This window comes from Anarhichas minor, unplaced genomic scaffold (genome assembly GCF_050575085.1).
Source record: "Anarhichas minor isolate MPS153535 unplaced genomic scaffold, ASM5057508v1 ptg000014l, whole genome shotgun sequence".
Classification (NCBI taxonomy): domain Eukaryota; kingdom Metazoa; phylum Chordata; class Actinopteri; order Perciformes; family Anarhichadidae; genus Anarhichas; species Anarhichas minor.
In genome coordinates, this window is record NW_027466460.1 from 11,032,010 (window position 1) to 11,139,745 (window position 107,736).

At 40.8% G+C, this 107,736-nt stretch overlaps 10 protein-coding genes across 11 annotated transcripts; 6 read left to right on the forward strand and 4 right to left on the reverse strand.

The window, feature by feature from the left end:
* Positions 1-1,727: 1,727 nt before the first annotated feature.
* On the reverse strand, positions 1,728-2,864 carry LOC142949957 (fibroblast growth factor-binding protein 1-like). Its single transcript, XM_076091855.1, has 2 exons — positions 2,799-2,864; positions 1,728-2,438 (listed from the first exon to the last, which is right to left on the reverse strand). The coding sequence occupies exon 2, from the start codon at positions 2,406-2,408 to the stop codon at positions 1,728-1,730; it is 681 nt and encodes a 226-aa protein (XP_075947970.1). The 5' UTR covers positions 2,409-2,438; positions 2,799-2,864.
* A 4,376-nt stretch (positions 2,865-7,240) lies between these two features.
* Positions 7,241-7,990, reverse strand: fgfbp2b (fibroblast growth factor binding protein 2b). Its single transcript, XM_076091849.1, has one exon. It carries the CDS (start codon positions 7,988-7,990, stop codon positions 7,241-7,243), a length of 750 nt encoding a protein of 249 aa, XP_075947964.1.
* A 1,412-nt stretch (positions 7,991-9,402) lies between these two features.
* prom1b (prominin 1 b) lies at positions 9,403-34,446 on the reverse strand. The gene is made up of 27 exons (XM_076091442.1): positions 31,939-34,446; positions 24,667-24,728; positions 24,258-24,284; positions 23,950-24,155; positions 21,880-22,000; positions 21,684-21,747; positions 21,447-21,536; positions 20,393-20,610; positions 20,199-20,273; positions 20,036-20,099; positions 19,830-19,838; positions 19,562-19,721; positions 18,799-18,951; positions 18,453-18,576; positions 18,192-18,295; positions 17,866-17,950; positions 17,634-17,780; positions 17,170-17,241; positions 16,433-16,525; positions 15,710-15,763; positions 15,379-15,459; positions 14,965-15,033; positions 13,592-13,681; positions 12,359-12,474; positions 11,772-11,837; positions 11,071-11,590; positions 9,403-10,990 (listed from the first exon to the last, which is right to left on the reverse strand). Exons 1-26 carry the CDS (start codon positions 32,198-32,200, stop codon positions 11,521-11,523), a joined length of 2,682 nt encoding a protein of 893 aa, XP_075947557.1. The 5' UTR covers positions 32,201-34,446; the 3' UTR covers positions 9,403-10,990; positions 11,071-11,520.
* Position 34,447: 1 nt separating this feature from the next.
* Positions 34,448-43,529, reverse strand: tapt1b (transmembrane anterior posterior transformation 1b). Its single transcript, XM_076091441.1, has 14 exons — positions 43,318-43,529; positions 41,671-41,801; positions 41,453-41,571; positions 40,302-40,464; positions 40,049-40,184; positions 39,427-39,524; positions 39,266-39,335; positions 39,008-39,088; positions 38,734-38,843; positions 37,622-37,681; positions 37,075-37,143; positions 36,915-36,991; positions 36,636-36,808; positions 34,448-35,993 (listed from the first exon to the last, which is right to left on the reverse strand). Exons 1-14 carry the CDS (start codon positions 43,490-43,492, stop codon positions 35,740-35,742), a joined length of 1,716 nt encoding a protein of 571 aa, XP_075947556.1. The 5' UTR covers positions 43,493-43,529; the 3' UTR covers positions 34,448-35,739.
* A 1,935-nt stretch (positions 43,530-45,464) lies between these two features.
* On the forward strand, positions 45,465-47,280 carry clrn2 (clarin 2). Its single transcript, XM_076091854.1, has 3 exons — positions 45,465-45,717; positions 46,728-46,907; positions 47,012-47,280. The coding sequence occupies exons 1-3, from the start codon at positions 45,465-45,467 to the stop codon at positions 47,278-47,280; spliced, it is 702 nt and encodes a 233-aa protein (XP_075947969.1).
* A 1,284-nt stretch (positions 47,281-48,564) lies between these two features.
* lap3 (leucine aminopeptidase 3) lies at positions 48,565-54,367 on the forward strand. Its single transcript, XM_076091931.1, has 13 exons — positions 48,565-48,760; positions 49,850-49,965; positions 50,436-50,490; positions 50,575-50,680; positions 50,802-50,961; positions 51,084-51,248; positions 51,622-51,780; positions 51,874-51,998; positions 52,216-52,304; positions 52,397-52,499; positions 53,277-53,356; positions 53,447-53,559; positions 53,840-54,367. Exons 1-13 carry the CDS (start codon positions 48,662-48,664, stop codon positions 54,024-54,026), a joined length of 1,557 nt encoding a protein of 518 aa, XP_075948046.1. The 5' UTR covers positions 48,565-48,661; the 3' UTR covers positions 54,027-54,367.
* Positions 54,368-55,052: 685 nt separating this feature from the next.
* On the forward strand, positions 55,053-57,210 carry med28 (mediator complex subunit 28). Its single transcript, XM_076091443.1, has 4 exons — positions 55,053-55,244; positions 56,021-56,087; positions 56,186-56,298; positions 56,602-57,210. Exons 1-4 carry the CDS (start codon positions 55,059-55,061, stop codon positions 56,803-56,805), a joined length of 570 nt encoding a protein of 189 aa, XP_075947558.1. The 5' UTR covers positions 55,053-55,058; the 3' UTR covers positions 56,806-57,210.
* Positions 57,211-59,022: 1,812 nt separating this feature from the next.
* Positions 59,023-71,426, forward strand: klhl2 (kelch-like family member 2). Its single transcript, XM_076091445.1, has 15 exons — positions 59,023-59,445; positions 62,358-62,477; positions 62,588-62,694; positions 62,813-62,934; positions 63,789-63,951; positions 64,179-64,288; positions 64,391-64,507; positions 66,152-66,301; positions 66,401-66,518; positions 67,647-67,844; positions 68,011-68,112; positions 68,583-68,711; positions 68,868-69,008; positions 69,099-69,242; positions 69,966-71,426. The coding sequence occupies exons 1-15, from the start codon at positions 59,378-59,380 to the stop codon at positions 69,992-69,994; spliced, it is 1,818 nt and encodes a 605-aa protein (XP_075947560.1). The 5' UTR covers positions 59,023-59,377; the 3' UTR covers positions 69,995-71,426.
* A 3,312-nt stretch (positions 71,427-74,738) lies between these two features.
* Positions 74,739-78,631, forward strand: msmo1 (methylsterol monooxygenase 1). Of its 2 annotated transcripts, XM_076092037.1 has the most exons (5): positions 74,739-75,255; positions 75,355-75,503; positions 76,603-76,729; positions 76,885-77,039; positions 78,327-78,631. In XM_076092037.1, the coding sequence occupies exons 1-5, from the start codon at positions 74,806-74,808 to the stop codon at positions 78,514-78,516; spliced, it is 1,071 nt and encodes a 356-aa protein (XP_075948152.1). In that variant the 5' UTR covers positions 74,739-74,805; the 3' UTR covers positions 78,517-78,631. The 2 variants fall into 2 exon arrangements, with proteins under 2 accessions (XP_075948152.1, XP_075948151.1); XM_076092036.1 differs by having other exon boundaries at positions 74,739-75,503.
* Positions 78,632-80,669: 2,038 nt separating this feature from the next.
* cpe (carboxypeptidase E) lies at positions 80,670-95,732 on the forward strand. The gene is made up of 9 exons (XM_076091446.1): positions 80,670-81,027; positions 89,584-89,780; positions 90,014-90,181; positions 91,350-91,467; positions 91,831-92,013; positions 92,699-92,838; positions 93,324-93,423; positions 93,698-93,816; positions 94,537-95,732. The coding sequence occupies exons 1-9, from the start codon at positions 80,787-80,789 to the stop codon at positions 94,633-94,635; spliced, it is 1,365 nt and encodes a 454-aa protein (XP_075947561.1). The 5' UTR covers positions 80,670-80,786; the 3' UTR covers positions 94,636-95,732.
* The last annotated feature ends 12,004 nt before the right edge of the window (positions 95,733-107,736 follow it).

Here is a 107,736-nt window from a genome sequence, read left to right on the forward strand (position 1 = left end):
TCATACAGGATGTTTTGCTCTGAATGCTCTGTTAGTTGCTCACACTGAGAAAATCTCCATCGTATCAAGCACATTTGATTTGTTATTAACCCCTAAAAGTATAGTCTCAAAGTAAGAGAAAAAAAAGAAAAAATCTGCCTGTACAAACTATCTCACCATGATGCTTTAAGACATATTAAAAATTGAAAGGAATTTTGCCCCCAAGGACTTGAAACACTCCTGTTCAAACATCTATTTCATTACAAAACGAGCAGACTGAACCAGTCAAAGAGACAATGATTTGGGTTGGAGACGTACTGTTTCTAATGAGTGTTCAGCAGTGTTGCGAGTCCTTAGGAGGAAATTTTTTTAAACTCAGAATCTCGTTTTGTACATTGATTGTTGGTTTCTTGAGAGAAGACACTAAAATTAAGAAAAATGACACTTGATTCTAGAAAACGTTGGAAACAAGTTAAGTATCTTTTGGAAAGGAGTCATTGTTAGATAAGATATTTAGGACTCAACAAGAAAAACTGATAAAATGTGTATTTTATGGTGCATATGTTTTCCACACACAGCGTTCATCCCTCTGCTTCTCCCCTTTAAAAGACATGTTTCATATTATTCAAGGCAACAGGACGCATTGTATAAATAGAAAATATTTATTTTGTGGTGCATAAATACAGTGGTGTTTACATGGTTGATTGATAAAGTTGAACAGAGAATGTACCACTGTATATTATAATCAATCTTCAGTTCGGTGGGATAAACAGAGGTGCGGGAAGTGTTCAGGTTGAATAAAACAATACCACACTGTAAAAATACACTATTACACGTGAGAACAAAATATATTCTCAAGATCCAGGATCCAAAACTCAGGTCAACACTGATTTGTGGTTGGTTTCCATGTTTGTGTTTAGTGGTCATATATGGTCACCTGAAAAATGCTTGGAGTGGTGAAAAGACAAAAAGACAAAACAAAACATTCAAAATATAAGTAAAACACAGATTCATCAGCACATTTTACTTCAAGTATTTTTTTTTTTTATACTATATTGATTTGTCTCTGCATTTGACCCATCCCTGTGTATAGGGAGCAGTGGGCTGCCAATGACAGGCACCCGGAGAGCCTGGGGTTCAGTGTATTGCTCAGGTACACTTCCACACGTCCCAGTCAAGGATCGAACCTTTGACCTTGCGGTTTCCAGACAACCCTCTTAACCCAGTGAGCCATGGTCACCCCATTATTAAAAAATGTAATCATTATTATTAGCAGTGTTGTTGGAGCATATTTTTTTTTAATGGCATAATTGGTGAATTGATTTTAATTTTAAGTCACAATAAAATTATATTTTATAAAGTTTTAAAGGGCCATTAAAAATCTGAAAAGTAACAACTGCATGATGAATTGATCTTGTATTTATTTGACTTAAGCAAAAAAGATGAACAGAAGTGAAAGTTCCTCAACATTGTACTTAAAGTACAAAGAACATGTATACTTTCCACTGCAGGTGATAAATTACTTGAAAAATACCTGATAATATCCACATCTGCATAAGTTTGTGAACATGTCATATTGATGTTTGTGCGAACAGAAAATCAGTTCACTTCTGTAGAAATCACACTGTGCTCGACTCTCGACTCGACTCTTGTTGATTCAAAATGAACCGCTGATTAACACAACGAGTCCTAAAATAAATCCTGCTGCGCTCAGTCCGATCATGTCCACATCCTCTTGTGATCTGAAGCTAACAGTCGTCACTTTGCAGCATGGACAGGAAGAAGTTGCACACACTGGCCCACGAGCTGCTGCAGTTCTCCTCGGCTGTTTCCCGGTGGTTCGCGCGCCTTGTGCAGGCTGTCGGTCCGGCCGGAGGCGCAGCGGTGGAGATGGAGTGAGGCGGCAGCGGCTTGGTAGTCTCCGGTTCTCCGGACTGAGCGGAGACGACGGAGCTGGAGTCTAGCTTTAAGTGCGCGTTCCGAGGCGCGCGCTTGCACATGCCAATCCTTACCAGCGCGTGGTCGTCACTACACACGTTGTCTTGCAGCCTTCTGAACGCTCTGGCCACCTGTTTCCAGAAGCCCTTGGTGTTGGACTGGTAGGCCGGGCAGCTCTGCGGTTTGGCGTTGTATTCGCACCTCAGATCGGTGACTCCGCCTTTGACGCGCGCCTCCCGGTCCTCGCATATCACAGACAGCCTGACGGTGTCCCTGACGTCTTTCGCCCGCCACGTGCACTGCATCTTGTCCTTGATGGAGAACTTTCCTCTCGCTACGGGCTTGTTCCCGCTCCTCTGCCCTCTGACGGGGGCTGGGGTCCCGGTCTGTTCCGCTCCTCGGTTCTTATTGCGCGCACCACAGGACAGAGAGACCTGCTGCCCGAGGAAGGCCAACAGCAACCAGGGAGCGAAAGTCTTCAGCATCAACATATTCTCTTTTGGCAGACAATGTATTATTATCTGAAAGTTAAAAAAAAAGAGGTTCAGTGCCTCAGTGATGGAAATAATCAGGTCATCGGGCACAAAACTGTGTTTAATGAGTTAAAGGCTGTTAATAGAAAATATAAATCCACATGATCTCTAATGACATCCAGGAAAATGAAAAAATATATATTATATTTTGAATTTACAGTAAATAAACTTCTTTATTAAACGATTTTGCGTCAATCTGGTAACTATTACGCATTGAAAATGAGCAATGAAAACTTGACTCCTGAGCCTGTGGTTATTTTAAAGACACCTGTGGCAGGTGAGGAGGCCGCACTATTCTACTCCACAGACTGAACATGCAAGACAGTCAAAACACCGACTCCAACTTACCGAAAACTACGAGGGTTGCTGTGCGTAAAGCTGCTTCCTGTGGCTCTCCAAGATCTCGCACATGGCTTTTATTCATAAATGCTGCGACACGCCCACCATTCCCGCCCAACAACACACACACACACACCTCGATTGAGGAAAAACAAGGGAAAAGGGAATGTGTTTTGTTCTGGCCCGACCTGACGTGTCCAAACTGAACTCCCGCCATTAACAGAGTTTAGATCGAGATCAAAGAGATTGTTAATTCAGGCTGATTATTGCGTGTCTGCACATAGTGGATGTATTCTAAATAACTTTAAGGTTATACATTATAACCCCAACACGCGCACGCACATTCTTGGAGGCTCGACTGAGACTCTGACTTTCCACCAATCCGCTGCTGCACTCAACCACAAGGAGGTCCTCTCTTTCAACTTCAGGCCATGTGGCTTGACTTGGGTCATCACAGCAAAAGACTCGAGGTAACAATAGGCTACAATCTTTAGGATAAAGTACAAACAGTGGTAATTAAAAATGATTGAAGAATATCTTTCTTATGTAAAAAATAAACCAAACAAATATAATACACATTGTTTCACTTTAAGTCATTTGCTGTCATTTACTGTAAAATCTGCTGTCACATATAGTCCATTTTACTCTTAATTAACATAATCTACTGGCTGCATTATCCGTGAGAGGTCCATCGTTTGGGCCCAGGCGTCAAAGCTCCAAGAGCAGGAATACTTGGCTTTCGGAATGTATAGCTTCAATTGACTCTAATTACTATTAACTCTGATTGGACATTCACATAGAAGACGGCACATTTTCCCTTTAATTAACATAACAGAAATGGTTAAATTCAAGGCCTTACACAGTATTGAAAACAGTTAAATACACTGTTTAGACACATTTGATGCGGACATTGACCACATTGTTACTTTTACCTTCCTTTGTTCTGTCTTACTGTTATCTATCAAACAGTAACAGATTCACCAGATGTCAGCTCCCTCTCTCCCCATAAACCCCCAGTTGGTTCCTCCTTTGATCTCCTGACATTAACTCGGTGAGCTCCTTCATGAACTCATCAGAAGTCAGACGAAGTCTTCATCTGTCGTTGGCAGCCTCTCGTTCATTAATCACTGCTGATGTCTTGCAGACTTTCTGTCTAACACCTTTTAAACTGTCCTTCCTCCACATGCATGTTTTCCCTTTTTTTTAAAGCACAAACTGAGCGATAAGCCCGTCTCTCTCATCATTTTGTCAATTCCACAAAGTCGAATGCTGCCTGGAAGCCAAAATACAAGAAAAATAACACAGGCGCCTGTAAAAATGTACAGATATTTAGTGATAAACACTCAAAATGAACAGTTAAATGTTGTGAAAAATGTATTGTTTCACTTTTGATTCACACAAACGGAAGAGAATGTAAGAAGTGTAATGTATGACAGTCTATTTGCATATGAAGTGAAGTGTAAAGAAGTGTTGTATGTCTAGAGACATTTATGGGACTCTGTGAACTTTCAACCGCTTCCTCAGCTTGTCTCTCCATGATTTATATATATTAATGAAGTTATGTTACTATAAATAAAACACACACAGAGACTCTCGCCTAAACAACTGATGTTATAGTATATAGAGAGCAGCAGCCAGCCGTGGTTCAAGAGACCGTATCTTACCTGGAACACAGGTGTGACTAATGTCATTAACGACGACTCCAGTCAGGTGTTCCAGTTCAATCAATCATCAATGCGGTGAAAAAAAGGCATCTCGAAGATGTGTCTAAACGCTGTATCTAACCATAGTCGTGTTATTTTAAGGCTTTCTTTTGCCTTATGTTTTGATGCTTTTAATGGTTTTATGTGAAGCACTTTGAATTGCCTTGTTGTTGAAATGTGCTTTACAAATAAACTTGCCTTGCTCGATCTGTAGACATCTTTGATTCCAGTGGTTGATTCTCTCCAGTTATAATTATGTTAAATTATGAAACCACATCCTAAGAAACCTAAACTTTATTTGTTGAAGACAATATATCTGGACACTTTCCTATAGCAGTCTCTCCCTTTTTAAAGATTTCAAACTAACAGGGCCTTTTGCTCTTAGGTGGGTCCTCCCTCTCGTAGAAATCGGAATTTGTTTGTTCATGTCATTGGCCAAGCAAAATATTTTTGCTAACAAAATGACAAGAGACAAGAAATTGGGTTGAAAATCAAGTTATTGAAGGATGTAAGGACACAAAAATAAAGCTACTTGAATGTAAATTGATGCAAATAGCACAGTAGTAGAAAACAAGGTTCAATAAAACAAAGCTACTATATGCAGATTAAACTCCTATGTTTGTTCTTAGTTTCTCAACATTGAATAGAAGGAACTGCACACTAAATTATACATTCATAACTTTGTATTTTGTATAATAAATGTGGTGCATTTGATGCTGTGAAGTTGACCTACACATCAGATTACAGCACACCACTGATCCTACGAAGCAGTTTATGAATCCACTACGCCCGGTCATCATGTTTCATTCCTGGAATGACGCAGCTGCTGCAGGTACAGAAGGAACAAAGACATCGTGGTAACAAGGAAGGAGCCATATAAAGGCTCACATGGGCACAAGTCCAACCAACCATCTCACAGGTTACAGTTGCTTCTCACTGAGTCACTGTGTCAGTAGTAGTGGAGGTTAAGTTTATGTAAACAGTAGTAGGGAAGCTATGTGTGTGTGTGCGTGTGTGTGTGTGTGTGTGTGTGTGTGTGAGTGTGGGTGTGTGTGCCTCTCTGCACTCAGCAGCACCATCTTGTGGTCATCAGAAGTCCAGCACCTCCTCACCGCGACTGAATAACAGTAAATACATGTGGTGGAAAGTAACTACATTTCTTCAAGTACTACATTGCAATTCTGAGATACATGTACTTTACTTGAGTTTTCCCCTTTCATACTACTTTATACTTCTGCTCCACTTCTTCTCAGAGAATTAAAAAAAAACTTTTACTCCAATACTTTTATCCGATAGCATTTACATCGAGATTTGACATTAAGAAACACGATAAACCTTAAAAACACAACATATTGCTTAAGATTGTAGTGATTACCAATTATGTGGCTTATAGCCCTTTAAAGTATTCTGGGTGTTTCAGAGGTCAATGTGTTTTTAGCATTTTCCCTCTAAACTTCTCAAAAGGTTTCATTTAAATAACTGTTCAAGGACTTAAGAGGTAAAAAAAATCTAATATTTTACCAAAATAAAGAATAAAAGATTAGAGAAAAGACCCCTCAGTTTTAAAACTAGCTGAACCTCAATCAGCAACAACAGTCAAATGCTGCTTATGTGCAAGTATTTTTTACTTTTAATACTTAGATACATTTTACTGCTCATACTTCTGTACTTTTACTTGATATGAGGTTGGACGCAGGACATTTACTTAGTAGTTTTACTTCAGTAAAGGATCCGAGTGCGTCTTTTAACTCTGAAGTAGTAGAAAATGTTGAGAGTTTGTCGTGACTGACGCATTGTTGTAGGTATAAGTCATGTAAAAAAAAAAAAGTAGCTCCACTCACTGTGATGAGTGAAAGCGAGTGTGTGTGTGTTGTGCAGCCACACTCGTTTCCTCTCACACAGACCCCCTCTGTTCCCGCACACGACAGCTCTTAAGACCCAATTCATCAGCTCATACAAAGAAGTGTTTAGCTTTACTCAGACGGCCTGTGTGTTATCTTTACTGCAGTCTGTGTGTCCACGCTGCAGACATGTTGTTACAGCCGGCGACGAAGAGCAACAAGGACTTCTTTTGAATGAGTGAGTGTGACAACTTGCAGCAGAAGAAACGAAAGAAGAGAGATCTCCACTCTGACTTTATTCTCTTTACCTTCACATGTTGGAACATTTATGTGACATTTTACATCATATACAAACAAAAATCACATGCCTGCCATATTTTCCCTTTTGCCTTGCTGTGTGTTTTACAGATTTAAAAAGAATGACATGTACACTACATGACAGGACAAGCAGTCATCCACGAACCGTACACAAGTGTAGGTTGAGTGTTTTTGGCTCAGCTCGTATAAGATGGTGCAAAATCACTTCAGAGGCTCCCACACAGGTCGAAGATAGTCGAGAGGAGTTCTGGCGCTGGTGTTTCCAGCCTGAAACAAGGAAAGATTAGTGTTTTTTTGTGATTAATTTGAGATCAAGTTAGTTTCTCTTATGAATATGAAGGCTGCACTGAGATACGTTGCTCCATAAACTGGGTTTAGGATTCATATTTTACATTTTTCTATCATTACTAATGCTTTTTGGATTTGTAGTGGTTTTCAGTTTAATCCATCCACACAACAACAACCATGCATTTTTGTCTTTCTCTCACTTTTTATTCTAACATTTCCAGCCGCACTCTTACTAAACTTCATCTCTGACTGTTCTGTTCTTCATCTTCACTTTTCACCCACCTGTGTCTGCAGCATCGCCTCAGTTTTGGAACCAGCTGATGAAGTAGGTGCAGACGCCGTGGAAGCTCTTCCAGCAGTGCTCGGAGGCGACGCGGGAGGCTTTGGACTCAGGCTGCTCTGTGGGACGAGTAGTGGTCTTCCCAGGCTTGGGGGTAGCTTTCTTGGTCTGGGGGCCCTTGCCTGGCTGGGGCTTGACGGGCTGCTGCTGGGGCTTGACAGTTTTAGGAGTATTGGCGGGCTTGTTCTGGGCTGGCACAACAGGTTTACGCGGCTCCTGGACAGGCTTGGAGGGCTTGGTGCTGGATGTCTTGGGCCAGGATGCCAGGAAGGTAATCTGGGCCTCGTCTGGGTATTTCTTGCACATGGCTGGGCGGTAGACTTTGGGTCCCTGGCAGGCGTGGCTCAGCTTTCTCATGTCCCACATAATCTGGGTGAAGTAGTGGCGAGGGTTGAGGTTGTAGGCGCGGCACAAGTTGGGTTTGCCCTGGAAGTCGCAGTAGTAGGAGCGTCCTGGGGTCTGGCCCTGGCTCGGACCTTTGCAGGAGACACGCAGGCGAGTATAGTCCCCGGCTCCAGACACCACCATGGTGCAGGAGTCTTTGGCCTTGGTGCTGAATCTGATGGGCTCATCCCAGACGCTGCGTTGCTGCTGCTGCTGCTGCTGCTGCTGCTGCTGCTGCCTGTCGTTACTGCTGTTGTTGGTCTGAGCGCTTGACACACAAACAGCTGCTGCCAGAAACAGCAGCGCCACTCTCATCTTGGATCTCATGGCGGCGTTTGGTGTGTCAGTGACGGATGAACGAGGGTATGGGATGATGCGTATGTATCCTCACAGAAGGTTGAGGTGTGCAAGGGTTGAACACGTCTGTGCGGGACTTTATATTGCTGAAGCTCACAAAGAAGGTATTATTCAGGTGAGATGAAGGCCTCAAACTCCTCCTCCGGCTCTGACCCCCCTCTCCCTCACACCACACACACACACACACACACACACGACCACATGAAGCCTGTGTGGCATCAAAACTAAAAAGTGATGGATGAGATGGAAGGAAGGAGGGGGGGGACATAAACAGGGAGGAGGAAGAGGGGTGAGGGGAAGCGGTCAACAGGTTTGTGGGGAGAGTACACACATGAAGCCAAATGCTGTGAAAAAGACTTGCGAGACATTATATATAATCTCACATAGGTTCTTTGACTATTGATGAGAAGGAGAGGGGGAGGAGAGGACTGAGGAGGTTCCGTAAAAAGTGCAGCCTGAAGTTATTTGCAAATAACCAAATCCAAATCAAGTAGCCTATTTGCCAAAAGGAAACAAAAAGGTAAAACTCTAATCCTAGTGGCAAATTGAGTGTTTACAGTAGACAGACCACAAAAATAAACACAAAATGAACAGTCAAGCTGGTAGGTAAGAAACAAAATACAACAAAAAGCAGAAAAATGATACACTGAAATCTCAGAATGGTGACTGAGCTAAAGAAAGTCCCACTACCTCTAGATCATATTATATAAATACTGATTAAATACAGAGATCAGTATCACCATTGACCATAGTCTTGACTTTTAACTTGTGAAACTAAACAGAGGAACAGACGCTGCCTTTGAGAAGACATAGTCCATATGTACCGGCTGGCTGGGACACATAGCGGAGGAAGAAGAGAGTGTAGCCTATAGCCTATAGCCTGCTGCTGCGTACAAAGTTGCACGTGTGTGTATATACACATGCCCTCAGTACATTCAGGAAGTTTTGTTTTTATAGCCATCAATCTGGGGAAAAGAGAAAAAGTTCCCCTTTAAGAGACACAGGGAATGTGAAGTAAACATATGAAGTGTATGTGTGTATGTTGTCTGAACCAGATGTTTCCAAAAATTAAATTAGTGCAGTGCTCTTCTGATAGGATGCAGCAGCGTTGTGCCATCTCAACCACCGCCAAGCCCCCCCCCCCCCCCCCTGCAAACCTGCAAACCTTCCCAAAACAGACCTTCTCAGCTGCTGTGTGTGCACTCAACTCGGCATATGTTACATGAATGTTCTCTGCGTTCCCCGGTGCTCTGTGTGTTTTGGCAGACGGGCTAAGGTGATTTTTCTTTAGGGCGTGGATGTCTAACCCATCTGTACATCTACATATATCATCAAGTGTTCTTTTTCAATCCTAGCAGTGGCTCAGAGTTTATCTACAACATGAAAGCACTTAAAAAGTGATTTTGGGTGATTTATGACACAAATCACACACATCTTATGAGTTTCCTCAGTAGGTGATATAACAGTGGTATATCCATCCACTTCATGTGTTTATGGAAGAAAAACAAAGCAGACACTTATCAGACTGAAGTTTTTATTCACAGATTTGTGCCCTCACCACAAACTTCAGCTGTGTTATCATTTTTGTATGTGTGTACGTTCGTCTGCCACCACAGAGGCCTCTGGGAGTTTTATTTTTCAAATCAAAGGATGGTGAAGAAAAAAAAAACTCTCACAAGTACAAGTCACTATTTGTCACTAATGGTCTGGCGAGAAATGCCCAAGACACAATATCTGGTTTGTCAGCTGTCTTAAAACCTGGTAAGGGTATGTGTATGTAGCTTATGTGTGTGTTGAATAGCTAGTAACACTTTGCCTCTGCCACATTGTTAGTTTCCTTCTTCAATGTTTAAATGAATAGTTTGACATTTTGGGAAATATTTCTCTTTCGTTTACTTGTTGAAAGTTTGCTAAAAAGATCGATCATTGTCTGTATGCTAACAATAAAGCTACAGCATATCAACAGTTAGTGGCTCAGACCAAAGGGAACAAAAACCACAAACCACCAGCTCTAACGCTCACTAATAAACAAGCATTTATCTTGTTTAATTGTTAAAATAAAAAATTAAAATAAAAAGTATAAAAATGACGATAAGAAGTCTTAAGAAGTTAAGAAATAGTCCAGCGCATAACTCCCTGTAAATTGTTGTTTTCAGCCATGCTAGTGGCTCTATATACATTTTCTACAGACATTTATGGTCCCCAGAGGATGAATCTTAAGGACTTTGGTGGATCCCCGGACATTTTGTTTATAATTTTTGACATATCAAGACTACTATGGGATGGATTTACGGTGGATTTACGGTGGATTTACGGTGTCCTGGGGATGAATTCTAATAACTTTGGTGATCACCTGACTTTTCATCTAGTGACATCATCAGGTCGAAATTTTGATTTGCTACACTTTGTTTTTGTCTTTATGCTAAACCTAGCTGGTATTCAACAAAAAGACACAAGAGTTGTATCTTCAGCAAACAAGGGCATTTCCCCAAAATGTCAGACTATTTCCTAATTTCCTGGTCGATCCAACCTGTCCAAAGAGCTATTTCTAAAAAAAATCCTACTTATGTGTTATAAAACAAACATTAACAAAAAAATATATAAAACTTTCAAAAGTTTTGAAAGCGTAAAAAATGTACATATGTGTCACCATATTAGAAACTGATAACTGAAGTACAAACAACTGTATTCTCTACAGGTAAAAGTAGCTATTGCGGGAATATTGCTCTTAGAGTTGATGATGTACAGTATGACACACTAGGAGGACTGCTGATGCTCGTGATGAACGTGTATGAGAAAATACTTGATAAATTATAGTTGGCTGGCATTTGAGGTCCTTGCCAAATGGCTTGAATGGGTAACGGGGAGTGGGACTCCCTCACCACACAGTTCCTGGTTGTTGTTGTTCTTCCCTTTGGTCCTTGAAAGTGTTACAAGAACTGGATGGGAAAGCTGGAAAGTTCAGAGATCCTAGAAAAGCGAGAAGCCAAGTTAGTTGTCAAACAGTGTTTTCTTTTTTTATTATTCCTGAAGAGAGGAGTGGCACTTACCACGAGGGAAATATCAGTTCCAGTTCTCTTGTCCACTGTGGAAAAAGAGAAAATGAAAATCTACTTAGTTTCAGAAAAGTCAAAATAAAATCCCATTAGAAGGAGACTTTTTCTCAGTTGGTCATAACTACACACAATTTGGAGAGTGTCTAGAGTAATAAATAGGGTGTCTTCCTCTTAACTCCATCATGAGGAACTTCTTGAGTCCCGGCATTTGAATGTACATCGTCGCTTGAAAGAGACAACAGTGATGGATGAAGGATGAAGAAAACAAGAAAAAATAGAAAGAAGAAAAAAAATGTCCTGGGTGAAATCAGACTGATGATGATTAAATGGCTGGTGATTCTCAGATGGTTTTAGTTGTTTGTTAACGTTGTTAGATGAGGGTTAGTGCAAAGTTATACCTGACATAACTTCACATCAGTACCTCATCGACGAGTTCCTTTTGGGTCACCAGTCGGCGTAGCTCGGTGGAGCAGAGGCCCGAGGGAACCGGGTCAGGGTGTCACAATAGGGAGAGCTACACACACACACACACACACACATAACCATATATATACAGTATATATATACACACATGGGGAATTCTTTAAAAAGTCAAAGTCTGTTGAGAAATGTCGCAAATGTCTGCAGACTCTCTCAAAATACCCCTCCGCCAATTAACACCGCGGCATGCATGCAAGCAGAGGCACTGCTCGTACCTGACCACAGCGAAGTCTCCGTGGATATCGCACACTTGTTCACCATGATTACCTGTATTACCCATACTGCAACACAAGAGCGAGGTTGGACAGGTGAGAAAGAGAATGGGAAGACTCCGCTGAAAGCAACAAGGATGGAGTGATCCTCGGTATTAAAGTCGAAAAAGAGGAGGAAGGCGCAGGAGAAGATGATGAGATGAAGATCCATGCAAAGAGAGGAAGACCATGCTTGTAATGTCAGATTTGCGATAAAAAAAAAAGGTGCAAGAAAGATGTGAAGGGATCCAAAAATCGAAGTATCCCATACCAAACAGGCAATGGGCTCGTGGAAGAGGGCGAAAAGACGTGTGAATAGCAGACAAACATCAAAGTGCAACAAGCCACGGGTAAGAGGTCCTGGAGAGAGAGCGGAAATAACACGAGGAGAAAATATGAGGAGAATCAAAGGAATAATGACAGAGAGAAGGAAAGAAGAGGATTAATTCATTATTTTTTAATCTACAGAGAAGATTCAGACTACGAGCAAAACTAACATCATTTCTGTCTGTGGCTGTATGTACAAAATGTGAGCGTGTGTTTGGACTCACTCTTCAAAGACGTCCTCTGTGTCCATCCTCCTGTAATACTTGGCCAGTTTGATGGAGAAGATGATACTGGGAATCAGGAGGATACAGCAGCCTCCCAGTCCAAACCAGAATGTGTTCTGAAAAACACGTTGACAAGTCATCTTTCTCCAGTTAACCTTTGATTTATTCCTGTCGCACTCAATTCAACTTTAATATGTTTCAAAGATTAGTCGATGAATTGATTCATCATTTAAATGGTCGAAGATGTTTTCAGATCCTTCATAGTAGTCAGTAGAAAGTGAAAGCAATAATAGAAATAACACATAGTAGTATTTTGAGTAGTTTTACTTACTCAATGCGTGTTTTTTTATGCTAAATCGGTAAAGTAACTAGTAGAGTGCCTACAATACTAAAATAATAGTGGTGCAGTAAGAAAGTACTATATTAGTATACTATACTACAAAGTGGTAATTGTACAGTATTCAAATGTAAGTGTTGTTACTTTCCACCATTGTTCATATTTTTTATTTTGGTTTAGTGTTTAGAAGGACTCATTTGGCACTTTTCACAATTGTATAGACTTAAAAAGATGAATTGATAATCGTTAGTTGCAGCCCTACGGATTTCACATAAAGGCACACGCACAAGAAATGTACACGTCACCAGTCACAAATAGGACAGAACATATAAATATAAACTCGTACACACATGCAGCACATACAGAGGCTCCAGGCACTGCTGGAGCGCTGACGTATAAAACAAATGTTTATATTTATATTGACCACAGTCTGTGACTTGTTTGAGCTCTCATTTAACTCTCACAAACACACACGATATGTAGCTGATATGGAAATAAAAAACTTTACAACTCCTCGGGGCAGGAGTGAAAACAGAGAGGAATCTATGTGTATGTTACTCCCCCTCCTGCCTCCAAACAGACCCTATCTCATCTCAGTGTGTGTGAGCGAGTGTGTCGGAGACCTGAGAAAAAAACTGTTCCCGTACGTGAGGCCCGAATGGCTCCACAGTCTTCATCACTCCCAAAAACCCAGAGCTCCCCCAAACCGTCAAAGAGCCGTTTATGTTTCTAGTTGAAATCCAAATACATGTGGGCGAACATGTACTGTACATACAGCTGTGCAATGAATCAGTGCACACACACACACACACACACACACACACACACACACACACACACACACACACACACACACACACACACATACAGATAACCACAGTGTTCTGATGCCTTACCACTGAGTCGACTACGAAGCTGCACGCTACTATCTCCATGCTGTCCACAATGTTGCTGATGGGTTTACACTGGGCCACCTCTGAAGTCAACTGTAGGGGGAAAATACACCAGAAAACCCAAAGTATAGATTACAGTGCACGCATGAATGACGTCAAACGTAAAACCATAACTTGATGAGTATGGTGTAGCAGTGGAAGATGATCTCTCCTCAAGCTTCTTATTATAGACGTTACATTTAAATCAAAGTGGCTTCTTGGACTGTTTAAATAATCTGGTTACAATCAGAGAACTTCTAAAGCTCCCGTGATTTACTGAACATCCGAGCCCTGTTTTCACTTGACATTAACATGCGTCTTGGGTGATCCGATCACACGTGGACCGCTCTAAATACGTCGGTTCACACCTGGCATTTGTCGTCTGACGCGTCTCCAGATGCGTCTCAAGTGACCACTTGGGATCGCTTCTCCACTCTATACGCAAATAAAGACGTGCATCTTTTCCGTTTGCTAAAACCAAATACATTGTTGTTTTTAGGAGGCAGCAATCCACTTCCCTGGCTAGTCTAGAAATCAAAACCATACAGACTGGGTCTATTTATTTTGGGTTCCAGGCAAAACAAATTTTTTTTCTGGTTATTCTGACCCACAATCCTCTGTGCAGCATATGCAGGTATATGAGCAAGAGGGTCACAATTCAAGGTGCCATGTTATGTGGAAGTAGTGTGTCCCAATTGAATGCATACTGCATGCAACAGAACGCCCTTTGTAAGGGCAGCTGCTGTACTTACTTAAAGTAAAAAGAAAAAGTATGCGATTTAGAACGCAGCTTACAAAAGGTGTGTTGTCAAATGGGTCCCGGACCACATCGATGGGAATCAGACAGGGTGACTTGGATTTAGGACTTTTCCTTTATTTGACTCGTATGACTGGTGTCATTGTGTCACAAGATTCATGAAATCCTACTTCCCATGTCTTAGCATTTTTAAGACTTTTGAAAACATTTGTATACCACTTATGGCCTTTACGACTTTTTAAGGAACTGTGAGAACTGTGAGATCACAATGTTCCTTGGTGGTAATTTACACTTGTATTTAGCGCTGTCCACTTGTGATGCGACCGCCCCAAAACACATTTTAAACTAACTGTTAACAGGGTCCCGGTGCAGCTCGATTGCTGATAGTTTTACTGTTCTCTCACTATAATCAAGTATAAATCCAACACTAACGGAACACTTTTACCGTGGGTTTCAATTTGCACCGTACAATTACACTCTTCCCTTCTGCTGACAAAGTCTCTCCTGTGAATTATCAACCTGTAAACTTTAAAAGGAGACGTCAATACTATACAACATAGACAACTGGTGGTATACTCACCGAGTTCTTTACCCATTCTGTATACTGTTTGAAGTATCCCACCAAGCTCTGTGTGTAGCCTTTTGTTTCCTAGAGAGGAACAAACAGAGAGGAAAACATGTCAGCAAATGTGTGACGGCAGTCTGTTGAGGGTTAATGTGGATTCCTAAGGTAAGATAAAATATTGAATAAGTTGTTCTTATAGTGCTGTTTCTACTCAGGTCAATCAAACTCGGGTTGTAATACAAGAAGTCACTGTTGTGTGGGAGCTGAGGATCTGATGAAAACAAGTTTTTAGATGAATATCGTTGTCTAATATCTGATTGACCGTTTTGAAGCAACAAATGTGGCAATAAATAAATAAAGCTGTCTCCACGTGAGCACAGTTACATATCACTCATATAATACAGTTTGTTGTAATTATCTTTTTAATACCTGTTTCACCACATGGGAGGCGTTATGAGTGATGAGGTACTCTGCTGCATCGATGGCACTCAGGATATTCGTAACCTTGACCTAAAAGACACAGACAGAGAACGAGATTCATTTGCACTTATGAGACAATTAAGCAAGTTAGTGTGAATAGATTGTTTATGTTCAGACGACAATACAGAAGTTAATAGGACGTTTTCTGCATGGTTTGATAAGTAGACGTCATTGCCTGTGTGCTAATACAGAAAATGACTACCGTATATATATTATTTACAACATGTAATGGTAATATAATGATCTGTAATATAGGTAAAGCTAGTGTTTGTTTCCTCACCGGCAGGTCGCTGGACATCCTCTGCAGCTGCTTGATACTCTGGCTCAGTGTACTCTGTGTGAGGAGACAAGAACACAAACTGTCACCAAACCAAACCATAACTGCGTCTCTAAATGAGCCATTAACAAAAAAACGCCATCACGTCACATCACCGCTGTCACAACATTAACAACATGAACAACACTCCTATGACAACACACGCAACATGAACACTGTCATGTTGCGATATATTAACAGTGGCTTACCCGCGCTTTGACATATTTCTGTTACCATTTACCGAACAAAAAGGAAGAAGAGAGAAAATAAGTAAAGAGAGCAGCTAACAAAAAAAAAGATTATACTTCCATTTGGTTTGTTCTTAAACTTGTAATCTGATTTTTTCCATTCTTTAAATGTGATTTTTATGTTATCTATCCTAATAATTTGTTTGTTATAGTTTGCCAGAACTGAGAAATAAGGTGCATTGTTGTTGTTGCATATTATCTGAAATTTTCTTTAGCAGCTGTTACCATAAGCCTTAAAAAAAAAACTGAGAACTTTACAAATGTGAACACAAGATGGTTTCTGCTAAGTCGAGTCTCATAAAGGAGTATACTGTATGTTTATTTACTTTGTCAGTAGAAGGAAGGTGTTGTTTGGACATAGGAGCGGATCTGTGTGTATTTGCTTGTGCATGTGTATGAAGTTTAAGTGTTTAATGTGCTTGATGAGAGAGGTGATTACCATTGCTTGCTCCATGGGAACCACATGTTCTCTGTGAATCTGTCTGATACTGCTGGCGTGTCCTTTCAGTGCGTTCTCCAGAGCACCACGTGGCTGTAAACACACACACACGCAAACACACAAAGAGCAGAGGATGCAGCAGTTTGCTGCAGTTAAATCTTGAGGATAATCAGGTAATGACTATCAATTAAATTATTTATTATTCCTTCCTGCTTTAGAAATACAAGAATACACTAATCCTTCTGTGGTATGTCCCGTGTGCCCTTAAATGGCATAGTTCCTGTACTATGCACGATGCATGTGCCATAAATGTGTGTGTTCAGAGTGAATGGGCAGCTTGTTCAGACCAACTCAGCATGAAGCGAAATTATTTTCCAGAGAGGCTGTCCAACTCTATATTTGGGTTTGTTGGTTTAAGAACATTTCTTTAACATGTCAAGATGAAATCAAGATTCAAAAACAAATTAAATAGACGTTAAAATCTCTAAAGCCAACTCCCTGGGTCCAAATACTTTCACAAGCACTCGAGCATCATAAGTTAAAACTAGATGTGACAGATCACTGCAGCTGACAAATATAAACACTGATTATACCTCATCTTCGTCACTCTAAGCAATGTGTATTATGTGTGTAAAACATCACTGCTGTCACACTTCTTCATCATTTTGGCGTTTGAATGATAAAAGCAGCTTCATGCCGTTGCTGTAATTTGTTGGTGAGATAATAATGAGACTCACCGTTTGGTCGGCCTGAGACTCCAGGTCAGTCGAGAAGGAGAGGAGATCCACCAGAGTGACTCCCTTAGTGACCTAAAACAAAAAACAAAGGATCATAGTTTTAAAATCCCTCCTTCAGTCTGGAGATGCACAATGTGAATAAGAAGTATTTGCCCAAAATTACATTATTTTTAAAAATCATGTATATTAACAAAAAATTGAGTTGAAAACTTTTTGTATTTAAATAAGATTAGTTGATAAAATATTATTTCAAATTTTATTTCATATTACAACAGCTGTGCTCATGTTTAGTTTATTAAAATAACCTTGACACAAAAACAATCAGATGAAAGGAGAACAACACTAACTTTTTGTCAACGGCGTGTACATTACATTAACTTATATTAAAGTCCTGGAGGCTTAACCTGACTCAACGTCCACATATGGCAGAAAAGATACTGTAGACACACAGACACACAGATTACCTCAGCCAGGTAGGCTTCATAGTCGATATTTCCAACTCCAGAGTTGGCGAAGTTGATGAGGCTGTCTCTGCCGGCCTGCTCAAGCAGCGTGATGTCGTGCAAGTCGACCTGCACACTCTCAAACACTTTGGCCAGATCCCTGTTGTACTGTTTGAACCATACATTCATACGGATAAGTTACCATTCACACAGACTTTTATCAGCATTTCCTACTCAGTAAACGGACACTCACCACAGTTCTGTTGAGGAAGGAGTTGATGTTGAACATGGTCTCCAGTTGCAGAGAATGGTACAGACCGTTGTTCTCATAGCAGTCCCTACAGAGACAAAATACAAACATTTGAGTTAAAATTGGAAAAAATTGGAAAATGTAATTTGCGGCACAAACATTATTTATTTTTCTTTTACTTTGAGGCATAATATGCAGCTCATTAACCTTATTTATCTTGTTTAATTTTTCTTTTTTCTTTTCACTTTCTGTCACAAGACACACTGTAAATTGCAGTAAACAATGAGCTTTAATTACATTACGTACAGTATTAGCTGTTAGCATGTTACCTGTACATGCTTCCCAAAGTCAAGTCAATGTTGGGATTCTGAAACAGCATCCCTGGAAGGAAGTTCTTCTTGGCAGGATGAACCAGGAATGGTGTGTCTATGATCTACACACACACACACACACACACACACAAAGACCACCGCGTTGTTCGTTATTAAACACAATCCCGCTCAGATTAAATGCTCTCTAAAGTAACACAGAGAAAGGCAGAGGGGAGAGTCAAAATAAGACGATTCGGGAAAGAAGTTTGTTTTTAACACCTTGAACAGCTGTCGGTTAGCGAGCGGTTCGCACATCATCTTCTCCACGTTGCCACCAACAACAAACAAGGTGGTCACGATGCCCATCAGCACCCAGACGAAGATGAAAGAGAAGCCCACCCCACTGAAAGAGCCAGAGGCAGAGCATGTGAAACATAATCACACAGAAACATCAGTAGGTATCTGCTAAGAATAACTGTTTACTGGCAGAATGCATCATTCATCCAGGGCAAAGCTGCAAAAATGGTAAATTACGGGACAAAAGGGTGAACGAAACTGAAAGCCCTTGCATTTGCAGTATTACAAACTGTAATACTGCAACAAAACATTGGTCTTAGTAACATACGCCATGAGCAGGTTGCCGCCGGTGTTCGACAGGCAGCCTCGTGTTGTTGGTGTAGCTTGCTTATCGTAGCCACAGGTGCCACACAGCAGCCCCAGGAAGTTGAAGGCCAGGACCAGGACGACCATGCAGAGCACTGCCACACAGCCGACCCACCTGCGGCACAGACACATACAGACACACACTTAGTGCTGTCGTTTGCGAGGACACTGCATTGATTAACATCAATTTACCCTCACCATAACCGTGTCATAATTCTGACTTTAGAAAATACATATTTTTCCTCTTACCAGTAGTGCTATTTATCAATCCAGACTGTTTTGGCGTGAGTTGTCTAGTTTTGGAGGTATTGGCTCATATATTGGATATGGATATGGATTGCAATATGCTATTGACAAGCCAAACCACCACACCGCTATGTCCACGTTTTTCTTTTTTAAATTCTTTACAATGGAAGCGCCATTCATTAACACTACGCTACAAACGCCAGCAGCGGGCCGAGATGCCGAGCGCGTTCGTTTTTTTCTGGTTGCAGAGAATTGAAAAATGTTCAACTTTGGGTAAAACACTGCGCTCGTCACATTGTCATTGTACCCAGCCGTCCAATTACAATGGAGGAGGTGGGGCAATTATCTCAAAGACCAACCGTCACATTGAAGGAGGCCAAATTCTTCCCCAGATGGGAAGTTTGTCCCCATAATGTGACATGTTTGTGTTCCCACAACCTGATTGATACAAGTATAGAGACAAACAGACATGTACAAACCTGTAGAAGTCCATTTGTTCAATCTGTGGGTAATAGGACTCTATCTTTTTCTGTCCATCGCTGAGGAAAATGGTGAAATTGACCAGAGAAGGTTCCACTGGGAACATCTTTGAGAAGCTGTTGATCTCTATGCCAATCTTATCCAGCATACCTTTCACTCCTATACACACAAACAAACAATATCAATTAGAAGGCCTGTCAGTACAAAGGTGACAACATTGAGAAAAGGTGTCTCACAGAAAGTGGAAAGGGACAAAGAAGGACTTACGAGGAAGAGCTGTGGTTTCATCATTCACAAGGTGAAGGCGAGAGAAGAAAAAATACAAAGGGAAATATTACAATCAGACTCAATCTCATTTCATTTGTAAAGAAGGGAAAACACTGTATTTGTTCGGCGAACTAAATAAACATACATACAGTACAGTGTATACATATACTGTATATATATACATACATACATACACACTTCTTTACCTGAGACAATGTTTTTAGTTTGTTCTTTAACCAGATTTGGTGTATCATTAAAGGATGAGTAACCCTGGAGGTGGAAAGGAAGAGAGAAAGGATGATTAAGAAACCATATCCATTTCTAGGGTGTATTTCGTAAGAATATGAAAAAGAGAGTGACAACAATGACCTTTTGTACAATGTTGCTGAGGTCCGTTTTCAGGACTGTTTTGACATTTTCCAAGGCACGAGTGACGTCTGGCAGCTGACAGACACAAAGAGAAAAAGAGTGAAGATTAGTAAATATGGCAACTAAAATGTTTTTTTTCCCATTTATTTCAAGGTTTTCATTCTAATCTCATGTGTCAGATAATTCCTCAGTACCGTGGAGAAGTCAGCGTTGATTCCCAGCTGTGACAGCGTGGAGCGGATGGTGTTACAGGTGTGAGACACAGCTCCATTAGTGCAGGCAGGGTCTGACAAGGTGTTGGACAGAGAGGCACGCTCCCCCGACAGACTGGCCTGAAGCATCCCCGTCCCCTCCTGGAGAACCTCCAGGGAGGAGTTGACATTCTCTAGGGCCTCTTTGGTCTCCCGCATGGCTACAGGGGAGAGAGGAAGAGTGCAATTGAATCAAAAGTTGGTACTACACTTTCAGTAAAATAATCCACAACGGTGTGTTATTTTGTATTGTCAAACTGGTGAGCCTCATACATTTTATTTTAACACATATTCACAATCCACGCAACCACCACAGAACTACCCAGATTACAACAATAACCAAAATACCACGACACCACAAAAAACACGATAGGAGACGTTCTACAGGGCACAGCAGTGGTTCAGATCAGCAGATCAGCTCCGATTACCTTTGATGGCATTCTCAACTTTTGCTTTAGATAAAAGGAAATCAAAGAGGAAAAATGGAAAGTAAAACATGGTGAGGACGTGCCCTTAAAAGACACAATGGGATTCTGTAGTAATGAAACCACATGAGAGGAAACTGCGCATAAAAACAAATCCTGTAGCATCACACAAAAAGTGTGGGGACAATTCACAAAGATAATATATTCATACATAGATATATGTTGCAATGGGGTCGCAATTTCATTTTCAGTTCAGCAAAATAAGGAATACTTTACAATTTCAGTTCAAAGTAACATTCAACATGATAACAGTGTATTATTTTGCAGTTTTGTTTGACGTGTTCAGAGGTTTCTGAGCATTTTAAATAACAGAAAACATGAAGAGACTTTTACATTCGAACAAAAATAGTTCTTGGCTGAAGAGATTTATCCTTGAATTTCAAAATCAATATCAACAATTAGATGTTTCAGCAGCAGCAGCATCAGCACTGCATCGTGATACTACGTCTCCACTGCTTGAAGTGAACAGGTGGTCGTATGAAAAGCTCATACAGAGTGTGTGTGTGTGTTACCTCCTGCCATACGCAGCGCAGTGTCCAGTGAGGGAACCACCTCTTTCTCCAGCTGACTGTGGATCCTCCCACCCAGCAAAGGTCCAATGTCTGTCCGGAAACACGGGAAGATCAGACGGTTTTATGACAACACGACAGTTATATATTGCTACTGTAGGTAAACACGAGGAGACACAGGCAAACAACGCTAGGGACATTAAACAAATAAAGTACGTAAACAGTCTGAATTCAACTTACTGTCCAGGTCTGATAGGACTTTGTTCTTTGCTGTGGTGTACTGGGCTGTCAGGTAATCAATTTGCTGCAACAGAAGACACACATTAAGCATTCAAACATGAATTATTGTGTATGTGTCTTTTAAATGGGAATGCATGTGCGCGTGTGTGTGTGTGTGTGTGTGTGTGTGTGTGTGTGTGTGTGAGAGAGGGCATACAGCAGGTGTGTTGTTAGCAAACGTCTTCAGGTCTCTCATGTTGGTGTTGATGAGCCGCCGCGTGCTCTTAATCTGTGTGCTGACATTATGGTTGGCAGCATAGGCAATGAGCACTCCCAGACTGCAACACAAGCACACACACACACAGGATCAGTGAAGTAAAGACAGTGAGCAGTACTGACCAGCAGAGGGCAGCATGGCTACATTAAGGTGTAGTTCTGCTCCATGGGCTTCAAAAGTCACTGTTGGAGAATTCAGAGAGATGTGACCGACCTGCAAAGACGCATTTCTCTATTTCTATTATACATCTCAATCTGCAATGTGGATTTCAAAGAAGCAAGTGTGTCTTTCTCTCCCTGTCTCTCTCTCTGCTTATCCTTTCAGAACTTATCACATGAATGGAGGGTAATCAGGTCATTATAAACAGCTCACACGTTTGATCAAAAATATTTTAAGACTTTCTTTGTCCTGACTGTTGCAATGAAACAATTTGGGAAAGATCTACATGATTTACAGCTACAAATAAACATATTTTAGCCTATTTTTGAAAATACACATCTCAATCTCCTGCAAGCTTAGAATAATTTTGTGGTGCATTGGCCACTCTTTCTCTACAATCCATCTCCTTCATGATTAGTAAACATTTAACAAGGAAAATTGATTAAAATGGATATTAACTTATCTCAAGTTTATTAACGTTACGAGGTATGTTGTAATATACTGGAGCAAACTTACTGTAATAAATTAAGAAAGCAGGACGGATAATGCTGCGATAATTCACTGTTTAGAAAACAACAAAGAGTGATGAAGTCTGACGCGGTGCTCAGCTGATTCTTTTTCTTTTGAAGGGATTTCATTTACCTGCCAGATAACAAATCTCTTTCCCTCTGCTGAGCCTTGAGCAAAGATTTGACTCAATGTTGACAGAAGGAGCAACAGAAAGAATCTTCTGTGTGAGAGATGGTACAAGAATCATGACAACAAACCCTGAGATAATATCTCCAAATGGCCACAAACTGCTTCATGTACTCATATATGCATGTTTTGTCTTTGTGTGTGCGTGAGCATGCGTGTTTGTGATGTGAAAGCACTCATTCAGACAGAGAGGCCTCTCACAGTCAGCCAAGTGATATCAGTGACACCTAACTGTCCTGCTCAGTGTGGATTGTGTTTCTCCTACACTGCAGGTTAGCGGCACGGAAGTCCCAGTCTGAATGTGAGCAGTTTTGTGAAAGTGAAACTTCACGGATTTTACCCATCAAACTTCTGTTTACAGGTCCGATGGAGTACTACTGCATATGTGAGAAAGAAAAGTTGTGTAAAGCCTTTTGTGGCTTCAAAATCTGATAAACTCCCTGGAGTGATGTCACTGGGGTTGTTAGCCCGCTTGTCATCTCTTCTCGAAGCTACATTACACGAGTTCAACGCTAAATCGGTGGAGAACTCTTTTGAGAACCCACATACAAATACACATGAGCATGCAAAAACTCTGCAACCAAAAGGAGTTTTTGCACAATTTGTGTTTGTGTCAATAATTTCACAATGAACTTATTATTACTTTTGATCTGGTATCACCGAGTAATGAGAAATGTCAGTTCATTTTTATAAAGCTCATTGTAGGGACATTTGTTGTCAATTGTAGCGTTATCGCCTTTACTACAAATTGCACCGGTGTGGCAGGAAATAAAGGAGAGAAGGATGCAACACAGGTCTCTGGCCAGACTCGAACCAGGGATCTATGTTGTGGTTCATAGTCGTAAAATTCAGAAAACATTTGTGTACTGGTTGCTTTGGGATCTACGACTTCAAGTTTTAGCAAGACATGTTTCCCTTTTTGTTGAAAATATATGTAAGTTGAGGTCTAATATTTAAATACTTTTACCAGTACCCAGCTCAGTATATCCAAAATCCACTTTCCAACAACTCATCAGAATCTAAAAACCCAGAATGCACACAGTGAGGACAGAATCACTGTCATAATACCTTAATCTCTCTCATGAAAAGAGAAGAATAATCCTCATAGTGTTGATAAACAAGATGATATGACAAAGGCTGAAAGGAGCGACTCACACAATGAAGATGGAGGTGGCGATGAGCGATGCGGTGTAGAAACCTCTCTGGCAGTCGATGTTCTTTCTCTGTCTCTGGTGCATCTCCCCTCCGCAGTTCTCACAGCATCGACACACACAGAAACACATGCCGATGATGGGGGTGAGGATCAAAAAGGTGACACCGATGGTCGCACATATGAGGAATCCGACTTCGTAGTGGATCATCTGCAGGAGGAGGAGATTCATACAATCACCGTTCTCCCTCACTGAATCATTTGTATGACATTGTAGTGTGTATATGGGAACACAATGTTATGAGGAGTTTACCTGTAGTAACAGGACCACATTTTCTGGCTGTGACCCCAAAGCACGTGCACACGAACGCGTGCAGACAAACACACACACACACACACACACACAAACACAAATTCACACACAAAGACGTAGCAAGAGGGAAAGAAAGACAAACAAAACAAGGTCAGTGTGACAGCCAAGAGTTAAAGAGGCAACAAAACTCCAATTTCTAAAGAGGGAATTGAAGGCAACTTCATGAGTCAAGGTAGAAAAAAAGATGAAAAAAGAGTCAAATTAGATTTCTATATTTGCACGGTGCATCTTTTAGAATTTGCAAGAACAAAAAGTATCAAATCAACAATTACATTTATCAATCAAATATCCAAACACTGCTTAACATCATGATTGAGTTCATCTCCATTATAGCTTAAATCAAACGTACCTTTCTCCATTCTTCTATTTTGATTCCTCCCATGTTTTGTTGAATGACTTTAACAATCAGATCTGAAAAACAAATAGAACAGAAAGGTCGACACGTAAATCTCTCAATCTGCAGAAATGTAATTATAATCACTTGCACAACAGTGTTTTACGGGCGGTGTACGACTCATCTGCCAATATCACACACAATCAAAAACACTTCCTGTGTAACGTTTGAGAAGCTTCACTGGAGTGAAAAATCCATTTATCTGTTCATGAGCAGACAACAGAGATTATGAGGATTCATATTTTAATTTCCGAGGAAAAGTATTGCGAATGTATTTCCTCGTATATCTAACAGCTGTGTGTTTTTGCGGAAGCTGTTTGAACTGTGTAGTTTGCCAGTGAGGACTGCAGTCCGGTCCAGCTGTCTCTGTATTTATGTGGGTCAGGCATCACTAAGCCTACCTGGATGGTGAGGGACTCACCCACACTGTTACTCTGCAGGGGAACACTGATTCCTCCCACGCACACGCACACGCACCCACACACACACACACACACACACACACACACACACACACACACTAGGGATGCACCAATCCAACATTTTTCAGTCCCGATACGATACCTTGGCTTCTGGTATCGGCCAATACAGAGTACCGATCCGATATCAGTGTTTAATTAATACGCAGTATGCCTCATTGTGTGGAAGAGACTGGGTGCATCGATGCATCTCTAACACACAAACACACACACGAACAATAACACCTGTATGCATGCACACAAACACAAACTCCTTCACACTACGTGTATATTTGTGCTGTACTTGAGTACAATTTCGAGATACTTGTAGTTTGCCTTTTATGCTACTTTGTACTTCTACTTCACTACATTTCAGAGGAAAATATTGCACTACTACACTTTTTAGAACGGCAAAAAATAATAAACTAAGAAATTCTGATACTGATACTATTGCAGATTAAGCTACCCGGCAGTATATAAAGTACTTAAAATAGGCCCTTTTCACAGCAGCCATTTTGACATGTAATTGCATAATTATGGCCCTGTTCCATTTAGGTGGGCTGGGTATTGCCTGGTATTGTGCATGTCGGCTCACTGTAATCGCTGTGACACCAAATAGAATGGGACCTTCATCAGTTTTATCAATTACACCTGTGTGTACCCTGCAACTACATGTCAAAGTGGCTGCTGTGAAAAGGGCCTATTGTTTAGTGATGCTTACATATCAATGCGGCAATAACTAGAATCTGAAATGGGCCAGATGATAAGTACTTTTACTTATGTCGAATTTAGAAATCAAGGCTTTTACTTGAAGTCCTGAAGTAAAGATCTGAATACTTCTTCCACCTTATTGATGTGGACATACACAGCACAGTATCTGAATAGTTGCATAGTTAGTGAAGGCAATATTTTCCAGTGTTTGTTATCGGTTTATCAGATCTCTCAGATCGAATGGTTGGCGCCCCGCCCCCTTTCGTGCTCAGGTGCAGATATCGACAAGTGATTGAAGAAATATGCCTCACACTACTTTTGTCTTTTAAGAATGTAATATTGTCGTACAGCAAGTCCTCTCAGGTTGGAACAGTAGGTGCCACTGCAAATGACAACAAGCAGATGGAGGCCAGTTTAGCATGTAAATGCTGACACAGCTGTCACACACACACTAACACATTGTGTCTGTTCTGCCTCCTGCTTGTGCACCTGCTGACCCTCAGGTGAGGTGAGAAAGCACATGTAACTGAAAAGTGACTAGATTTGTTTTTCTCACTTTAATGTTCCAGTAAATTAGGTGAATTAAAGTACTATTACTGTCTCTTTGTATGCTATGCTGTTTTGTTCATCCTCTCACATAGGGTTGCAATTTATGTGTATTTTCATCACGGATTAATCTGCCAATTGATTTTAATCTTTTTGTCATTAAAATGTCAGAAAATAGTGAAGTGAAACATTTCTATTATAATTCTTATTTTTTTTTTAAGTCTGTGCTTTAGCAGTAAAACTGTCTCAGAATAAGCCTTTCTGGTGAGTAAAAGGAGCTGAGATTTCGGGTATCTTTTGTGACCACATGGATAATCCTCTCAGCACCATCTTCCTCTGGCTGTCTCACTTTCCTCAGAGCTGTTTTATAAAAGTGGTTCACCTGGAAGCCTCAGACTGTCATGACGGGGTGAAGACATCTCCCTCCTTCACCTCTGCAGATGAAGCATATGAGCACATCTGAGTCATGTCGATGCCACCTGTTGTTGATCAGGTACTTAGTTAGCATTAGCCACCGGGGGCAGTTAAGCTTAGACAGCTTAGTTCAGTGACCCAATATAAGAGGTAGGTACTGCAAACGAAAGGAAGAGGGCGGATAAAGAACCTGAAAGAATGAACCCACCACTGCCCACCATGTGTCTGCTGCAAGACGAGGAACCGATTTCGTACCAACACATGCATACGTTTTTTTCATTTACATGTTTTCGGCATCTGTTGTGAAGCTCTTGTTGTTTACTAGAGTTAAACAAGGTGAAGCACACATTGGATCCACAACAGAACACACACACACACAGGTTCATACAGGCCACTGTAAGGCTAAATATGTCAACAGCGAAACATCAAACACTGCTGCAAGTTAGTTACCTTCTTACTGCAATGTGTAAATATAGAATTCCACAATCCCCTTCCATGGGACGCGCTGAGAGATTACTGGAAGGTGTGAACGCAGCGTTATGTAGCCTGACAACAATCTATACTATTTACATTAAAGGCCTCATTTAATGGAAACACTCTCAGCCCCACACACACACACACAAAACAGCGAAGGCATCTACGTGTTTGCATCCACTCCCCAATAAGGTTCATTGTGGATGGAAGTGTATTAGTCAACTCGATCGCTCCTGAAACAGACTAACTGCTTACTTTTGATAAGAGTCTTTTTTTGTACAGCCACAACGTCACACTTGAAATTCTTCAAGGAGTGGTGACGAGGGTTCACATACACATGTTGGTCTCTGCCAATGTGATGAAGAGTCTCTCCAGCTGTTTGGACAGGGACTGACTTTTAACCCTTTGAACGTCCTTTGGGGGAAGCAAGTTAGATCGCAGTTACGCTACTGGAGTAATGCAAGTTTCAGAGTACATCAATGGTTGGAAAATGGAAAATAGCACGGAGAAAGACATTATTTTGGGATTACGCCTGCAAACTGCAGCATTATCTAGCAGTGTCTACTTGGTTCATGAGCTGTGAGCAGTTTAACCAGAGAGTGGTTTCCACATCTGAGATTGTTTCAAAAAGGAATTACTCATACAATTCTCTCAAACTGTTTTATTTAAAGGATTATTAGCCTAAAAAAAACACACCATGTTCTTTTTTCTTCCTTTTTTTGTGAATTACCATGAACCCAGAGGAACCACTGCCTTAAGTTACCACGAGACAGCATATGGACAGGCATTGCATCGATTGATATTGGTTTTACATCGGGGTGACAAAGTGAGATTGTAGCTCTAAAATGTAGAAGAACCAGGATCACTGCTTTACTACATTGTTTTTATTACAAGCCACGATGTTGTGGACTGCAGTTCAAAAGGTGCGATGACAAGGGTCACGTCAGGTTTGCCTGAAGCACAGTTATGTAAATAACTTAAATAACTGTATTACTCACTCAAGGCTATAAGTAGAGTATGTATGTTCGGGGCACCAGGAGCTATAGAAAGTTACACAGCCGCCTGTGAGCTGAAGCAAAACAACTAAGAGGATTATGTGATCTTTTTCTCTGTTTGCACTCGACACCTCATCAGGAGCTTCCCACAAGAAATCATCGTTCAAGTGAAGACACAGAAAGACGAGAGACTGAAACAACTAATTTCATTGTCGACTGATCCGTCCATCATTTCCTGAATACTAATGAAATACTGGAAGTCTAACAATATCTGCAAATATCTGAGAGGCAGAAAACGGCGATTTATTTTCCTAAAATAAATAGCTTAAAATAAATAGCAATGAATCGATGTGTTTCTTGTTTCAGGTCTACAACAGACACCTAAAGTACAAGCTATCCAGTCTCCCATCGAGAACAACACGTTGAAAGCTTGAAATAGCTTTAGAAAATAAAGGGAATAAAAGATGAATGGTAGCTGCAATGTCGGATGCAGATGCAGATCTAAAGCATCTAAACATGATCAACTTGACTTTTCGGAGGCAGTAACTCCTCCCTTTCCTTGCACAGATCCTTATCAGACGACTCATTTGGGTTTGTGATCTGATTTAAGACATTTGCCTCCTGATCAGTCCCAGTAATTAAGGCAAACAGACAAATACCATGACTATGACCCACTTTCAGTATGTGTGTGTATGTGCGCATGCCCATACGTGCTTACACATGTGTGTGTGTGTGACAATGCCATCTGTAGCAGTGTTAGCATTAGCCCTGTGGATGCTAATCCTCTAATCTACCCTGTGTGTATCAGAGAGATAAGACACGGCCTCCTCACACAGTCAATGAGTCCAAAATGCTTCTTCATCATAAAAACAACCGTCACACAGATTTATAAAGAGGGATGAGCGGGTCAGGAACCAATGATGAACCCTTCAGCAGTAACTCAGATACAAGCAGCTCTACTGGAAACCTGAAACATTAATGTCATTAATAATAAAACAGGGATTTGTGGAGATGTTGCCACAGAATCATTGTGAGATCGCTCAACCACGGACAATCCAATCTTCAGACAACTCAGTGTCAGCAGTTTGAACATGAACGAGTAAATAAGGCCGGACATGAATGCGGTATGATCATTTATCATCTTTTAATTGAATCGTATCGTGATTAAATCATATATTAAGATATATTGATACACAATTATGTTGATAACAATAATCACTTTCTAACTAAAATTTCTCAGAAAATCTATATTGATTAGAATTCTGCTTGTAGTGAAATCTAAATATTGTCTTCATGTGATTACTCTGTATTTGTGTGCATGCATGTAAACATAGTCAGTGTATAATAACTGGAAATATTTATAATTTTTTTCTCTATAATTTCACTTGAAACTGTTCATTTTGCACTGAAGGTCTTAACTAAATGAGAAAATACTCAAAGTACTTTTCATTTGTCAAGTATTTAATTCACACAGAGTATTCAAAAATAGCCTTCACCAGGTATTTCATAAAGACTATTTATTTATTAAATAAAAAACATGCTATATATATATATATATATATATATATATATATATATATACAGTTAAACATTTGTCTACTAATACTCATAAAAGTATGCTCCGTATGAAATTAGTTGTAAAAAGAGTTGCATAGTGATGAATGTCAAATTAAGAGGTAAAACTCAAGCAAATACTTTATTTAGTTTTTGGCTGTACACTGTATGATAACATACTAAATCAAGCTTTTGCTTTAAACTTTTTATCTGTCTTAGCAAACATGTTCAGGCAGTTCGAGTAACATAATTCAGAACAATCCTTTTTAAGTTTTTGGATTCACAGACGAACGGTTCTCTAAAGAACGTGCTTGTGCTGTATTTTCCCTCGAATAGTGAACCTTGAGGTACGTGTGTTGTGTTTTTTGCGTAAATATGTTACGTGTGAGTGTGTGACATGAGGTCCAGGTGGTCTCTACCTGCGCGTGTGTATGACAGTAATTCATAGTGGAAAGTCCCCGACAGTGGCAGCATATGGTCCAGTGGATTAAGGTATTACGCGGTGATGCAGGTGACTGAGAAAGCCTCCTCTAATCGCTGATCTGCTAATTGATTACCCAGCCAGCAGCACTAACCCTGGACACCAAAATGGCAGCAACTTAAAACCTTCAACCCTATTGCACTATGTCATCCTCCAACGTGACCACTCATAGCTGCACATACAGAACCCAAACAAACCGCTTTGAGTTGATTATGGCTATATATATCCATTGCTGGATTTGGTTTTCTACACCAAAGAGCGTGACATTCACGATGTATGTATTGATCAAGTGACAGACCTGATGTCACCTCAATAATGTTAAAGCATGGGCCCCATGGGAGGATCATTCATAAGCTATATGATAGCTATTGATCCCAATAATCTGCTCATTTATGAGCCCTACAAGCCATATATCATCATGCATGCAGTCCCTCCGTGCACGTGCTCTTTTGATTCAGTATCATCTTAATAAGGAGAGTTTTTGGGAAGTCATGCGTTGATATTTGCAGTGTGCAATAACAACGTCGTCTCTTTGAGGTTTTTCGGTGTTTTTTGGACTTTGTTGTTTAGTTTATGACGTAAAACAAGGTCAGTCAGAGAGTCTGTGATGCTACAGGAGAGTGGTTTCCAACCTTTATGACTCGTGACCCCTCAGCACATGTCATGGCTTGGCAGGTTTATGCACAAAGAGTTACGTTTTCCTTCTCAGTGACAGTGACAGGCCCTTTTCACAGCACCCAGTTCGGCCTGTCATAGCAGCGTAAACACAGGTGTAATTAATCAAATTAATTAGGATCCCATTATTTTTAGCATGTCATAGTCGTAACAGCATGCACAGTATAGGACCATGGTCAACCTGAATGGAACAGGGCCATAATTAATGTTATTAATCACACAATGACACGTCGAAAACGCTGCTGGGAAAAGACTAATGTGTAAATATATGGTATAATGTTACAGTAATATACAGTTTTGTCTTTCTTGTCACTTTAATAATCGTGTTACTCCCACACAACACCCATCTTTATATCGGGACCCCTTGGGTGGGTTTCAACCTCCAGCTTGGGAACCAATTGACTAGCTTTAGGTAAAAGACTGATGGTGGACTGACAGACAGACTTATACTGGCCATAGTCTCTGCTATCACACTATCCAAAACTTGTAATACCATTAGCACTGATAAGTATTTTAAAAAATGCACTTTCAAAGTGCCCACTTTTTGGCACTTTGTCCACACACAAACTTTCTTTTAATTAATTTGTGGCTATGTATCTTTAAATTCAATATATCCTACTATTTACTATATACTGTGTATATATCATTATTTTTCTACTGGGCATCTTGTGGCACAAAAACGCTTAATTAAATGATTTGCACATTAAAGCTAAGATTCTGAATCACGTAAATTAGTGTAACACCTGTTACGGCCACAGGAACACACATAATTCACATTTAGGTTATTTTTATGGTAATTTGAGCCATCCAGAATGTGTATCCAGAGGAAAAGGTAAAGCCCTGACAGGTGTGAGAGGAATAAGACGCAGAGTGAAGATGATGGAAGGAGGGCATGAGTGGGGAGGAGGGATAATCTCACCTTTAGGAAAGGAGTTCGGTTGAATAACATAGAGAAACGCGTGGACAACGTGGAAGAGGATCCCCACGGCCCCTGGTTCGTAGTAAGCGTGGGTATCATAAACCGCCGCCGGTACAAACCCAAAATCCAGCGGCTCTACCGGTGGAGGGGACCGCTGTCTGCGGGAGTCCACGCGGGACTCCACGCGCGCCTCATCCGCCTGCTGCTCGCCGCTCGTGGACCCCCAGCAGAGCAGCAGGACGAGCCACCTTGTCCACAACATAATGGCTCAGAAAAGTCCAGCTTTGTAACAAAAATAAAAAAGTTAAAACTCCTAGCCCCCGGTCGCGCTACAGTCTCGCGCTGGGATGGAGAGGGGATACGCGCTGGTGACGCGAGGACACCTGTCCCTCTCGGTGCTTTATCCTCGCAGGGAAAGGAAAACTTTCAAACTTAACATCCAACGCTCGAGGTTTCGAGCAGCCGTCAGCTCCTGGTTTCTCGGTACGGACTCATCGCAGACATTTTTTTTCGACAGTTTGAAGCGGACCAACGGACGGAAGGATGCGCTCGTTGTCCCGCTGTCCTGTCCTCACTCTCACCGGCCCCGGCTGTGAGTAGCCTAATCCCGCGTGCACGTAAAAAACCCAAGAGCGCTCGTGCTCGCTGAAAGCTCGGCCGGGTGCTTCTGTGGCGCGCGACACCGTTACATGTTAGCTATACAAGCGATGGAAAGTAACTAAGTACATTCACCAAAGTACTGTTTTGAGGTACTTGAGTATTTCTTGAATATCTCTCTGTACATAACTACATGACTGTAGAAGTTATAAACAGTCAATTCTAGTCAAAATACGTTCTCAAATGACCATTCAATTTAAATATTTCTACATAATAATATATATCTACTGTCACTGTCAGGTATTCTGAGACAACAATCGACTCCAACAATGACCAACTATCATTTGTGAAAAGTCTTCTGAGCATTAGAGGTGAGATAGTGTTACGGTGTATAGCGAGAATCCAACAACATAATCTCAGAGGGTGTCTGTATGTACGAATGTATGAATGAATGTATGGGAGGCAGGTCATTGCCTCTACACTCAGCAGCTGCCCTTCAGCTCTGAAGTTCATCAGACAGACAGTCAAGGCTATAGTGAAAAAAAGGGAAAACCCAAAGTTCAGTTAAAAAGCAACACTATAGCCGGTTAAGTCTTTGATGTATCAGCGCTCTCTTTCATCCTCTCATGCTCACAGTTACTTAACACGATACTAGTTTAATGTAAACTTGTGTGTTGACGTAATCAGGGAAATACTACTTCTGAATACTTCATGTATCCAGAAGTAGATAATTCAACAGCGTTGGACCCTGAAAAAAAATAATAAAAGTCTGTGTGTGAATGACTGTGATGACAGAAACCTCCCAATATGTCCATTCATGGGGGAACAGTGGACTGCAGTGTTTTGCCCTCTGAACAGAGCCTGCAGTGACTCCTGCCACTGTTCCTGTTAAACAAACACACACACAGTAAAACAGTCACATCAAACCACAAGGAGTTACAAAACAAAATCTTGTTTTATTCTCCGTCTACCATGTAGGAAATATGTTACATAAATGGGATGTACATGAAAAATAAAAAACAATGAAATAACCTATTCATACATATAGTGTGTCTTTAGGTAGTGAGATCCATTCATGCACTGCAAATGATCTCTCACACACATTTATTTTACTGTATTGACTGTCCTCCTCTGGTAGGGCTAGACTTGACCCGGTTGTGCCTCTCGTGTATTACATTTAAGCCAATCCTATTTTTTCTGAACAATAAATGGTGATCTTTGAAAAACCCAGAAGGGCCACTAACTGAAACATGACAATAGAAACATTAATCAATTAAGTTAGTACTATGGGATTCTTCGGTTGCGTCCTCCTTCCCACCTATTATTAACAACTTACGTTGTGCAATGCTTATTTAATCGATTGCCCAAGTTGCAACTCTATTTCCTTATCTTCTGAGCAGAAGTGTTATTGAAAGACCTTCTGGGGTTTTTAAAAGATCACAGGGTATTTCTATTTCACGAAACCTTGTGAGCACTGTGGCTCGAATGTAATGAAATGTGGAAATGGAGAGAACTTGGGGCTATAGGTTGGACTTGGATCAGTTGGGCTCTTCAGACCAGACTGTTTAGTCAAACAGTGCCTCCAGCTGCAGCGTCTGAGGACTGTTGGGTACACGAGGATTTGGAAAGAGCTTCTGATGACCACAATGAGCAATGGCAGCAACCTTTAGGGTTCAAGCCGGACTTTTCCTATTGCTGGGTCGACACAGTGTATGTTTATGTTTCCTGTTATTAAGAGATCATTCACCCTCATCAGTGTCTCAGCCTTCAGGTAATCCTTCAACATTTCACCGTCCTCCATGTAATCTGAATTATTTTTCACTTCACTGTCAAGATAAAGACTTATAAAACATTTTAAAATGATGCTGGTATGCCAGTGCCTCGCACCATGGGTTTGAAATGAAACACGTGGTTATCTGTCGGCTACATGCTTGAATGGTGAGTGTACACATATAGCATATTGAAGAAAAGAAAAAGAAATTCACATAAAAAAAGATACATCATCCAAACTGTTCTGGCTTGGAGTCCACTTCAAAATAAATACTTTTGCCTTTACAAACAGGCGCCATCTTATCTTAGTGCTTCAAAGTAACAATATCAAGACAACAGCTCGATACTAAAACTTCCAAACTTTTTACCCCGTGTCTAAAAGGTAAAGTCGCCTCTGTGACCAGACTGTAACTTCAGCCATTCCTGGCAGCTTATAACATACTTTAAAATAAAATCCTTTAAAATGTGTGTCTGCAGAGCAAGTGTGAGATTTCAACAATGTGTTGATGTGATTGTGAGTCGGCAGAAATACACGGGGCACGGACGCAACGCGTCACAGAGACGAGGCTGAGACGTTTTTTTTCCGTCTAGCATGTGGTCGTGTGACAGCTTCACTTTGAGTTTTGCCAATTATATAATGCAGTTGATTATTAACTGGTGCTGAATTAATTAACTGGATTGTTTTAACTACAGGTTCACGAGAAACACTTTGATGTGATTGATTTATTGTAATGTCGCACTGTCTCCGGTACAATGAGGTATTTCTTTAAACTATTTTTAAACCGATGTACTTGTTTTTTAAAGTAGTTTTTGGGCCGTGTATTAAAAAAAAGTTGTGTAAAAATAGAGATGAGCAGTGCCACACCTGCAGCTTCAGTTGATTGTAATGGATGCACTCGGTCACAGCAGACGTGTGGCACCTCGGCCGGGCTCCGTGTATTTCGGCCATTACCTGCAGGTCGATTTTAGCAAAAAGATCTGAGATTCTTCATAAAAACTTAGTTTAAAAAAAAGAAGTTTTGTTCTTTCTAAAAACAACTCTGTACACATAAGCTTGTGCTTTTGAACACGTACTCGCACAGTCCAGCTGCCGTGTTCCTTAGATCACACAGCGACCCACATCGCACTATTTCACAAGTGCAGTTTTTGTTTCTCTCTTCGCGCTCTGCCCCAGATCTCACAATCGTCGTCACAACCGAGACCCGTCCTCGGAGTCTACTTAGTTCACGAGGTACCGACTGGACCAGACGGAAGCATCTGAAGGGACCTGCGAGGCTTTGTAGTAACAGCTTTATGCCTCGGCTGGTTGTCAGTAATAAATAAATAAATACTTCAGGGGTATGTCAGGTCTGAGCTCGTGCTCAATGACCCGTGTCTGCTCCCTGAACCTTGCTGTTGAGCCAGGACACGCTGACTGCTGGTTTTATGTGGCATTCAGTCTATTCGGTTGCCACAGATGGTGAAGCGGTCTATTTCCAGCAAATCTTTCTTGGGCGTTCGGTGTTCAAGTCTGTCCCCTTCCAGTCCCGTGTTGGCGTTGATGATTTTGTCCTCGTCCTCCTCGTCCGGCGTGGTCAGGAATGCGTCCGAGTCGCTCTTGGGGAGCGTTGGGGCGGAGCTCTCTGCCGTGTTGGCAGGCGGAGAACTGTCTGCTGCCAGTGATGTTTCTCCTTTGTCGGTTGTGGGTTCTAAGAGAGAGAAAGTGGTAGATATTATTACAAGAAGCAGGGGGAACATCCATCTATCCATACATTCAAAGTACAATCATAGTACAGCCATAGTACAACCATAGTACAGCTAAACTACAAGCATAGTACAGCTTACCAACTGTAACTAGTCACGGCCGGTCTGACAAGCTTTTATTTACTCTTTTATTTTCACATGAAAGCTAACCTTATGCAACGTTAAAATTTAAAACACACTGTTTGAAACATAAACAAGCCAAGCAGCCAAACAGGACGATGTTTGAATGAGCCGACACTGAAATACTGTGATAATAACAATGCTGTTTCTTTATCTACATATCTGGATCATCCACTGGTGAAGAGGATGAGTTTTCCAGGGATGTGCAGCTTGAGCCTCAGACTTCCAGCTCAATATCATGAATGCAGTCATCAAGTGCATGCTTAAGACCAACTTAACAGGTCAGCTGGAAACAATAAAAACATAGCGTCTTCAACGTAGCCAACTGTCTTGTCGGCTACGCTGTGTGTAGCATTATTGCCCAAGACAAGAACGTCTTCTCTTATCTTAACTACGAGGGCGGGATTTTGGATCTACTAAATACTGTATTTAGCTGTTTAGCAACATAGAGATAGAGAAAGTGCCACCTTGCTGTGTTGCAGTGGGAACGTGTTTGGTGCGGTGAGCTCTGGAGTTTGCGCGGCTGGAGACAACGGAGGGTGGAGGGTCGAAGAGCTTTTCTTCCATGTTGGCCTCTTTGACAAACGCACAAGACGTCCCCAGCAGAACGATACTGTTGAGCACCTTCAGAGTGATCATCCTGCTCACAAACACACAAAACATGAATATGTGAAAAAAACTACATAAGAAACACCCAAAACACTGCAAATGTGTTCAAAACTTGGAAAAGAGCACTTGACATTTACCCCAGGTAAAACAGCAGCACACACATACAGGAGAGCGAACCCTGGACCTTCACTGAGCTGGTTACTACTCTGATCAACTGAAGAAAGAAAGAAACAAATCATCAGATAAGTGATGAACACACACAATATCAATAGGATATTTTCATAAGCAGTGACTGACCAGCAGAGCTAGAGGAAGGGGGATGAAGCCCATTCTTCTGGATACTGAGTCACTGTAGTCTGTGTAAGCCTGGAGGCACATTTAAAACAACAACAATCAACACGCTTCTTCTTCCGCAACCAATGCATTAGTCACTACATAACAATATTTAATCAAATTAGGAAAAACAAGAGGACATTTCCTCAATATTGTAAATATCAATGTCTGTTTGGCATTCTGTCTCTAAACAAAAGTTACTAATATCCTTTTGACTTAATTTGACCCGTGCAATTAGAGAAAGTGCAGATAATTTTAATAAATTTACATAAGACATATTATGTCCTTTTACATTCTCTTTCAGGAGAATGCCGCATCAGAGTTTGGTTATATAAGAATGACGATATACAGTATAAAAACACATTATTTTAACGAAGTACAGTGTTTAAGACAAGTATGAATCCTGTTCCTGTGTCCCCAACAGGCGACCCCACATTGGATCCTGAGCCCAAGTTTGAGAAACAGATTCTAGTTTGGAGGATAATCTGATATTTGAACATATTTTACTCACATTTTTCTGTCGACTGCTGACGAGGTCAAAGGCCAGGCTGGCTCTGTATTCTCCGTAAACCTGGAAAAGGACACAACCGGTAACACACCAATTTACAAATATCAAACAAATATACACAGTTATTGATATTGTTGAAATGTCAGGAGTATCTGATTATGTTTATCATGTATTTGTAAATATATAGGGAAGGTACAGTATGAATGGAATAAGTCAAATTGAATTTTGATAAAGCCGGCGTAAAAAGACAAAATGTGCATAGCATGATTAAGTGAGCGAGCGTGGACACACAAGAGCTTGAACGCTCGCTGAGTGCGAGTGTGTGATTGGGTTTGACACTTTAGAGATAAAAGGGGTTAATCCCTTCCTGTGGTGTTGGTTTCCGTTACATAAGCAAAGTAACAACTCCTTGAAGGAAATCAAAACGAGAGAGAACAAATCACCAGGTTGTAAAACACAAAACACACCTGGTGTAAGTCAGTGGAGTGGAACAGAATAGAGTCTGCGGAGATCAAACATTCATTCACCTTTAACAAGTAGATGAACAAAATAATCTGAATTTAAGGTCCACTGACTAGCTTTTTCCTGAGCTTTCGACTGCATTTCACTGTCTTCGTCAGCAGATGGATTTTTGCTCAGTGTCAAGCAACCACATCCAAAACTGGCATTGTTAGACATCGCTACAAGCTGTTGAACCCCTGCCATCAAATGCCAAAAATCTAACTTTTTCAGGGTCACAGAGAGATCTAGTGTGGTGCCACTTTGTCATATTAACTTTTTTGTGTTGCAATATCGATATTTATTAATGACAATAGTGTGGCTTTGAATGTACTGTCAACATGGTACCGATACAGTACATGGCATGCCTGGTTAATAGATGTAGTGACTCAGCTAAAAGTCTGTCAGTACAAAATGTAAAAAAGTCCATTAACTGGGCCTTCTTTATCCACCGATGAGGACTGTAAGACGGACCTGTAATAACATTAATATCAATGTGCTCTTCTTGGTCGACATGTCTTTTAAAACAACAGCATTGCTCCCTTAGCCGTCACACTTACATGTAACCACAACCTGACGGATAAACTGTGAAAGTATGCACGCAAAGAGGGACTCACATCAGCACTGATGTCATTGAATTTGGTGATGAAGGCGTGTTTCACAACGTCCACGGCGACCTCTGAGGCTATCACCATGATGACATCAGGAAACAGCACCCACAAGTGGTCTAAAAACAACGATAGAAACTAGTTAGTGTCAATAGAACATGAGTTATACATGACAGTTCACTGCTGGGCCACACTCAGAAGCGTGATGTAACGTCTGTCATGTAGATAAAGCAGCGGTGTATATCTCAGTGATGCTACATTATATCAGCGCTGCGTTAGGTACCAGGGTTCCATGAGAACTGCTCCATGTTTCTCAGACAGACGATGAGCAGGAGGATGTAGTTGGTGAACCTCTCTTTTATGTCTGTGGGAAAAAAACAAAAACAATCCTGGATTAACCTACTTTGAACTCACTGCAGCTCAGCTCGATTCCATAAATTTACCTTGTACCAAATCACCAACTTCAAGGGCTGAGTTACAAAATATCCAGACCGCTGATTTTGTGGCACGTATTTTTTTTGAGGTATCATTCAACACTAACCACTGTTGGACATCTGGAAGAGGTTGTTCTTTTCAAACTTCTTGAACACGCTTCCTTTGATCTCCACAAACTGCAACAGAAAAACCCCAAAATATCATATCTGAGCTCATGCAGCACGTTCTTTTAAGAGAGTTAAATGTTTCTGTGTCCATTACACTCACGTTGTTTGACATCATGATGGTGAGCAGGGACTTGTTGTGGGAGTTGAACGCTACGTTTAGAGTGGTGGCCTGAACCATGATGAGGATGGCATGGAGAACTAGACACAAACATTGCTGAGGAAAACATTACGCTGAGGGCTACAGTAAAGCAAATCATGCCACGTGTTCATTCTGATGTGCGTCCACTATAATGCACGTTCAAATCGTCTGAAGTAAAGCTGTGTGACGTTGCAACATTATTGATTCATCAGCAGATTATTTGCAATAAATTGACTCGATGTTTCGTCAATAAAATGCACCACGCAAGTGAAAAATGCTTCTCAAGGCCCAAGTTGACAGCTTTAAATGTCTTTTGTTGTCTGACCAATAGTGTAAAACCTAAAGATGTTTGATTTACTATCACAGAAGACAAGAAGAACAGTAAAAAATAAAAACACTTAATTAACCCATAATTCTTTTCATGTAAACTAAGAAGATCATCTGCCAGTTTACAGTCACAAACACTGAGAAATTAACATTTTCCTGTCATCCCAGACTGACACATTCTCATGCATGTACTACTACATATGTGTATGCGTGTAGGGGAATACACGTGTAGACAGGTCTCTCTCAGTGAGGATACAGACGTAGAGCACAGCCATGAAGAAGTGAGGAATCACGCCTATGTGCGCTCTCTTCTTCTCCTTGGGTTCGGTGGCCGTCCAGTACAGAGCGTCCAGGATGTCCTGACCGAATGATGAGAACAGGCGGTCCGCCACCTGACGACACAACAGGGGGAGGCCGAGAGGAGGCAAGAGAGCGGATGAGTTGGTGGCTCACTGTACGGTACGTTCAAGAGCTATACATTTTATTATTGCAGTATCGTCCGTGTGTACCTCTAACATGTTGTATATGATGTACAGCTTGATGACAGACTGTCCCCTGATAAGGTGGTACATCATGGAGTAATCCACGTAGCTCATCATGGAGTAACACAGCACCATGATGAAGCCTTTCAGCACATCACACACCTGAGCTGGCTGGAGCAGGCGGGAGCCACTAAAACACACACAAAAACTAAATTACACACGGAAGAAAAGTTCACGGAAGAAGTCTGGAGAAGAAAAAGAAGAAACAGAAGAGGTTATGTCCCTTTGAACAGAATCAGAAGGAGCTCTACTGCCCCCAGGAGGTTAAGAACAGCGTTGCACTGATCGCTTCTGTTTACAAAAGTTGATATTAACACGAGAAAGTATTTACCAAATCTGTGTGTATTAATACCGGACTGCAAGTAACCATTACTTTCTTATATAATTATTATTTTTTTTTTTTTTAAATTGACCAGTAAATATTTGGTCAATAATATTAACAGTTCAAAATTCAAAGATATTCAATTTACAGTGTTATCAAAATAGAGAAAAAGGAGCCAATCCTCACATTTGAGAAAGTGAAAACAAGAGCTTTTTGCTTGATAAATGACTTGATCTCGACATGACTCAATTATCAACATTGTTTGTTCATTTTCAATTGATCAACAAAAAAAAATGTATAGACTAATCATTTTGATTGACAAGCGCTGGTTTGTACAGATGCACAGACACATTCAGACGAAGGGTAAACTTTCCCTTTAGAGCTCAAATATTCAGTCAACTGAAGATTAATATGCAACTTTTTTGGTGATCTCTTAATGGTTTAAGTAGTTCTTTAATAACTAACATTTGATGGTTCCATGTGAGGATTTGCTGCTTTATCTTGTAGCACATTACATGAAACTAAATATCTTCATGCTGGTTTTGTTTTAATGACATTTTTTTTACTATTTTCTGATGTTTTATAGACTCAATAATTCAGAGAAATTAGGCAGAATTAATAATATTTGCAGTCTCCCTTTATGACTTCAATTTCACAGAGGAAGGACATAATAGGTCTTTGTTGAAAGACCTAATTGGGGTGTATATTCAACTCTATGAGCGGTTTAATGTGGCCAATGATCAATTGAAGAAACCTATTGTAATTTGCATCCCTAATACCCAAATATATACTTCACCTGAGGCCACAGCAAGGCAACGTGAGGAGCCGTAAAAGGGCCAGAATCACCCTGAGGGGCAGCAGGGTGAACACATAGAGAAAGGCATCCAGACAGAGGAAGAAGCCGAATGTCATCAACTAAAGAGAGAGAACAAAAGTCAGACACATAGAAGGAGAATATTCATTTATCTGTGACTTGTACAAAGAAATCTCTCAGTAAATTGTTGGTGTGTTTACCTTCTCCAGCTCTTTGGGGATGCGGAGGCAGGTGTAGACCCGCTCTCTGCGCTCGGTGTATTTAGCCTCATTGTGTTCCAGGAAGTATCCTCTGGTCAGCTCAGTGGTTATAAATCTGACCAGAGACAAGTCTAGAGCCAGAATTGGGGAAGAAGGCAAAGCATTAAACACACACACACACACAGACATTTGCTACCTTCTAAGGGAAGTTCACATGCCAATGATGTCTCACACCTTTGTGATAAAACATTACTACAATCCCAGAACGCTTTGATGACTTCATTCACAGGTTAACAGCAGGTGCCTGTATTCTCACTGCAAACAAAAGGAGAGTCCTTCACTAATAATAAACCATATAAATTTGCATTGATAAGAAATATCTTCACGATATGAGCAGACATATGAGCAAACATTACACCCATATGTTGTTGCTGAACATCTCATTCAAAACTATAAACCTGCTACTGTAAGAGCCTTCACTGAACTGGTGAAGTTTTCCAAGGAATTTTTGATCCAGGCTGACGTTGGGTGATAAGTACCGGCTCACAGTTGAGGTTGAAATTCATCCCCAAATTGTTGAATGAGGCTCAAGTTCTTCAACACCAAAGTGCGAAAAACGTTTCGTTATGGGCTTCGCTGCCTTTGTCCATTGTTGGAAGAAGACTATTGTCTAAAATATGATTGTGTCCTGCAGCATATTTAGGGGCACAGCATCAATCTTATATATTTCATAGTCAAAATGTATTGGTCTGAGAGTACTACTGAGCCTGTGAAAACAGTTGTATAATGTTTTTAATGGCACTAAAGGAGCTTTCTCCCCTCTGGTTATTATATCATGTTGGGTCTCAATTCTAAACTTTTGAGCCTGCATTATGACATGAGGAGTTTGACATATGTGGGTGTTTACTAAGAAGAAAGGTCGAATTGAAAAGCTATATCAAGTTGAATTATGGAAAGAGTAGAGATCAAACATTTTCCAAAGCTTGACACACAGTAGAGGGTAAAGAAAGTCAGGATATTTATCCCCTGCGCTTTTCCTACTATGTGAACTCAAAATGTTTGATTTGAAATGGCCTATTTTGACCGCTGTCTTTGAATCAGTTAAACCTTTGTGGAAGTGCAAGACTAAATCACTGAAGTGCTTTAGTGAGAACCAAGAAGCCTAGTCAACCGTGACCAGCAGCCCCGGGCCAAAAGAACACAATGTGAAGATAGGTGTCCACATACTTCTGTCCGTACTATTTAACGTTACCTCTTCAGCAGCACTTCTGAATGCGCCTGTGCAGAGACACAGAGACAGCACGTCTTTCTTTGACGGGAAAGCAAAACTGGCCTATTTGACTCGTGCGTGTTTACATGCAGCAGTGCAATTATTTGCATGACAAAAACAATAAATTAGCCACATAACGTAACTTAAACGTTACTCAAAGTGCAAACTCGGAGCAGCGCCCAAAGCTGCAGAGACTCAGTAACGTTAACTGTTGACTGATTGATATTGTAACTGCGTACTCGCGCAGCAGATAACCACGTATAGAGTGCAGTAATGTTATCACACCAAACACTGGTGTGCCAGCAACGTTGAATAAATGAATAGCAGCTAGCTAGCGCTGTCAAACTGTGGGCTGTAACATCGAGGCTAGCTCTCACCTGACAGGTTGCGTTTCTTGCCCTTACTGCCGCCATTTTTATCGTTAAAACCCAACGTCTCTGTGACTCCGTCGTTCTTCTCTGTTTGGGCAGCCTTCCCGCCTCTCTCCCCGTCCTTCTTCTCCTTCTCCTTCTCCTGCTCCTCTCCCAGACCTGACGACAGCGAGTCCGCCATCTTCGCCAAACGGTCTCATCTGATGAACTGAGCGACTGACATCTGCGTCACACGCTCTGACGTCGTTACGTCTACTATACGGTGGTACAACCAGAGCCGTATAAAGAAGAGAGTCGCGTCAACGCAACTTCAGATAGTTACTGGAAGTGCTTGGGGGGCAATTTGAAAGCGTAGATATTGGTAGAAATCGGTACAGAGAGACAGAACTAGTCGTCAATAAATGCATTGATTTACAATATTCATACAGAGCAACGACATATGTAGTGGGATCAATTTTGTGTTTTTTAAAAGTAGAATTTGCTAATATTTGAGGAAGTGATTAGTAAGTGTATGTTACCTGCCTTGTTGACATATTTTAGGCTAAAGTAAACAACCAACCCCTCCGTTCAACCCTCCCTTTCCAAGCATGTTGGAGAACTACAGTGGTCTTTAGGAATAGGTATCTTTAGGATTTTATTAATACAAGGAGGAGCTACTCTTATCAATATTCAGTTATTTTTTATAACTAAATAATGTATTAGTAAAAACATATATTGAATTTTAAAAACAAATAAGTTCAGAACAGGATTAGAAGTTGTTATTCATAATGTATATAACTAAATATTGTTTATAAAGAAGTAACAGTAATGTTTACAACAGCAAAGTAACAAGTCATTAATACTGGAAACAAATCTAAAATGTCAATAAAATAAATATACCATTCCTGAGTGAAGTTTATGAATGATAATAATCATGAAGAACATAGACATCAGATTGTGTGACTCCTCCTGTCCTCTGTCCACCTGGCTGCTTTGTCTCTGTATTGATTAAGTATTGGCTTTTTATTTGCCAATGTTTTATTGTACCAACAGTAACGAGCGAAGTAGTCTGCTCTATGCTGACTGAGTTCAGTGTGTTTGTACATGTGTGTGGTGGAGGAGCTCTGCCCCGACAGAGAGAGCCAATGAGATATACTCACTGCAGCGTCATAATAAATTACACCAAAACATTTAGAAAAAGGACAATATCAATACAAAAGCACTCTATTACAAATAATAACATTACAATAACAAGATAAACTACCAACATATACAATATAACACACAAATATCAATATAAAGGGACTCCATTATAAATGATAACATTACAATAACAAGATAAAGTATCAAAATATACAATATAACATAACATTAACATGATAAAGTAAAATATACAATATAGCAGAACAATTTAAAAGGAATCCATTATAAACGATAACACAACAATAACAAAATGAAAGTACAAAAATATCCTTCGTGAATAATATGATGAGTATGATGAATAAGGGCTGCATGCCCTTTCAATGGAGAAAATGTAATGCAGTCACTGCCCTATAGTTAGAAAACCTATTAATTGTTTTTCGCTCCTGCCCCACAGACAGCCTGAGACACTGCTCGATATAGTGCTGGAGTAAATGAAGCCTACTTCATTACTTTACACCACGAATTGCAGATAACCCATAATGAATAAGTGGATTGTGCAAGAATGAGACAGGATAACCCGAGTCTGAACTCATTGGCCCCTCTGTGTTTCATACTCTGACCCGACCTTTAGGGTGTTACAGAGCACCCCATCAGTCATTCTGACGCCATTAACTACGCTTGCATGATCTTATTAACACCAATCGTGATACATTTCCAGACAGCAAAGGTTAATTCGTCCGGTGAATAAAGAGGAGAGTGCAGAGGGAGGGACTCAGGCGCACTGGGCAGGGATAGAGTTTCTCCCGGTAACGGATCTCTTTGACCACCATAGATTCGGTTTCTCCTCCTCTGTAGACTCACATAACAAATACACGCGACATTTTACTCAGAGAAATAACTACAGATTATGATTAATTTCACCTTTTTTTTTCTTACAAACTATAGAATAAACTCATGGTGATCGCTGAGTGCGCTGCGCGATCGCTGCCCGGCGTCGTGTTACCTTCCTCGGGGCACCATGGGCTCGTGAGATGCCTTCGCTGTGGAAACGGATAACCTTCTCGGTGGCCTCGGTGCTCTGTGTCGGCTCGGTAGTGCTCCTGGTCGTGGCCTTGTCCACGGAGCGGTGGGTCACCGGACGGATCCTGTGTAAAACCGGGGCGGAGATAGTGAACGCGTCCAACCCGGAGCTGGAGCAGTTCATCGGGGACATTTACTACGGCTTGTTCCAGGGAGGAAAGACCAAGAAGTGTGGGCTCGGCAACAGGCGCTCCAAAATATACAGTAAGATCAAATACTGCTCTCTCTTAATTTATTCTAATACTAGATAGACTACACACAAAGTGTATTAAAAATATTATTGAATAAAGACAATTATTTCTAGAAATATAAAAAAATAAAGATCAAATATGTAATATTATGAAATACCATTGAATTGCGAAATAATGCAGTCAAAAATGTACATTCATTATTCAAAGTGGATTGTTTCTTTAGATTCTCATTACCTATCAGAAAGACTATTCTTCCTGAGGTCACATGAGTTTGTTTAACAGTGAAAATGACACATATAACATCTAATATATGCAGATGGCACAACATGATATTATCACATTTAATAACCAACAAAGCAAACTTGCAACCGATTTTAAGAGCAAACAAGTCCTGGAGATCACAAAGCTTTCAAACACACCAGATATATCAGGCTACATTTGGGGTAAATGTGTACAAATTGATGCACAAGACATGTTGAATATGTCTATTTGATGAAATAGCGCAGCAATAAAAAGCACAGTCTTGGATTGAGTATTTAATTAAATGTAAACATATAACTTATAGAATATTATACTATCAGACAGTATAACATGCTTTTTTTCCAGCCGTAAAGCTATAGGGAGAACTGTATATTTAGGGCTTATCTCACCAATACCCATTTGTTCTTAAATTAGAATTGAGTTATCGTAAGTTCATTACATCTTTTAATATAATTAATTATTATTATATTTATTTTAAAAGGCGTCTTTTAAATAAATGTTGGTCATTTTTGCTTGAAATAAACTCCATATAAACAATATTTAAAGCTCTCTTTTTTAATTCAAAGGATAAGAAACAAACATCACAAGACACATTACTGCTGCAAACAGAGATAGTTTTGCTAGATAGTTAGTTTATTAAATATCATAATAAACATATAAAATTATATAACATCTTCACATCTTCACATAAGCTCCAAAGCTGCATCCACATTTTGCTTCATTCTGCATTGTTTTTTTCATCTGTGCTTCTTCTCGGCCTAGTTTTCCCAAAGCTTGTGCGGGCGTTGAATGGCGGCCTTCACATGATGGTGATCCTGTTCTTGCTGGTGGCTGTGGGTTTCGCACTGGTCAGTCTGTCTTTCTGCATATACAACGCACGCAAAGTTCCCTACCAGAGCATCAAAGGGCACAAAGGCCTCTACCTGTGGAACTTCATTGCTGGTGTGTGAGGCAACTTTTACTCTTTCTCTCAGAATCTCCCTTTCTTTCCTTGCTGGCTTCACTTCCTGGTGCTTCTGAACTTCACCTCTTTATTTTTCTTCCAGCTCTTTTCGGTGCCCTGGGCATGCTGTGCTTCCTGGCAGCCGTGAGGCACCACAGTCTGACCGAGCGGGTAGCCAATCATCGGGAGAACCTCTTCGTGCTGGTTGTTCTGGACGACAGCCTGGACTGGTCCTTCTGGCTGGGTGTGGGCAGCATTGCGACTCACTTTGCCGTCTGTGGAGTGGTTGCCATGAGTCGGATCAAACTGCCCAAACCAGAGATCAAGAAACCTGAAGAACCCACCGTCTCTGCTTTGGACCTGCTCTACTGAAGGACCAACCAAGGAGCATTTACATCACCGGTGGTTGACTGGAGGAAACCACAATGACTGACAGCAGAGTGAAACCAGCACTGTGCCAGTGCCAAGAGTCCTGCATCCCAAACGTACCCTTTGCATTCTGGACATCCTGTGCTGGATATATTCTGTCTATAGCTGCAAAATGTAAATACATCATTATTTTTTCAGTTTTATTAGTTTTCATTATATGTATAGAATGTCATTAACTGATCTGTTTTTCAGTCACTTTATGGTTCACTTAAAGTCTCTAGTCTTTGTTTGAGATTTTAAGTTTTTTTTTTATAGTAATTATTCTTGATCCCTGATAGAAAGTGTACAGCTTTGCGTGAATCATTTATTTCACAGGGAGTTGTGGGCTTATGTATGTAGAGTATACCATCTTCCATAAACAGATTGAGATTTCTAATCATCAATTAATTTTATTCCCTTTTATTTACTTTATCTTGGTCATAAAAAGTCCCTCACATCTAGAGAAGTCAGCTGTTATAAAGAAAAAAGTCACTCTGGCCATCATTTAAAGAACTTGTATTACATTTAATAGATTGGTTATAATTTCCTGGACATTAACACACTAATATTTACACAATATATCAATTAAATAATTATAGTTGAAGTACGTGTTTGCGTTTTATTGTTGTTATTATCTCCTAATGACCTGAAGCTTTGTCTTTTCTCTTTTATTTGCTCTCGACAGTAATATCCTATCTAAACTTGCAAATATCAGTTTCCCGACCCAGTGAGGATTTCCTTATAATGAATTTGCACACTGTTTAGCTAGATAATTACTTCTTCCAAGAGACAAAGGTGTCAGTTGATGTTTCTTTTTCACTGACATCATACAGTAGATTCACTGACATCATAAAGTATATAAGATTGAAATGATGTGACATTTTGAATCTGAATTAGACAGAATACATGCACACATATGCTTATAAAAATGGAGATTATTTGAATTACTGCTAGGAAATTAATTTATTCCAGAGGATATACGTTTTATATTAATCTATAAAAATACATTATCATTTATTTATTGATTATATGTTGTATTATTTATCTGATTGTAAATTTGTCAGACAAGAAAATTGAAGTAAGTATTAAGAATAGTACTTCAGTAAATGTACTTAGTTACTTTCCATTAGTGGTTAACTGTCTCTTTAGTTTTTAGGCTGCAGCTGATTCAAAGCCTCCTGCAGCTTTTCACTGCTGCCGCCATGTGGCGACAAATGACCGCCTTAGTCGCTTTTTGGTGACGTATGAAAAACGCGACGGTGTCAGGTCGACTCTTTGCACATGTATGCGACCTCTACATCTCTGAGTTAATAGTTTGTTTCGGGGGTTTCTACATGTACAACAGATGACAATGCTTCTTTTGAGGAGAACCGTGCAGACGGCGGTGCGGACAAAATACTGTAGGTCATTTTCTGCGTCACAGACTCACCTGAACGAGAGAAAAGTAAGTAGCTGTTAGCCGTTAGCCTGTCAAACATTAGCTGACAGATAGTTTGTTACATCAGTGACTCTTACAGGATTCATCAGCACTTCACACTGGATCTCAGAGGTTTTAACACTTTAAGATAATTTATTCGTGTGTGTGTGTGTGTGTGTGTGTGTGTGTGTGTGTGTGTGTGTGTGTGTGTGTGTGTGTGTGTGTGTGTGTGTGTGTGTGTGTGTGTGTGTGTGTTTTTGGATAGTGTATTTATTTATAAGAGCATCAGTGTGTTTTTGTGTGGGTGTGTTTGAGAGTGTCAACAACTGTGTTGATGTACAAGTTACTTCCAGTCATCACCCACTCACTCTTTAATTAGCTTCAAATATGCATTTCACAGCACATTTCAAACACAGAATTAATTCAAAGTGCTTCACATTTAAATAGTCAAAGAAAAGCATTCGCATGTCGTTTAAACACAATAAGCAATACAACCAGAGACAAATTAATGAAGTTTGAAATAAAGAGCAATGTGATTTTAAGGTAAACTAAATAAAAACAAGTGGCTGGACCAGAAACACAATTACAGTGCAGTAAGTTCCCCCTAATGTAACAAAGGAAATAAAAATGCAGCATAGAAGCCAATCAATCAAAGGTGCATGAGAACAACAGAGTTTAAAATTTAGGTTTTAAAGTGGCTTTGTTCTGACTCAAGGTACTACAGCTGCATGCTTCCTTGAGATCAAAAAATGTACTTGATGTGAAGAGTTGCATCCATGGCATACATGTAGAGTTTAGAAAAAAATGCATTTAATCCGAATTGTGAAGGTGTCAAATATGATCGCTCATTGCAGACCAGTAACACAACTAGTCAGTGTAATACGTGAGGTTTGTGGTGAAACTGACAAGAACTTTGAGCTAACAACAGCCTGATAACCAATACATAAAATAGGCGCAGTGCTCATGTCGATTGATTCGCCATAATAACACAAACAACAAGCAAGCACAGTAGTTTATTTTTCTTATTAGGACTAGAGCTATTGATATGTTAACTGACAGAATTATAGATTGATCGGTTTGTGGGTTCCTTTTCCTTTTGTTCGTGTGTGTCTACAGGGTCTGGTGCTGGGAGTGTTTGAGAAGGAGGGAGAGGAGGGCGGATTTCATCTCACTGAATCTGCTGCAGGTTTTGACCAAAATCTTTCTGGGAAACTTTCTGAACTTCTGAAAATGTAAGTCTATGATATCTGTGAGCTGTCAGTACAAGTCTTGTTATGGGAGGATAACAATAACAGTCTTATACAACGGTCCTGCAATGAATCCTCATTTCAATAAAGTTATTATCAGTTTTTAATGAAACTCTTTTAGGGAGTTGTTGATTTACTGCCATCCATCTGTATACAGTGCTGTATACTGTTTACCTGGTCAGAACAAAACAATGAATGATGCAACATTCAGACTAAACATAAGGCGCAAACAGCAAAATTGGACTACAAACTGCATTTTGTTTTGCAACCCTGTTAGTGAAACCTTCCAAAAACACACATAACAGGCAGGTCAAATGGTAGAAATATATGAATATAAGTAAACAAGACAGACAAAAATCATACTGATGCATTCCTGGATACCACGTTAACACCGTGTCTCTGTCTAATCTGTTGCATAGTTAGTTAATAATCTGGTTTTGTTTTGCTCTCTCCAGCTCTGGACCGGCTCTCAAGAAAGGCAAAAGCAGAATATTTTATGGAATCGACAAGGTAACAAGAAGTGACATTCGAAAAAGACAAACCCGGTCTCTTGACAACGTCGGAGTTATTAAATCTTCCCTGTGTCTTCTCCAGGACTTCCCGTGTGTCGCAGTAGTCGGGCTGGGTAAGACCAGTGCAGGTGTGTGTGGATCAGAAAACTGGGACACCAGCAAAGAGAACATCAGACAGGCAGCGTCAGGTAAGACACATGTCTCTGCTCGTCTTCGTACGGGCAAATATTTCCATTTCGTGCAATGTAATGGCATCTTTTCTTAGTTACTACCTGGCTGATATCTGCGTATTTGTCTGTGCATGCTCAGTTGGCTGCCGGCTGCTTCAGGACCTGGAGGTGAACCATGTGGAGGTGGACGGCTGCGGTGATGCCCAATCAGCAGCAGAAGGCGCCGCTCTGGGTTTGTTCCATTATGACCAACTCAAATCCAAGAAGAAGACCAAAGTAACCACACAGCTTCATGGAAGGTAGACTAACAAATGATCTGTAGCACAAAGCCGGGGCGTTTATTACACGTTATTACAGATGTACGCAGCGTCATGCTAACGTATATATATGTGTGTGTGTGTGTGTGTGTGTTTGTTCTTAGTTCCGACTCGGCCGGGTGGCAGAAAGGAGTCATATATGCAGATGGCCAAAACCTTGCACGGCTGCTCATGGAAGCTCCCGCCAATCACATCACTCCTACTGCTTTTGCCAACACCATCGAAGAGAAATTAGCGCTGCATGCTGAACGAGTCACAATAAATAAGAGGTCTGTGAATCATTCATCATTACTGTAGTGTCCCAATTATGTCAGTACTCAGAAAACAACAACAAAGCATGCGGACATGTGAAATACAGAACATTATTTTGATTTGTCGCAATGTTGAAGGGCGTCTTAGATGTGTGTGCTCTTTAATCGTCCGAGTTAAGGCATTTTGGGACACGTAAATGAACGGATGTTGAACAACATTTGACATTTTTGCTCTTTAGACCAAGTAACCAGAAAACAATGTAACAATTATATAAACAATTCTTGATAGCCGTTCAATCGAAATATTCTCTTAAAACAAGGTCTTCTCTGATTATTGCTCCTTTTTTGCACCCTGAAGAGTTTTTATCTCATAGTTCCTGTGTTTCTGTAGATCTCAGGCCTGGATAGAGCAGCAACAGATGGGAGCGTTTCTCAGTGTGTCTAAAGGCTCAGAGGAGCCCCCTGTCTTCCTGGAGCTACACTACAACGGTTCTCCTGACAGCAAGCAGGCCCCACTGCTCTTAGTGGGCAAGGGCATCACCTTTGACAGGTAAACCATAATAATACACACTCAAGCCCATTAACTCACATAAAAAAACTTTACAAAGCTCACATTAATGCCGTTTTGGCTCCTCCTTGGTAGCGGTGGTATTTCTCTGAAGCCGTCTTCTTCTATGGATGCGATGAGAGCTGATATGGGGGGAGCTGCCACCGTGTGTGCGGCTATCGTCACAGCAGCAGCTCTGAAACTACCGGTCAACATTATTGGTAAACGTTTTGACAATATGGATCCTTCAACATCATTATTTTCTACCATAGATTATAAATTAGAAAATCTACAAATATCCAGAGTCCATAAAACCCCACGATTGACTGAAAAAAATGTTTTTCTAACTTTGAATCACCGCATGTACTTATTATTGATGATGTAATGATTAAAACAAATCTCTTAACCTGTCTGTTTCCACTGGTTGCAATAAATCAGGTCTGGCGCCCCTGTGTGAGAACATGCCCAGTGGAAAAGCTACTAAACCAGGTGATGTTGTCATGGCCAAAAATGGAAAAACAATCCAGGTGGGTGGAACGAACCGTTACGCGAGTGTGATACGTTTGTGCACTTATATGTGTGTATACAGATGGACAGGTTTTATTGTCGTTTTGTACAGGTTGATAATACAGATGCAGAGGGCCGACTGGTTCTCGCTGACGCACTGTGTTACGGACACACTTTCAACCCCAGAGCCATCGTCAATGTTGCTACGCTAACAGGTGGGATTTTTTACAGTGGGTTTCTTTACACAGTGACATTTGGTGACAAGAAACAACTATTTAAAAAAAAAAATCTTTACATCATGTTATGATCTATTTCAATTGATCTTTTGTTGTGGACCAAACAATCGGACTGAGACCGTCTAAAAAGCTGGTTCTCAAGGAAGAAACTGTCAAAGAATCTGTATATAATGCAAAATCATGATCTAATCATGGATACACTGATGCATGTCAGGAAGTGAATGCAGGAATCTTCCGTGCTACATCAGAAAGTAAGAAGGAGTTTAAACAGAGGTGTGGTGGAGGTGTTTGCTTCTCCAAGCCAAGGTCCGTATTCAGTAGTATAACCGCAACGTCCCCAGTTCAAATCTCACTAGGGACCTTTGATGAATAACATTCCCTTCCCTCTCTCTCCTTATCTCTTGTCTATATCCTGCCGCAAAAAGAAAAATCTTTAAAAAAGGTGTGTTGTGGTTGTGTAATTTGGCCTTTCCTCTTTAAAAAGTAAAGAGAACTGTATCGATCGCAAAGTATCTATAAACCCTCAAATCACGGTACAGGATGCCTCTTCTTCATCCTGTTTCAACCTGTCACTGTGTTCTTATTCGTGACCTATGAGGTCCAGTTGTAGTCTCAATCATTAGTGCTCATGATGCAGGGTGACAATAAGTCAGCGTGAACATGTTGGGGACCAACTGAAGTGAACTACAAGTTCTGATAATAAGATAAGCAAATATAATTTGTAAGTTTTAAACTGTGTCTTCTTTTGTCTCCAAGGTGCGATGGATGTAGCTCTTGGCTCAGCTGCAACTGGAGTGTTTACAAATTCTGACTGGCTCTGGCAGCAGCTGCACAAGGTATTGTGTATGCACAATAAACATACTCGCAACCTCTCAGTCCATCAGCTCCTGTGTTGACTAAGTGTGTGTGTGTACGTGTGTTTGCAGGCTAGTGTTGTGACAGGTGACAGAGTGTGGCGGATGCCTCTGTTCCAGCACTACACCAGACAGGTGACTGACAGCCAGCTGGCTGACCTCAACAACGTCGGCAAGTACAGCCGGTAAGTATCTCGCCACACTAAGTGAGTGCCTGAAGACATCAGAGGAGTCCAGATTCTTCATTCGTGTATAACCGAACTGAATAATACAACCATATTAGAGTGTTGAACACTTTGACATGAGTCTGGATGTTTTGGTTCTTCAAAACTGGTTTAAAATTCATCTTACGATGGTTTCAACTCTTCTTTGCCTTTATTTCAAACTAAGGGTGCATTATTAGCCTGAATGGCTAGTGGCTTTATTTACCTGAATCTCACAGTGTGTCTTTGGTCATCTTTCTAGTTCCGGCGGTGCATGCACAGCAGCTGCATTCCTGAGAGAGTTCGTCACAGCTCCTCATTGGGCCCATCTGGACATCGCAGGTGTGATGAGCAACAAAGATGAAGTTCCCTACCTGAGAAAGGGCATGTCTGGAAGACCAACACGTACACTGGTGGAGTTTGCTGCCGGATTGGCCCACAGTGGCTGAGAGATTGACACAAATAGCAGATCGGACACAAGACTCTCGGACTGTGAGCGGCTTCTATTCAACCCTGATCCCTCAGCAATGGCCAGGTTTAGAAGTCGAAAATGGACAATATCGTATCCATTGAAGAGCTCAGAAAATGTTGGCAGGGATTCATTGCTGTATTTTTTTTAAACTAACGTGACTGCTTTGATGTTTACATACAGCTAATCCATCAATGTAAGAGGCCACAATGTAATACAGGTTCAGTGGATCCCCACACTGCTGTGATTTCAGCTAAAAACAACTGAAACTTTATAGTTCACATAATTTATGTCGTAGAAAATAAACTCTATAATGAATTATGTGTGTGACACATTTGTAATCTCTATAGCTCTTTAGTCGACACAGCACCGACGCACACTGGCTCACACCCAAACATTACACCCTTATATGATTTTTTTAACACCTCATTCCAGAATCATGGGCATTAATGTGCTGCTGTAACTGCATCCACTCTTCTGAGAAGGCTTACCAACAGATTTTGCAAACTGGCTGCACTGATTTGCCCCGATTCAGCCAAACATTAGTGAGGCTGAATGATGATATTTGGGAGTTCGTCCAAGATGGCATTCATCCCAAAGGCCAGTCAAGTTTCAGACTTTGAAAGCAACTTCTTTATGGACCTCTCATTGTGCAAAGGGGGCGAGTCAGTGCCTTCCCCAAACTGTTGCCACAAAGTTGAAAGCACGTGTTGGCTTGGGACTAAACAAAGCAGCTTGTGTCCCCTCATGAGTTGTGAGGAGTCCTTTCAACCAAATGGTGTTTTTTCCTTATTAAATTGCCTCAGATTCATACTTTGTAGAAGCCCAAAGAGTTGAAAAGATCCACTATTGTGCACGAAATAATGCAGGGAAGGGAAAAGAGTAAAGAAAAATAACCTTTTTTTTGTAATATGCTTTAAATGTGGGATCAAAATTACTTTTAACCGACACCAGCCAAAGCATGAAAAACGACAACTGGGTTGTCCCGAGAGCGCCGTCCCTCTGTGTGCGCATGTGCGGACTGGGTAGAGCGACCAAGATGTCGTCGTCCATGAGTGGGATGTTCTCCGGTCAGCAGCCCCCGGGCCCCCATCCCGTCGGTGGTCCCGGTGGACCGGGCCAGCCGGGCTTCCCAGGTGCGGCTACTAGAGCTCCGGGAAACAACACGCTGGTGGACGAACTGGAGGCTTCCTTTGAGGTAAAGCTGACGTTAAGAGGCTGGCGTCCGTTAGCTGAGTGTGCTAACTGTTGTTAGCTTATTTAGCTAAGCTAGGTGATGTTTAATGTTTAGCATTCGCTGGTGTTGTTAAAATACTGCAGTCGCATATGGTAGGGCTATGGGAAGAATATTTTTTTATTTTACCACGTCTTTATTGAGTACATAATTATTATAACTTTAAAATACAACAATAGATAGCATTAAACTAAGTGAGCTAATGAGCTACGTGGCTATCAGACTAACGTTACTCCAGTCTCTTATTTCAACACTTAAAACACCCACAGATGTTGACAGCTGACACGAACATGACGCATTTAAACATTCCTCCCTACACAACATCACTTTACTCCATTTAAATCCAAAATACCTGCTTCCATAAACCAAAGCAGCTAATTTTTGATTCAGACATCATTCATTTTTGTTATTTATACCTGTGCTTTTTATACTGTGACATATTACTTTACTAGTCCACACAGCCCTGATCGCAAGCCCATCCAACACCTTTGGTATGAACTTCAACTGTGAGCCGTGTTCAACAATCACACACAGTATGAGTAGGAGGTCAACATAAAGTATATAAAAACCTTTTATATACTAGAATATTTACATCTCCACTATCCCATAAACATCTTTATCATGGTACAGACTATGTAGCATATGTGGTCAATTCTGCAGGATGTTTCTTAGGCTAAAAAGCTGGTTTCAATCAAAAGATTCTCGTGGCAAATTCACCCAAGCTGTGCACTTTTCTTTAGGCATGTTTTGCATCCCTGGTGAGCCAGGACTACGTTAATGGAACTGATCAGGAGGAGATTCGAACTGGTGAGTGAAACCTCTAATTCATTATTTTTTTGTAGTTTTAGTTTATCTCTTATTGTGATCTGTATATTGACGTTCATCTATTTGTCTGTTGATTGTAGGTGTTGACCAGTGTATACAGAAGTTTCTGGATGTGGCTCGACAGACGGAGTGCTTCTTCTTACAGAAAAGGCTTCAGTTATCTGTGCAGAAACCAGAACAGGTGGTGAAAGAGGTACATTATTATACTGACTTGCATTCTTATTCATCTCGACTTTTTGATCTTTTTAAGTGGTTCTCTCCAACTCCTGTCCACATATTTCCCCCTCTGTGTAAATGCAAAATGAACTCTGGAAGATCCCAAACTCCTTGTTGAGATCCACTAGCTAGCTGTGCTATATCCAGACTTCACTAGCTTTGCCTTTATTTCTTAGACCTGAATCTGTGACATGCTGTCGGTGTTTACGTATTATGCATTTCTCTCCATTTGTTAATGTGCCTTCTCTCTTCTCACCTACATCTTTTTTTCTCACTTCAGGATGTGTCAGAGTTACGTAATGAGCTACAGAGGAAAGAACTGCTGGTTCAGAAACACTTGTCCAAACTGCACCACTGGCAACAGGTTCTCGAGGACGTGAGCGTTCAGCACCGCAAACCCACAGAACTTCCTCCTCCTGGACCGCTGGCCTTTCTGGAGCAGGCCTCTGCCAGTCTGCCCCCTGCCCCTTTAAAACCAAGTTAACACACCAAAGTTACAGTCACATTAGTCTTCTGTCTAATTACATTGTTTACACCCAGAATGGAATGTTGAACTCTGACTTGCAAGCGTCTGTCAGTCGCACCGAAACGGGAAACTCATTTGTTTGCGTTCATCCATCATATAGGCTTGATTTGAAGCAAGATGGAGCGAATATTTGCAGGACTTGGGTACAATCGCATTACACCTAACTGTCACTATACACACCACGTACATCGTGTGATGCCCGCTCTCAAGTGTCAACCTATAAGAAACTGAAGAACAGTTTGTTTTCACTCTCCAGCTGTTGGAACATCATGACGTAGATCATTTTATTTCTGTATTTTGTTTTATGTAAATATTCCTATTGCCGACTTTTTTTTACTGTAAAATAAAAGTATTTTGACTCTGGACTAAAGTCTTTACTATGTTTTTCTATTTGCACAGTGCATCATTTTTGTCTTTGAAAACAAAATGTAAAGGGGCATTCCACCAATTTTAGACATTAAGATGAGTTTACAAGTCATGGAGAGTTGTACTCTGAACAAACTGTTTTATAATGTATTTTGTAGCTCTGGAAGAGATATTTGTTAGATCTGAAAAAATAAACCCTGATGTTGCAAACTGAGTTTAAAAGATGGGGGAATTTACCAAGCAGAGAGGATCTGACAAAAGCGATTGTGGGATCCAGCATTCTGGGAGCACTACTCGGGACTAAAAGTCAAGATCCTGCCTTCTGCTGCTTCATTATTTGTTTTAATCTCTCTCACAAGTTTCCAAATTTAGTGGAAATGCAACTAAATCAGTGGATTACTCATTTCATAACCGTTTGTCCTATAATTTGAAATATTCACACAGGTATATAACAGTGGAGTCTTGACATGTGTAAAACCATGCTAACAGCTTTAATATTCCATGTGACTTCTGTATGAAATCATGACGGAGAAAAGACTTCAGATAAGCGGTGCCTGAGCCTCCTGACAGCCTGTTGTCTCTAATGCATTCAGCGTCTTCACACCACAACAGACTTGTTCTCCGCAGCTTCACAGCTATCGCCCGTCCACGGACAGCACAGCCAGACACAAACCTTCACAGATGGACTCCAAAGACAGAACAGGGGTCTGGTCTTGACATGATCAAACAGGAGATTTATTATTGCATTTTCAGAACTCCAGATGGGCTATTCTTCTATTTATACATTTTATATACAATATCAACCTAATGTCTGAATAACTGAGTCAGCTGTAGTTGTGAAAAAAATCTTGTTATGCATCCTCTAGTTGCTCATAATGACTTAAATTTCTGAGACACCAATTCAGAATTTTGATTTATAAAATCTTAAGAGATAGTAAATCAAAATGTTAAGTTTATGAAAATTATGACACAAAACAAAATCGCAACAACTGAGTCAAAGTTAATAGACGTCAGAATTTTTAGATACTGAAGACAAAATAGGAGATTGTAAATCAAACTTGTGATATATATCAAAGTTTTTAATTGCCAAGTAAATAAGTTCTGAGATATTAAGACAAAATTATGAAATATGAAGGTAGTTAGTCAACATTGCAAGATGGAAAGTCAAAATTGACGGAGCAAGTAAAAAATGTACACTTACTTAATCAAATGTATAGATTGAATAAATCAAGATTATGAGACAAATCAAAATTACGAGATATGAAGTCAAAATTGAGAGAAAGTAAATCAAATTTAAATAATCAAGTAAATTAAATTACTATGCTATTTTTTATTCTAATCTATAATAACATTTCTAATTCTAGATTTTTACACAACAGACCTCTTCATGTGTACATTTACATCTAAAGTACAAAGGAAGCATGTAACATCATCTGGACACTACCACTGTACCACAGTGTGCATTTAATACATATTTAAGATACTTTAGATTCTAGTCTTTTTGGGATTTATTCTCACCATTCGTTTTTTGAATTGGCTGCTGTAACGCTGCAAATTGAAGTCAAAATATTGAGATACGGAGTCGAACATTTTGACTTGCAAACACATCATTTTGATTTAGTTTGTCAAGGATGTTTTTGACTTTTATTTATTCCCAAAGAGTGTTTAATTCATGTCCTGAGCCTCCTCCCCGGTTGGTCTCCCACAGCTAGAGGGAGACAGTGCTTTCTTGTGGGACGCCTTGGCTGCTCGGAGGACCGTCTTTGCAGACATGTCCTTGTTTGTGCGTTTTAATCAGCGATTGGAAAATAACAGGTAGCCCTGTCTGTTCGCCTCTCGCACCCATATACACCCAGGAGGGGAGAGAGAGGGGGGCGAAACAAAACCCCCACAATAAACCCTCATTGACGCTGCTGGTTGGCGTGGTTTTTTTTCTTCTTTTTTCTTTGGGGCGGCCGACAGAACAGACAACAGCGGTACAACAGCCGGGTTTCAATCGCAACGTGTTTGTTACTGAGTGTCACCCGCAGTCGGGCTGTGTGTTTCTATGAGACAGGCTGATTTAATGGGGCTGCCGTCAGCCCGTCTCGCCGCCTCTGGACAGCTGATCGCCGCGATTCACGCTTGAATTGAGACCCATCAGAGACTACATTGTGGATATGGAATGGTGCATGCCGCTGGGCCAAGTTTTCAGCCTCTGAAAAACACCGGAATCATGGACAGTCATCCGCTGTGAGTGCAACAACAATCACTGTGTGTGTGTGCGTGTGTGTGTGTGTGTGTGTGTGTGTGTGTGTGTGTGTGCTGACGTTTCCCAGTGGCTGCTTTGACTGATGGTGCCGCATTGAGAGAGACAGCGGCCAGCCGGTGTGGCTGCTCACTGACCGGGGAGGACCGGGTCACTGAGAGCCGGGGACTGATACCCCGTCCGCAGCAGGCTGAGGGGGGAGAGGGGTTGTCTGTGGTTGTGTTATAATCCGATGATTTGTTGGGATTACGGAGGTGTTTTTGTTTATGGCAGAGAGGATGTGTGTCAACTGCTGGGTGGTCGTGTGTGTGTGTGGGTGGGTGTGTTTGTGACAGAAAACAAAGGCCACGTGATGTTGCCATGAGCAGCATGATTATATGTAGGCCATATGTGTGTTGAACGTAGCCTACATTCACAGTTTTGAGGTACTTGTACTTTACTTTAGTAATTGCAATGTCTTTCTCTTTTATACTTCTTCTCCACTACATTTCAGAAATGAGATTGAAATTGTACACACAAAATATATGATAAGTTTATAGAAAACACAATACCATCAGTAGCTTCCAACCTTTTTCTCAAAATTCATTTTAGATTAAGAGGAAGTCTAAACTTCTGCGTACAAATCAGTGTAACGTTGTCCTTTTTTATTTCCTCTCCCATTAATCATCTCATGACCCCTCAGATTTATCTTGTGACCCTTTAGAGGCCCCCAACCCCTCGGTTTGGAACCACTGGACTGAACTAGCTAATTTTAAAGTAGTTAAAATCCAACTTGACCAGCTACAACAGTAAATACAACTTGATGCATCAGTATTAACAATTTAATAATGTAATACACAATAATATATCATTCATTCACGTAATTGTTTTGCAGAACGTGTACTTTGATACTTTAATAGAATACATTTGACTGATAATACATCTTCAACTCTAGTAGGATTTTGAATGAGGGACTTTTACTTGTAATCGAGTGTTTTTACATCAATGTATTGATACTTTTACTGAAGAAAATATCTGAATACTTCTTCCATTCAGCAGAGCTGAATATTAGATGTTTGTGTATTTGTAGTTGGATGTGCTTCAGATGTGCAGCATCTATAAATTCACACTCACCGGCCACTTTATTAGGTTGAGGCTGGTTTATCATCCGGGCCCCCAGGAGCCAGGTGATTTAATTAATTGCAAATTTGTTAGGGAGGTAATGCACAAAATCAATGATGACCAGCGTGTATTATTAGCTATTGTTGTGGCCCTGTCTTGCAAAAGGCAAAACTTCATCAGAAGACTTTATTAATTAGTTTACATGGAGCATATTCTTAAATAAAGTGGTGGTTTTGATCAAATCACCTCAAACCAACTGACTCACATAAAAGCTGGTGCCGGTTAGTATTATTCCAGCAGAGGAGTACTTGTTGGATCTTTACTTCATGGTAACTTGGAAGCTAAAGGGTATATAAACACTGCTCAGAGGGTCTGAGGTGGGTGGTAGCGCCAGTTTATTAGGTCCTGGACAAAACCAGTGCAGGTTAATACAACAGATCGGCCATAAAACTGTTCGGTTTTAGTCTGAACTGTTTTACAGAGGTGTTGATTCAACAGTGTTTTTGGAGGATGCAGTCTTGTTCTGCACCTCAATAGGAGGTACATGGAATTCAAATCGTGGCACTTACGGCATTGGGAAAATGACAGCTACACCATCTCTCTCAACAATCAATTGCTCAACTACTCAGATACGTAACCAACACATTCTCATTCCAACTCGTCACATACTGACGATTTTTCAGACCCCTTGGCGTCACTTTCTAAAGAAAACATCATAGGTGGTCTTAGTACGTAAACAACATTACATAAGTACACAAACCTCACAAACGTAACTTCAAAATAACCCGACACCGGCGTCCTGGTCGAAAGTCCAGTATTTGTTTGACCCATCCTCACCTGTTGGGGTTTTTTCGGTCTTCAAACTGCGTCGTCAGACTCCCGGAGCATTTTCTCTGAGCGTCTTATAATGACGTGGATGGTGCGTCTCATGCGGATGCTAAAGGGTGCCTTTTGCGTCGGTATCAGACGCAGTTGGGCGTGACAAAGCCTCGATATTCGGTGCCCCTGAAATGAGAGCGGGCTGAAATAACATGCGTAACAGTTTTCATGTGTCTGTTGTAGAAAATATTGTATTCTGGTGGAAGCAGAGCAACATCTCAAAACCTCAGAAAACAAAGTCAAAACCACATGGCTAGAAACTTCTAGAGGTAAATTTGGGTGAATCGACACTTTAACTGTGAAGTAACCAAATCACAGCTGCAGATCGTCCTACAGTGCTGACTCATTGTAGGTTTCATGCCAGAGCACCATTTGTCACATAATGATCAGTCATACCCCTGGTGACCTCTCTTTCTTTTTCTCCATGTGTTGTTTGTTTGTGTTTGGTATTATTGTAATGATTTATACGCATTCTTCCCTTAAAGACATGAAGTGAACTGAATACAATTCAATGCTTTATTTTACTCGTGCACCTGCAGATTGAGCACTTTATAGCCTCTAATGCTGCTAAGAGACATTCAACCTGTTGTGATGCAAACCTAGTTAAAGTCCTGTTTGCAGTGTTTACATCATTTCAGGTCATAGTTGTGGAAAATACAGTTACAGTTGGTTTAACAGTTAAACCAACTCTTTTTGGTAAAACAAACTTCAGAGACAGATGACGATTTGAACACAGCGTCTGATTTTTCTTGTTTTAAGTGGACATCGTATATAAAAGGTAACACGTTCTAAAATGTCCTGCTATAAAAAAAACAACAGCTATACATACATATATCGGGACAACTCGTTATAAAAAGCATGGTACCGTCTGATATCTGCCCTCAGTAATGTTGTGCATCCGTGCCGTCCCTCTCAGATGCACCAGAATTTGTCCACACGCTCTGGACAAAGAAGATGGCGTCGAGAGACAAGGTCCTGTCACACTCAACCCTCGGCACATGCGGAAGGCGTTCAAAGTCATGAACGAGCTGCGCAGGTGATGCACACTCTTCTCTTTCCAGTTCTCTGTTGTCCTCTTGGGTGCACCCGTTTAAACTTTTCATAATTGTAATCTCTCCCTTGTCCGTCTCCTAAATGCCCACACAGCCAGAGCTTGCTGTGCGACGTGACCATAGTGGCGGAGGATGTAGAGATCGCTGCTCACAGGGTGGTTCTGGCTGCTGGGAGCCCATACTTCCACGCTATGTTCACAGGTGAGGACTCGCTGCCATTCGTGCTGCTGGACATCTGGCAGGATCTTGTTTCACCCTGTGTTTCTTTTTTTTTTTTTTTTTTGCCATGTCCTCTCTGGTAATGGATGTCTACCGACAGGTGAGATGGCAGAGAGCCGGGCGAAGCGAGTGAGGATAAAGGAGATGGACGGTTGGACTCTGGGCCTGCTGGTCGACTACATCTACACAGCAGAGATACAAGTCACAGAGGATAACGTGCAGGTAAACACCACACACACATTTATACTCGCATAAACACTGAGGGCATTTTGTCTTTAACACTGATACATTTGTCTGTGCACTGTATCACAGTATTTGTTTGTCAGTTAGTTGATTTCACTGGTTGTATTGTACGACTCATTCGATTTTCTCGGTGAGTCGACAAATCCCATCAGTGCTAGTCGACTAAGAATGTCTTTGGTCGAAGACAGCCCTAGAAAACAGTGACTTGCACCAACGGGAGTAAACAAAATACCCATCCAGTGAAGTGATCACAAACTTCTGAAATGTCCCACCTTTCACCTGATCGCTTTATCAACTGAAACTGCTTTTTTTTTCAAAACTGATAACCAAACTGCACTTTCAGATTAATCCCTAACTGTTAACTCCTGTCCTGAAGACCTATTTCAACAGAAAGTAATGAAATATTGGTACTATTTCAGTAAACAAAAATGTACTAGATTTTGCGTAGATTACAAGCATCTATTTGTTTCACTTGATCATATGTTGAGCACCTTAGCTAATCTTTTAAACTCCTGCCTTGCTTTCAGGGAAATTCACTCTTTTGGAAAGTGTAAAAGTTTAAAAACTAAACTAACAGGAGCTCAGGCGTTCTTGCTGCTGTAATTTACAGTTCAGTTTGGAAACTCAGACCGTGTACTGTAAATCTACTCGTATGCATTTCATCAGACAAGTCTCAACAAGCTGGTCATTTTGAGTGACTGAACCTGTAATCATCTGACTTAAAGATGGTGTCTCAACACACCAGACCAGCCTGTCAACCCTTTAATTTAATTCATCTGCATTGTAGTATACCCATCGTTATGCAGGATGTTCTGTGTGTGTGTGTTTGACAGGCATTGCTGCCTGCAGCCGGCCTGCTCCAGTTGAACGAGGTGAAAAAGGCTTGTTGCGAGTTCTTGAGCTCTCAGCTTCATCCATCCAACTGTCTGGGGATACGAGCTTTCGCTGACCTACACGCCTGCTCTCAGCTCCTCACACAGGCCAACAGCTACGCAGGTTTGTGTGTGCAAATCTCTACTTGTTTTGTGTGTGTGTGTGTGTGTGTGTGTGAACGGCTCTTATTGCTCCACTAAAATGGGTTAGTGTGTATCCTGGAGGATGTGGGACGGTGGATGAGACGGAATGAGAACAGGTTTAATTAATGACGGTGTTAAGAGTAGAAAAAAAAAAAAGATATCTTCATCTGCAGGGTAGTTATTTTCATTCCGTGCTTTTGCTGACAGAGCAACATTTCGCCGAGGTGGTTGGGAGTGAAGAGTTCCTCAATTTGGGCATGGAGCAAGTGTCCAGCCTGATCGCCAGCGACAAGCTCACCATCCCCACAGAGGAGAAGGTATACACACATTCACTCTGCTCAATATACGCAGGTAGGACAGCACAACCAAACGGTTGTACCCGATGTGCTTCACGTGTCTCTGTCTACCTCACTGTGCAGGTGTTTGAAGCGGTGATAGCTTGGGTCAACCACGATAAAGACGTCCGGCAGGAACACTTGGCTCACCTGATGGAACACGTTCGCCTGCCGCTGCTCTCCAGAGAATACCTGGTGCAGGTATGAGCGGCCGCATCTGTATGCTTCTTGTTTGTGCTCTTAAACTGACTGTGACTGCTGATCTGTCACTTTGCATCTGACTAGTTCAGCTGTGGTTTTTAGAACAAGATCAGCTGAACTGGACTTTTGTTTCCACCGTTGTTCACATTTCCACACTGTTGTAGAATTAATCGTTACGAGTGAATGCGATAATTATTGAGATTCTCACCCGTGTCAGGGGCCTGATGACTTGCAACAGTGAAAATGAATTCATTGAAACATGTTGCAAATGGGACCGTTGATTGTCTCTACCATTAAGTAACATTGATCTAAATATTCATGTCAAATGTACATCATACTGTAGCACATTTGCCCCTTTGTTTCCTTTATTTACAATCTATCTACAGTATCAATAATCCGTTAAATATACAGAATAAACAATGGAAGTCTGAAAATACATGTACATGATTTTTTTTTTTTTCTGCTACTTTACTGGCAAACTGACAACATGTCCTCCCTTGTGGCGGTGGATTAATTAACAACTGGTCATTTGTTGGTCAGATAATCAGTTTCTGTCATCAAAAATGTCTTTAGGAGGAAGTGACACCTTTTAATTTGAATAACTAGACTCTTGAAGTTGGACACTTGCTGATAGTGTTGCCTTCAAAAGAACATGCATAGCAAAAGAATTTCAATCAGGAGAGACTTCGGGGATTGGACCCCATGGTGACGCAGTATAGTAAAAGGGGGTAGTGATGCTGTGGTTAGATCAAGAATATTCCCCCTGGAGTCTAGACACTGGTGGTGGTGATGAAGGGAGTTGCTGAAGATCCAGTGATGGGATGAGTAGCAGGACTGGGCACTGGATATGATGAAGACTGGAGGTGAATGGGGTGGAGGAGGGTTGCATCAGTTCCTTCTGCAATGACAACTGATAGCAGAAGAGAGGAGAGCAGTTTTTAAGTGTGATTGGCTTAGGGCAACCGTGGCAGAATCAGCCCACAATCAGCTGACAGAGTAGAAGCCGCAGAGACAGAGGGAAGGATAGATTTGTGAGTGTAAAGAGAGTCTTCCGCTAAGCTTCATTGATATTTTAGAAATGATTAAAATGATCGTAGCTGTATGAATCTGTCTTTACACTGAAGCATATGACCTTTAACCAGGTCTGCAGCAGGTTGAAGTTAAGCTTCAGATACAGTGTGGACTCTACAGGTTCAGACTAAACCACAGGTGCAGTTTACACCGCTGCGTCTGAGGACAAAGCAATGAGGTTTAAATGATCATGTGACTTTGACACAGGTTTCATCCTGAACATTGGACCACAGCTAAGGTGATGACAGAGCAACAGTGTGTTGTCGGTAACATACAGCCAGGCAACGTGTTGCTACGTATCCAGTTGTCCAACTTGGTTTTTTCCGCTGCTTTTGAAACAGGGGTGTTTTTCCAATACTGCTACTTATTTAATACTACTTCAAACGCTTGCCGTTCTTTATGTAGTGTAGTGTAGAAACTATCATTGGTTGAGTATGCTGTAATTATTATGTTTTGGCTCTGTTTTTAATGAGTTGATCTTTGATTAGCAGCTGCTGTGTCACAACATGCTGCAGCGTTTTTGTTAATCCAGTTGGCTGACTGACTCCTCTCTGACTGTTTCGGTTGCGTTAGCGGGTGGAGGAGGAGTCTCTGATTAAGAACAGCAGTGCGTGTAAAGACTACCTCATTGAGGCCATGAAGTACCACCTGCTGCCAGCTGACCAGAGAGCTCTGATGAAAACTGCACGCACACGCATGAGGACTCCAGCCTGCTGTCCTAAGGTATTCACACACCCTCTGCTACTCTTAGCTAATAAGAAAACAACAACAGTTGTCGTACACTTCGTCACGTAATGGCTCTGCTGTTCCTGTTCTGTGTAGGTGATGGTTGTGGTCGGAGGCCAGGCTCCCAAGGCCATCCGCAGTGTTGAATGTTATGACTTTGAGGAGCAGCGATGGTACCAGGTGGCCGAACTCCCGACCAGGAGGTGCAGAGCAGGTAGGAACGCATCAATGGCAACAACATGAACAGCATCACAGTTAAAGAGCTGGATCCTCTGAAGAACGTGGTTCCATCAGAGCACCTGAACGCCACTGTAAACCGTCACCTACGCCCTAAGTAACCAAACTGATGTTCCTCCAAATTCAGGTAAAAGAAGGCTGTATTTCTCTGTATGAAAAAGAGGAGGCTTGGTCGATCCATTATGACATATTCAGTTTAGAAGTACAGACACAGCTGCAGACTGTGGCAACCTTTGTCTTTTTGATGCTCTCAGGTCAGATCTTGGCTATATTGGCACTGAAATTCAATCCATTTGCAATCAAAATCCATATTCTTAGGCATTCTTGTTTGGCTTCAGTATTGTGCATATTTAAAAGTGATCTGGGCGAACAGCATCGCTCGTTCATCATAACCCCTGGTGGCATGTTTCCGCCTCTCTTCTACCACATATGCCCAAAGGTCGGACACACTGTGATGACGCACGGAGGAAAACAAGTTTGTTTGTTGTTACAAGGTTGTAACAGCAACACAAATGCATTGAAATTCACACTGAAGTGTCCAGTGTGGATGGACTTGTGTTTTTAGTGCCATCTTCAATAAAAAAAAGACTTGATCTTCAAGGGGAAATTTACAAAATATAGTGTGACCTCGACCCAACGTAATCCAAATGCGATTTTTGTGCCTGATTTTGAAATTGCAATATTATATTAGTGGGAATGATAATTTTGACATCATTATTCTCATTTTCATTGAAAAACATATTAGAATGATTATGTTGGGATTTTTTGCAGGGATCTTTACCAAACAAAATAGTTTTCTAAAGTGTGTAGATTATGACGTGGAGGCCAGGACATCTCTGCAGCACAATTCAAAATGGTATTTTGACCCATATTTCGCCTTTAACAAACATTGCGCCTCCTGCAATTTGCAAATTGCATTCGGCCATATTGCAATATTGATGAAACTTTGATTAATTGTGCAGCCAGACCGCACTTCGTGACATTCCCACTCTTGAGTTTGCTTCAACATTCAGCCTCACTGCACCAGGCTGTTTGTGTGTGAGTGTGTTTTTTTTAATATATTTGTGTTTTTTACCCGAGTATTTCCTGTGTTCTTGCCTTTTAGGTGTGGTGTACGTGGGTGGGTGTGTGTATGCAGTTGGTGGTTTCAACGGTTCTTTACGTGTCCGAACGGTCGACTGTTACGACCCGATGATGGACCGATGGACGAGCGTCAGCAGCATGCAAGACCGTCGCTCAACGCTCGGGGCTGCTGTGCTCAACGGACTCCTGTACGCTGTTGGGGGCTTTGACGGCAGCACAGGTACAGCTGTGTGACTGTGATATTAAAATGCTTTTTTAGATTACAGTGATCAGTGAGAGAGTTTGAGTTCAAGACATTAAATCCCTACAGGCTTTTTGTGTAACAACAGGAAGTTATATAATATGCGATTGTGCATAGTGTTTTTGATAAGTGTGTGTGTTTGCAGGTTTGTCGACAATCGAAGCGTACAACGCGAAGACAGACGAGTGGTTCCATGTGTTACCCATGAGTACCCGACGAAGCAGTGTAGGAGTGGGTGTTGTCAATGGTGAATACAACTCCCAGTTCAGTTTTACAGTCAGTATTTAGGAATAGATCAAAATAATAGAAACGCTTTATAAACCATGCAATAGTCCTGCAACTAATGCATTTATTTGCAAACACATGACTTGTTTTTATTTTGAAACAACCCGAGGTCATCAACTAAGAATCATAAAACAATGAAGGACACTTAATCTAGCAACCATACTTTATTTATATAGTTTACAGAGGTGCTTCACAAGAAGAAGGAAATGGGAAAGATGAAAAAGTACATTACCAACAAATTAAAAGTTAACACTTAAATAACAAAATACTGAAAATACAATATCAAAAAAAGTATTGTTAAATTGCATCAAAACCTTTCAAAATGTTAAGCTTCACAAACTTTTATTTCCTGCAAGACAAACATATTGTATTTTAATGTGTTTCTAATCTTCGAAGTTATGAATTGCGTGTGTTTCCTCTGTCTTTTTTTAGGGATCCTGTATGCAGTTGGAGGCTATGATGGTGCGACCAGACAATGTCTGAGTACAGTAGAATCGTACAACCCTAAAAGCAACGCGTGGAGCTACATCGCAGAGATGGGAACAAGACGCAGTGGAGCAGGTCTGTGCGTGTGTGTGTGTGTGTGTGTGTGTGTGTGTGTGTGTCTCACAGATTTATCCATAAAGACAAAAAGACAAGATCATTGTTACTCAGTCATGGAAATTCATGATATGACAGAAATGGTGACCAGATCTTGTGTCCGGTGTCTTCCCTCAGGCGTAGGTGTGTTAAAAGGTTTACTGTATGCTGTGGGGGGTCATGATGGTCCACTGGTGAGGAAGAGCTGTGAAGTTTATGACCCGGCCTCTAACAGCTGGCGGCAGGTAGCTGACATGAACATGTGTCGACGCAACGCAGGTAATGCAGACAGTCTGTCCAGCAGAGATCCTCAGGTGTGAGACGTTAGACGTATATTAATCTTAATTTTTTGTGTGTGTGTGTTTTCAGGTGTGTGTGCTGTAAACAACGTACTGTATGTGGTGGGAGGAGACGACGGCAGCTGCAATTTGGCCTCTGTCGAGTTCTACAATCCAAACTCGGACAAGTGGACACTACTGCCGACCTGCATGAGCACAGGACGCAGTTATGCAGGTGTGTAGAGAAACGCATGTAAACATAATGCTGAAATTGTATTCTCACTTAAAATGTTGTATCCAAACTGCCATGAGAGGTAACTTTTGAAAAAGGTTGAAGTTTGGGCCACGGCTCAGTATTATTATTTTTTTTATCAACCTTTAGGAGAAATATATCAAAATCATAACAAAATCCATAATTGTTTTATGTATATGTTATACATTTACCTGTACTTCATTTTCAACACTTCGACTTTTCATATCAATTGCAGCTCTACATATGTTAAAATGCCATTTTTATGCATTATGATTTTGGGTTGTCCGTCCTTCCCATTCTTGTGAACACAATACCTCGGGAAGGCCTGGAGGGAATTTGTTCAAATTTGGCACAAATGTCTTCTTGGACTCATGGATGAACTGATAAGAATTTGGCCGTCAAAGGTTACTGTTACCTCACAAATCATGTGTTTGGCCATAACTCAAGAATTTGTATCCTAATTATGACAATTTCACACAAATTGTCTAATAAGATAAAAATGAAGTGATAGAAAGTATTACAACTATTCCTACTTTTAACAGTAGTATCAACATTACCTATAGTGGAGACAAAAGCCCTTTGTTTTTCTTTCCTTTCATTGTTTCACGTTTATACTTAACATTTACAGCGTTTGCTATGTATGAAAATGATACCACATGTGGCGATAGCGACGCACACGTCTTACTTGTAGTTTTTGACCAACAGGTGTGACTGTGATTGACAAGCCCTTATGACTGCTCTTGACACTTGCCACTGATTTGAAGCAGAGCGTAGTCTCCTGCTGAATACTGATCTTGGATCTGTCTATGATGCCGATGCTTGGATGATGTTGGGCAGCATTGGCACAGGCACTGACGAAGATGAAGAAAAATGACAAGATTGTTGTTGACGATGATGATGATGAAGATTTTTTGCACTTACCTGAAAGGGGGAGCTGTAACAAACGGAGGGGGAATCGAACCCGTGTTTTAATCCCCTCCTGGAAGGACTGCCGCTGGCGACTGGACAAACCAGTTTGAAGCACTACTGCAGTGTCATTGAAACGCTACTGATATGAAGCTACTTTAACATTAGTAATGTTAACATGAACCGGCTCTGAGAGAGACCACTGATCCAATCTATGGGAGAGGAAGGCAGAGAAGGACCCTTTGGGACTGAAATCTTTGTTTCTCCTTTGTTTTTATCGTGGAAATGTGTGTGCGTGAGTCAGTGTGTGTGTGTGTGTGCGTGTGCGTGTGCGCGCTTGCATTTAAAGGTGCTCCTTTGCTTGCACATGTGAGCATGTGTGTTTGTGTGCATCTGAGTCTCTGTGTGGTGACGCCTGGTCCGACGCCGCATGAACGCACTCTGTCTGACCTCTGACCTTTTACAGTGTTGCAGTGTGGCTGTTCAAGAGTGCCTGAATGTCAAACTACGCCCCTCTTCTCCCCCTTTGTTATGCCTCGAGTACTGTTACTGGACAGAGCGCAGCTGTTCCGGGATACATTTGAGAACTGACTCCAGATCGGTGATGATGTGTCGGTTGCGCCAGCCCGCATGAATTCAGAACAGTAACGTGAGAAGCATTTGCAGAAAATGTACATTTTCTTCTTTTAAAAAAAAAAAAAGCAGACTTTAACTGGAACACCTCCCTTCTGGGGAAGGAGAGGAGTTATTCATGTCGCCAAAAAGAGTGATAGAAGCTGTTTGAGATCAAAAACAGCTGGATGTATCAGTGCTTTACTGTCACCCCGGCAGCCATCTTTGTTGCGGTTGTAACCACTAATGACAACAACAGCCTGAACTCACTGCATGGTCCCGAAACTCGAACCTCCTATCCTTCAACGGTTCCCTCTTCCTTCTTCGGTGTAGCAACCCTATTAACTACTGCACACCCTGACGTACTATGAATGTGCCAATTTTAATATGTCTCTTCATTTCTGTCTCTCTTTACTACTTTACTAATCTGTTCTCTCTTTCTGGAAAGTGACCAAACCTACTCTTGATTTTCTGTTCCTCTATCTCTTCCCTCTCGTCCTATATTGAAAACAAATAATGCTATTATAGTAACTGGTATCGCTGTTTTCTTGTCAGTGTATTGAGGAATGTCATGTAGGCTAATGACTTTGAAAATGTTTCATTACTTGTTTTATATTATCATTAATAAATATGCTTCTTGTATTTAAAGCTGTGAAATGACATAATCTGTTTTTAAAACTTTGCCAAATCAGTAAAACGTTGAAATGGAATATGCTGTGTGTGATATTTTGATAACAATACGGCGATTTATTTGTTCAAATATCACATGTCAACATTAGTGTAAAGCTGCCGTTATTTTCCTGCTCACTTTCACCCTCTTCTTCACTTTTCTGCCATTTTGCATTTATTCAGTTAAAGTTCTTGTTATTGTGCCAGTAATTTAGACCAGTGATTCTTAACCATGGGGCCATGGGGCCGCGGCCCACGATGGGGCCGCGGCCCACGATGGGGCCGCGGCCCACGATGGGGCCGCGGCCCACGATGGGGCCGCGGCCCACGATGGGGCCGCGGCCCACGATGGGGCCGCGGCCCACGATGGGTTAAGAATGGTTAAGAATCACTGGTCTAAATTACTGGCACAATAACAAGAACTTTAACTGAATAAATGCAAAATGGCACAGAACGCAACTGGACAGAGCGCAGGTGGGCCCACGATGGGGCCGCGGCCCACGATGGGGCCGCGAACGCCACCTAGAGGGCCGCAAAAAACTTTCAGTTTTGCACCTGTGGGCCGCGAGGGCCGCGGGACCGCATAGGTTATCAATTGAAGACACCAGAGATATTACTGTTCTCCGTGAGACGCTCAGTTACAATATAGCTTCCCACCACCTGGTGGCGGTAATGCTTCAGTCAGTTGTTTAACAAGCTACAATAAGCAGAAGAAGACACTCAGCTAGCCGCTAGCCCAGGCATGGGCAAACTACGGCCGTTGGGCTTTTTAATCCGGCACGTCAAATATTGGTACAAAATTGTTCAAACTATAATGAAGACTAGAGCTGGGCAGTATACCGGTTTTAATTTCCCGTATGATATGAATTCTTCACAAACCATTATACCGGCGCATAGCCAAAACAACTGCTGTCTGCTTTCAACAGGCAGCTAAATGTATTCTTTGCTGCTAATGCACAGCGGTCAGCGCTAGTTGTCTTATATGTATTGAGAGGGAACCCTAGTCATGGTCATAACTTTATAACAACAATTAACAACCCACAACTAATGCTCTTTAACAGAGAAAAACACAACAGCACACAACAGTCTGACACAAACAATTTGTAACACTAATAATTGTACATTTATAAAATTTCACCGCCGAACTGCATGCTGGGTACAGCTCGCTCGCGAGCCTGCTTTCTAGCACAACAGTCTGCTAACAGCTGGGAGAGGCTCCGTCGCTCCAGTAACGTTACATTAAAGAACAGAACAGAGCGATGCAGGATGAACAAAGACAGACCGGAGCAGTGTTACATCATTGAATGAATCATAAACATTACACGATTTAACCACTAGAGGGCAGCAGTGTTACATCATTTAATGAATCATAAACATTACATGATTTAACCACTAGAGGGCAGCAGTGTTACATCATTTAATGAATCATAAACATTACATGATTTAACCACTAGAGGGCAGCAGTGTTACATCATTTAATGAATCATAAACATTACATGATTTAACCACTAGAGGGCAGCAGTGTTAAATCATTTAATGAGTAATAAACATTACACGATTTAACCACTAGAGGGCAGCAGTGTTAAATCATTTAATGAATCATAAACATTACACGATTTAACCACTAGAGGGCAGCAGTGTTAAATCATTTAATGAATCATAAACATTACACGATTTAACCACTAGAGGGCAGCAGTGTTAAATCATTTAATAAATCATAAACATTACACGATTTAACCACTACACTGTAGTGGTAGAAAAAATGAAGACGACAGTGGTGCCATACCCCCCCCAAAGTCTAAATGTGTGCGCAAGTACAATCCTGACTTTCTTAACACTTTCAGTGTGTGGAATTGATACTCAGCCGTCATAATTACATGTTGAATATGACAAGAATTGAAATACAACAACGATGCACGTTGTGTGATTAAATGTAGATACACTTACGGAAAAAACAGTATGAACAGGAAATATAATTTTATTTTAGAAAAAAGAAATACTTCAGTGGTGCTTAGATTGAATATAATGATATATCTTAAACTTTATACCACAGTGTATTTGTCTAAAAGTCTCCACTTTACCAAAGTTGACATTGGACTCATAAACTCTATTAATGTAAATTTAAGACGGATTCATGTATGACTCAAAGTTCTCCGGACCATCCCACCTCTTCCGTCAACACGGCAGAGGTTATGAAAAGCCGAGCTCGCCTCTGATTGGCTATCGCTCTGGAAACATTCAGTCTCACTATCATCGCTCCATCCCGCGGACCAATCAGCGAAGCTGCTCGCCCCCTCGACGTCAGTCTCCTCTCCTTTCGGCCAATCAGATTGTTGGATGTGACTGTACTTCACCCGGCCAGCCGCTTCTGTGCAGGTAGACGGGACGTTCGGCTGAAAGGTGAGAGAACCGTCGTTGTTCGCTGCGAATGAGATATGTTTACATGTTTATTAGCAGCGATTGCTAAAGTACATCTGTCGTTTATGTATTTGAGTGAAGAATTGAGGCAGATGTGACATCTAAAGAACAACATGTCGGCCTGTTTTGTAATCTGAAACACACAGTTGTGCTGACTGAATGCTTCTGTGCCGAATTTATTGTTATGGCATAGTGTATCACCATTATTTTTGCTTTAAAGCAATACAATAATATAGCATTTCTTTAGTTGTGTGTATTTCTATGGAGTAATACCTTTATTTTCTACAGTGGTGGAGGATTACATTTACTCATATACTTTTATGGTTCTTGTACTTATTCCTGAAGTATTTGCATGTCATATAACTTTTACTTCTACTCTCCTACATTTCTACTTTTTCATTGATACATTTATACAACTATTGTTACTAGTTAATTTGCATTCACATTGTACGTACGTAACCTATTGTCTTTTCATACAATGTGATGCATGATTATAGATTAAACTATCCAACTAGCTAGTAAACTAAATGCAGTTTGCTGATGATTATTGTAATTTTTACAACTGTATAAGGACCAGAGGAGTTGAGATGTGGAAGGAATTATTACATGGCCTACTATGTATAGCATACCATATCGTCTTCATTTTTGGTGTAATTCTGATTGGTACACATTTTAAATTATATTAAAATAAACTGTATCGATGGATTTCTATAAATTCTGTAGTGTTTGTTTATATTTGTGTTTTAGAAGTATTATTATCTATATAATGAATAGAAATTATTTTTTAATGCGGTGACAACTAAAATATCTCAGTTAAAAACTGAACAAGTGCAGCAAAATAAAGCTCCTGATCTTTTGGTGAATTTATAATTAGCAAACATTGTGAATTGTGCATCAAAGTGAGTTGGATTGGAGTGTAAAAGTTAATTGTTTTATAATAATGCTTTTAAATTCAGTCATATTATGGCAGTTATGTTCCTTTGACATTTTTCATTATTTCTTGTTTTTCTTTTACGGTTCCTCTGCTGTATTTATTATAATTCTATACGTCCCGTCTGAGAGTTGTACATGTAACCAAGTGTTCCTGTTTTTCAGTCTTTTTCTCCACACCTGCACTCACCCTGCGTTGTCCATCATGGAGGTGAATGGCACGGCAGACATCTTGAGCTCTGCTTACCTGGCGGCGGAGTACTTGGATGCAGCTTTGCCAGAAAACCCCTTCCAGCCCTCCATGAAACACGCCTGGGGCTACATGCTGGACAACTACACCAAGTTCCAGATTGCCACCTGGGGGTCACTCATCGTCCACGAGTTCATCTACTTCCTGTTCTGCCTTCCTGGTTTCCTCTTCCAGTTCATGCCCTTCATGCAGAAATACAAGATCCAACAGGTTGGTTTGGTTGTTAAGATTTTTTTTTCAGTATCTAAGATGACATACCTGTTAACAGACCTTCTATGTGTGTGTGTGTGTGTGTGTGTGTGTGTGCAGGACAAGCCAGAGACCTGGGAGAAACAGTGGACATGCTTCAAGATGCTGCTGTTCAACCATTTCTGTATCCAGCTGCCGTTGATCTGTGGGACTTACTACTTCACTGAATTCTTCAACATCCCTTATGACTGGGACTCCATTCCACGCTGGTCAGTTGAAGTACAATTAATCACACCTGAACGCGTCATATTCAAACCACCCTAGATACTTGAACAACTGCTCCACAAGTCCATTTGCAAATGTCAACAACAGGGTGTGGACGCTTCATAGACTCAGCAATTAATCAATCTTGTGAAAGGCTTATCACAAGGGTAAATTATTTTTTGGTCTCAAAAAGGTATAAGGTCTCTTCTTAAAAACAAGTTATCCAAGGCACACTGTAGGGTTTCTGAAAATTCAAATTATGTTGAAATGATTACATATTTAGTATTATTTTTTCTATTTTTCTTTATTTGATGATGCATCACTTCCTACCTTTGGACCAATAGTCTTGCACATTTATAGAGATCCACCCTCCCACCCTACAGATTAGTGTAACACAATAAACGCTACTGCTGACTGTGACCCTGATGAAGACCCGTGTTGGTCATTTTAAATACATTTTGCCATTTAGGCAAAAATTAATTTTGCACAAACCCTATAGTGTGTTTTGTATTCTTTTTTTGAACTTTCAATTTAATGTTTTTGAGAGCATAAAATAATTCAACCCATGCAATAATTCTTCTCAAGATTAATCAAGTCCCATAGACTCAGCAATATTATTGTTTTTTTAGCATGGTAGTAAGTTAAATGTTAAATTCATGCGTGTTTTTCTAACTATAATGATGGTAGAAAGTGAAGCTCTATATAGCCGTGAATTTAATGACACAGAGCTCTCCTGCAATAATCATTTCAGAATAGGTCCTAAAAGGTCTATTATGAGTTACCCTACACATGTTCCCCATGATGCTGTCATCAATCTGCTTTAGAATAAAAAATACATGCATGTGAATCTACTTTACATGAACAATAAACAAAATAACATTTTTGATTTGATCTTTCCACCAAAGAAAAGTAGACAATTTAACTTTTTTATTTTTCTTGCCCATACAGAATACTTTGTGGGACGATATAGATTTTTTTCTAGAAATGGCTTTTTGTTACATTTGCTGCCACTCGTCTGAGGCCTCCAGTGGAATCCATCAGTCACATCTGTTATTTGAGATAACTCGGTGAGCTTGTCCTGTCTCCTCTCGTCTTCTCCTCCAGGCCGTACGTCCTTGCTCAGTGCTTCGGCTGTGCTGTTGTTGAAGACACCTGGCACTACTTCCTCCATCGCCTGCTGCATCACCGCAGGATCTACAAATACATCCACAAAGTCCACCATGAGTTCACCGTGAGTAAAACACACACAAGCGATAAGATGAATAAACACGAACACAAAACTCTTTACGGAAGAGTTACTTATTAATGATGCTGTAGCTCTCACAAGTGGAAAGGTGACCACGCACACACAAACGTTCTCATCACAGTGTCTCCGCTGTCCTGCAGGCTCCATTCGGCATGCAGGCAGAATACGCTCATCCTGCTGAGACTCTCATCCTGGGAGCTGGTTTCTTCATCGGCATCATGCTCTTCTGTAACCACGTCTTCTTCCTGTGGGCCTGGGTGTCCTTCCGCCTGCTGGAGACCATCGATGTCCACAGGTTGGACGCATTTTCTGCGTAATTTTGTCTTCTGCTGCCCTCTCTGCACGAGAGCTTTGTTAGAATGTTTATTAAATCATATTTATTTGAGTGTATTGGAGAAACAGCAGCAGTTACGTCACTGATTATCATCGATAACTCTGTCGGTAATAATGAGGTCGACCACTAGATGGCCACAGAGGGCACAAGATGTTACTATCGTATTATCAGGTCACACAGAACTCCAATTCACATTTATATGTTGCTATTATTCTTGAGCTAAATGTATGCTATGCCTACATTTGTACTGAAGACTTATATGCAGAAATGTCTCAGAAGACACCAGACCGAAGGCATAAACAACAACACAAATTCACAATGTCAAACTCATTGTTTTATACTTTTTATTTAGCCTTTTCCCAGTATGTCTCTCTGTGCTTTTATTACTTTTTTGGCTAAACATTTATTTGCTATAATTTCATTTTAAATCAAGTCAAAATAAAAAAAAACTACCAAATTTAATTTATTGCAAATAAATTAAATTTAAAATATCGAATTAAATTAGATTTATATTTTCACTCTGGCCTATGCATTTTCCTGATTTATGTATTTCTTAAATTACTTTGCAACTTGCTTTTAGAAAAAAAACTAAATATTTGATTTATTATTATTTTATGCTAAATAACCTGCTGATTCTAAATGATCACATTCTTTGTTAGCAATTTCCATCATTAGAATATAATAGAATAATCATTTAATCACAGATTAAGTATGCAACATACATAACGCAACAACAAAAAAACGAGAGAGAGGTAAAGGAAAAGGATTTAGAAAAAGAAAATATTGAAGAATAAACAAACAATTCCTAAATTTTTCTGCACTGCCTCAACACCATTTCATTTTGTTATTTAGCTTTTCTTGCCTTTTTAAAAAAATGAAGCACAATAAAACAATGCTTGTGACAAAAGTCAGACTGCCAACAATGCAGCAGTATTTAATAAAGGAGGACAAAGTCACCAATTATTATTGCTTGTGGAAACATATGCAGTGCAATAAAAACATTTAGTCAACAATTAGTCATCTCTTGATATCCAACCACAAGGCAGCAACACAAAGACCAAACCAAAAGAAATGCATCATATCTTCAGTACCACCACTAGAAGAACATCATTTTTTGATCATTTCGAGTGCCTCATCTGAAAAGCATTTGTCTTGTTGGAACGAAAATGTTGACTCCTAATATAATAGACAGAACGAACACTGGTGGTTTTCTTTGAATGACAGACTTTCTTTTTTGTGTGTCTTCAGTGGTTACGACATCCCTCTGAACCCGCTCCACCTCATCCCGTTCTACGGCGGCACACGTTTCCACGACTTCCACCACATGAACTTCGTCGGGAACTACTCCTCCACCTTCACCTGGTGGGACAAGCTGCTGAAGACGGACAACCAGTACAACAAGTACATGCAGAAACAGGGAGACAAGAAGGAGCAGTAAACCCCTCTGTGCCTCTGTTCTTACACTGGCCTGTTTTGTCAGGAGCAGGTTAGAGGCAGCGACTTGGACAGACACACAAACAGAGCTGGTTTTCCACACACACACACACACACACACGCACACACACACACACACACACTAAAAGTGTACTGATTCTGAATCAGACTGCGTGTTGACTTCAGTGTGTCTTCTGTGCCTTAGTAGTTTTTGTCTGCTTCTGTCAACAGCTGCTGGCTGATTAAAAACCGTCAACATCCTCATTTTGATTTGTCACTTTGCTTGGTCATTGGATGAAAAAAAGAGGTTTGTACCACATGACTTTCTTGTGAAATGCACCGTATACCTCTGAATGTCTGAGCACTTTGGCGCTTCCTCTTGAGTTAAACCGAGTCAGAGAGTAACATGGTGTTACAGCTGCTGTTCAGTCGGAGCTGTCTGGGCTCAAGTCAGGCATGTTTGATGCAAATCCATGTAAACATTTTGATGGAAAGGGGTTGACTCATGGGGCACTTCCAGGTTGTTCAAGCCTGTTTTGTTTAAAACTGTACAAATAAATAAATACTGTCTTGACTTTTACAAAAACAATCCTTGAATATGTTTTGGTTTTCTGTTTTTATCATAAATATATTAACTACTTTGAACAGGAGGTTGATTGTGTTTGAATTTGCTCCACGTTTATCAGCGGGAGACACCCCAAAAACACAGATTTTCATGCACTGGTCAATTTGGAGATTTTTGGGCTATTTTGCTACATTACATTTCAGAAAACTTGTAATACAAGAAAAAATAATTGTCTTAATTTGAGTAATCTACTGGGGAAGTTTCAAGGTGATATCTATTAGTACATGTTTTACCCTATTCACCTGTAGTGTCTTGCAGAACAGAGGTGTTTGTTCATAATTCATCCATAGCCTGATTTATAGAACATTGTATTCCTGAATACATTGATTTTGTTTTCTGACAATATTTTTTGTTGTATGGAGTGATACAAAAATATATCCCAAATTATCTCTGTTAAAACCTTTGACTCTTATATGTCAACAACATGAAACAATCATTTTTAACCTGTCTTTATCAGATTTCCGTACCGGAAATGTATGCAAATTAGCACATATTTGATAAGATAATGCCTCAATTGAAGTAATTCAAAAAACAATTGCCTTAGTGTAAGTAATGAACTGGGGGAGTTTCATGAAATCTCTTAGTTATTTGTATTGCTATTTTTTACATATTCACTTGTCCCTTTAAAAAAATATATATTGACACATTTCTACACAGGACTCAGTGACTGTTTAGGCTCAGACATTTCTGAGATTAACATCACAGATCTGCATCTTCTCTGCAGACTCTTTTGTAGACGAAGTGTCGGTTGATGGAGGAGGTGGGTGATACTGTAGGTTCCCTTCATCTCGGCTCTGCTGCACTGTGGACACACCCCTACTGCTGCGTCAAGTCAGCCAGCAGCAGCAGCTACCAAACAGGAAGTGAGGCACTTTTATACACTGAGGACCAAACCTAACCTAAGTTAATAGACATAAGAGAAGATCATGGAATAGTGAATAAGACTGTTTGTTTAAAAGTAATTGTTAAATTGTTATTTCTTCCTTCTTTTTTTACAATAACAGAACTTATTGCATTTCAACCATTTTTATTTTTAAATGTTTTGAAAAGTTTGCTGCATTTTTTATATACATATAATATACATTTCCCCCTCAGTCAGTCATTCATGATGAACAGAGCAGATTGTGTGTTTCACTGTTGCTGGAATTAAATGTTATTGTGACAGAATCAGGAAGAAATAACATAGTGTTAATAATAGTTTTAACAATTTAACTGGGCTATTTCACATTTAAGGGAAATATATGTTGTTCATTTATTTCATAATGTTTTATTATTTATTTATTTACATTGAACACTTATAGGCTGTTCTTACACTCTTTAATACTTTTCAACAATTTCTCTCGGGATAAATACAGTTTTATCTGATATTATCTTCAATTTGTTGTCTTTGAAACTGTCTTAAAACTACAAAAAAAAGTCATTAATTTGAAAATTGAGACCGGATGTTTCAGTGTTTTATCGGGCTTGACTCTGGAGGGAGTCTGCGCTCAGGTAGAGCAGCGCATCACAGACGGATAGAGAGGCAGCAGCAGCAGCAGGGTGAGAGATATTTATAGCCTAAAGCGAGGCTGCAGCACAGAGATAAGGCTTGGGACCAAGCCGCAGGCAGGACAGACACACAGGGTTTAGGAAGAAGAGGACACGTCGAAATGAAACACTTCGCGTCGGTAGTTTTATTCGGGGCCGCGGTGGTCGCCCTGGTCAGCGCGGCCGGTACCGAGGGTGAGATCTCCTTCGAGTACCACCGCTATGAGGAGCTGAGAAAGGCGCTGGTGTCGGTGTGGCTGCAGTGTCCGACCATCAGCCGCATCTACACCATCGGGGAGAGCTTCGAGGGCCGCGAGCTGCTGGTGCTGGAGATGACCGACAACCCCGGGACGCACGAGCCTGGTCAGTTTTACGCATACAACCCCAAAAAAAGTCTGCTTCATAATGCGGTGAATGTGCACCCCCATCCCCGCTCCCTCACTCCCCCCCCCCCCCCCCCCCCCCTTTTCCTTCATTGTAGGAACCCATCGCCTCACGCTGTGATAACACAAACACATCACGCACTATTGCGCATAGCAGCCTTCTGCTGCGCTTGTTTTTGCATGTAAGGGTTGTTCAGAAACGACCCGGGTGGCTTAAAATGACCGGAGGACAGTTGATGAGGAGCGCAGGTGTGTCGCGTGCGTGACACGGTGGGCTCGCGGGGTGGGGACGGGGGGGCTGCTGCATCACTTCAGAGGAATCTAGATGATAGATTGTTCGATCAGCCACGGAAAGCCGCCATTTTGCTGGGTGATAACGATCTGTACGCGCTTATCCAGAGTCGTGATGCTGAGAGGGAAAACCAAAAAAAAACCATCCTGCACGCGGTGGATGGTGCCGCGGATTACTGGGATGCGTTTTGAATGATCACACCTTCCAATCAATAGCGGATGTATCAGCAGTGTTGGCTGCAACATATGAGAGAAAATAGTCCATGCACAGCATTCAGAGGAGGAAGTCTTTGACTGAATATTAAATGAAGTCAAAAGACATCATGTTCCTCAGTAGACCTGGGTTATGTCATGACTTTCCATCATCTCCATCACACTCCTTCATACTGGCAGGACTGGACGAAATCATAGAGTAGAAGAAGTAAGCAATTGTGAGACTTCTTGGTTTGAGGGCAGTTTACACACCAGCCACAGGAACTGTGAACCACCACATGCTGTTTTAGATGCAATGCACCGTCTCATTTTTCCACAGTCACGCCCAAATAGAGGAAAAATACACATGTAGTGTTTTTCCATGCATTATCACTTAAAGGTCAATTTCTTGAAATTCATACGATGGAGGTAGGAAACATGTCTGAACTAAAAATCCAGACAATGTGAACGACTGGTTTTACTGTTGAAAGGAAGCCGGTTGTACCTGCGATTCAAAAGCTGTCTGGAAACGGAGGGACGGGCCTGAATTATCTCAAGCTCTTTGTGTGATGGAGACAAACACTGAGAGCCAAATTCTCTGGATGTTCTTTTCACTTCACGTGTGTTTCATGTCAGGCTGGAATTATGTTCTAGCTTTTTAGATTATAATTTCTTAAAGTCTGAAACTGCCATTGGTTGGAGACCCATCTTTCGAGACCCATCATCGTTAAAAGTTAATAGACCATGAAAACACCAGGGTCGATGAAATAAGTCCAGGACTTTATCGCTCAATCCCACACATATTGCAGTTTATAAATATATTCCAATCTCATAAACCAGAACAAATTGACCATTTTCAACCCCTTAACCAAAAACAAACCAGATATTCATTGTACCACCCAGAAAAACGAGGACACCGTGTTGGCACCTAGAGCAATAGTGCAACATGAATGGCTTAGCCTGTAGTACATTTAACTTTAATGAACGTTTGGGAACGGGTCAGTGGTTCCTGTCCAACTCTCTAAACAGGAGATTTAACTGTTCCATGCAACAGGAAGTGATTCATTTAGTAATCCTGAAACAGAGCCCTCAAAAGATAAAAAAACAGCATTGCTTGTAATTAAAGTATATATGCTTTACAGTCTAGTTTATGGGGTTTCAACTATATGTCTCATATAGCATGTGTGTGTAAAGGTGTATTTTCTTCTCTGGGTATAATTTTGTGGTCTTAACGGTGCACCACAGGTTGTGTGTGTTTAGCTGCCTGCATGGTCACAGAGTCTAATGGCCGTGTGCGTACTAAATAATCCCGTAATAGGCTGGTGTGTGTGCGAGCATGAGTCACAGTAGCGTTGTGGAGACCTTATTACTACCAGATGAGTTTCCAAGCTGCCGCTTCACCAACAGAGGCAGCTCCCACTCCTCCTCTCCTCCTCCTCTCTTCCTCTCCTCCTCCTCCTCCTCCTCCTCTCCTCCTCCTCTCCTCCTCCTCCTCCTCCTCTGCTGAGCAAAACATCCAGAGCAAGAAGGAGGGGGATGAGACAGAGAAGAGCTCCAGAGACTGACAGGCCAGAGGAGGGTGAAGGAAGAAAAACATGACGGTTTCAGAGTCGCTGGTAGAAAAGATAAACGCGTGTGTGTGTGTGTGTGTGTGTGTGAGAAATCTGGAAAGACCGGAAACATTTCAAAGCTTCCCCTTTAAGGTGCCCTACCAATATTTTATCTGACCCCGCAATGTGCAAGGTGGAGCCGAAATAGCCGTTGCCGGGGAAACCGATCGGCTTAGTGCACTGAGCTGACTGGCGGCTCGTGGTTGGCTGGCTGGCCGGCCGGCTCCGGAGGACGACGGTCCTGAGCTCACGCATCTGTCAGCAAGCAGCCATCTGTCACACACTGCGGCACAGGAAGTATCTATAGCCGAGAGTGTAGGAACACTGGTTACATATTAATATACAAATGCATGCAGTGTAGGAACATGGGTAATGGTGGGAAGTAACGCAAGGTACTCAAGAAGGCCCGCTGTTCTTTAAGTGGTACTGCACACTTACAGCAAGGTGCTGAGAAAGTGCCAAAAAAATGCAGTTGTTCGAATGACCATTTGAGGTTGGCTCCAAAAATATGAGTCAATGCACACAGACCTCCATGTTAAAATGCCCAACTGTACAGTAGAAATACAGCCTGGTACAAAAAAAAAGGTTTTGGTCTCAATAGCTATTTCCCCCCTTCATGTCAACTGTCAATAACGCACGTTTAAATTATATTAAGGCCTAAAGTAAGCTAGCTAGCTGCTAGCCATGGACCCACACGTGTTACATACTTTACTTATCAGATGAAGTTCGGTACACGGTAAGGCATTCAGAACAATTCAGGCACTTCACATCTCTTATTTAATTGTTTTGACTGCAATGTGATAAAACACATCAATGCTGGTGTTAGTATTGATACTTCTTACAAAATGTATAAAGATCGTCATTTCATGGGTTGAAAATGATTCAACATGCCATCTATTAGGATTCATTTATATCATGAAATCTATGTAAAAAAAAGTTAACGGCCTATAATCAGAGGTCACACAGATATCATTGAGCAACTACTACCTCAGTTGTTTTGTTTTTGTGTGGATGAAATCGGTGAGCTTTAGAGGTGCTGGTTAGTGTTTTTTGTTACCTTTGGACAGAGCTGTTTCCTGTCTTTGTGCTAAGCTAAGCTAACCGGCTGCTAGCTTCATGTTTAACGTACAGACCATGGATGTCTAAAGAGAACTGGATACAGCGTTGGAGGCAGCGCCCCGTTCATTGCTTTGAACATTGCTCAGTGGTTCATGAAGCAAAATGATGGGGCTCATAGAACACGAGCGTTTCCTTGAACCCCGCCTCCCAGCCCTCGGTCCAGACTCGTTCTCAGGCTCATTTGCATAAACAGAGGATGGAAAACAACTCTGAATTTGGCTATTATTTTCCAACTTTTAAGACCTAATGATTTAAACAAGGGCTATTCAAGTGTTCGTAATGGGAAGTTGATTTACCTAAAAAAAATAATTAGCCACTGAGTTGCAAACGTCTCTTTCTCAACGTCGTCTATGGGAAAAGTACTTTTTCAACGTCAATAGCATCACATGATTGACCCGGAAATTGTAATCAAGTGAAATTTTCTTGTACTTTTGTACTCACTACACTACATCCATCGGATACAGTTAGGTCTATAATTACTTTACAATAAATATATATAAAATTGTAATTTCTGCCGATTACATTACATATATCAACAATATATATATATTACAGAAATGATGTACGTTGACTTTAGTAAACATTTCTGTTTAATGGAGTAGTTTGATGTTGTGATATTTACTTTAGTAGTAAAGTAAAGGATGTGAATACCTCCTCCAATACTGAACACGGGCCACATGTTTTCTCTTTAGAAGGTGTTTACATCTTGCAGCTGGGTCATGTTGGAGTGCACAAGAGCTGAAAAGAGGGGTTTCTCTCCAGTGAAAGGGGCTCTGGCTAAACTCTTTTCTGTCTCATGTCTGGAACTATTTAGAAAGCTTCTAGTACGAGGAGAAACCCTATCTTGAAATGGGTTTGGCTTTGTCTGAAGGTGAAAAAAAACCCATGTCAGTATGACGCACTGCTTCACCCAATAATGCTGTAGACCATCTCCTGTGGACTGTTTTATCAGACGACAGAGGAAGTATGTAATCCCCAGAGACTACGCACACAGACGCTCCGTCACTGCAGGATATTGTCATATCAAGTGACATATTGGATATGAAGTGAAACACAGGCACACATGGATTTAATAGTGCACATTTCAGTGGAGGAGAATAGAATGTAAAACAGCTGAAAGGAAGGACGAGTTGATGAAAAACAGAGATAAAAAAAGAAAGAAATGATGATTGAGAAAACAGGAATGTGAGGATGACAAGGGAGAAGAAGAGGGATCTAGAGGGAATATGGGAGAGGGAGAGACGGAAAGAAGATGAGAGAAAGGCCAAGGCGCAGCCAGATGTCATTTATTATACATCAGACACCGACATGCATCCTCCTCCTTGCTGCCTTCACTGTGCCCCGACTACCTCTTCTTCTTCTTCTGCTTCTTCTTCTTTGTCTTCGTCTACTTCTTCTTCTTCTTTTTCTTCTTCTTTCTGTCGCTTTGCTTCTTCTTCTGCCACCAAAGCCTCCTTTCTGCTTATGGCTTTTTACTGCGCATATTTTCATTTTTCCACCTTTCCCTTTATTGTCTCGTTTTTCATCACCATTTGCTATCTTGCAATTTATTTTTGTGTGGTTTGCATGCTCCATATGCTACATCCCCACATGCTACGTGCCGTCACTTCGTGTGAATTGGCCATACAAGCAGTAGACAATCCTCTGTTAGTTTCTTCCACAGGGTTTCTTATATTCATCTTTCTCAGAGAGATGAAACATGTCGATGGGGTTTTCCACTTTGTCATTTTACCGCACTCATAACAGAAGCTAATTTGTGAGCAATCAGCAACTTCAGCCTCCACTCAGCGGTTATGTTGTCGTTGAAGGCAAACAAAAAGATCCACGTTTTATCTGTTGGCTAAAAGGAAGAGGCGTTCAAATTTCACCACTGTCTTTACACCCCATAGATACACATTAATGTAGAATAAACATAATAATAGTTGGAGCCTGTATTTTGTTTGTTGAGAATAAAATGTAATACAGAGAGGAATCTGGTTGTGTTACAGCAGCGGCTAGCTAGGAGGAGGTTAGGGACTTTGGCTCTCTGTACATGTATCATTTATTATACGATCTATTATTTTTATTTTACATCTGTGGGGTCTGTATGTCTGTGTAATGTCAGATGTCAGAGCTGGCCGTGATTCAGAGCTAACAAACTGCTTGTATATATATGAGTGTGAGTGTGAGTGTGTGTGAGTGAGTGTGTGTGTGTGTGTGTGTACACGGGTGAGAGTGTGTTTACTCAACCTCCCAGATGATTCGTCTCCCTAAGCACCTGCCCGTGTCAGGGTTGCCACGGCGACTGAGAGCCCTCTAATGTGGCGCTTCCCTAATGACGTCATTATTACGTGGTCACCTAGGAGACCGTATTGATCGCCTGACAAAGCGTAATATGATGCCGTGGGTTTTGTCAGCCTCAGATGTGTTATATATCGACCTGTCTGGAGCCCAAATAACCTGCAGTTTAGGTGAGGAGCTGAGCCACGTCAGACTTTTAAACATTGAGAAGATCTTCACCGCTTTAGGGATATTTAAGAGCATCTCGCTCATATGTTTTCACACGGGAAATGTGTCCCACTATCCACCTTGAAGTTCTTCTTCCAGCAAACATACATGATAACAAAAGGCCGTCTATTGGCTACTAGAGCGGACACAATGAAGCAGTTCATTAGTCGAGGGACAAATATTAAGTAGCAACTGCTTTGTTTTGACAAAACAAGACGTCATCTCTGGGAAAACTGTGGTGTGTTTCACAATTTTCTGATATTTTATGGACTAAACAATGAAGCAATTAATTGTTAGTTGCGATTCAAATTACAGCTCCAGCTATGATTTGGAGAACTCGTGACACAAAATAACACCCAAGACATTTGCTCACATCCCTGTATTTGCCTTAAGAAGATCCTTGAAGGTCTAACTGTGCTGTATTTGCTTACATTTTTGGAAGCTTGCAATAATTAATGTGCAAACTGCCCCTCTTTGGTTCGTTTGTGTTGGATGTGCACACTGTCCACCTTCTATGCTTCACATGTACGAACACGTACAAACGGGAAATTCTTATCACATGTCCAAAAACCACATGTGCCCATATGTGAAGCTATCGGATGTTCAATTTACATGTGCACTTTCTTTCTACTTTATGTGTTTGCACAAGACAATAAAAGCCCAGCGAGGCACAGAGAGGACTGGAATTAGAAAAAAAAGGGAGAAGACACATTCGGCCCGAGAGGATAAACAACATTTTGATTTGTTCCACCTATACGCAGTGTCGCATCATGCTGGCCGGTCAAAAGTGTGTGTGTATATCTGTAAAAAGAGTAAACAGAGTTAGAAAAAAAATCATATTAATACATAATAATGTATGCATTGAATTATCTTTAACCCTCCTCCCGCCTGCCCTGCATCCTAAACTCATCAATTCCTGTGTTGGAGAAAGGAAAGGTCTCCAGATACTGAGCATCTGTGTAATAGCTTGAATCATAGTAACTCATTTTTGACAGAGTCCAACTTCAAAGTGTGCGTGCGTGTGTGTACGGACGTGTGAGTGCATGTATTTGACAGCTCTGTCAGGCCTCTGAAGCCTGTAAAAACCATTCACCAATGTCAGAACATAAAGAGTTAATTGTAGTCTTGAAATCATTAGTAGCAACTCTGAGAGGAACGAGATTCGAGCGTTTAAAAATAACCTGACTACCAGATGTGTGCTGGGCGGTGTGTGTAGCCACTGGCGTACATCAAACACTCAAAGAAATACGCTAAAGTGGATCAAAAAGATGCAAATGTTAAAATATTGACACACATGTTCTCTTGCATCTTGAAAGCATTACTGTTTTACAGGCAAACAAATTGAATTTAATGTGAAAAGTTTAAAATGGGAGAAAAATAATCGCTAATAATTGGCCAAATCAGAGTAGAGGTAAAAAACAATAAAAACACACACACACAAAAAAGCCCCTCAATAAAAACCGGAGCCCTGCTGCAATTTGGCTTCAAACACACACACACACACACACACACACACACACACACCCTTCACCATCTGCCGCTCTTGGGCTGCATTTCATAACTCGTAACTGATCTGAACAAAAGACTCTTTTTTTTAATTCCTCAGAGCTCGGAGAACTTCCCTTTTTTTCTCGTACAGCTGCAGAAAGCCACTAATGTCTGGTTTGTAGTTAATCAAAAGAGTGTGCACGGTACGCCGTAGCGCATACTTTGTCATGCTCTTTGTCATTTTTTTAAAGGGCTTTATATAACGCCTTAGTAGCACTCTCTCTTTGTTTGTATTTGCATGCATGAAGAGACACACAGACGAGTAAGAGCAGCTAATTAGTACATTAAACAGACGGTCATTAAAAGACAGCTTTGAGGATGCTGATATAAATATCTCTCAAATATAAAACCAATATCTCCTGTGATAAAAGAAAGCAAAGCAAGCAAAGGGAAAGCAGCCTAGTCATGTTTAATAAGCCTGTACACACTACAGACATGACAAACTTCAGTTAATTAAACAAGGAACATTCAGAAAATATCAGGTTGATATGTTGATGAATTAACAACAATTCTGATATGCCAAATAATCTCTGGTTCCCTCTTTTCAAATGTGAATATTTGCTGCTTTTCCCTGTTTTATATATTGTCTGCGCTGTTACTTGAAACTAATCACTAAACCCACACTTTCCACATGTAAATGGTTAAAAACAAATTATTAATTCATGCATTATTTTGTATAGGCATAGGGTGACTCAGGCATTACAAGCTACAAACAGCAGGAGGTTTACATGTTGCCGAAATCCCTCATTTTGTAACATCATGTCCTGAAGTCAGACTCTCTGTGATGTTGTCGGATCTGACCTCAGACCTGTCACTCCAGCTGTTCAGGCAGAACAAATGTGGCAGCGTGACTCAATAAGCCACCGTCTCTTGGTCATTATTGTCCAAATGGAGTTCAATTGTGTTTAGCCTTTTAGCTGATGAGTCAGAGTGTTTGTCACTGCTGGAGAGTAAAGGAGCCAGTGTTTTAGTCTAATGGTGTGCGTGTGTCCGGGGTTACCTCCCTAACAAATTACAATGCTTTATCAGTCGCCTTCTCTCGGTTCAAAAGAGGTACGTGTTAGTTTCCATGACCACTGGCTTCTTCTCACAAAGGTGGTGACGTTATTATGACACTTCTCTTTGTGATTACGTGACCCAGTTGTGTGAAATGTGATTGGTTTCGGCTGGTAAAAGGTGCGTTCATTGTCCTCCTTTGTAAAAATGTTGCTGCTGCGATGACGCTGTGCAGATGAAGGTGGAATACAGCATGTGTGAATTAAAGCTCCGTCTGTGTCTCTGTCCTGCAGGTGAGCCTGAGTTTAAGTACATCGCCAACATGCACGGCAACGAGGCTGTGGGCCGAGAGCTGCTCATCTACCTGGCTCAGTACCTGTGCAACCAGTACCAGCAAGGCAACGAGACCATCATCGACCTCGTCCACAACACCCGTATCCACTTCATGCCCTCCATGAACCCAGACGGCTTCGAGAAGGCCGCTTCACAGGTGATGACACAGGACGATGAAGACACGCTGTGCATACAAAAAACCTGATCCGAGGATTTACCACCAGACAGATTAAAATTACAAGACAACAAACATCGATTTAGCAACCACAACCCTTGGTTTTAAATCTCACATACACAGCAGGAATAGTAATTATTAAATCTCCAGACACAGTCTCGCTTCCCTTCTGTCTTGTGTACGTCTGAACATCATCTCCCTGTTTTCCTGTTCAGCCGGGAGACATCAAGGACTGGTTTGTTGGCCGCAGTAACGCACAGGGGGTGGATCTGAACCGCAACTTCCCCGACCTGGACCGCATCATCTACCTCAACGAGCGGGAGGGTGGAGCCAACAACCACCTGCTGCAGAACATGAAGAAGGCAGTGGATGAAAACACCAAGGTACGCGAACAGACAATGTTAAGGATTAAAGGACAAGACTGGTGCCAAAACAACAATGCCTCACTCAATACCAACTTATCTACCCCGTCTGTGATTCAGCCCTAAACTGATTAGTTCCTACTGAACATGTACATTTTTGTAAACGGGTCTGAAATATATATATAACATAAATATATATAATATGAAGAGTAATTTAATTTCTTCTTTTTTTAAACAATAACTAAAACATCTGGCCACTACTATTTAGCAAACTTAACTCAAACAGGGGTAAGTTTCCTTCGGGACTATTTCTAAGTGCGGATAAAAAGCATTTGCTTCTCTAGTGAGTCAGAAGGATGGTGGATGTGAGATTGACCTTAAGTGAATATAATCAATATTTTTTATAATAATAACAAATGACAACGTAAAAACAGTCCGACAGTGTAAATGGGTGTCTGGTAGAGTTGAACAAGAATACTCACCTAGATCTGTAGCTCCGCTGAGCTGAGCTCATAACTCATTGTTCAGCTGTCCGTTTTGTAACTTTACAGTGTTGGTTCACTATCAATATCTCTTCAGACACCGCAGGCAGCTTTACTTAGTTAAAAAAAGGCTCTAAAAAAACACTCTACACTACCTGCTCACAGCAGACCAACCCAGGTAGTGAGTATCTGGTGAACAGAGTGGAGCATTTATCTGTTTTAGAGCCAGGTGTTGGTGGAGACCGGAGACCAAAAAACAGAGCAAAAAGAGAGTGAATATTGGATTTACATCCGCCAGTTGGACAGCAACACAACCCAAAATAAATGATGAATTGGTTGCTCACAAGTTCACCACATCAACTTTAAAAGTGATGTAATGTGCTTTTCTGCTGCCCCCAAATGGCCAAATAGAATCACTTATTGCAGGTTTAAAATAGTCCATATTCATCATAATGAAGAAACATGTCCCCCAGTGCAACAGTGTGACGCGTTTCAATAGATTTTTTGCAACGATGGAGCTCTATGGCACAGAGGAATAAACAGGCGTTGCTCGTCGGTAGGATCAAAAAAAAAAATATAGAATATCACCAGACTTCTCCTCCACTGCTTTATAAGAAACCTGGTGTGTGTGTTGGTTGGAAGTGGTATTATTTTAGGTACAATATGTATTTCTAAGTGTATGTAATTTATGGGTTTTGCCTTTGCAGCTGGCTCCAGAGACCAAGGCAGTGATCCACTGGATCATGGATATCCCCTTCGTCCTCTCAGCTAACCTGCATGGAGGAGACGTGGTGGCCAACTACCCGTATGATGAGACCCGCACCGGTACATAAGCACATTCTCAAACACACCCTTGTATTTTCTGTTTCGGTTGTTAAACTGTATATAAAATGTTTCCCTTGCTCTATATGAGAATGTTTCCACTCATTTAATGAGAAAAATATTTGACCCATAAATGCATCAACAAACATTTTATTAGTTTTTCTTCAGTGTCGTAACACTGATTTAAATCAGATGGGAAATGTTTTCCTTCTACGGCTTCCTGTGCGCTAAAGTAAACAAAATGTGTTTTTGCACGTTTAATGTGCAGCAGATGCAGGTGTTCAGTTGTTCAGTTAATTAATACTTTGTCACAGCTGCTGTCTAAACATTGGGCTCTCGTTTGTTCCCTCTTGTTCCTCCTCTAAGGCTCCACCCATGAGTATAGCTCCAGTCCAGATGATGTGACGTTCAAGTCTCTGGCGAGGGCCTACTCCATGTACAACCCAATCATGTCCGACCCTAACCGACCCCCCTGCCGCAAGAACGATGATGACTCCAGCTTCAAAGATGGCATCACCAACGGAGGGGCCTGGTACAGCGTGCCAGGAGGTAAGATCCAGCAGGCCCCTGATGTGTGTGATTTTGGTGTTTTGCAAGTAAAGTAATTGATATTTGAGAGTTACCGTATGTACGATATATGGGATAATGTGGGGTGCTCTGGTGGCCAAAGGGTTTAAGACCCTGACCATGCAATCACAACACCCTCTGTTTGATAACTCTCTACTGCACTCTATCTAATAAGGGCAGAAAAGGCCTCCCAGAATATGTAAGGATCCCATGTTTTATTAAAGAAATATGCATTTAAGGTGATATTTTACAGATGAAAAGTAAAGTTGTCAGTGCTCTCTGGTGTACAAGTCGAGCAATGGCAACACTTTCCAAATTACTCCAAACATATCTTTCACATTTCTGTTCTGCAAAATCTTCCTTATCATGTGTATATGAGCTAAAATGAGCTGCCGATGCATTGGACTGACCAGGCTCTTTTTAGAAATGTTATTGAAGCAACAGTCATATGTAACTAACATGTATTTTTAAAGACTTTTCAATAAAATATATCCCATTATAGCCCAAGAAGCCTGTCTTCTGAAAACCAGCAAAACATGAATTACTGGGTTCTAATTTTCGTAAAAAATATCTAAATCTGTCATTTGCTAATTCTCTACTTCCTGCCACTTTGTTTATTAATATCAGTATTGCTCTCTTTCTTCCTGTTCTTTTTATTTTTTTACAGGAATGCAGGATTTCAACTACCTCAGCAGCAACAGTTTCGAGATCACTCTGGAGCTCAGTTGTGACAAGTTCCCCAATGAGGACACACTCAAGACCTACTGGGAGCAGAACCGCAACTCACTGGTCAACTACATCGAGCAGGTATGCAGCCCCACCGGGACTAAAGGAATATGTCCTAAATATGTCTGCTTTGACTGATGAATTGGGTCGAGTATGAATTTCAATAACATTTAAATCACCATTTGAAAAAGCGATGACTCAAAATAAAAAAAAATAAAAAAAACAGATTAAGATGCTCCATGCTACATGGGGTGAATTAAAATGTGTTTGATGAGTTATGGCCAAGATGTATTTTTTAGTAAAAAGAAACTAGTGTTGACCAAAAAGTCAGCCCAAAGGATTTGTGTGACAACACAACACTACTTCCACCTTTGCAAACACAACATTGTTTGTTGTTGTTGTTTTTCTGTGGAAGACAGTGTGCATTTTATTCCCAGGGTCCGTGAATTCTTACGGTCACATAAAGCATCCGAGATGTCATTGTGTCACAATGTATTTTCCAAAAAGCACCATTCCCCCTCTCCTTGAACCAAGCCTTGAGTATGCCTCTTTGTTTGTGTTTGTAGGTTCACCGTGGTGTAAAGGGCTTCGTGCGTGACCTCCAGGGCAACCCCATCTCCAATGCCAGCATCTCTGTGGAGGGCATTGACCATGACATCACCACAGGTATCAGCATCTGATGCAAATTCACACAATCCTGGCAATCGTACCCCATCAACATTAGATTGTGATGTGAGAAATGTAATGGTAAGATGTTGTGATGCCGTCTGGTGGACAAAGCTGGTACTGCATCCCCTTTTCAGCAGCTGATTTGTATTTGCGCCTGCTATATTACAGTGACAGTAACAGGCACTCAAAACACCCTGCATTGAGAGGATCCGTTGGGTGTTGTGTTTGTTGTTGACATACATGTATTAATGGGGAAATCTGTGTTTTGTAGCCAAAGATGGAGACTACTGGCGCCTCCTGGCTCCAGGAAACTACAAAGTGGGGGCCTCTGCCCCAGGATACCTGACTGTCATCAAGAAGGTGGCCATTCCCTACAGCCCTGCAGCCAGAGTAAGACTCACAGACAAATTAACCAATCGAAATATGCCGAAATATTCATTCACCGTGTGCTCACTTCATATTTCCAAAAGGGTAGCTTGCAGAGGACCATGGCGCAATCCTTAAATCAAATCATCCAATACGTCTACGCTGCCAGTGAAAAGTGTACAAAAGCGCTTTTAGTTCACTCTCTGGCAAATTTATTGTAAATATTCCAATATTAGAGTATGTGAGTAAGACACTTTCAGGAATTATTTGGAAAAGATTTGGATGTAAAACTGTAACTTGATCACTCTAATCGGGGACCTCAAGATACTGTATATTTGATGCATACAAGTGTCCTATTGGGATCTGATATCGAGTAGGATTTGATGCCTTAATTCAAAGGTGCTTAATGTTTTTGGCTTGAGACAAAGCTTTATTTTATAACCTTATATTTACCTCAGTTACCTTGTTTTATGAGACTGCTTTTAGGAAAAATACACATGTATTTGTAACCTGTTTTTTAAAGATTTATGTTTTAGGAATGAAATGGTTTGGGGCGGAGAGCTACACAATGGAAAGCATTGAGAGACAGACTAATACATTGGGGGGTTTGGACGTAATAAGAACAGCCTTATTCTTTCAAGGAAGAGTCTAAGTCTGAAAAAAAACAAAAACTTAAACTGTAAAATAAGAAGAACCCCGTTAACTCAACTCCATCTTTTACTTCTCACCTCTCATCCGTCTCAGGTGGACTTCGAGCTGGAGTCTCTGATCGAGAGGAAGGAGGAGGAGCGGGAGGAGCTGATGGACTGGTGGAAGATGATGTCAGAGACACTGAACTTCTAAAGCGTTTGTCCGGCTGATGATCGGACCGTCCGCACATCGATGTAATATATTCAACATTCTGTGTCACCGTCCACAGAATATTTTGTCTCTTTATTTGTTTTGTTCTATTTCGATCATTATTTTAATTGATCATTAATGTTTATTAATGTAATGGTTTGCCTCATACTCATGGTGATTGTTTAAATATCCTGCAGACACAGAAACATATACTAATGGACAGAGAAGGAAATTGCAGGTAGTTTGATGGCAGTGAGATCAATGTTGATTTCTGTGGTATTGTGTTCTTTATGGTACATGTAATTTGGTAATCATGGCACCCATCTATATAACCAATGAATGACTGAGTAATTATGTATGTAAAAGAACTGTTTACATCATTACCACATGGCTCTGTTCAAAATAATTCATCATTTCTTTCCTGTTTTAAATGTCTCGGTTTCTCCAGGCTTTAGTACAAATACAAAAGTACAACACCAAAAACACACACACTTTCGGCAACTGTAAACCTGCACACACTTACTCTGTTTCTGTCTCTGTAAAAAAATAAAAATACAACTCTGTATTTGAGCACATCAGACAGTAAAATCACTGTAAACATTATATTGTAAACAATCTATACAGGCAAGTCCATTTCACAGTATGTTATTGATGTCCAGATTTGTTTTTAACTGACTGCAGCACAGCTTTGATTTTAGCACAAGATGAATGGTTATAATATATACTGTATTTATGAACTATACGTATAGCAAGAAATCTTGTGATTTTTGTAACGAAAAAAAAATCAAAGAAAACACGGCCATTACACCTATAAATCTGTCCAACCTGTCTACCCAAAGCCATTCCCTCGTACTGTATGTGCACTCCACGGGTAATACTGTGGTGGGCTACAGAAGGAACTGTGGTACATGTACAAGTTGTTTTTTCAAGGATAAATTAACACTAATCTTGTGTACACAGAAGGTTTAGCTGACGGATGTGTGGATGCAGTTCAACTGGTTTGAGACCACAGAAAGAACATTGAATGTATATCTATAGAAACAGTTACAGATGTTAAAGAATGAGCTGATCAATAAAACTCCAATCTTTATGTTGTCAAACTGCAGTCTTGTCTTTGTTTTAGCTCATTCAGATGAACATAGCCACCCTTAGAGAGAAACTGGGAGTCTCCTACATGTTAGTTGGTCTAGTGTACTTAATAAGGCTGAATAGGGCACTTCTTTTTCTCCTTAGTATTTGTAGAGTGACTTTCTATAGTATTCAGTATATCCTTATATATTCAGGATCCTTCCTTCAGATGGATGGGAGTGAAATAAAGTGTCACACTTTGTAACTGTCCTACCACAAGGGTGCCTTGCTTGTGTTAATGAATCAAATTCATAATGATTACAATTCTTTCAGCCGAATGCGTCCATGGTTGTTCGTAGTAACTTAAATAAATGTTTGCCGTAGATGAGTATGTATTCAAAAAAAGAAGGCTTTTACAAGGACACCTTTATGTTCTGTTAGTGTTTTTAACAGCTACCGCCACTACAAGCAACCACTGACGCATACGGCTGAGTCACCAGGTAACCCAGTCACTCGTTAAACCAAAACACCGGCGCCATTTATGGCTGCATGCTATTACATGTGTTAACTACTGCTGGACTAATCAAAAATGCTTGTGTTTGTAGCACCATTTTAAAATTCAATAAATTCAGAACTCTGAGTCTATGTTATGGTATTTGATGTTCTGTACATGATCACAAATAACTTCTAATGACTTGTGTGCTCGTAATTTCTCGCTGGTTTAACGTTCTGTACCAGGTTTCTCCACCAAATACATATATATATATCTATATATATATATAGATATATATATATGGCTACTAAAAATTGGGCCACTTGCCAATGTAATCTTGCCATTCACTAATAGCACACAAATATGGAAAGTCAATTTGTTTAGGTTGCGGTCTTGATCTTTGGTGGTTATTGCCTTTGCATAGCTTGACAAGTTGTTGCACTCCGCCATACTTCCATTGCCAAGCTGCATTCACACACTGCTTTAAAAAGGTCTGAATAAAACTAGGTTAGGTTTGGTTGAGGGTTAATCTTAGGCCTGTAGTTAGACCAGTCGTCAAATCTGAGGGACTGAGTTTATAAATGAATGCAAGCTTGACCTAAGCTGTGAATCCTGGTGTACAGATATACTGAATGTCTCACTGTGTCCTCCTGCATCTGTGCGTATATTTGTATCCTTCAGCCTAAAGCAGGAATGCAATGTTACCCAAGTGTACACACACACACACACACACACACACACACACACACACACACACACACACACACACACACACACACACACACACACACACACACACACACACAGAGCAAGGGTGGCACTTTTAGTCCAACTATGTAGTTGAATCAGCTGTTTTAGCATGAGATGCTAACTCTGCAGATCAATGACCCCCTCGGTCTATTAGACATACCGGCCCTATTAGCATCAGCTATTAGCATCTCCTCATCAATACCATTGATCAAGCTTCTCTGGCTTCAGGGCAGAGCGGGACACAGAGGAGAGAGAGAGAGAGAGAGAGAGAGAGAGAGAGAGAGAGAGAGAGAGAGTGAGTGAGTGGTATGTTTTTCAGTGACATATAACAAGATGTTATCATGTAACTTTAGTCTTACAAAAAGGAAGTTTATTGAGATTTTGGAGTAAATGAATTGACATCAGTTAGTTGACATTGAACATGTTGACATTACAGCTAACACTTTATATGGGTTAAAAAATTCCAGAAACCTTTTTTACGTTTATTCTTTAATACAAACAATTTCAATATCATTGTAATTTCACTACAAAAATGATATTATTTTGTTCAAATTGTTCAGCGTCATTGCTGGAAACATGTTCAGCAGCATTAGACAACTTGGGTTTTGATAAATCAAAGAAATGTTTTTGCTGCATAAGCTATCATTTGTTTGGTTTTTACTCTCTTGCCTGGTGTCACAGCTGTCTTCATTTGTCATTACTTCTTTAATCCTGTAGATGACAGTAGTATGCTGATGACCTGACATGTCATTGGGAGAAGTTAAATCTACTCAAAGAGCTAAATCAGTGATTCACCGAATGGTCACGGGTCATTGTTTGTATGCAGATTTGAGCTCATATATCAGAGGAAGTGGCTGTTGTTTGTTGTGGTGATTATGGACTCTGTGACTGTTCTTCATTAAAGAGTGGTTTCCCAAACTCCCAGACGAAGTAGCTGCAGGCCCATCTTTTCAACAAAATCATCCAACTGGAAAATACTACATAATCCTTTTCATCTGATATGTAGGAAAAGGTGATTTAACATTAAGAACCGTTGAGAGCACAGAACATCTCCATTGTCATCTGTGCTGCATGTGTCTTTGGTTACTTTTGGTTTCAGTTGAGAGTTTAGTGCCAAGAGAGTCAGTAGAGCAAAGAGCCAGCAGACAATTCAGAAAATGTCAATCATCAAAGTGAAGAGTAGAAATCAAAAACAAAAAGAAACTTAACGTTTTTGACAACTGTGATATATTTATGTTCATTTGTGAAAAATAGAGTCATTTATTAACAACTCTCAAATAGTGTCAATGTTGATATCTTATATTTTGATTATTTAAAAAAATGCCTTTTCTGTAGGGGATGATGTGAGCATCTGTTTTATCTGTAATATTTTGCTTCAACATTATTAAAGATGCAATATGGATTCAGAGCATTAACATAACATGCAAACAGCTATTTGCTTTGTAAAATATATATAGTAATGTCTATCTGTGTGTGGGTTGTAATCTGAGCTTCTACTTGCTTTGTTGACATGGCCCGCCGCTCGATAAGTTAAGTAAATAATTATTACTCAGTTCTAATCTTTGATTTTTTGTTTATATTCAGTACAAATAATTAGAAGAGCTAGGATCATTTATTAAACTTTACTTTTAGGTAAATGTGTCATTTAATCATTAAACTAAGTTTTACGATATACTTTAACGTACAGCTAACAGAGCTTGAATATGAAATGAATGCATGGAAAGGAACTACTCTCTAATGTCATGATTTCGATTCTAGATCAAGAATCGATTGAATTGAGCTTTTTATTTCGACCTTCAACCTTTTGAATCTTTGTATGTGTGAACACACTGTACAGGTCGGAACTGTTGCTAATGATACCTCCTTTTCCTATAGGTGGTGCAGGCTGACAGGTGGGGAACGCCCGTCCTTCTCCATGAGGAGTCTGCTAAACATGACCGAGTGAGTTTGTGAGCGCTTTATAAGAGGTGCTTCATATTTAAACAAACAAAAAAAGCTTTGAGGTGGATTCAGTTTTACTAAAATTTTAAAAACACACACACACACACACACACACACACACACACACACACACACACACACACACACACACACACACACAGAGGTCTTTGCTGCTTATTTCTTCAGTCGTTCTGAAAGGAAGCATATCTGCTGGGAGCAGAGGCCAAGGCGCACACACTCTCACACAATCCCAAGTTCCTGAAGAAGTGCTATGTCAGCAAAGGGCTACTGTTTACATTTACACACATAGGCACACACACACACGTACAGCATCTTGGGCTTTCGGAGCAGCGAGATGATGTGAAGAGGAAGATTTATTCTGTTTTTGCTCGCTCAGTGCACTTCTGTCTCTCTGTCACTTTCCAACTCACCAAAATCGAACTCGGCATCATGAGTCTTTTATCCAACTCATTCTGCTTTTGCTGAAAATGAAAAAAAACGGCCACATCAACAAATAATTGTATTATTTCGACAATTTTTTGTGTCAAACTACAAAATCTGCACCTGGGATGAGATTAGTTCACCTGATTCCAAGTGAAATGTCACCACACAACACCTGTTTGTAGGGTTCTTGTATGCTTTACTGGGTCACTACAGCATACATGAATATTTTGAATGGGCCCCATCAGATTAAATTATTCAACCCAATCATTACAAACTCTGTGCAAGTACTGTTAAAATACACTCATTCACAATTTTATTTTAGACATTAATGAGGGTTTCACCAAAAGTGTAATGTGAATTACAAGGAAATATTTTTTAAATAAATCTAGGGATTATTTGTTTTATAATGTTGCAGACAAAGAAGACCGCTTTAATTTGAGTATTTCATGTAATACACTATAACTTAGCTTTAATAAAACACTTACTTACATGTGTTGAAGGAAAAGTTCAACATTTTGGGAAATCTCCCCCTTTTCACCTTTTTTTTCCCTGAGAGTGGTTACCCCAGCTTAGCATAAAGACTAAAATCAGGGGGAAGCAGCTATGGCTCAGTCCTGAGTAAAAAAGCGCGAACAATGCTCACTAATTAACAAAAATGTAAAGGCAACAAGTTGCAAATCTTGTGGGAGTTTTTTGGCGTCTTTCTTGGCGTACAACAGCTGGACACAGTGACTCCTGGTGTTGTGTTGTCAGTGAAGTTGTCAGGTGTGGTACCAACATGCTTGTACAGACACACCTGTACCAAAACCTGTGCTCACGGAAGGAATAGCAAACTGTGTTATAGCCGGCGATGCTGCACGAATGTGATGAATTGATAAACATCAAATAGACTCTAGACATTTAATATTCCTCTAGACCTGCTCTATATAAGAAGTGTCTGGAGATAACTTCTGTTATGATTTGACGCTATATAAACAAATTTAATGCAATTGAAAAATTGAATTTGAGTTTGAGGACGGATTAAACAAACAAGATAAATCATGTTAATTAGTAATTAAGAGTTATTGGCAGGGGCAGTTTTGAACTTTAGCATATATTTCCTAAAATGTTTAACTATTCTTTTAAAATTGGGATATGTGGAACATAAGGGTGTGGAAAGTCACAGTTCTGCCCTACATTATTTAATAATCAGATGTTTATCTAGAGCAGGGGTGCCCACACTTTTTCGACTTGCAAGCTACTTTTAAAATGACCAAGTCAAAATGATCTACCTACATTAAAAATGTTGAATACCTGCGGACCTGCTGGAGACTGAGCGTCGCGTTCAGCCTAAAACTACCACCGAGGAGGAGATGGAGGTATTTAACTATTATCCACCAAATAATTCAGTTCAGAACAGTTTCACGGTCTTCAATCCATCAATTGCCTAATTCCCAAATTCAGGTGCGGGTGAGATTTGGGTGTGGCTATAATTACCACAGTACACGGGATGCAACATATTAGCGTTTGAATATGAATTTGCAAACATAGACAGCTTAACAATGTTAAAAGGATCATTTGTGGAGTTACTTGCAACAGCTTAAATTTGTGTTGTGACTTGTTGCATGTATGATTTAAAATATCTGCGAAGCAATAGACAAAATTATTTTTTTTAATATATAGTGTTGTATCATTACTGCTAATGGGTCATAATGTGTGGAGTTTTGTGAAAACTGTGCCATGGAAAACATGATGAACGCTGGACTAGCAAATAGTGAATTCATAAAAGGAGATATTATCTGCCCTTGAGAATAGAACAGAATAGAATAGAATGCTGGCTGGAACTGGAACACAGCAGAGTTCTCGAATAAATTTGAATGTTGAGGTGTGATCTTGTGGATGAAGCCGGGTGCTCCACAGAGGACAGCTGGACAGCTCTGAGGTAAGCCACAGGCAAAACCACTCGTCAAAATTTCTAGTAAAGTATTGTATTTTATTTTATTTTAGTTTATATGACTGGTCAGGCTTCCTGGGGGGCTCCCTGTTGACGTGAAGGTCTATCATCTGGCAAATTGGCAGATGAACTTGCAAGCTTTTCAACCTCACTTCAGGCTTCCGGTGTGTCCGATGTAGGCTGCTGTGGTGAGATACTGGCACCAAACTCCTGTCGTGTAAACCAGTAGCATATCTGACCTGTAACTTTGGATTCAGAATAGACTTTGACTGCTACCACTTTTCATAATTTGGCTCAGGATGTTTGGTGCCACCATGATGATTTTAGGATTACCAAATCCCTCCTTGAATATCAAATTGTTAGCATTGATTATTTACTGAGAGTAAAGTACAGTAAAACTTAGAGCTTTGCATAGAGGAGTGATATTTTGAAATATAGTATATATAATCATACAGTTGTAAAATAATTAACCAACTGTGTAAGATGTTGGGATTTACTCTAACCTCCTACATTAGGACAGTGTTTTCATGCTCTCATTCACTCACTCTCTGTGCTTTCTCTCCTCACAAGTTTCTATGGATCATCGTTATATCTGGACACTGGTCGTGCCTCTAACGTAGTTGTGACATATGCAAGAGTAACTTCCCTGGCTATCCGGATCGTGACAGTGAGCGTGAACTGTCGGGGAGAGGCAGTCACGTATCTCGCCGACTGTCTCTCTCGATAAACAGTCGGGGCGATACAGTCGCGTACCTCCTCAGTCGGGGAGATACACGACTGTATCTCCCCGACTGTCTCTCGAGAGACATGTCGGGGAGAGTCCTGCACGGTGACATGTCGCTGTGTTGGGCTGCTGTTTCAGTAGTATCAAAAGGGGATGGCCAGTCTTCAAATCATGTGCCAACATGCGTTAGGGTACTTCCGGTGTCCGATGTACGATGATGGGGTAAGATACTCTCACCAAACTCCTGTCGTGTAAACCAGTAGCATCTGACCTGTAACTTTGGATTCAGAATAGACTTTGTCCGTTAGCACTTTTCGTAATTTAGCTTAGTATGTTTGGTGCCACTATAATAATTTAAGGATTACCAAATCCCTCCTTGAATATCAAATTGTTAGCATTGATTATTTACTGAGAGTAAAGTACAGTACAACTTGGAGAGCTTTGCTTATAGGAGTGATATTTTGAAATATAGTATTTATAATCATACAGTTGTAAATTAATTAACTATGTAAAGTTTGGGGATTTACTCTAACTTCCTACATTAGGACAGTGTTGTTATGCTCTCATTCACTCACTCATCTCTCTGACTCTCGCTCTCTGGCTCCTACTCTATCAGCTGACAGTGGGCGATTTCGCCACGGCCTCCCTCAGCCAATCATTTATTTCCCGTCAAATTTTAAAGACCTGTTCTCTTCTGTGCAGTCAGCTGTCATTTCAGTACAAACCGATGTGACCCTCCTCCCCATTCATCATCACATCCGGTGCTCAAGGTTTCTTCCCCCGAGGGCAGTCCTACTCCACATGCCATCATCTAGATCTTCAGCCTGCCCCTACTGTCTTCAACACCTCCACCAGTGTCGACTCTCCAACATTTTTACTTTACTTTGCATAATTTAATAAATGTATTTGTTCACTGTAAATTAAGTTTCTCCTGATTTAACAACCTGTGTCTCCCTGTATAAGTCTGTCAATTATCTCCCGGTGGCTTCAGTTCTATTTATTATGTTTTTTGTGATGTATGTTATGTTATTTCAAACTAATTTGCAATCATAAGAAGTGTGGTCTTTGTTGGTGAAATGTTTCTTATATACAAAGAACAATTACTTATCGTAAAACCAAAAATATAGTAGAGTAAAATCTTTTAGGTGTGTTTTGTAGAAACTACAGGTCTGATGAGGAAAGTGGGAACAGGTGTGTAGGTGGGAGGGGATGTCATGTGACCAGGACTGGCAGGTCTGGGGAGTGAGCAGGGGCTGGAGAGAAGGACAGAGAGCCAGGACGGGCAAAACCACCAACCCACTACAAAGTCTCTCACCTCCCTCGAACTTCTCAGACAGTAGAGGATATTCTACTAAATAACTGGAACTTGGAACATGTTCATTCCATCACATCTGTGGCCTTTCCAGGATTAATTTCTCTGTTTTCCATCATTTCCTCCTTACAGCTGCAGATGTTTTTTTTTCTTTCTTCACTCTAACATGCATCCTGCATTCATTCTTCTATTCCCTGTTGGTTAATTCTGGCAGCACAAAGACAAAAGCGGTGTGTGTCATCTCTCCAAACACACGACCAGGATCATGAATGTGAGCCACAAGCTGGCACGTGCACCCCCACGCAGTCACGCCCACATGCACGAAACACACAAGAGGCAGTGGAGCAAAGGCGAAGGTGGAGAATCTGAGCCCCGAGTGGTGCAGAAAAGAGGAAATAAGATCAGGAGAGAGAGAATGCCACGCACGTCTTGGCATTTAAACAGAGGATTTCCTCTGTACCTCTTCTTCCCATCCGCTCTCTCTGTTTACATAAGGAGCGACTACTTCACATAGCTTGTATGAGGGTCTGGGAGTGCATTTGTGCACGTAGGGGTGTATGTTCTCTCAACAAACACAGGACAGTAACAGCCATAATGTATCTAGAAAATAACTTCACACTGTATCTTAACGTGTTTAGTGGAAGTGAGAATCATTCATTCTTTAGATATTCCCATTAAACTTTCCCTTAAGTTGCTTCAAAGTGAATACCTTTTTATGTTTTCTTTCTCTCTATTTGGCATTAATCAAATTTAATAAATATAGTGATAAAGAAATTAAACTGTTAAGACATTTTTGGAGCAGTATCTAAGCATTTTCATCTTCTCTTGTACTCTGCTGTGGTGTCAGCAGACTGTCTTCCTCTGGTGTTTCAGCCAAAAGGTGATGGATGTCTCTGGCCACCTCTTAGCTCCCTCAGGGGAATTTCAAAGAACACTTGTCACTATCGGAGTCAGCAGGCCTAAGAGAAAAGATAATATTTTCTTATGTTTTCTTTTATCAGCTGTCTAATGTTTTAGACCTTGTAGAAAAAGTTGCTGGTTTGGTTAATTTATTGTTCGCAAAGTGTGGAATTATCTTTGGTCATTAGGAAAAACATCGAGATCATAGCAAAGCAGATTTGTGTTTCTGGCCCCCTGACGAATGTTAAGTTCGATATTCATTGTCTTTCTGGTTCTGTTTTTGATCTCCATCAACTCTTGAGACATATCTGGCTCTTTTTCTTTTTAGCTTTTTGACTGATAATAGCTGTCTGCTACTGGAAACAAGCTTGATGAAAGTGGTGGGACTAAAAACAAAAGTTGCAGGCCAGAAAACACATTAATGACCTGAAAGAAGCTAAACATTTTGTTGAGCTGAGGGGATCTGCAGTGTTGGGTGATCATTTTGTATTGGTTAGTCCACGACCGATGCCCCTTCACATTACAAATAGTAATTTGATCCATTGTTAATACAAAAGCATTGATTACTGAAGCTTAAAATCTGAGTTGAGCAATGTTTCAAGTCCACAGCTGCGGTATTTAGCCGTGTTTTAGCAGAACTATTGACAAAGTCACAATTGTGTAGAAAATAGTAAGGATGTGAATGGTCAACAGAGAAGAGTATTTTGCTGCGGGAGGGGTTCGAGAAGTTTCTATAGATGTTTCACTGTTTCTCTGCAGTGAAAATTGGTCACCCTTCAAGCCCAACTGACTGAATTTAAGACATAGCCATACTTAATCTCAGTCTTTGACAAAACTATAAACATTTTACAACTTCATTTGTTTACAATTTTTGATATTCAAAAGACAGGTTTTTATGCAGAGTATACGCCTTTAAAGTTAAACAAGTACAGTGCAAACCTTGTGGATTCGAGCCACTGCATATAGAATTGATTGGAGAGTTTGTTTGAGGAAACAATGCTAATAATAGTGTTCCAATACCTGCAGACCACAGCACTTGGGGGAGTCTCGAGTGGGTGTGTGTGTGTGTCAGGGAGGGGTGGTGGTGGTGGTGGTGGTTGTCAGTGTGCTTGGTCAGAATGCTGGCGGTGTACTTTCACAGAGTTTCAGAGTCGCACTGATCGATAAATGCTTTAAATAGGGACACAAATACCTGCACACAGCATTAATCTCAATAGCTGGATCCTATTTAAGAAGGAAGCATTTTGCTGAATATAGATTACCTGGATGGCAACCACACAGAGGCACAGTAAGTGGTTAGAGAGGCCCAAACGCCGCGTTAATTAGCAATTGCTCAGGAGGGAAATCCAGACCACAAACACACAGAAACACACACATGAAGTTGTATTGAGGTTTTTCCAGACACTGGCCCATATTTTGGTTTTATTTAGTTTTAGATCACTTTATTCATCTCCAGAAGGTAAACTATAGTTTGGTTGCCCATGCAGCCACCATAGTAGTAACACTAACACACAAACTATCACTTTTTCCAAGTGGATATTAGTGTCTCTCAGGTGTTACAGCCCTTATCGAACTGTGTATTTAATACAGTTGATCAGTCAAGAAATAAAAGACAACCATTAGGGATACACCTGAAACAGGCAAGTATTGGGTGTTATTTAAATGTTTCAAGGGTTGACCGACTTTCAAGCCAAATGTTTGTTTCAACGTGATGTCACAGGAATTTGAGAAATGACCACAACCTCTTAAGGGCATTACTTGTTGGTGGCACGGAAACAATGGCAGTAGTAAGTCAATTAGGGTCCTGTTAAAGTATGTGCCACCACCACAGAAACAATATAACGTTAGGTTTGGCCAACAAAAACCAACGTTTGGTTTAGACAACAAAACCACTTAGTTAGTTTCAGGAAAACATCATGGTTGGTCCTAGAAATAATTAGTTTCAGGCAACAAAAATAACGTTAGGGTTTAAGCAACTAGTTAGGTTTAGGAAAAACATCAAGGTTGGGCTTAAAATACGTACGGAAACTAAGTAACGACGTCACAAACGTAACTTTACCATAACTCAACAACACTTTGGTATGTGACCACTATCCTGTTGTAAAGTCCTGTGTTTGATCCGTCCACCTCCCCTCTCTCCCTCCATCCCGCCACCATAGCCTTTCTCACTGTTTGTACTAAATCAGTAGCTCTGAGCGTTGCCCATTCGTGTGGATGCGTTTAATTTTTGTCTCCGCCACGACAAAGGAGCCTAATTGATTTTCCATGGACATTGTTTCCGTGCTGCAATCAGTGCTGTTAGGAGCTTGTGGTCAGTTCACGTATTTCTGTGACCTCAGACTGGTCTATTTTGTCAAAGACTTTAATTTATAACCAAATACCTGCAAACCTTAGCATGCTACATGCTAAATGAAGATTGCAAACATAGTAAACATTATTTGCTACAATGTCAATGATAGCATGTGAGCGTGTTGATGTTAGCATTTAGTTTAGCGACAGATTTACAAAGACGCTGGCATGGTTGTCGACTCTTAAGCTGCGTTCAAAATCGCATACTTTTTCTTTTTACTTTTATTACGTACTGCAGCTGCCCTTAGAAAGGACGTACTATTGCATGTAGTATGCATTCGATTAGGACATACTACTTCCTAATAACCTAACACCTTACACCCTGATGCTCTTGCTCATATATCTGCTTCCCGAAGGATTGTGGGTTAGACTAGCCAGAAAAGCATGCTGGCTTGGATACTGCAAAATGGGACCTGATGTAATATTTGACATATGTGTTGGGACTTACAAAATCTTTTTCTTGCACACTAAATAGTATGGTAGAATGGTATTGGAACGCATAGTCAATTTCACATGAATACAAACTCCCAGATATGATGAGGAAACAGTTACAACCTGCAGGTTTTTTAAAAATGAGAATTGGTGATGCTTCCTCCTGTTTAAAGGTCGATAATCAACTTCTTTCTCTTATAATCTGATGGTTAAGTTTATCACCTGTCTTCGGGACAAAAACCAGGGGTTTGTTGACCTACACTAACTAAACTCCGCGCGTGTCTGAGTGTATGCGTGCAGCCTCCAGGGGATTTGTGTCCATGCCTCGGGGCGTGTGTAGTGGACAGCTTGCGGATGGATTGATACAGTGACGTCAGCGCGCCGCTACCTCTCCCCGAGGGCAGGATTAGTCGGGAGCAGCAGAGACAGCGCTCCGGTAATCTCCCGGTAATAAATGGGGGGAGACGGGCACGTTCGGAACTGCCGGTACCAAGTGACACCGCAGGCCCCCTGAGAGTCCCGAGATTAGACTCCTGCATTTGAGGCATGATGGGTCGCTTCGTGACACCGCAGCAAACCGACGCGGCCCGGGCAGGTAAACGCACCAGGTAAGCTGTGGAGACGCAGGGTGAACTGGTCTCAGGAGGATTTATCGCGGCAGGGTGTTCACTGGCGGCATTGATTGTCAACAACTGCTGCTGTTATATTTGTGTCTGCACTACATGTGCGTGGAGGTTGCATTTGGGAGATCATTGGGT

Bases quoted from the DNA above. Each gene is read 5' to 3' on its own strand.
- LOC142949957 (XM_076091855.1), bottom strand. From the start codon at position 2,408: ATGTTGATGCTGAAGACTTTCGCTCCCTGGTTGCTGTTGGCCTTCCTC.
- fgfbp2b (XM_076091849.1), bottom strand. From the start codon at position 7,990: ATGAGATCCAAGATGAGAGTGGCGCTGCTGTTTCTGGCAGCAGCTGTT.
- prom1b (XM_076091442.1), bottom strand. From the start codon at position 32,200: ATGTTGTGGACAAGGTGGCTCGTCCTGCTGCTCTGCTGGGGGTCCACG. The intron at 21,748-21,879 runs GTATGCCCTCTC...CTTCTGTTGCAG, and splicing joins TTGCTAACAACACACCTGCT to CAAATTGATTACCTGACAGC. The intron at 17,781-17,865 runs GTGAGTGTCCGT...TGGTTCAAACAG, and splicing joins CCTTCCTCAACAGAACTGTG to TACAACAGGGATCTGGCCAA.
- tapt1b (XM_076091441.1), bottom strand. From the start codon at position 43,492: ATGGCGGACTCGCTGTCGTCAGGTCTGGGAGAGGAGCAGGAGAAGGAG. The intron at 38,844-39,007 runs GTACCTAACGCA...CGTTGTTTTTAG, and splicing joins GCAGTTCTCATGGAACCCTG to ACCACTTGTGGGTGCTGTTT. The intron at 36,809-36,914 runs GTAAATGTCAAG...GTTTGTGAGCAG, and splicing joins GTGCTGCTGTTTTACCTGGG to GATGATCACTCTGAAGGTGC.
- clrn2 (XM_076091854.1), top strand. From the start codon at position 45,465: ATGCCTTCGCTGTGGAAACGGATAACCTTCTCGGTGGCCTCGGTGCTC. The intron at 45,718-46,727 runs GTAAGATCAAAT...TTCTCGGCCTAG, and splicing joins CAGGCGCTCCAAAATATACA to TTTTCCCAAAGCTTGTGCGG. The intron at 46,908-47,011 runs GTGTGTGAGGCA...TTTTTCTTCCAG, and splicing joins CCTGTGGAACTTCATTGCTG to CTCTTTTCGGTGCCCTGGGC.
- lap3 (XM_076091931.1), top strand. From the start codon at position 48,662: ATGACAATGCTTCTTTTGAGGAGAACCGTGCAGACGGCGGTGCGGACA. The intron at 51,999-52,215 runs GTAAACGTTTTG...GCAATAAATCAG, and splicing joins ACTACCGGTCAACATTATTG to GTCTGGCGCCCCTGTGTGAG. The intron at 52,305-52,396 runs GTGGGTGGAACG...CGTTTTGTACAG, and splicing joins AAAATGGAAAAACAATCCAG to GTTGATAATACAGATGCAGA.
- med28 (XM_076091443.1), top strand. From the start codon at position 55,059: ATGTGCGGACTGGGTAGAGCGACCAAGATGTCGTCGTCCATGAGTGGG. The intron at 55,245-56,020 runs GTAAAGCTGACG...ACTTTTCTTTAG, and splicing joins AACTGGAGGCTTCCTTTGAG to GCATGTTTTGCATCCCTGGT. The intron at 56,088-56,185 runs GTGAGTGAAACC...TGTTGATTGTAG, and splicing joins TCAGGAGGAGATTCGAACTG to GTGTTGACCAGTGTATACAG.
- klhl2 (XM_076091445.1), top strand. From the start codon at position 59,378: ATGGTGCATGCCGCTGGGCCAAGTTTTCAGCCTCTGAAAAACACCGGA. The intron at 66,302-66,400 runs GTATTCACACAC...TGTTCTGTGTAG, and splicing joins CTCCAGCCTGCTGTCCTAAG to GTGATGGTTGTGGTCGGAGG. The intron at 66,519-67,646 runs GTAGGAACGCAT...CTTGCCTTTTAG, and splicing joins GACCAGGAGGTGCAGAGCAG to GTGTGGTGTACGTGGGTGGG.
- msmo1 (XM_076092036.1), top strand. From the start codon at position 74,806: ATGCTTTTAAATTCAGTCATATTATGGCAGTTATGTTCCTTTGACATT. The intron at 76,730-76,884 runs GTGAGTAAAACA...GCTGTCCTGCAG, and splicing joins AAGTCCACCATGAGTTCACC to GCTCCATTCGGCATGCAGGC. The intron at 77,040-78,326 runs GTTGGACGCATT...GTGTGTCTTCAG, and splicing joins GAGACCATCGATGTCCACAG to TGGTTACGACATCCCTCTGA.
- cpe (XM_076091446.1), top strand. From the start codon at position 80,787: ATGAAACACTTCGCGTCGGTAGTTTTATTCGGGGCCGCGGTGGTCGCC. The intron at 90,182-91,349 runs GTACGCGAACAG...TTGCCTTTGCAG, and splicing joins CAGTGGATGAAAACACCAAG to CTGGCTCCAGAGACCAAGGC. The intron at 92,839-93,323 runs GTATGCAGCCCC...TTGTGTTTGTAG, and splicing joins TGGTCAACTACATCGAGCAG to GTTCACCGTGGTGTAAAGGG.